Source organism: Salmo salar, chromosome 12 (genome assembly GCF_965601325.2).
Source record: "Salmo salar chromosome 12, fSalSal1, whole genome shotgun sequence".
Classification (NCBI taxonomy): Eukaryota; Metazoa; Chordata; class Actinopteri; order Salmoniformes; family Salmonidae; genus Salmo; species Salmo salar.
In genome coordinates, this window is record NC_138302.1 from 96,035,456 (window position 1) to 96,179,634 (window position 144,179).

General features: G+C 46.9%; 2 protein-coding genes across 2 annotated transcripts; one reads left to right on the forward strand and one right to left on the reverse strand.

Moving 5' to 3' along the window:
• Positions 1–8,786: 8,786 nt before the first annotated feature.
• LOC106566126 (R3H domain-containing protein 2) lies at positions 8,787–104,742 on the reverse strand. The gene is made up of 25 exons (XM_082959574.1): positions 103,775–104,742; positions 72,931–73,185; positions 72,589–72,802; positions 69,608–69,649; positions 68,261–68,471; positions 66,417–66,495; positions 65,700–65,759; positions 64,050–64,190; positions 54,224–54,332; positions 53,751–53,846; positions 52,980–53,011; positions 52,117–52,170; positions 36,314–36,549; positions 35,781–35,924; positions 33,177–33,286; positions 32,416–32,733; positions 28,594–28,852; positions 24,683–24,873; positions 24,263–24,417; positions 19,090–19,187; positions 18,690–18,859; positions 17,892–18,042; positions 11,986–12,080; positions 11,760–11,844; positions 8,787–10,634 (listed from the first exon to the last, which is right to left on the reverse strand). Exons 3-25 carry the CDS (start codon positions 72,769–72,771, stop codon positions 10,261–10,263), a joined length of 3,393 nt encoding a protein of 1,130 aa, XP_082815700.1. The 5' UTR covers positions 72,772–72,802; positions 72,931–73,185; positions 103,775–104,742; the 3' UTR covers positions 8,787–10,260.
• A 13,849-nt stretch (positions 104,743–118,591) lies between these two features.
• On the forward strand, positions 118,592–123,320 carry LOC106566127 (inhibin beta B chain). Its single transcript, XM_014133978.3, has 2 exons — positions 118,592–119,200; positions 119,799–123,320. Exons 1-2 carry the CDS (start codon positions 118,810–118,812, stop codon positions 120,596–120,598), a joined length of 1,191 nt encoding a protein of 396 aa, XP_013989453.1. The 5' UTR covers positions 118,592–118,809; the 3' UTR covers positions 120,599–123,320.
• The last annotated feature ends 20,859 nt before the right edge of the window (positions 123,321–144,179 follow it).

Consider the following 144,179-nt stretch of genomic DNA (forward strand, 5'->3'; position numbering starts at 1 on the left):
GTGTGTGTGTGTGTGTGTTCTCATCACGCTCTTGTCAGCATCACAAAAATCACTGGACAGCTATAATGACTCTGAACTCTTCAGAGAGATGTCTCTGTCCGGATGTTGTGTAAGGATGTGGACAATGTGTACGAGAGATTTGATTTATTAACTATGTTTACCATGGGAGTCTAAACAAAAGGTGAAGTACTAGGCCTAATTCAAACACTTAACACTGGACTTGTTGACCATCTTGGTGATTCACAATGTAATTGATTTGAAATTCACTTTGATAGTTAGTTGGTCATAGAAAAGATCTGTGTCCATTCTTCAATGTATCACGATGCTACACTGAACAAAAATATAAATGCAACATGTAAAGTTAGTTGAAAAAAAAATCCCAGATATTTTCCATAAGGACAAAAAGCTTATTTCTCTCAAATGTTGTGCACAAATTTGTTTACAGTGGGTATAGGAAGTCACCAACCCCTTTCAAAATGTTCCCCTTTTGTAGCCTTACAGCCTGAAATTAAAAAACTAAATCTGATTTTCCCAGCTTTATTTACACACAGTAACCCACAATATCCACGTAAACATTTTTTACTCTACATTCAGTGAACACCATGCCTACAGTAAATAGCACCATGCCTACAGTAAATAGCACCATGCCTACAGTAAATAACACCATGCCTACAGTAAATAACACCATGCCTACAGCAAATAGCACCATGCCTACAGTAAATAACACCATGATTACAGTAAATAGCACCATGCCTACAGTAAATAGCACCATGCCTACAGTAAATAGCACCATGCCTACAGTAAATAACACCATGCCTACAGTAAATAGCACCATGCCTACAGTAAATAGCACCATGACTACAGTAAATAACACCATGCCTACAGTAAATAGCACCATGCCTACAGTAAATAGCACCATGCCTACAGTAAATAACACCACGCCTACAGTAAATAACACCATGATTACAGTAAATAGCACCATGCCTACAGTAAATAGCACCATGCCTACAGTAAATAACACCATGCCTACAGTAAATAACACCACGCCTACAGTAAATAGTACCATGCCTACAGTAAATAGCACCATGCCTACAGTAAATAACACCATGCCTACAGTAAATAACACCACGCCTACAGTAAATAGCACCATGCCTACAGTAAATAGCACCATGCCTACAGTAAATAACACCATGCCTACAGTAAATAGCACCATGCCTACAGTAAATAGCACCATGCCTACAGTAAATAGCACCATGCCTACAGTAAATAACACCATGCCTACAGTAAATAGCACCATGCCTACAGTAAATAGCACCATGCCTACAGTAAATAGCACCATGCCTACAGTAAATAGCACCATGCCTACAGTAAATAGCACCATGCCTACAGTAAATAACACCATGCCTACAGTAAATAACACCATGCCTACAGTAAATAGCACCATGCCTACAGTAAATAGCACCATGCCTACAGTAAATAACACCATGCCTACAGTAAATAACACCATAGCACCATGCCTACAGTAAATAACACCATGCCTACAGTAAATAGCACCATGCCTACAGTAAATAACACCATGCCTACAGTAAATAGCACCATGCCTACAGTAAATAGCACCATGCCTACAGTAAATAACACCATGCCTACAGTAAATAACACCATGCCTACAGTAAAGAACACCATGCCTACAGTAAATAACACCATGCCTACAGTAAATAACACCATGCCTACAGTAAATAACACCATGCCTACAGTAAAGAACACCATGCCTACAGTAAATAACACCACGCCTACAGTAAATAGCACCATGACTACAGTAAATAACACCATGACTACAGTAAATAGCACCATGACTACAGTAAATAACACCATGCCTACAGTAAATAACACCATGCCTACAGTAAATAGCACCACGCCTACAGTAAATAACACCATGCCTACAGTAAATAGCACCATGCCTACAGTAAATAACACCATGCCTACAGTAAATAGCACCATGCCTACAGTAAATAACACCATGCCTACAGTAAATAACACCATGCCTACAGTAAATAGCACCATGCCTACAGTAAATAGCACCATGCCTACAGTAAATAGCACCATGCCTACAGTAAATAGCACCATGCCTACAGTAAATAGCACCATGCCTACAGTAAATAGCACCATGCCTACAGTAAATAACACCATGCCTACAGTAAATAACACCATGCCTACAGTAAATAGTACCATGCCTACAGTAAATAGCACCATGCCTACAGTAAATAGCACCATGCCTACAGTAAATAACACCACGCCTACAGTAAATAACACCATGCCTACAGTAAATAGCACCATGATTACAGTAAATAGCACCATGCCTACAGTAAATAACACCATGCCTACAGTAAATAGCACCATGCCTACAGTAAATAGCACCATGCCTACAGTAAATAGCACCATGCCTACAGTAAATAGCACCATGCCTACAGTAAATAGCACCATGCCTACAGTAAATAACACCATGCCTACAGTAAATAACACCATGCCTACAGTAAATAGCACCATGCCTACAGTAAATAGCACCATGCCTACAGTAAATAGCACCATGCCTACAGTAAATAACACCACGCCTACAGTAAATAACACCATGCCTACAGTAAATAGCACCATGATTACAGTAAATAGCACCATGCCTACAGTAAATAACACCATGCCTACAGTAAATAGCACCATGCCTACAGTAAATAGCACCATGCCTACAGTAAATAGTACCATGCCTACAGTAAAGAACACCATGCCTACAGTAAATAGCACCATGCCTACAGTAAATAACACCATGCCTACAGTAAATAACACCATGCCTACAGTAAATAGCACCATGCCTACAGTAAATAGCACCATGCCTACAGTAAATAGCACCATGCCTACAGTAAATAACACCATGCCTACAGTAAATAGCACCATGCCTACAGTAAATAGCACCATGCCTACAGTAAATAACACCACGCCTACAGTAAATAGCACCATGCCTACAGTAAATAACACCATGCCTACAGTAAATAGCACCACGCCTACAGTAAATAGCACCATGCCTACAGTAAAGAACACCATGCCTACAGTAAATAACACCATGCCTACAGTAAATAGCACCATGCCTACAGTAAATAACACCATGCCTACAGTAAATAGCACCACGCCTACAGTAAATAGCACCATGCCTACAGTAAAGAACACCATGCCTACAGTAAATAGCACCATGCCTACAGTAAAGAACACCATGCCTACAGTAAATAGCACCATGCCTACAGTAAATAACACCATGCCTACAGTAAATAGCACCATGCCTACAGTAAAGAACACCATGCCTACAGTAAATAGCACCATGCCTACAGTAAATAGTACCACGCCTACAGTAAATAGCACCATGCCTACAGTAAATAGCACCATGCCTACAGTAAAGAACACCATGCCTACAGTAAATAGCACCATGCCTACAGTAAATAGTACCACGCCTACAGTAAATAACACCATGCCTACAGTAAATAACACCATGCCTACAGTAAATAGCACCATGCCTACAGTAAATAACACCATGCCTACAGTAAATAGCACCATGATTACAGTAAATAACACCATGCCTACAGTAAATAGCACCATGCCTACAGTAAATAGCACCATGCCTACAGTAAATAACACCATGCCTACAGTAAATAGCACCATGCCTACAGTAAATAACACCATGCCTACAGTAAATAGCACCATGCCTACAGTAAATAGTACCATGCCTACAGTAAATAGCACCATGCCTACAGTAAATAGCACCATGCCTACAGTAAATAACACCATGCCTACAGTAAATAACACCATAGCACCATGCCTACAGTAAATAGCACCACGCCTACAGTAAATAACACCATGCCTACAGTAAATAGCACCATGCCTACAGTAAATAGCACCATGCCTACAGTAAATAACACCATGCCTACAGTAAATAGCACCATGCCTACAGTAAATAACACCATGCCTACAGTAAATAGCACCATGCCTACAGTAAATAGTACCATGCCTACAGTAAATAGCACCATGCCTACAGTAAATAGCACCATGCCTACAGTAAATAACACCATGCCTACAGTAAATAACACCATAGCACCATGCCTACAGTAAATAGCACCACGCCTACAGTAAATAACACCATGCCTACAGTAAATAGCACCATGCCTACAGTAAATAACACCACGCCTACAGTAAAGCACGGCGGTGGCAGCATCCTGTTGTGGGGGTGTTTCTCTTCAGCAGGGACTGGAGCACTTGTCAGGATAGAAGGGAAAATGGACAGTGCAAAATACCAACAGATCCTTGAGGAGAAGTTGAAAATGGGAAGATGGTTCACGTTTCAACATGATAATGACTCAAAGCACACCGCCAAAGCAACCCGAACAGTGGCTGAAGGACAAGAAGGTGAATGTCTTTGAGTGGCCTAGTCAGAGCTCTGACCTAAATGCCATCGAGAATCTGTGGAATGACTTGAAGAGTGCAGTCCATGAGCGGTCACCATGCAATTTGACAGAGCTTCAACAATTCTGCAAGGAAGAATGGGCAAATATTGTACAGTCTAGGTGTGCAAAGTTAGTAGAGACGTATTCAAAGAGACTCATGGCTGTAATTCAAGCAAAAGGTGGTTCCACCAAGTATTAACTCAGGAGGGTGTCCACTTATCCAAATACAGTATTTTACTATCTCAATACATTTTCAGATACATTTTTTTTTACTTAGATATTGTGGGTTACTGTGTGTAAATAAAGCCGGAAAAAGTAAGATTTTATGTGTTTTAATTTCAGGCTGTAAGGCAATAAAAGGGGAACATTTTGAAAGGGGTGGTGACTTTCTATACCCACTGTACATCCCTGTTAGTGAGCATTTCTCCTTTGCAAGATTATCCATCCACCTGACAGGTGTGGCATATCAAGAAGCTTAAACAGCATGATCATTACACAGGTGCACCTTGTGCTGGGGACAATAAAATGCCATAAAATGTGCAGTTTTGTAACGCATCATCATTTTTGAGGGAGCGTGCAATTGGCATGCTGACGGCTGGAATGTCCACCAGAGCTGTTGCCAGAAAATGTAATGTTAATTTCTCTATCATAAGCCACCTCCAACATTGTTTTAGGGAATTTGGCAGTACGTCCAACCGGCCTCACAACCGCAGACCACGTGTATGGCATCGTGTGGGCAAGCGGTTTGCTGATGTCAATGTTGTGTACAGAGCTTCCCACGGTGGCGTTGGGGTTATGGTATGGGCACGCATAAGCTATGGACAACGAACACAATTGCATTTTATTGATGGAAATTTTTATGCACAGAAATACTGTGATGAGATCTTAAGGCCCATTGCAGGGCCCATTTTTTTTTTAAGGTATCTGTGACCAAGAGACGTATAAACAGTATCAGTCAAAAGTTTGGAAACACCTACTATTATTTGACTATTTTCTTGACATGAAAATAGGATGCTCTCGATGGTGCAGCTGTAAAACCTTTTGAGGATCTGAGGACCCATGCTAAATCTTTTCAGTCTCCTGAGGGGGAATAGATTTTGTCGTGCCCTCTTCACGACTGTATTGGTGTGCTTGCACCATGTTAGTTTGTTGTTGAAGTGGACGCCAAGGAACTTGAAGCATTCAACCTGCTCCACTACAGCCCCATCGATGAGAATGGGGGCGTGCTCGGTCCTCCTTTTCCTGTAGTCCACAATCAATTTTGTCTTGATCACGTTGCGGGAGAGGTTGTTGTCCTTGCACCACACGGTCAGGTCTCTGACCTCCTCCCTATAGGCTGTCTTAATTGACTGATTTCCTCATGAATTGTAACTCAGTAGAATCTTTGAAATTGCTTCATGTCGAGTTAATATTTTTGTTCAGTATAAATCAAAATTATAAAACGGGTTATTTGGATCCTGGATGCTGATTGGACAAGCAGTTCGAAGTCTTGCTGTAATGCACCGATATTGGCACACCTATGCCTGCTAACATGAATAACAACAGTGTGTGTGAAGAGAGAGACGTTTGCTTTGATATTAATGCTGAGCAGACAGTTGTGATGGATGTGTTCATGTGATGACTGACCTCTAAACGGTTCACTACACTGGGAGGACGTGGAGGCACGACGTTCTCATTTCTACCAGTCAGCTGAGACACAGGGTTCTCATTTCTACCAGTCAGCTGAGACACAGGGTTCTCATTTCTACCAGTCAGCTGAGACACAGGGTTCTCATTTCTACCAGTCAGCTGAGACACAGGGTTCTCATTTCTACCAGTCAGCTGAGACACAGGGTTCTCATTTCTCCCAGTCAGCTGAGATACAGGGTTCTCATTTCTCCCAGTCAGCTGAGACACAGGGTTCTCATTTCTCCCAGTCAGCTGAGACACAGGGTTCTCATTTCTCCCAGTCAGCTGAGACACAGGGTTCTCATTTCTCCCAGTCAGCTGAGACACAGGGTGTATTATGTGCTCAGCTGTCCCACCCACCCACACGAGACATTACTATACTTGAGGAACCTTTTGGGGACCAACAATTGATTCTCATTCAAAATCATATTTTCCCTAACCATAACCCCAAACCCTGATTCTAATCCCTAACCCCAAACCCTGATTCTAATCCCTAACCCCAAACCCTGATTCTAATCCCTAACCCCAAACCCTGATTTTAATCCCTAAACCCAAAACAGACTTTTTTTTTTATAAGTGAGAACCGGTGAATTGTCCTCACTTATCCACATTTTCCTTGGTTTACTATTCTTCTGCAGACTTCTGGTGCTCACACAAGGCTAGTACTACACACACACACACACACACACACACACACACACACACACACACACACACACACACACACACACACACACACACACACACACACACACACACACACACACACACACACACACACACACACACACACACACACCTCAGAAGGGTACAAAGTCATTACAGCGGTCCAGTGATGCCGAGATGTTGACACTGGCGTGATGTCAACAGATGACTCACTTTAGGATTCTAGTAGAACATAAAAATATATAATACGCAATGTTCTATTTAATGCCATGGCATAGATGGAAGAATGTGTTGTGTAAACAGAAATATACTGCTCAAAAAAATAAAGGGAACACTTAAACAACACAATGTAACTCCAAGTCAATCACAATTCTGTGAAATCAAACTGTCCACTTAGGAAGCAACACTGATTGACAATAAATTTCACATGCTGTTGTGCAAATGGAATAGAAAACAGGTGGAAATTATAGGCAATAAGCAAGACACCCCCAATAAAGGAGTGGTTACTGCAGGTGGAGACCACAGACCACTTCTCAGTTCCTATGCTTCCTGGCTGATGTTTTGGTGACTTTTGAATGCTGGCAGTGCTTTCACTCTAGTGGTAGCATGAGACGGAGTCTACAACCCACACAAGTGGCTCAGGTAGTGCAGCTCATCCAGGACGGCACATCAATGCGAGCTGTGGCAAGAAGATTTGCTGTGTCTGTCAGCGTAGTGTCCAAAGCATGGAGGCGCTACCAGGAGACAGGCCAGTACATCAGGAGACGTGGATGAGGCCGTAGGAGGGCAACAACCCAGCAGCAGGACCGCTACCTCCGCCTTTGTGCAAGGAGGAGCAGGAGGAGCACTGCCAGAGCCCTGCAAAATGACCTCCAGCAGGCCACAAATGTGCATGTGTCTGCTCAAACGGTCAGAAACAGACTCCATGAGGGTGGTATGAGGGCCCGACGTCCACAGGTGGGGGTTGTGCTTACAGCCCAAGATTGGCAAATTCGCCACTGGCGCCCTGTGCTCTTCACAGATGAAAGCAGGTTCACACTGAGCACGTGACAGACGTGACAGTCTGGAGACGCCGTGGAGAACGTTCTGCTGCCTGCAACATCCTCCAGCATGACCGGTTTGGCGGTGGGTCAGTCATGGTGTGGGGTGGCATTTCTTTGGGGGGCCGCACAGCCCTCCATGTGCTCGCCAGAGGTAGCCTGACTGCCATTAGGTACCGAGATGAGATCCTCAGACCCCTTGTGAGACCATATGCTGGTGCGGTTGGCCCTGGGTTCCTCCTAATGCAAGACAATGCTAGACCTCGTGTGGCTGGAGTGTGTCAGCAGTTCCTGCAAGAGGAAGGCATTGATGCTATGGACTGGCCCGCCCGTTCCCCAGACCTGAATCCAATTGAGCACATCTGGGACATCATGTCTCGCTCCATCCACCAACGCCACGTTGCACCACAGACTGTCCAGGAGTTGGCGGATGCTTTAGTCCAGGTCTGGGAGGAGATCCCTCAGGAGACAATCCGCCACCTCATCAGGAGCATGCCCAGGCGTTGTAGGGAGGTCATACAGGCACGTGGAGGCCACACACACTACTGAGCCTCATTTTGACTTGTTTTAAGGACATTACATCAAAGTTGGATCAGCCTGTAGTGTGGTTTTCCACTTTAATTTTGAGTGTGACTCCAAATCCAGACCTCCATGGGTTGATAAATTGGATTTCCATTGATTATTTTTGTGTGATTTTGTTGTCAGCACATTCAACTATGTAAAGAAAAAAGTATTTAATACGATTATTTCTTTCATTCAGATCTAGGATGTGTTGTTTAAGTGTTCCCTTTATTTTTTTGAGCAGTGTATATATCCTGTGATTCGACCTCATGTGTATTTATGGACATTAGATATAAATCAAATTGATCAAATAAATTCCACTCACATCCAAATCCTCCGGATCTGTTAAATCATTGCAACACAGACACAGGAACAATTTGTATAGATTTTTTTTCTCTGCTTTTATAGATTTTTTTTTAAAACAAAACAAAATAACTGATTCAATCAAATTTACAATAGACATTATGCAATCATTATGCACTTGTAACTACTTCTTCTGGTACGTTCTGCACTGCTGTCACCGAAAAACAGAAGCACAATGAGGGGAGAGTGGGGTCATGGCACCGGGAGAATAGGGTAAGCTGGGGTTGCAAGGGTAGGCTAGGACAGGGTTAGTTGGGCTGGTGAGGTAGGCTAGGACAGGGTTAGTTGGGCTGGTGAGGTAGGCTAGGACAGGGTTAGTTGGGCTGGTGAGGTAGGCTAGGACAGGGTTAGTTGGGCTGGTGGCGTATGGGAAAATGGGGTAAGTTGGGCTGGTGAGGTAGGTGAGGAGGGGGTAAGTTGGGCTGGTGAGGTAGGTGAGGAGGGGGTAAGTTGGGCTGGTGAGGTAGGTGAGGAGGGGGTAGGTTGGTTGGTGAGGTAGGTGTGAAGGGGGTAGCTGGGCTGGTGAGGTAGGTGAGGAGGGAGTACGTTGGGCTGGTGAGGTAGGTGAGGAGGGAGTACGTTGGGCTGGTGAGGTACGTGAGGAGGGGGTAAGTTGGGCTGGTGAGGAGGGGATAAGTTGGGCTGGTGAGGTAGGTGAGGAGGGAGTACATTGGGCTGGTGAGGTACGTGAGGAGGGGGTAAGTTGGGTTGGTGAGGAGGGGATAAGTTGGGCTGGTGAGGTAAGGTAAAACGGGGTAAACTTATCCACTGAAAAAGTCACTGAATATATAATTAATTTAATTCCATACATCACTTATATAAATATATATAGAACCAAAAAAGAACAATACTCTTCTGAGAAAAACAGCAATATACAGAAACCCACAACAGCAGTATACAGGCCAACAGAAAGCAGGAGAGAGCAGTTAGAGAATGTGCAGAGAGAACGAGAGCATGACAGAGTATGAGACAATTGGCTAAATAGAGAGAGTTGGGGAAGGAGAGAAAGATAAAAGAAAGAGAGCAATTGTGCATATGAACGTTTAAATAAGTCAGCCTGAGAGAGAGAGAGAGCGGGAGAGAGCGGGAGAGAGCGGGAGAGAGGAAGTCTGGAGGAGAGCGGAGGGGAAGAAGGGAAGGATGGACTGAAGTTGACTGTCCAGTGTGTTCAGGAGTGCCACGTGACCCTGTTGCCTGTCTGTGCATGGACGTGGGTGTTAGCACAAATACACAGCAACAGTGATCCACATGCTCACGTATCTTATGTGCTCTTTAGGTATCAATAATATAAAACAAACAATTCAAAATGAAAATATATTTTCATATTTTGCAAACACCATCTTCTCAGTTTGTGTTCTGTGTTCACCCGTTTCCCTTAACGTGTGACGTCTTGTCCCACTTTCCTGTCCGTCCAAACTGTTCAGTCCCCTCAGTCCAACTCCTTACCACTCCTACTTTTCAAACGTCCCTTCTCTCCTTCCTTTTCACTGGGAGCTGGCCCTCTCCAGGACTCTTAGGTCATAGTTCTTTTTGGCGGCCCTCAGTTTGAAGAGGCTCGCCCCACTGTTGTTGAGTTTGAAGGAAGCACTCTGTGCAGCCATGGTGGAAGGAAACACAGCCACCACCGTGTAGAGGTGAGCCGGGTCGCTGCCGTCGCCCTTCCCCCCTCCAGGCCCCATCCCAGCCCCAGGACCGTGATGCCCTCCAGGGCCACAGTAGCCTCCACGGCCCCCCACCACCGGGTCCTTGAGCCACTGGATCTTCGCACCGCACATGGACAGCTGGTTGAAGAGCTTCTCAGCCTCAGGGCGACTGATGCCCTCTGGGAGATCAGTCACCTCCAGCACCCGACTCACCACTGGAGACAGGAAGACAGAGGTCAGACATGACACTAATAGAACTTCCACACAATAACTGAATGAATACATTCAGACCCATTCCAGTACGTCACTGTCAATAAAAATGTATTATTCATGGACCTACCTGGTATAATAAAGGACAAATAAAGATCAGGCATTTGTATGTGTGTGTGTATGTGTGTGTCTGTGTGTGTGTGTGTATGTGTGTGTATGTGTGTATGTGTGTGTGTGTGTGTGTGTGTGTGTGTGTGTGTGTGAGATGGTGTGTGTGTGTGTGATGGTGTGTGTGTGTGTGATGGTGTGTGTGTGTGTGTTGGTGTGTGTGTGTGATGGTGTGTGTGTGTGTGTGATGGTGTGTGTGTGTGATGGTGTGTGTGTGTGTGTGATGGTGTGAGTGTGTGTGTGTGATGGTGTGTGTGTGTGATGGTGTGAGTGATGGTGTGTGTGTGTGAGTGGTGTGAGTGATGGTGTGTGTGTGAGTGTGTGAGTGATGGTGTGTGTGTGAGTGTGTGAGTGAGTGTGTGAGTGATGGTGTGTGTGTGAGTGATGGTGTGTGTGTGAGTGTGTGAGTGATGGTGTGTGTGTGAGTGTGTGAGTGATGGGTGTGTGTGTGTGTGTGTGTGTGTGTGTGTGTGTGTGTGTGTGTGTGTGTGTGTGTGTGTGTGCGTGTGTGTGCGTGAGTGATGGTGTGCGCGTGTGAGTGATGGTGTGCGTGTGTGTGTGATGGTGTGTGTGTGTGTGATGGTGTGTGTGTGTGTGATGGTGTGTGTGTGTGTGATGGTGTTTGTGTGTGTGAGGGGGGTGGTGTGTGGTGTGTGTGTGATGGTGTGTGTGTGATGGTGTGTGTGTGATGGTGTGTGTGTGATGGTGTGTGTGTGTGTGTTGGTGTGTGTGTGATGGTGTGTGTGTGATGGTGTGTGTGTGTGTGTGTGTGATGGTGTGTGTGATGGTGTGTGATGGTGTGTGTGTGTGTGTGTGTGTGTGTGTGTGTGTGTGTGTGTGTGTATGGTGTGTGTGTGTGTATGGTGTGTGTGTGTATGGTGTGTGTGTGTGTGATGGTGAAAGCATAAGGTAGTCTTGTAGATCTAGCGTATGTAATGTAATGAAGAAGTCTGATGTCTTACCGACGTCAGTGGTCCCCAGGTCTGTAGATTGAGACTTCAGTGTCTGTCTCGTCCCTCTCGCCCCATGCTTCATTCCTACTTGGCTCTGAAATGCACAAACAGCACCAGGGTCAAGCAGGTTACAGGCTAGTTATAGGCTGGTTATATGCTACACTTTGAAGGGACGCGGAGGGCCGGAACAGAGACCAGGGAGGGATGGAGGGAAGGAGAAAGAGAGAGACAGTACCTGATGTGAGCTGTAATTGGTCTGGCTGTGGATGAGAGGAGAGGGACAGAGGCTATACTGGAGAGGCTGGCCCAACAGAGAGTAGCACCCGTCACCTACACACATGGCACAGAACACAAACTGAAATATTAGAGAAATATGTGTGAGCCAGAATCAAAAGGTGAACGTGGGTTTAAAGGGTTAGCTGGGAAAGTTGGGGAGAGATGCATCTGCGAAAGGCCAGGATAACTGTGTGTCTGCGAAAGGCCAGGATAACTGTGTGTCTGCGAAAGGCCAGGATAACTGTGTGTCTGCGAAAGGCCAGGATAACTGTGTGTCTGCGAAAGGCCAGGATAACTGTGTGTCTGCGAAAGGCCAGGATAACTGTGTGTCTGTGGAGTGTAAACGGTGAGCTGAGGCAGTGTGTGAAGATAGATGTGTAGGTGAAAGAGCAAGCTAGGAAAGGTGGTGTGATGTGTGTGTGTGTGTGAGAATGTGTGTGGGGAAGGGGGGGGGGGGGGCAACGCAGCCATGTGGATAAGGTGAGTGAGGTTCTCAGGGTCTGCTGGGGGACAGCAGGGGGACCAGTACGGAGAGAAAAAAAAAAATGTATGAAATGTATGCATTCACTACTGTAAGTTGCTCTGGATAAGAGCGTCTGCTAAATGACTAATGTAAATGTCAGTTCGTCAGAAGAGGGAGGACCATCCTCCTCAGTGAAAAATTAAAATAAGATTAAATCGGCCGATTTTTATATATATATATATTTTAAAAAAGTCCGTTCATCTCTAGGAGATAGAACGCGTCTCCTTCCTGAGTGGTATGACGGCTGCGTGGTCCCATGGTGTTTATACTTACGTACTATTGTTTGTACAGATTAACGTGGTACCTTCAGGCGTTTGGAAATTGCTCCCAAGGATGAACCAGACTTGTGGAGGTCTACAATTTTTTTTCTGAGGTCTTGGCTGATTTCTTTTGATTTTCCCATGATGTCAAGCAAAGAGGCACTGAGTTTGAAGGTAAGCCTTGAAATACATCCACAGGTACACCTCCAATTGACTCAAATTATGTCAATTAGTCGATCAGAAGCTTCTAAAGCCATGACATAATTTTCTGGATTTTTCCAAGCTGTTTAAAGGCACAGTCATGTAAACTTCTAACCCACTGGAATTGTGATGTATGTTAACTTCTGACACACTGGAATAATGATACAGTGAATTATAAGTGAAATAATCTGTCTGTGAACAATTGTTGGAAAAATGACTTGTGTCATGCACAAAGTAGATATCCTAACCGACTTGCCAAAACTATAGCTGGTTAACAAGAAATTTGTAGAGTGGTTGAAAAACAAGTTTTAGTGACTCCAACCTAAGTGTATGTAAACTTCCGACTTCAAGTGTACCCTGACTCTGCTTACACTGAACGCAAGAGAAGTGACAATTTCAGGCACCGCATTGATTATATGCAACGCAGGACAAGCTAGTTAAACTAGTAATATCATCATCCATGTGTAGTTAATTAACTAGTGATTATGTTAAGATTGATTGTTTTTTATAAGATACGTTTAATGCTAGCTAGCAACTTACCATGGCTCCTTGCTGCCTGCTCTCGCGTAACAGGTGGTCAGCGGACTGCAATATAATCGGCCATAATCGGGATCCAAAAATGCTGATTACCGATTGTTATGAAAACCTGAAATGGGCTTAATCAGCCATTCCGATTAATCGGTTGACCTCTAATTTTTAGACAACTAAATATATTCACGTCACCAAATAATTGATTAAAACACACTGTTTTGCAACGAAGGTCTACAGTAGTCTCAACAGCACTCTGTAGGGTAGCACCATGGGGTAGCTGGAGGACAGCTAGCTTCCATCCTCCTCTGGCTACATTGACTTCAATACAAAACATAGGAGGCTCATGGTTCTCACCCCCTTCCACCTACAGACCCCTTCCTTTTCCCACATTTTGATACAGCCTCATTCTAAAATGGATTCTATAAATATCCTCAATCTACACACAATACACCCCATAATGACAAAGCGAAAACAGATTTTTAGACGTTTTTGCAAATGTATTACAAAGAAAAAAAAACATAACTTATTTACATAAGTATTCAGACCCTTTGCTATGAGACTCGAAATTGAGCCCGTTTCCATTTATCATCCTTGAGATGTTTCTATAACTTGATTGGAGTCCACCTGTGGTAAATTCAATTGATTGGACATGATTTGGAAAGACACACATCTGTCTATATAAGGTCCCACAGTTGACAGTGCATGTCAGAGAAAAAACCAAGCCATGAGGTCGGAGGAATTGTCTGTAGAGCTCCGAGACAGGATTGTGTCGAGGCACGGATCTGGGGAAGGGTACAAAAACATTTCTGCAGCAGTGAAGGACTCCAAGAACAGTGGCCTCAATCATTCTTCAATGGAAGAAGTTTGGAACAACCAAGACTTTGGCCGCCCGGCCAAAACTGAGCAATCAGGAGAGAAGGGCCATGGTCAGAGAGGTGACCAAGAACTTGATGGTCACTCTGACAGAGCTCCAGAGTTCCTCTGTGAGATGGGAGAACCTTCCAGAAGGACAACCACCTCTGCAGCACTCCACCAATCAGGCCTTTATGGTAGAGTGGCCAGACGGAAGCCACTCCTCAGTAAAAGGCACATGACAGCCTGCTTGGAGTTTGCTAAAAGGCACCTAAAGACTCTCAGACCATGAGAAACAAGATTCTCTGGTCTGATGAAACCAAGATTGAACTCTTTGGCCTGAATGCCAAGCGACACATCTGGAGGAAACCTGGCACCATCCCTACAGTTATATAACACTATTAGGACACACACACACACACACACACACACACACACACACATTCTGCCAATCACATTCTGTTAAATGTCCCCAAAGCACACACATCCCTGGGTCGCTGCAGCTAGCGACTGGAACGAGCTGCAACAAACACTCAAACTGGACAGATTTATCTCAATCTCTTCATTCAAAGACTCAATCATGGACACTTAATGACAGTTGTGGCTGCTTTACGTGATGTATTGTTGTCTCTACCTTCTTGCCCTTTGTGCTGTTGTCTGTGCCCAATAATGTTTGTACCATGTTTTGTGCTGCTACCATGTTGTGTTGCTACCATGCTGTGTTGTCATGTGGTGGTGTTTATGTGGTGTTGTGTTGTCTCTCTTGTTGTGATGTGTGTTTTGTCCTATATTTATATTGTATTTATTTATTGATTAATTTTTAATCCCAGCCCCCGTCCCCGCAGGAGGCCTTTTGCCTTTTGGTAGGCCGCCATTGTAAATAAGAATTTGTTCTTAACCGACTTGCCTAGTTAAATAAAAAGGTTAAATAAATTAAACAAATATGGTGAAGCATGATGGGGGCAGCATCATGCTGTGGGGATGTTTTTCAATGGCAGGGACTGGGAGACTAGTCAGGATCGAGGTAAAGCAGAATTGAGCAAAGTACAGAGAGATCCTTGATGAAAACCTGCTCCGGAGTGCTCAGGACCTCAGACTGGGGCGAAGGTTCACCTTCCAACAGGACAATGGCTCTAAACACACAGCCAAGACAACGCAGGAGTGGCTTCAGGACAAGTCTCTGAATGTCCTTGAGTGGCCCAGCCAGAGCCCGGACTTAAACCTGATCGAACATCTCTGTATAGACCTGAAAATAGCTGTGCAGCAACACTCCCCATCCAACCTGACGGAGCTTGAGAGGATCTGCAGAGAAGAATGGGAGAAAGTCCCCAAATATAGGTGTGCCAAGCTTGTAGCATCATACCCAAGAAGACTCGAGGCTGTAATCGCTGCCAAAGGTGCTTCAACAAAGTACTGAGTAAAGGGTCTGAATACTTGAGTAAATGTGATTTAAATCTGATCAGTTTTTTATTATTAATACATTTGCTAGCATTTCTAAACACCTTTTTTTGCTTTGTCATTATGGGGTATTGTGTGTAGATTGATAAGGGATTTTTTTTTCTTCAAATCAATTTTAGAATAAGGTTGTAACGTATAAAAATGTGGAAAAAGTCAAGGGGTCTGAATACTTTCTGAATGCACTGTATATCGTGGGTCTCGCATCCTCCTTAAAAAAAATGATGACACCAGCCTCCACTGGTGTGTGTGTGTGTCGGGCAAGCTACCGAAATAATATTGGTAATTAACTGGTTTTCTATGTTAACTTTGGTAATTTACACTTGAATAAAGTTTTTAAAAAAAAGAAACGTATCATTATATAGTATTAATTATTATCATTTTTGTCTCCTTATTGTCCAGGAGTTTCTAGTAAATAGACCATATGATTCAATAGAAAATAGACTAATTAATGAAAAAATGCATCTAATCAACAATGGCATTATTTTCATTTAACTCTGCAAGTCTTCCTACTGTTGACTTTTTTCACAACTGTCCACAAAGACATTGACATAGTAAAACAAATACAAGTATGTAGAAAAAGGACATGTCATGCTGAAACCCTCATATTAAACACCAATGAATGTTATTCACAAAGTTGATGGTTTATATTTAGGATAATGTTTTACAGCTTTGTCATTTAATGTTTAATTTTTAAATCATCTTCTTTAATTATTGTATATACAGTATTATACAGGAGATGAGGCGATACAGAGGGCCAGAGATAATTACAGACACTTGTGATAATCTGAAGTACTCAAAAATTCCACTTGATGGCGTGTCGTCTTGTAAAATTCCCCCAAAAACATGAACACGCTCAAAATGTCCTAACTTAGGTTTCGTCATCCTCCCTTTGCAACCCAAGTCAAGTGTGTGAGGACAGATGAGTAGGTGAAAGGACCAGTTAATGTAGGCAAGTGTGTATGTGTGTGTGGAGGGGGGGGGGGGGGGGGTCAGAGCAGCCATGTGGATAAGGTGAGTGAGGTTCTCAGGGTCTGCTGGGGGCTAGTCAAAAACAACATGGACAGCTCATCATGAAGGGGTCACTGTGTGAAGGGGTCACTGTGGAAGTGGGTGAAAGAGCAAGAACCAGGAGTATCTCAGCTGGAATAACAGAGGCTCACCATAGTCAAATATGCCTGTGTGTGTGTTTGTATGAGCGTGTGTGTGTGTGTGTGTTTGTATGAGCGTGTGTGTGTGTGTGTGTGTGTGTGTGTGTGTGTGTGTGTGTGTGTGTGTGTGTTTGTATGAGCGTGTGTGTGTGTGTGTGTGTGTGTGTGTGTGTGTGTGTGTGTGTGTGTGTGTGTGTGAGCATGTGTGTGTGTGAGCATGTGTGTGTGTGTGTGTGAGCGTGTGTGTTTGTATGAGCGTGTGTGTGTGTGTATGAGCGTGTGTATGAGCGTGTGTGTGTGTGTGTGTGTGTGTCTGAGCGTGTGTATGAGCGTGTGAGTGTGTGTGTGTGAGCGTGACTGCTACCGGCTCACAGTGACATTTGGTCAGTAAGGTGGCACATGTACACATCTTTTTGTCATGACATGTCAAGCTGGTGTGTGTGTGTGTTTAAAAATATATATATATTTTCTCCCCTTATTTCGTGACATCCAAATCGGTTGTTTGGATCTTGTGTTATCACTGCAACTCTCCAACGGGGTTGGTAGAGGCATGCGTCTTGCATCACATGACCCGCCAAGCTACTTCTTAACACACTGCTCGCTTAGCCAGGAAACACCGTTCAACTGACCACTAAAATACGCTTGCAGGCGCCCGGCCCGCCACAAGGAGTTACTTAAAGCGTTGCGAGCCAAGGAAAGCCCCCCCGGCCAAACCCTCCCCTAACCCGGACGGCGCTGGGCTGATTGTACGCCGCTCTATGGGACTCCCATCATAATCGGCTGTAGTGGCACCTTTCAGGAGGCCACGTGTGTGTGTGTGCGTGTGCGTGTGCGTGTGTGTGTGCATGGTAAGTGTTACGGTGTGCATCTGTCCGTCTCCGTGTGGCGTTACCTTGTGCGGACCCTGGTCCAGGCCGGGGGAACTGTGACAGTAGGGGCAGAGGGCCGAGGCCTGGACAGACACTGCTCACGCTGCCTGAGGGGGAGGGGGTAGGAGACTGGGTGGGGGAGGACAGGGGACTGCTCTGCATCTGTGTACTCGTCTGGAGGGGGGTGGGGGGAGGGAGAGAGAGGGTAGGACATGGATAGAGGAGAGGACGAGACGTACTGTAGTTCACAATACAGATAGTCAACAAATATATCACAAATTAGTATTTTTTCATTTAAAATGTCATGGAGAATCCTACGCTGTCCTCCATATGAACAGTCCACGGGATACTGTAAGCGAGGTAGTGGTATAGAGTATACAGGAAGTACAGTAATTGTGTATATGTAGCACCAGTCGTAGTACTGTAGTGTAGTATTCTAGTACTGCTGTATACAGTACCTGTTGTAGTACTGTAGTATTCTAGTACTGCTGTATACAGTACCAGTTGTACTGTAGTGTAGTATTCTAGAAGTGCTGTATACAGTATATGTTGTAGTGCTGTATGGTAGTATTATAGTAGTGCTGTATGTAGTATCTGTTGTAGTATTGTATGGTAGTATTATAGTAGTGCTCTATGGTAGTATTATAGTAGTGCTGTATGTAGTATCTGTTGTAGTATTGTATGGTAGTATTATAGTAGTGCTGTATGTAGTATCTGTTGTAGTATTGTATGGTAGTATTATAGTAGTGCTGTATGTAGTATCAGTTGTAGTACTGTATGGTAGTATTATAGTAGTGCTGTATATATGCTGTATATAGTACCTGCTGTGTGTTGTCAGATTTGTAGAGGTCTCCAGGCTTACTGGGTCTCTGCTCTAGGCTGTAGTACTTGCAGGGGTTCCACTGTACCAGAGGAGGGTTGTGGGTAGGCTGGGGTCCATTGGGGACACTAAGCTGCATGACCATCACCCCAGGCCCCGGGGAAGCCACCCCTGTAGCACAACACACACAGTTAAAGCATTGTAGGGAAAAGGTTACACTTTTAAAGTGAACCCTTAGTCATAAGAGCTACAACACAGGGCCAACGTTGTTGACCAAACCTAATCGATAAAGTTAGAGCTCAGAAACAGATGAACTCTCACCTGATTGGCGTATTCAACAAAGTCAGAATACACCTGTGTGGCATTCCTTCTGGTTCATCGCAAACCAGATGAACTCTCACCTGAATATTGCTGCTGCATCTGTGGAGGGTTGCAGGGAGAAGTAGACGGGCTCATCTGGTACTGCTCTGAGCTGGGCTGCAGGTACCCTACTGATGGACTGGAGAGACACACAGAGAAACACACACACACACAGAGAAACAGAGACATATACACACAGAGAGAGACACACAGAGAAACACACACACACAGAGAAACACACACACACAGAGAAACAGAGACATATACACACAGAGAGAGACACACAGAGAGACACACACACACACACACACACACACACACACACACACACACACACAGAGAGACACACAGAGAAACACACACACACACACAGAGAAACAGAGAGACACACACACACACACACACACACACACACACACACACACACAGAGAGACAGAGAAACACACAGAGAGACACACACACACACAGAAACACACAGAGAGACAGAGAAACACACCCAGAGACATACACACAGAGACACAGAAATACACACAGACACACAGAGACACACACAGACACACAGAGAAAAACACAGAGACAGGGAAGAACACACACAGAGACATACACACAGACACAGAAATACACACAGAGACAGGGAAGAACACACACAGAGACACAGAGACACAGAAATACACACAGAGACAGAGAAACACACACAGACACACACACAGAGACACAGAAATACACACAGAGACAGAGAAACACACACAGACACACACACAGAGAAACACACACACACAGAGAAACAGAGACATATACACACAGAGAGAGACACACAGAGAAACACACACACACAGAGAAACACACACACACAGAGAAACAGAGAGACATATACACACAGAGAGAGACACACACACACACACACACACACACACACACACACACACACACACACACACACACAGAGAGACACACAGAGAAACACACACACACACAGAGAAACAGAGAGACACAGAGAGACACACACACACACACACACACACACAGAGAGACAGAGAAACACACAGAGAGACACACACACACACAGAAACACACAGAGAGACAGAGAAACACACAGAGAGACATACACACAGAGACACAGAAATACACACAGACACACAGAGACACACACAGACACACAGAGAAAAACACAGAGACAGGGAAGAACACACACAGAGACATACACACAGACACAGAAATAAACACAGAGACAGGGAAGAACACACACAGGGAAGAACACACACAGAGACACAGAGACACAGAAATACACACAGAGACAGAGAAACACACAGACACACACACAGAGACACAGAAATACACACAGAGACAGAGAAACACACACAGACACACACACAGAGACACAGAAATACACACAGAGACAGAGAAACACACACAGAGACACACACAGAGACACAGAAATACACACAGAGACAGAGAAACACACACAGAGACACACACAGAGACACAGAGAAAAACACACACAGACACATGCACTGTAAGCACTTGGCTGTCATCCACAGACGGTAGGGCATCACATCAACAAGCTGCTAGGCTTCACTTACAACGCTCATATTTTGTTTAGCGAGCGTGTGGAAGCATTGTGTCAAAGAAAATAAAGATTCAAGTGTTTAATAAATAGCTTGTTTATTGATTAGCGTAGCCTCTTCTGCATTAGCGTAGCCTCTTCTGTAGCTTGTCAACTATGTGTCTGTCTATCCCTGTTCTCTCCCCTCTGCACAGGCCATACAAACGCTCCACACCGCGTGGCCGCTGCCACTAACCTGGTGGTCCCAGCGCGCACGACCCACGTGGAGTTCCAGGTCTCCGGCAGCCTCTGGAACTGCGGGTCTGCGGCCAACAAGGCTGAGTTCATCTCAGCCTATGCTACCCTCCAGTCCCTAGACTTCCTGGCGCTGACGGAAACATGGATTACCACAGATAACACTGCTACTCCTACTGCTCTCTCCTCGTCTGCCCACGTGTTCTCGCATACCCCTAGAGCATCGAGCCAGCGGGGTGGTGGCACTGGAATCCTCATCTCTCCCAAGTGGACATTCTCTCTTTCTCCCCTGACCCATCTGTCTATCTCCTCATTTGAATTCCATGCTGTCACAGTTACCAGCCCTTTCAAGCTTAACATCCTTATCATTTATCGCCCTCCAGGTTCCCTTGGAGAGTTCATCAATGAGCTTGACGCCTTGATAAGTTCCTTTCCTGAGGATGGCTCACCTCTCACAGTTCTGGGTGACTTTAACCTCCCCACGTCTACCTTTGACTCATTCCTCTCTGCCTCCTTCTTTCCACTCCTCTCCTCTTTTGACCTCACCCTCTCACCTTCCCCCCCTACTCACAAGGCAGGCAATACGCTTGACCTCATCTTTACTAGATGCTGTTCTTCCACTAATCTCATTGCAACTCCCCTCCAAGTCTCTGACCACTACCTTGTATCCTTTTCTCTCTCGCTCTCATCCAACACTTCTCACTCTGCCCCTACTCGGATGGTATTGCGCCGTCCCAACCTTCGCTCTCTCTCTCCCGCTACTCTCTCCTCTTCCATCCTATCATCTCTTCCCTCTGCTCAAACCTTCTCCAACCTATCTCCTGATTCTGCCTCCTCAACCCTCCTCTCCTCCCTCTCTGCATCCTTTGATTTTCTCTGTCCCCTATGCTCCAGGCCGGCTCGGTCCTCCCCTCCTGCTCCGTGGCTCGACGACTCACTGCGAGCTCACAGAACAGGGCTCCGGGCAGCCGAGCGGAAATGGAGGAAAACTCGCCTCCCTGCGGACCTGGCATCCTTTCACTCCCTCCTCTCTACATTTTCCTCTTCTGTCTCTGCTGCTAAAGCCACTTTCTACCACTCTAAATTCCAAGCATCTGCCTCTAACCCTAGGAAGCTCTTTGCTACCTTCTCCTCCCTCCTGAATCCTCTTCCCCCCCCCCCCCCCCCCTCTCTGCGGATGACTTCGTCAACCATTTTGAAAAGAAGGTTGACGACATCCGATCCTCGTTTGCTAAGTCAAACGACACCGCTGGTCCTGCTCACACTGCCCTACCCTGTGCTTTGACCTCTTTCTCCCCTCTCTCTCCAGATGAAATCTCGCGTCTTGTGACGGCCGGCCGCCCAACAACCTGCCCACTTGACCCTATCCCCTCCTCTCTTCTCCAGACCATTTCCGGAGACCTTCTCCCCTACCTCACCTCGCTCATCAACTCATCCTTGACCGCTGGCTACGTCCCTTCCGTCTTCAAGAGAGCGAGAGTTGCACCCCTTCTGAAAAAACCTACACTCGATCCCTCCGATGTCAACAACTACAGACCAGTATCCCTTCTTTCTTTTCTCTCCAAAACTCTTGAACGTGCCGTCCTTGGCCAGCTCTCTTGCCATCTCTCTCAGAATGACCTTCTTGATCCTAATCAGTCAGGTTTCAAGACTGGGCATTCAACTGAGACTGCTCTTCTCTGTGTCACGGAGGCTCTCCGCACTGCTAAAGCTAACTCTCTCTCCTCTGCTCTCATCCTTCTAGACCTATCTGCTGCCTTTGATACTGTGAACCATCAGATCCTCCTCTCCACCCTCTCCGAGCTGGGCATCTCCGGCGCGGCCCACGCTTGGATTGCGTCCTACCTGACAGGTCGCTCCTACCAGGTGGCGTGGCGAGAATCTGTCTCCGCACCACGTGCTCTCACCACTGGTGTCCCCCAGGGCTCTGTTCTAGGCCCTCTCCTATTCTCGCTATACACCAAGTCTCTTGGCTCTGTCATATCCTCACATGGTCTCTCCTATCATTGCTATGCAGACGACACACAATTAATCTTCTCCTTTCCCCCTTCTGACAACCAGGTGGCGAATCGCATCTCTGCATGTCTGGCAGACATATCAGTGTGGATGACGGATCACCACCTCAAGCTGAACCTCGGCAAGACGGAGCTGCTCTTCCTCCCGGGGAAAGACTGCCCGTTCCATGATCTCGCCATCACGGTTGACAACTCCCTTGTGTCCTCCTCCCAGAGTGCTAAGAGCCTCGGCGTGACCCTGGACAACACCCTGTCGTTCTCCACTAACATCAAGGCGGTGACCCGATCCTGTAGGTTCATGCTCTACAACATTCGCAGAGTACGACCCTGCCTCACACAGGAAGCGGCGCAGGTCCTAATCCAGGCACTTGTCATCTCCCGCCTGGATTACTGCAACTCGCTGTTGGCTGGGCTCCCTGCCTGTGCCACTAAACCCCTACAACTCATCCAGAACGCCGTGTTCAACCTTCCCAAGTTCTCTCACGTCACCCCGCTCCTCCGCTCTCTCCACTGGCTTCCAGTTGAAGCTCGCATCCGCTACAAGACCATCGTGCTTGCCTATGGAGCTGTGAGGGGAACGGCACCTCCGTACCTTCAAGCTCTGATCAGGCCCCTACACCCAAACAAGGGCACTGCGTTCATCCACCTCTGGCCTGCTCGCCTCCCTACCTCTGAAGAAGCACAGTTCCCGCTCAGCCCAGTCAAAACTGTTCGCTGCTCTGGCACCCCAATGGTGGAACAAGCTCCCTCACGACGCCAGGACAGCGGAGTCAATCACCACCTTCCGGAGACACCTGAAACCCCACCTCTTTAAGGAATACCTGGGATAGGATAAAGTAATCCGTCTAACCCCCCCCCCCCCTTAAAAGATTTAGATGCACTATTGTAAAGTGGTTGTTCCACTGGATATTATAAGGTGAATGCACCAATTTGTAAGTCGCTCTGGATAAGAGCGTCTGCTAAATGTCTTAAATGTAAATGTAATTGATTCCAGTCATGTGACTTTCTATCCTATTCAATAGTTTTTAATGACTTCATTTACAGCTCAGTTTCCCCAGAGTGTCTTACAATTATTGCTTAGCCAGGCGGTCAGCAGGTGAACTTGTTACAGACAGTGTTACATTCAACTTCATTCAGGAATGAACGGATTCACACCATCAGTCTGCTTCTGGAGTTTAGACCATTTTCTCTGTAATGCTTGTTTGTTTGTTTTTTTAAAAGCGTACTTTATTATTGTTATTCCAGAAGTGAGATTAGAAGCGACAAGTTATCTGGGTTGTAGCTCAACAGGTCTGCTGAGGCAATATGTTGGGAGTAGTGGAGTTCTCCCCATACAATACCCAGCACTTCAGCATCTGTTCAAAGCACGCTATATAATTCACTTTTTTTTATTTATCTACCTTGTGCTGTTCTGTTGTGTGGGGGTGATGACGCTGTAGTATACGGGCATGGGCCCCTGGACAGTCTGTAGAGACTGGCTGACTGGCACCATGACCTGCTGCTGGTACTGCTGGTGCTGGATCACCTGTTGAGAGTCACTTGCCACAGGGACCTGCTAGGAGGCAAGACACATGAACATGTAGCCAAGGTGAGTTGCCACCCTCTGCCCAAGAGGGAATATCCTCTTGGTCCAATTGCCTGGTTTCCCGAGCGAGAGACCTGGGTTCGGATCACACCAGTTACATCCCACTAGTTACTTTTACACAATAATGTGGTCTGAGAACTGAGCCTTGAGAAACTCCCAAATGCATACAAGATGTAGCAATCCACACACACACACACACACACACACACACACACACACACAACCTTAACTGTACCTGATATGAGGGCATCTGTGGGTACTGGACCATCATGGCCGTCACCTGTCCATGCATGCCCTGCCCCTGGGAGGTGAGGAGAGCCTGGTTCTGTGGCTGCTGGGGTACTCCTATCATTCCCTGGTACTGGGGCTGCTGGCTGGGCATCATGGTCTGGGGCTGCTGGCTGGGCATCATGGTCTGGAGAGCTGCTGGTTATGTAGGACATGGTAACACAGGTGTGTGTGTGTGTGTGTGTGTGTGTGTGTGTGTGTATTCTGGGTATGCTGCATTCCTATCAACCTTGGTCCTACTGGTGACACGCAAGGCACATGTAAGAATCACATTTATACTCCAAAATACATTTGAATGTACAGGAATTTGACTCAATGAAATGGAGCTGCCACAAAACAGGATATACAGACAGACGATAAACAGGATATACAGACAGGCGATAAACAGGATATACAGATGCAGAATTTACACAAATCCACTTACAGCAAGCTAAAAACTACAGAATACACTATAAACAATAAGATACATTATTTAAACGATGCATGTAGGGACGTATCAATAAAAAACGATTTAATGTTCACGTTAAAACAGGCTGTCTAGAAAGAAAGGAATGTACACATAAAGTCACGGAAGACCATGGGTCTATCTGGGAAGCAGAACATGACTGTCCGGCAGGGGGTAGGCTTGTTGCCGCCTGAATGCTCAGGGTCATTCCGAGTATAATCAAGGTAACTTTTCAGGACTCATTGCATCAGTACTTCTGTCCCCAATTACACAATGTGGTGACTAAAATAGACATTTATTCCTGGGAACCAGTATTTAGCTAACCTTGATCCTTGTGTTATTTTAGAGCCCTGTTGGCGTTGTTTCTGTTGATACAGCAAAGGTCTGATCATGTTGACTGGGTGAGTGAACGGCTACCGTACACAGCAGATTCTATGTTGCCAAATCAGGCAATCAGCACTTCGGTGCCTCTATGCTTTTGAAGGTCTCTGTACTCGAAACACAACACACTGTTGATAAATGTTTATTCAGCTAATATACACAGTGAAATACAGTAGTCCTGGCTTTCACCGGTCCTGCTTAGTCAGATTCTGACGCAACTGAGTGTAACCTAATTTTAATATGAAAATTGAGTTGGCTTTGGTCAATAGCATGTCCAATACATTGTTTTTATTTTTGAATGTTTAAAACCTGGTACTTGGTTAAAACATTTTAAAAAAAAGGTCTGAACGGACCGTTATGAGATGCAGGGAGTGTATCGTGTAGCCCCATCCAAGTAAATGTCAGAAGTTTTATCAAAATTGGTGTTGTATGAACAAGGATGTTGTCAGATGTAATCACACCCAACCAAAATATAAAGGCAACATGTAAAGTATTGGTCCCATGCTTCAAGAGCTGAAATAAAAGATTCCAGAAATATTCCACATAAGGCTGTAACTTAGCCTGTTAGGGCTAGGGGGCAGCATTTGCACGTCTGGATAAAAAAAATGTACCCGATTTAATCTGGTTACTAATCCTACCCAGTAACTAGAATATGCACAAAAAGCTTATTTCTCTCAAATGATGTGTACAAATTGGTTTAAAAAGTGAGCATTTCTCAGTTGGCCAGCTGGACGTAGTGACAAATTCAGCGGCTTATGGTAGAAAAATGTACATTAAGTTCTCTGGCAACAGCTCTGGTGGACATTGCAGCAGTCAGCATGCCCCCTCAAAACTTAAGACATCTGTGGCATTGTGTTGTGCGACAAAACTGCACATTTTAGAGTGGCCTTTTATTGTCCCCAGCACAAGGTGAACCTGTGTAATGATCATGCTGTTTAATCAGATTATTGAAATGCCACACCTGTCAGGCAGATGGATTATCTTGGCAAAGGGGAAATACTCACTAACAGGGAAGTAAACATATTTGTGCAAAATATATCAGAAAAATATGTTTTTGTGTGTACAGGGGGAAAAAAATAGTTTTTTTTTTTATTGGGTCACAAGGGCAATACAATAATAAAAATAAAATTACAATTTCCCCCCAATTGATTTTTTTTTTTTACATCCCCTCCCACCCATTCCAAATATACATACACATGCCCCACCCAGCTTTCCATGTTTCCAGAGTGCCAAGACTCGTTTCATTCACACGGCAGTGGATAACTCCAACATAATTACGTCCTGAAAGTATGCAAGCCAGTTCCTTATATGAAGGTCAGCTCATGAAACATTTCTGGAATCTTTCATTTCAGCTCATGAAACATGGAACCAACACTTCACGTTTCGTTTACAGTGCCTTTGGATTGTACTCAGACCCCTTGACTTTTTTCCACATTTTGTTAGGTTACAGCCTTATTATAAAATTGATAAAATGTATGTTTTTTTTCCTCATCAACCTACACACAATACCCCATAACGACAAAGCAAAAAAAGGTTTTTAGACATTTTTGCAAATTTATGAAAAAGAAAAACTGAAATATGACATTTACATATGTATTCAGACCCTTTACTCATTACTTTGCTGAAGCACCTTTGGCAGTGATTACAGCTTCGAGTCTTCTTGGGTATGATGCTACAAGCTTGGCACACCTGTATTTGGGGAGTTTCTCCCATTCTTCTCTGCAGATCCTCTCAAGCTCCGTCAGGTTGGATGGGGAGCGTCGCTGCACAGCTATTTTCAGGTCTCTCCAGAGATGTTAAATCGGGTTCAAGGCCAGGCTCTGGCTGGGCCACTCAAGGACATTCAGAGACTTATCCCAAAGTCTTGGCTGTGTGCTTAGGGTCCTTGTCCTGTTGGAAGGTAAACCTTCACCCCAGTCTGAGGTCCTGAGCACTCCGGAGCAGGTTTTCGTCAAGGATCTCTCTGGTAATTGGCTCCGTTCATCTTTGCCTCGATCCAGACTAGTCTCCCAGTCCCTGCTGCTGAAAATGCTCCCCACAGCATGATGCTGCCACCACCATGCTTCACCGTAGGAATGGTGCCAGGTTTCCTCCAGACATGACGCTTGGCATTCAGGACAAAGAGCTCAATCTTGGTTTCATCAGACCAGAGAATCTTCTTTCTCATGGTCTGAGAGTCTTAAGGTGCCTTTTTAGCAAACTCCAAGTGGGCTGTCATGTGCCTTTTACTGAGGAGGGGCTCTGTCTGGCCACTCTACCATAAAGGTCTGATTGGTGGAGTGCTGCAGAGATGGTTGTCCTTCTGGAAGGTTCTCCCATCTCCACAGAGGAACTCTAGAGCTCTGTCAGAGTGACCATCGGGTTCTTGGTCACCGCCCTGACCAAGGCCCTTCTCTCCCGATTGCTCAGTTTGGCCGGGCAGCCAGCTCTAGGAAGAGTCTTAGTGGTTCCAATCTTCTTCCATTTAAGATTGATGGAGGCCACTGTGTTCTTGGGGACCTTCAATGCGGCAGAAATGTTTTGGTACCCTTCCCCAGATCTGTGCCTCGACACAATCCTGTCTTGGAGTTCTATGGACAATTCCTCCAACCTCATGGCTTGGTTTTTGCTCTGACATGAACTGTCAACTGTGGGACCATATATAGACAGGTGTGAGCCTTTCCAAATCATGTCCAATCAATTGAATTTACCACAGGTGGAGTCCAATCAAGTTGTAGAAACATCTCAAGGATGATCAATGGAAACAGGATGCACCTGAGCTCAATTTCAAATCCTATAGCAAAGGGTCTGAATACTTATGTAAATAAGGTATTTCTGTTTTTTATTTGTCATTATGGGGTATTGTGTAGATTGCTGAAGAAATTGTTTTATTTAATCAATTTTAGAATAAGGCTGTAATGTCACAAAATGTGGAAAAAAGTCAAGGGGTCTGAGTACTGTATATTTTTGTTCAGTATAAAACTGTACAGCACTTTAAAAACACAGACAGACTAATCTTTAATTGAGAAAGATGGTACTTTAGTGGTACTGACCAGACTGCTGTGTGGGCTGAGCCATGGGCTGGGGCATGGGCTGGACAGGGTAGGACACCTGGTGAGACATGGGTCCAGACCGGTACTGCTGCCCTGTGCTGGGGTACTGCTGCCCTGTGCTGGGGTACTGCTGCCCTGTGCTGGGGTACTGCTGCCCTGTGCTGGGGTACTGCTGCCCTGTGCTGGGGTACTGCTGCCCTGTGCTGGGGTACTGCTGCCCTGTGCTGGGGTACTGCTGCCCAGGGGTGTAATAAGATATCTGGAGGAGGAGCAGAGGGAGGGAGAAATACAGTCATAGGTAGTACAATAAGAACCCTTCCAACCAAGGTGCATTAATAATAAGGGCGCAAACTGGAAATCAACTCTTAGAGGTTGATGGAAGTTCAAAGGTAGCATTTATATTTATTATGGATCCCCATTAGTTCCTGCCAAGACAGCAGCTCTTCTTCCTGGGGTTTATTATGGATCCCCATTAGTTCCTGCCAAGACAGCAGCTACTCTTCCTGGGGTTTATTATGGATCCCCATTAGTTCCTGCCAAGGCAGCAGCTACTCTTCCTGGGGTTTATTATGGATCCCCATTAGTTCCTGCCAAGGCAGCAGCTACTCTTCCTGGGGTTTATTATGGATCCCCATTAGTTCCTGTCAAGGCAGCAGCTACTCTTCCTGGGGTTTATTATGGATCCCCATTAGTTCCTGCCAAGGCAGCGGCTACTCTTCCTGGGGTTTATTATGGATCCCCATTAGTTCCTGCCAAGGCAGCAGCTACTCTTCCTGGGGTTTATTATGGATCCCCATTAGTTCCTGCCAAGGCAGCAGCTACTCTTCCTGGGGTTTATTATGGAGCCCCATTAGTTCCTGCCAAGGCAGCAGCTACTCTTCCTGGGGTTTATTATGGATCCCCATTAGTTCCTGCCAAGGCAGCAGCTACTCTTCCTGGGGTTTATTATGGATCCCCATTAGTTCCTGCCAAGGCAGCGGCTACTCTTCCTGGGGTTTATTATGGATCCCCATTAGTTCCTGCCAAGGCAGCAGCTACTCTTCCTGGGGTTTATTATGGATCCCCATTAGTTCCTGCCAAGGCAGCAGCTACTCTTCCTGGGGTTTATTATGGATCCCCAATAGTTCCTGCCAAGGCAGCAGCTACTCTTCCTGGGGTTTATTATGGATCCCCATTAGTTCCTGCCAAGGCAGCAGCTACTCTTCCTGGGGTTTATTATGGATCCCCATTAGTTCCTGCCAAGGCAGCAGCTACTCTTCCTGGGGTTTATTATGGATCCCCATTAGTTCCTGCCAAGGACAGCAGCTACTCTTCCTGGGGTTTATTATGGATCCCCAATAGTTCCTGCCAAGGCAGCAGCTACTCTTCCTGGGGTTTATTATGGATCCCCAATAGTTCCTGCCAAGGCAGCAGCTCTTTTTCCTGGGGTTTATTATGGATCCCCATTAGTTCCTGCCAAGGCAGCAGCTACTCTTCCTGGGGTTTATTATGGATCCCCATTAGTTCCTGCCAAGGCAGCAGCTACTCTTCCTGGGGTTTATTATGGATCCCCATTAGTTCCTGCCAAGGCAGCAGCTACTCTTCCTGGGGTTTATTATGGATCCCCATTAGTTCCTGTCAAGGCAGCAGCTACTCTTCCTGGGGTTTATTATGGATCTCCATTAGTTCCTGTCAAGGCAGCAGCTACTCTTCCTGGGGTTTATTATGGATCCCCATTAGTTCCTGCCAAGGCAGCAGCTACTCTTCCTGGGGTTTATTATGGATCCCCATTAGTTCCTACCAAGGCAGCAGCTACTCTTCCTGGGGTTTATTATGGATCCCCATTAGTTCCTGCCAAGGCAGCAGCTCTTTTTCCTGGGGTTTATTATGGATCCCCATTAGTTCCTGCCGAGGCAAGCAGCTCTTCTTCCTGGGGTCTAGCAAAATTAAGGCAGTTTCAATACATTCATTACAGATTTCACAACACACTAAGCGTGTGTCCTCAGGCCCCTTCTCCACTACCACATATCTACATCACACTAAGCGTGTGTCCTCAGGCCCCTACTCCACTACCAACATATCTACAACACACTAAGTGTGGGCCCTCAGGCCCCTACTCCACTACCACATATCTACAACACACTAAGCGTGTGTCCTCAGGCCCCTACCTCCACTACCACATATCTACAACACACTAAGCGTGTGTCCTCAGGCCCCTACTCCACTACCACATATCTACAACACACTAAGCGTGTGTCCTCAGGCCCCTACTCCACTACCACATATCTACAACACACTAAGCGTGTGGCCTCAGGCCCCTACTCCACTACCACATATCTACAAGGACAGCGGAGTCAATCACCACCTTCCGGAGACACCTGAAACCCCACCTCTTTAAGGAATACCTGGGATAGGATAAAGTAATCCTTCTAACCCCCCCCCCCCTAAAAGATTTAGATGCACTATTGTAAAGTGGTTGTTCCACTGGATATCATAAGGTGAATGCACCAATTTGTAAGTCGCTCTGGATAAGAGCGTCTGCTAAATGACTTAAATGTAAATGTACAACACACTAAGTGTGTCCCCTCAGGCCCCTACTCCACTACCACATATCTACAACACACTGTGTGCCCTCAGGCCCCTACTCCACTACCACATATCTACAACACACTAAGTGTGTACCCTCAGGCCCCTACTCCACTACCACATATCTACAACACACTAAGTGTGGGCCCTCAGGCCCCTACTCCACTACCACATATCTACAACACACTAAGTGTGGGCCCTCAGGCCCCTACTCCACTAACCACATATCTACAACACACTAAGTGTGGGGCCCTCAGGCCCCTACTCCACTACCACATATCTACAACACACTAAGTGTGGGCCCTCAGGCCCCTACTCCACTACCACATATCTACAACACACTAAGTGTGGGCCCTCAGGCCCCTTCTCCACTACCACATATCTACAACACACTAAGTGTGTGCCCTCAGGCCCCTACTCCACTACCACATATCTACAACACACTAAGTGTGGGCCCTCAGGCCCCTACTCCACTACCACATATCTACAACACCCTAGGTGTGGGCCCTAAGGCCCCTACTCCACTACCACATATCTACAACTGCCATTAGCTACCTCACAAATCCAGCAAGAGACAGCAGTGGACCCTAAAGCTCCTTTTGTGGGAACTATCCCCCCCAGGGTGTAGGGTCAATGCAGGACGTTTCCACCTCCAGGACTTAAATTCATATTTTATGGATTCAAGCAGTTTGTTACTGGGCTGCGGGATGGTGACGAGGAGAGAAAAGAGAGAGAAAAGAGAGAAAAGAGAGAGAGAGAGAGAGAGAGAGAGAGAGAGAGAGAGAGAGAGAGAGAGAGAGAGAGAGAGAGAGAGAGAGAGAGAGAGAGAGAGAGAGAGAGAGAGGAGAGAGAAAGAGGGTGAGAGAGAGGGTGAGAAAGAGAGAGAGAGGGTGAGAGAGGGAGAGAGGGTGAGAGGGTGAGAGAGGGAGAGAGAAGACTTCACAGCCAGTCACACAGTACTCTGAGTGGGAGAGAGATACTGTCACACCGCCGCCGACTGTGTGAATGCCGCCGCGATTTCACAGCAATCGAAACTCTCTCACATTTATTGGTAAAGTTTGTGAAACAAAGTTTGGGCCAAATGTTCCACTTCAGCTTTTCAGACTGCCGGGCTGTATTTGTACCTTCAGCCTAACTCCGTGATGACAAAGGAAGAAGGGAAACTTTTATTCCAAATTCTACTCCTTATTGATTCAAACCGAGTGTAAAGCACTTTTGGACAAATGTTGATGATTGATTGCAAACCCAGTATCATACCTGCTGAGGGGGAGACGGCTGCATGTACCCCTGCGGCGGTGGTGGGGGCTGCATGATGGTCTGGGAGGGAGGGGGTGGAGGAGGAGGAGGAGGAGGATGATGGAGGTGTCTGGTGTTAGGCTGGTAGCCAGACTGAGGGGCCAGGGGCTGGGCCAGGGGCTGGGCTGTGGTGGCCATGATATAGCCCGTCTGGGGTGGGGGGTGTTGGGTGAGGACAGTGGGCCCCTGGGTCTGGTACATGGCTGGGGGCTCCGGGGCCTCGCTGGAACTCTGTCGACTCAGAGTCATCTGGCTGAAGTGAGGAGCCAGCTCCTCACCCTGAGAGGGAGAAGAAGTGGTTATTACAAACAGTTACTGGTGGATTTGACACAGTAACCAATAAACTGATTGTAGGTTAAACTGGATATGATGATATCATTTGAAGATATTTGCCCCTAAAAATGAAATCTTTCTATCTTCTGCACAGCATAATGACTAGCAGAGGCTGCTATAGTAGTAAGGACACAAGCATAGAAGACAGTAGGTGTGAATATAGAGTTGATGCTGATTGTCATATTGCCACTTCAGTCCAATAGGGACTAACACGACCGGGAGAGAAAGCCAACATATGAAAGGTTTGGTACCATATTATATAGTTGTTATATTTACTGTATAGAGAGAGAGAAGGTATGAAGGGTACCAGTAACATGTACTGCTTGGAGGGAGGAGAGACTGGGCTCAGTAACATATTGTATTTATAAAGGTATGGATGGTAGTAGTACCATGTACTGCTGGGGGAAGAGACAGGCAGGAGGACCTGGGGACAGGAGGAAGAGTAGGACACAGGTTGAGAGGGCTGCAGAGACCCCACCGGCTAACAGAGAGAGAGATGGAGGGAGAGGTGGAGGGAGGGGAGACATGGAGGGAGAGAGAGAGAGAGCGAGATGGAGGGAGAGAGAAGGGAGGGGGAGATGGAGGGAGAGAGAGATGGAGGGAGAGAGAGAGAGAGATGGAGGGAGGGAGGGAGAGAGAGAGGGAGGGAGAGAGATGGAGGGAGAGAGAGAGATGGAGGGAGAGAGAGAGATGGAGGGAGAGAGAGAGATGAGAGTGGAGGGAGAGATGGAGGGAGAGAGAGAGATGGAGGGAGAGAGAGAGAGATGAGGGAGAGAGAGAGATGGAGGGAGAGAGAGAGATGGAGGGAGAGAGAGAGATGGAGGGAGAGAGAGAGATGGAGGGAGAGAGATGAGAGATGGAGGGAGAGGGAGAGATGGAGGGAGAGAGAGATGCAGTGGAGAGGGAGGAATGGAGAGGGAGAGATGGAGGGAGAGGGAGAGGTGGAGGGAGGGGGAGAGATGGAGGGAGAGGGAGAGATGGAGGGAGGGGGAGAGATAGAGGGAGAGATAGAGGGACAGATGGGGAGAGATAGAGGGAGGGGGGAGAGACATGGAGGGAGAGGGAGATGGAAGGATGGAGAGAGAGCATGGAGGGAGAGGAGGTGGAAGGAGAGGGAGAGAGACATGGAGGGAGAGGAGAGATGGAAGGTGGAGGAGAGAGCATGGAGGGAGAGGAGATGGAAGGATGGAGGGAGAGTGGAAGGAGAGACGGATGGAGGGAGGGATGAGAGAGAGATGGAGGGAGAGGAGACATGGAGGGAGAGAGAGAGAGAGAGACATGGAGGGAGAGAGAGGAGAGACATGGAGGGAGAGAGGGAGAGAGAGAGAGCATGGAGGGAGAGAGAGAGACATGGAGAGAGAGAGAGACATGGAGGGAGAGAGAGAGAGAGAGAGAGAGACATGGAGGGAGAGAGAGACATGGAGGGAGAGAGAGAGAGAGACATGGAGGGAGAGAGAGAGAGAGAGACATGGAGAGAGAGAGAGAGAGAGCATGAGAGAGAGAGAGAGAGAGAGAGAGACATGGAGGGAGAGAGAGAGAGAGAGAGACATGAGAGAGAGAGAGAGAGAGAGAGACATGGAGGGAGAGAGAGAGAGAGAGAGACATGGAGAGAGAGAGAGAGAGAGACATGGAGGGAGAGAGAGAGAGAGAGACATGGAGGGAGAGAGAGAGAGAGAGAGCATGGAGGGAGAGAGAGAGAGAGAGAGAGACATGGAGGGAGAGAGAGAGAGAGACATGGAGGGAGAGAGAGAGAGAGAGACATGGAGGAGAGAGAGAGAGAGAGAGAGAGAGAGAGAGACATGGAGGGAGAGAGAGAGAGAGAGACATGGAGGGAGAGAGAGAGAGAGACATGGAGGGAGAGAGAGAGAGAGACATGGAGGGAGAGAGAGAGAGAGAGAGAGAGAGAGGGAGAGAGAGAGAGAGAGAGAGAGAGACATGGAGGGAGAGAGAGAGAGAGACATGGAGGGAGAGAGAGAGAGAGAGAGACATGGAGAGAGAGAGAGAGAGAGAGAGAGAGACATGGAGGGAGAGAGAGAGAGAGAGAGAGAGAGAGAGAGAGAGAGAGAGAGACATGGAGGGAGAGAGAGAGAGAGAGAGGAGGGAGAGAGAGAGAGAGACATGGAGGGAGAGAGAGAGAGAGACATGGAGGGAGAGAGAGAGAGAGAGACATGGAGGGAGAGAGGAGAGAGACATGGAGGGAGAGAGAGAGAGAGAGACATGGAGGGAGAGAGAGAGAGAGACATGGAGAGAGAGAGAGAGAGAGAGAGAGAGAGAGAGAGAGAGAGAGAGAGAGAGAGAGAGAGAGAGAGAGAGAGAGAGAGAGAGAGAGAGAGAGAGAGACATGGAGGGAGAGAGAGAGAGAGACATGGAGGGAGAGAGAGAGAGAGAGAGAGAGACATGGAGGGAGAGAGAGAGGAGAGAGAGAGAGACATGGAGGGAGAGAGAGAGAGAGACATGGAGGGAGAGAGAGAGAGAGAGAGAGAGAGAGAGAGAGAGAGAGAGAGAGACATGGAGGGAGAGAGAGAGAGAGAGAGAGACATGGAGGGAGAGAGAGAGAGAGAGAGCATGGAGGGAGAGAGAGAGAGAGAGACAGAGAGAGAGAGAGAGAGAGAGAGTGAGAGAGAGAGAGAGAGAGAGAGAGAGAGAGAGAGACATGGAGGGAGAGAGAGAGACATGGAGGGAGAGAGAGAGAGAGAGACATGGAGGGAGAGAGAGAGAGAGACATGGAGGGAGAGAGAGAGAGAGAGACATGGAGGGAGAGAGAGAGAGAGACATGGAGGGAGAGAGAGAGAGAGACATGGAGGGAGAGAGAGAGACAGAGAGAGAGAGAGACATGGAGGAGAGAGAGAGAGAGACATGGAGGGAGAGAGAGAGAGAGAGAGAACATGGAGGGAGAGGGAGAGAGACATGGAGGGAGAGGGAGAGAGACATGGAGGGAGAGGAGAGAGACATGGAGGGAGAGAGAGAGACATGGAGGGAGAGAGAGAGACGTCATGTGGTTATGGTTATAGTTGCCCATGGTGTGTTGCTGTGGGGTAGGCAGTAGGGCGGTCTGGGGGGCTGGGCCTGGGAGGGGCAGGGGCCAGGCTGGGGGACTGGGGGCTGGGGACACATGTCTGGGCTCACCAGTGGGAGTCCTATAACACAACAAGACAACACAAGAGTCAAGACAAAGTCAAACACAGAAACAGTATGTTTTGTTCCTCAACATTTCTGCACTCTTGTCTGTACTCTCTTCAGGTTCTTTCCCCTTTTGATCTGTTTTCAAAAAGATGCAGGGGCTTGAAAAGGACTGTCTTCTGTTTCCATCTGACCCTCTAAAGCCACTAGAGGGCTTAAACACTTCTAGGTTGCAACAGGTCCGTCCGTGTGTTGCCATTTCAATTGAATTCAGTATTTTCACATTGGGAAATTCAAGTACTAGAATGAACTGCCCAGAGCACAATTGTCATAACATTTTAATTTCCAACTACAGGAGGCATTTTTCATTATACAATCCCCATTGGGATGTCTGTCTGGTACATACCGGTGCGTGAGCCCCTGCAGCTACCCTGAGAGCTCTTGTTGCTGCCCAGACTATCTCCTCTGGTCAGAATGGAGATGCCAGAGAAGCTGGATGCCTTGGTGACCGGGGGCCGCAGGGTCCTGTTTGAACTATCGGAGTCCGTGCTGCTCCAGGGTCTTGGCTCCAGGCACTTCATATCACTGTCAGTGCTGCTCTGACGGCTGCTGGACGCACGGCTGGAGCTCTCAAGGTTCCCCCTGTGCAGGGGAGGAGGGGAGAGGGAGGGAAACAGGGGAAGGGTGTTAGGGAGAGAGAGAGAGAGGAACAGAGGTGGAGACAGAGAGAGAAAGAGACAAAGAGAGAGAGAGATAGAGAGAGGAACAGAGAGGTGGAGACAGAGAGAGAGAGAAAGAGACAAAGAGAGAGAGAGAGAGAGAGAGAGAGAGAGAGAGAGAGAGAGAGAGAGAGAGAGAGAGAGAGAACAGAGAGGTGGAGACAGAGAGAGAGAGAGAGAGAGAGAGAGAGAGAGAGAGAGAGAGAGACAGAGAGATAGAGAGAGAGAGAGAGAGAGAGAGCGAGAGGAACAGAGAGAGTGGAGACAGAGAGAGAGAGAGAGAGAGAGAGACGAGACAGAGAGCGAGAGGAACAGAGAGGTGGAGACAGAGAGAGAGATAGAGACAGACAGAGAGCGAGAGGAACAGAGAGGTGGAGACAGAGGGTGATCAGGTTAAGAACAACACTTTGACATGTGGGGAGAACATAGGGCAAAAGAAGTTGACTGACTGGTAAATAAATCAACCAAACCCCTGTAGTGTACAGGACATTCACCAAACTCCCACCCACATCACAGAGAAACACACATGCAGACCGCTGATGTTTCATCCAATCAACACCAAGGTGAAAAAGAAGACAGGAGTACATTGAATAAAGTACAGATCCTGACTGAGTGACAAGGCAACAACAGGTCCATTCTGGAAATAACACAGCTGTAGAGGTTTTCTGTTACAATGGACACCAGGAGTAACATGCTAACCGCACCGCGCGCACAGCAAAATAAATGTTATTCAGATCATAGCAACCACACAGGTCGCGCAGGTCGACGAGCATCTGCATTGCCAGGCTCTAAAATAGAACTTGGTTCTATTTGTGACGCTTGATGCGCTGCAAGTCCCGCCTCTCCCATCTCCTCATTGGTTTTTAGAAGCATATACCAACGTGGGTGATTGATAGATGAACTGAGGTCCACACTACAGTCCAGCTGGTGGTGGTAATGCACCTTAAAGTTGGTTGCCAACCGCCATATAAAGTCAGAAGAAGAAGCAGCCTGAAGGAGGAAAGGTTACTAGAAAAACAAACTCGGTTTACCATTTTATCTGTGGATTCATTGTCAGAGTAGAGGACCTTGTGCATTTCAGGTAAAATAACAACTCAATGTTGATATTCCAGGACAAATTAGCAAGCAACAGAAGCTAGCTAAATAGGACATATTAGCTAGCAACAGAAGCTAGCTAAATAGGACATATTAGCTAGCAACAGAAGCTAGCTAAATAGGACATATTAGCTAGCAACAGCAAGCTAGCAAGCTAAACTGCCATAAATGTTTCATGCTTTTTGACCTGTCCCCAAAAGGAATATATTTGGTTCAGAGTTTATGTTGATATTTCAAACTGCATGTCCGATAGCATCTGGTGTGGGAGGACAAAAATCAATATCCAAGTGAGTGGTCTGGTCAGAATGCAATGAGGCACGCACTACAGAGTACACACACATACACATTCCCTATTCACTATGGAGTTACACACATCCCCCCTCATACTGTCACTATGGAGTTACACACATCCCCCCCTCATACCGTCACTATGGAGTCACACACATCTCCCCTCATACCGTCACTATGGAGTTACACACATCCCCCCCTCATACCGTCACTATGGAGTTACACACATCCCCCCTCATACCGTCACTATGGAGTTACACACATCCCCCCCCTCATACCGTCACTATGGAGTTACACACATCCCCCCCCTCATACCGTCACTATGGAGTTACACACATCCCCCCCTCATACCGTTACTATGGAGTTACACACATCCCCCCCCCCTCATAACGTCACTATGGAGTCACATCCCCCCCTCATACCGTCACTATGGAGTTACACATCCCCCCCCCCCCCTCATTCCGTCACTATGGAGTTACACATCCCCCCTCATACCGTCACTATGGAGTCACACACATCCCCCCTCATACCGTCACTATGGAGTCACACATCCCCCCCTCATACCGTCACTATGGAGTTACACACATCCCCCCCCCCCCCCTCATACCGTCACTATGGAGTTACACATCCCCCCCCCTCATACCGTCACTATGGAGTTACACATCCCCCCCCCCCCTCATACCGTCACTATGGAGTTACACATCCCCCCTCATACCGTCACTATGGAGTTACACACATCCCCCCCCCTCATACCGTCACTATGGAGTCACACACCCCCCCCCCCCCTCATACCGTCACTATGGAGTCACACACATCCCCCCCTCATACCGTCACTATGGAGTTACACACATCCCCCCCTCATACCGTCACTATGGAGTTACACACATCCCCCCCTCATACCGTCACTATGGAGTTACACATCCCCCCCCCCCTCATACCGTCACTATGGAGTTACACACATCCCCCCTCATACCGTCACTATGGAGTCACACACCCCCCCCCCCCTCATACCGTCACTATGGAGTCACACACATCCCCCCCTCATACCGTCACTATGGAGTTACACACATCCCCCCTCATACCGTCACTATGGAGTTACACACATCCCCCCTCATACCGTCACTATGGAGTTACACACATCCCCCCCCCCCTCATACCGTCACTATGGAGTTACACATCCCCCCTCATACCGTCACTATGGAGTCACACACATCCCCCCCCCCCTCATACCGTCACTATGGAGTCACACACATCCCCCCCCCCCTCATACCGTCACTATGGAGTCACACACATCCCCCCCCCCCCTCATACCGTCACTATGGAGTCACACACATCCCCCCTCATACCGTCACTATGGAGTTACACACATCCCCCCCCCTCATACCGTCACTATGGAGTCACACACATCCCCCCCTCATACCGTCACTATGGAGTCACACACATCCCCCCCCCCTCATACCGTCACTATGGAGTCACACACATCCCCCCCTCATACCGTCACTATGGAGTTACACACATCCCCCCTCATACCGTCACTATGGAGTTACACACATCCCCCCTCATACCGTCACTATGGAGTTACACACATCCCCCCCCCCCTCATACCGTCACTATGGAGTTACACATCCCCCCTCATACCGTCACTATGGAGTCACACACATCCCCCCCCCCCCTCATACCGTCACTATGGAGTCACACACATCCCCCCCCCCCCTCATACCGTCACTATGGAGTCACACACATCCCCCCCCCCCTCATACCGTCACTATGGAGTCACACACATCCCCCCCCCCCCTCATACCGTCACTATGGAGTTACACACATCCCCCCCTCATACCGTCACTATGGAGTTACACATCCCCCCTCATACCGTCACTATGGAGTCACACACATCCCCCCCCCCTCATACCGTCACTATGGAGTCACACACATCCCCCCCCCCTCATACCGTCACTATGGAGTTACACATCCCCCCTCATACCGTCACTATGGAGTCACACATCCCCCCTCATACCGTCACTATGGAGTTACACACATCCCCCCTCATACCATCACTATGGAGTCACACACATCCCCCCTCATACTGTCACTATGGAGTCACACCCCCCCCCCCCCCCCCCCCCCCCTCATACCGTCACTATGGAGTTACACACATCCCCCCTCATACCGTCACTATGGAGTTACACACATCCCCCCTCATACTGTCACTATGGAGTCACACCCCCCCCCCCCCCTCATACCGTCACTATGGAGTTACACACATCCCCCCTCATACCGTCACTATGGAGTTACACACATCCCCCCTCATACCGTCACTATGGAGTTACACACATCCCCCCTCATACCGTCACTATGGAGTTACACACATCCCCCTCATACCGTCACTATGGAGTTACACACATCCCCCCTCATACTGTCACTATGGAGTTACACACATCCCCCCCCCCCTCATACCGTCACTATGGAGTTACACACATCCCCCCTCATACCGTCACTATGGAGTTACACACATCCCCCCTCATACCGTCACTATGGAGTTACACACATCCCCCCTCATACCGTCACTATGGAGTTACACACATCCCCCCTCATACCGTCACTATGGAGTTACACACATCCCCCTCATACCGTCACTATGGAGTTACACACATCCCCCCTCATACCGTCACTATGGAGTTACACACATCCCCCCTCATACCGTCACTATGGAGTTACACACATCCCCCCTCATACCGTCACTATGGAGTTACACACATCCCCCCCTCATACCGTCACTATGGAGTTACACATCCCCCCTCATACCGTCACTATGGAGTTACACATCCCCCCTCATACCGTCACTATGGAGTTACACACATCCCCCCTCATACCGTCACTATGGAGTTACACACATCCCCCCCCCCTCATACCGTCACTATGGAGTTACACACATCCCCCCTCATACCGTCACTATGGAGTTACACACATCCCCCCTCATACCGTCACTATGGAGTTACACACATCCCCCTCATACCGTCACTATGGAGTTACACACATCCCCCCTCATACCGTCACTATGGAGTTACACACATCCCCCCTCATACCGTCACTATGGAGTTACACATCCCCCCTCATACCGTCACTATGGAGTTACACACATCCCCCCTCATACCGTCACTATGGAGTTACACACATCCCCCCCCCCTCATACCGTCACTATGGAGTTACACACATCCCCCCCTCATACCGTCACTATGGAGTTACACACATCCCCCCTCATACCGTCACTATGGAGTCACACATCCCCCCTCATACCGTCACTATGGAGTTACACACATCCCCCCCTCATACCGTCACTATGGAGTTACACATCCCCCCCCCCTCATACTGTCACTATGGAGTTACACACATCCCCCCTCATACCGTCACTATGGAGTTACACACATCCCCCCCCCCCTCATACCGTCACTATGGAGTTACACACATCCCCCCCCCCCTCATACCGTTACTATGGAGTTACACACATCCCCCCCCTCATACCGTCACTATGGAGTTACACATCCCCCCCCCCCTCATTCCGTCACTATGGAGTTACACACATCTCCCCTCATACCGTCACTATGGAGTCACACACATCCCCCCCCCCTCATACCGTCACTATGGAGTTACACACATCCCCCCTCATACCGTCACTATGGAGTTACACACATCCCCCCTCATACCGTCACTATGGAGTTACACACATCCCCCCCCCCCCTCATACCGTCACTATGGAGTTACACATCCCCCCCCCCCCCCTCATACCGTCACTATGGAGTTACACACATCCCCCCTCATACCGTCACTATGGAGTTACACACATCCCCCCCTCATACCGTCACTATGGAGTCACACACATCCCCCCTCATACCGTCACTATGGAGTCACACACATCCCCCCCTCATACCGTCACTATGGAGTTACACACATCCCCCCTCATACTGTCACTATGGAGTTACACACATCCCCCCCTCATACCGTCACTATGGAGTTACACACATCCCCCCTCATACCGTCACTATGGAGTCACACCCCCCCCTCATACCGTCACTATGGAGTTACACACATCCCCCCCCCCCCTCATACCGTCACTATGGAGTCACACATCCCCCCTCATACCGTCACTATGGAGTCACACATCCCCCCTCATACCGTCACTATGGAGTTACACACATCCCCCCCCTCATACCGTCACTATGGAGTCACACACATCCCCCCTCATACCGTCACTATGGAGTCACACACATCCCCCCCCCCCTCATACCGTCACTATGGAGTCACATCCCCCCCCCCCTCATACCGTCACTATGGAGTCACACATCCCCCCCTCATACCGTCACTATGGAGTCACACACATCCCCCCTCATACCGTCACTATGGAGTTACACACATCCCCCCCCTCATACCGTCACTATGGAGTCACACATCCCCCCTCATACCGTCACTATGGAGTCACACACATCCCCCCCCCCCCCATACCGTCACTATGGAGTCACACACATCCCCCCCCCCCCCATACCGTCACTATGGAGTTACACACATCCCCCCTCATACCGTCACTATGGAGTCACACACATCCCCCCTCATACCGTCACTATGGAGTCACACACATCCCCCCCCCCCTCATACCGTCACTATGGAGTTACACACACCCCCCCCCTCATACCGTCACTATGGAGTTACACATCCCCCCTCATTCCGTCACTATGGAGTTACACACATCCCCCCCCCCTCATACCGTCACTATGGAGTTACACACATCCCCCCCTCATACCGTCACTATGGAGTTACACACATCCCCCCCCCCCCCTCATAACCGTCACTATGGAGTTACACACATCCCCCCTCATACCGTCACTATGGAGTTACACATCCCCCCCCTCATACCGTCACTATGGAGTACACACATCCCCCCCCCCCTCATACCGTCACTATGGAGTTACACACATCCCCCCCTCATACCGTCACTATGGAGTTACACACATCCCCCCCCCCCCTCATACCGTCACTATGGAGTTACACATCCATCCCCCCTCATACCGTCACTATGGAGTTACACATCCCCCCCCCCTCATACCACGTCACTATGGAGTTCACACACATCCCCCCCTCATACCGTCACTATGGAGTCACACATCCCCCCTCATACCGTCACTATGGAGTTACACATCCCCCCCCCCCTCATACCGTCACTATGGAGTTACACACATCCCCCCTCATACCGTCACTATGGAGTTACACACACCCCCCCCCCCCCCTCATACCGTCACTATGGAGTTACACACATCCCCCCCCTCATACCGTCACTATGGAGTTACACACATCCCCCCCCCCTCATACCGTCACTATGGAGTTACACACATCCACCCCTCATACCGTTACTATGGAGTTACACACATCCCCCCTCATACCGTCACTATGGAGTTACACACATCCCCCCTCATTCCGTCACTATGGAGTTACACACATCCCCCCTCATTCCGTCACTATGGAGTTACACACATCCCCCCCCCTCATACCGTCACTATGGAGTTACACACATCCCCCCCTCATACCGTCACTATGGAGTTACACACATCCCCCCCCCTCATACCGTCACTATGGAGTTACACATCCCCCCCCCCCCCCTCATACCGTCACTATGGAGTTACACACATCCCCCTCATACCGTCACTATGGAGTCACACATCCCCCCCCCTCATACCGTCACTATGGAGTTACACATCCCCCCCCTCATACCGTCACTATGGAGTCACACACATCCCCCCCCCCCTCATACCGTCACTATGGAGTCACACACATCCCCCCTCATACTGTCACTATGGAGTTACACACATCCCCCCCCCCCCTCATACCGTCACTATGGAGTTACACACATCCCCCCCCTCATACCGTCACTATGGAGTCACACACATCCCCCCTCATACTGTCACTATGGAGTCACACACATCCCCCCCCCCTCATACCGTCACTATTGAGTCACATCCCCCCCCCCCCTCATACCGTCACTATGGAGTCACATCCCCCCCTCATACCGTCACTATGGAGTCACACACATCCCCCCTCATACTGTCACTATGGAGTTACACACATCCCCCCTCATACCGTCACTATGGAGTCACACACATCCCCCCTCATACCGTCACTATGGAGTCACACACATCCCCCCCCCCCTCATACCGTCACTATGGAGTTACACACATCCCCCCCCCCCCTCATACCGTCACTATGGAGTTACACACCCCCCCCCCTCATACCGTCACTATGGAGTTACACACATCCCCCCCCCCCCTCATACCGTCACTATGGAGTTACACACATCCCCCCCCTCATACCGTCACTATGGAGTTACACACCCCCCCCATACCGTCACTATGGAGTCACAAAAAAAAATCCAGAATAAATGTTATAAATTAATTTGCATTTTAATGAGGGAAGTATTTGTCTATTGAAGACATTGTCAACTTTGGATTTGTAGTCACAGAGACAGATAAACCATGTGATTCTATGTTTAACGGAGATCATCTGTGTACAAAGTCACACTGGAGGGCAAAAACAACAAAAAACATTGGACAACGCATTTATCTGTTCTACGAGGCAGGCGTAGAGCGTTTTCATGTGCAACGTTAATAACGAGGGTTTTGGAAACAGCTCGGAGATTTAACGATGCTCCTATGTACAGTGGGGGGGGGGGAAAGTATTTGATACCCTGCTGATTTTGTACGTTTGCCCACTGACAAAGAAATGATCAGTCTATAATTTTAATGGTAGGTTTATTTTAACAGGGAGAGACAGAATAACAACAAAAATATCCAGAAAAACGCATGTCAGAAATGTTATAAATTGATTTGCATTTTAATGAGGGAAATAAGTATTTGACCCCTCTCAATCAGAAAGATTACCGTTTCCCAGGTGTCTTTTTTCAGGTAACGAGCTGAGATTAGGAGCACACTCCTAAAGGGAGTGCTCCTGATCTCAGTTTGTTACCTGTATAAAAGACACATGTCCACAGAAGCAATCAATCAGATTCCAAACTCTCCACCATGGCCAAGACCAAAGAGCTCTCCAAGGATGTCAGGGACAAGAGAGTAGACCTACACAAGGCTGGAATGGGCTACAAGACCATCGCCAAGCAGCTTGGTGAGAAGGTGACAACAGTTGGTGCGATTATTCGCAAATGGAAGAAACACAAAAGAACTGTCAATCTCCCTCGGCCTGGGGCTCCATGCAAGATCTCACCTCGTGGAGTTGCAATGATCATGAGAACGGTGAGGAATCAGCCCAGAACTACACGGGAGGATCTTGTCAATGATCTCAAAGCAGCTGGGACCATAGTCACCAAGAAAACAATTGGTAACACACTACGCCGTCAAGGACTGAAATCCTGCAGCGTACGCAAGGGCCCCCTGCTCAAGAAAGCACACATAAATGCCCGTCTGAAGTTTGCCAATGAACATCTGAATGATTCAGAGGACAACTGGGTGAAAGTGTTGTGGTCAGATGAGACCAAAATGGAGCTCTTTGGCATCAACTCAACTCGCCGTGTTTGGAGGAGGAGGAATGCTGCCAATGACCCCAAGAACACCATCCCCACCATCAAACATGGAGGTGGAAACATTATGCTTTGGGGGTGTTTTTCTGCTAAGGGGACAGGACAACTTCACCGCATCAAAGGGATGATGGACGGGGCCATGTACCGTCAAATCTTGGGTGAGAACCTCCTTCCATCAGCCAGGGCATTGAAAATGGGTCGTGGAAGGGTATTCCAGCATGACAATGACCCAAAACACACGGCCAAGGCAACAAAGGAGTGGCTCAAGAAGAAGCACATTAAGGTCCTGGAGTGGCCTAGCCAGTCTCCAGACCTTAATCCCATAGAAAATCTGTGGAGGAAGCTGAAGGTTCGAGTTGCCAAACGTCAGCCTCGAAACCTTAATGACTTGGAGAAGATCTGCAAAGAGGAGTGGGACAAAATCCCTCCTGAGATGTGTGCAAACCTGGTGGCCAACTACAAGAATCGTCTGACCTCTGTGATTGCCAACAAGGGTTTTGCCACCAAGTACTAAGTCATGTTTTGCAGAGGGGTCAAATACTTATTTCCCTCATTAAAATGCAAATCAATTTATAAAATTTTTGACATGCGTTTTTCTGGATTTTTTTTGTTGTTATTCTGTCTCTCACTGTTCAAATAAACCTACCATTAAAATTATAGACTGATCATTTCTTTGTCAGTGGGCAAACGTACAAAATCAGCAGGGGATCAAATACTTTTTTCCCCTCACTGTATATCCTACTTTTCATTTGTTCTAACGTCATCAAATATGGATGATATGGCATTGCACTGAACAAAAAGTCTGACAAATGCAGGTTTGGGAGGCTAATGTGGTGACAGACTTACCACCTAAAATTCTGACTAAACAAGGGAAAATACAACTCAAGTGAATTACAGTTGGGTGCTCTGACTGCAGAATACCCTGGTTACCTATTTGATGGGAATAACCAGGCCCTAATGACAAGCTATATCACTTAAAGACAAGATACACAAGTCAGCTAAACGTGTCTGTTCTAGATATTCAGAGAAATGACTGAGGTAGCCTAGGACAGAAGATTGAAAAATAACCAAAACAGGCCAGGGAATCTCCTTATAATATCAGATATAAGGAGACAAAAAGGTAGAAATGATTGGTGCTGTAAATCCGTTTGAAGACGGCACTTGATGATAAATATTTCAGAGAAACAGTAATTAATGGATGAGCTATTTTAAGCGTTCTCCCTGCGTCTTTCCCTCCCAGTCTCTCATTTTTTCTCTTCCTGCCCCTCTCCCCCTCTCTCCCTACCTTCTTCCTATTCATCTCTCCCGCCTCCCTGTCTCCCAGCTTCCACCGCCTATTTTAAGGAAAGAAAAGGCAGGGTGGTAGCTCACTCACACTGTGCAGACAAAGATGAGCGAGAGAGAGATCCTACTTTTAAATCACGACATTCTTTCCCTCTCCTGTTTCAAACACAACACTCTCTCCATCCAACACAGGGGGAGATGTTCTGTCACAATAATTTTCCCTAAAAAATGTTGCACTTTAAATTTCATTAGCATTTCCCCCCACAAAATACAATAATGTTCAATAGACTATTATGTAAATAACAACTATATGTTTCTACTGTATATATGACATGGTAAACATTGTCAGAGGAGTATAGGAGAATACTGAATTACCTATGAATCATCATCATCATCATCATCATCATCATCTCCACACACAATGTAGGATTTGCACTTAGTCAACATTGAACAAGACAACACAAGCGCAAAAGGGACAGTAGTCTCACTTCAGTGAGACATCATTATGCAATAGCTAGTCTGTTGAACTCGTGTGGCTCAGTTGGTAGAGCATGGTGTTTGCAACGCCAGGGTTGTGGGTTCGATTCCCACGGGGGACCAGTACGGAGAAGGAAAAAAATGTATGAAATGTATGCATTCACTACTGTATGTCGTTCTGGATAAGAGCGTCTGCTAAATGCCTAAAATGTAACTATTGGAACTGAAAAACAACCCCAAATCCCTCTTTTCAAAATTACTGAGGTCATTCGGCTAAAGACATTTCAGTTTGTATGTGTCACAGCTGCAGTACAAAGAGAATCACTGATCACAACCAACACAAAGAGAGAGATCTGAAGGTGAATGAATTACATTTTATTTTTGAGTCAAAATGCCAATTGGCAACCCGTCCCTTATGGGATTAATTGAGACAAACACACATTACAATAATTCACCGTGGTAATGAAATTATAATGTGATAGTAGTGTTACTGCATCTCTCTTTAGGACAGACAGTAGTAGTAGATCTATCCTCAGGACACCACAGACAGTAGTAGTAGATCTATCCTCAGGATACCACAGACAGTAGTAGTAGATCTATCCTCAGGACACCACAGACAGTAGTAGTAGATCTACCCTCAGGACACCACAGACAGTAGTAGTAGATCTACCCTCAGGACACCAGACAGTAGTAGTAGATCTACCCTCAGGATACCACAGACAGTAGTAGTAGATCTACCCTCAGGATACCACAGACAGTAGTAGTAGATCTACCCTCAGGACACCACAGACAGTAGTAGTAGATCTACCCTCAGGACACCACAGACAGTAGTAGTAGATCTATCCTCAGGACACCACAGACAGTAGTAGTAGATCTATCCTCAGGACACCACAGACAGTAGTAGTAGATCTATCCTCAGGACACCACAGACAGTAGTAGTAGTAGATCTATCCTCAGGACACCACAGACAGTAGTAGTAGTAGCTCTATCCTCAGGACACCACAGACAGTAGTAGTAGTAGATCTATCCTCAGGATACCACAGACAGTAGTAGTAGATCTATCCTCAGGACACCACAGACAGTAGTAGTAGATCTATCCTCAGGACACCACAGACAGTAGTAGTAGATCTACCCTCAGGACACCACAGACAGTAGTAGTAGATCTACCCTCAGGACACCAGACAGTAGTAGTAGATCTACCCTCAGGATACCACAGACAGTAGTAGTAGATCTACCCTCAGGATACCACAGACAGTAGTAGTAGATCTACCCTCAGGATACCACAGACAGTAGTAGTAGATCTATCCTCAGGACACCACAGACAGTAGTAGTAGTAGATCTATCCTCAGGACACCACAGACAGTAGTAGTAGTAGATCTATCCTCAGGACACCACAGACAGTAGTAGTAGTAGCTCTATCCTCAGGATACCACAGACAGTAGTAGTAGATCTATCCTCAGGACACCACAGACAGTAGTAGTAGATCTATCCTCAGGACACCACAGACAGTAGTAGTAGTAGATCTATCCTCAGGACACCACAGACAGTAGTAGTAGTAGATCTATCCTCAGGACACCACAGACAGTAGTAGTAGTAGTAGATCTATCCTCAGGACACCACAGACAGTAGTAGTAGATCTATCCTCAGGACACCACAGACAGTAGTAGTAGTAGATCTATCCTCAGGACACCACAGACAGTAGTAGTAGTAGTAGATCTATCCTCAGGACACCACAGACAGTAGTAGTAGTAGTAGATCTATCCTCAGGACACCACAGACAGTAGTAGTAGATCTATCCTCAGGACACCACAGACAGTAGTAGTAGTAGATCTATCCTCAGGACACCACAGACAGTAGTAGTAGATCTATCCTCAGGACACCACAGACAGTAGTAGTAGATCTATCCTCAGGACACCACAGACAGTAGTAGTAGTAGATCTATCCTCAGGACACCACAGACAGTAGTAGTAGTAGTAGATCTATCCTCAGGACACCACAGACAGTAGTAGTAGTAGTAGATCTATCCTCAGGACACCACAGACAGTAGTAGTAGTAGATCTATCCTCAGGACACCACAGACAGTAGTAGTAGTAGATCTATCCTCAGGACACCACAGACAGTAGTAGTAGTAGATCTATCCTCAGGACACCAGACAGTAGTAGTAGATCTATCCTCAGGATACCACAGACAGTAGTAGTAGATCTATCCTCAGGATACCACAGACAGTAGTAGTAGATCTATCCTCAGGACACCACAGACATTAGTAGTAGATCTATCCTCAGGACACCACAGACAGTAGTAGTAGATCTATCCTCAGGACACCACAGACAGTAGTAGTAGTAGATCTATCCTCAGGACACCACAGACAGTAGTAGATCTATACTCAGGATACCAGACAGTAGTAGTAGATCTACACTCAGGACACCAGACAGTAGTAGTAGATCTACCCTCAGGATACCACAGATAGTAGTAGTAGATCTACCCTCAGGATACCACAGACAGTAGTAGTAGATCTACCCTCAGGATACCACAGACAGTAGTAGTAGATCTATCCTCAGGACACCACAGACAGTAGTAGTAGATCTATCCTCAGGACACCACAGACAGTAGTAGTAGTAGCTCTATCCTCAGGACACCACAGACAGTAGTAGTAGTAGCTCTATCCTCAGGACACCACAGACAGTAGTAGTAGATCTATCCTCAGGACACCACAGACAGTAGTAGTAGCTCTATCCTCAGGACACCACAGACAGTAGTAGTAGATCTATCCTCAGGACACCACAGACAGTAGTAGTAGATCTATCCTCAGGATACCACAGACAGTAGTAGTAGATCTATCCTCAGGACACCACAGACAGTAGTAGTAGTAGATCTATCCTCAGGACACCACAGACAGTAGTAGATCTATCCTCAGGACACCACAGACAGTAGTAGTAGTAGATCTATCCTCAGGACACCACAGACAGTAGTAGTAGTAGTAGATCTATCCTCAGGACACCACAGACGAGTAGTAGTAGATCTATCCTCAGGACACCACAGACAGTAGTAGTAGTAGATCTATCCTCAGGACACCACAGACAGTAGTAGTAGTAGATCTATCCTCAGGACACCAGACAGTAGTAGTAGATCTATCCTCAGGATACCAGACAGTAGTAGTAGATCTATCCTCAGGATACCACAGACAGTAGTAGTAGATCTATCCTCAGGACACCACAGACATTAGTAGTAGATCTATCCTCAGGACACCACAGACAGTAGTAGTAGATCTATCCTCAGGACACCACAGACAGTAGTAGTAGTAGATCTATCCTCAGGACACCACAGACAGTAGTAGATCTATACTCAGGATACCAGACAGTAGTAGTAGATCTATACTCAGGATACCAGACAGTAGTAGTAGATCTATCCTCAGGACACCACAGAGAGTAGTAGTAGATCTATCCTCAGGACACCACAGACAGTAGTAGTAGATCTATCCTCAGGACACCACAGACAGTAGTAGTAGATCTATCCTCAGGACACCACAGACAGTAGTAGTAGATCTATCCTCAGGACACCACAGACAGTAGTAGTAGATCTACCCTCAGGATACCACAGACAGTAGTAGTAGATCTATCCTCAGGACACCACAGACAGTAGTAGTAGATCTATCCTCAGGACACCACAGACAGTAGTAGTAGTAGATCTATCCTCAGGACACCACAGACAGTAGTAGTAGTAGATCTATCCTCAGGACACCACAGACAGTAGTAGTAGTAGATCTATCCTCAGGACACCAGACAGTAGTAGTAGATCTATCCTCAGGATACCAGACAGTAGTAGTAGATCTATCCTCAGGATACCACAGACAGTAGTAGTAGATCTATCCTCAGGACACCACAGACATTAGTAGTAGATCTATCCTCAGGACACCACAGAGAGTAGTAGTAGATCTATCCTCAGGACACCACAGACAGTAGTAGTAGTAGATCTATCCTCAGGACACCACAGACAGTAGTAGATCTATACTCAGGATACCAGACAGTAGTAGTAGATCTATACTCAGGATACCAGACAGTAGTAGTAGATCTATCCTCAGGACACCACAGAGAGTAGTAGTAGATCTATCCTCAGGACACCACAGACAGTAGTAGTAGATCTATCCTCAGGACACCACAGACAGTAGTAGTAGATCTATCCTCAGGACACCACAGACAGTAGTAGTAGATCTATCCTCAGGACACCACAGACAGTAGTAGTAGATCTATCCTCAGGACACTACAGACAGTAGTAGTAGTAGATCTATCCTCAGGACACCACAGACAGTAGTAGTAGATTATCCTCAGGACACCACAGACAGTAGTAGTAGATCTATCCTCAGGACACCACAGACAGTAGTAGAGACAACTACTGTACAAGTAGTAGAGCAAAGATGAAGAGGGGTTAGAAAACCAAATCAACAGAAACAGAGATCATGGAGGATGTAGCAGCACAGTATTATATAAAGATGTATCAATGATGACGGACGGATAATAAGTAGTACCCAGTCCCAGAAAACCCCCCAAAGCAGCCATGCCATAGGTGTTGCTCTGAGGCAACCCACGCCAAGCAACAACACCAACATTCAGTGGTTAGGTTTGAAATGGCAACCAAACCCCCTAAACGCACTAAGTAGGGAAACGGTGCCATTCCGGACACACCCAATCAGTCAGTCATATCAAATCACAACTAGACAGAGGGTAGAACGGCATGGCAACACAATCACAGACTGCTAGAGTCACACGGATGTGTCAGTACCTAAAGATCTGCCTCCTCTTTTGAGAGGTAGAGGAGTAGCCTTCAGGGGAAAGTCTGTTGGGGGACAGTGGAGGGACAGAAGGGAGAGCGGGGGTTACTGGGTGGGTATAGAAGAGGGGGTCAAGGTAGGTTTTGGAACAGCCATTCCCAATTCATTCCCTACCCCTCCCATTGGCCCTTACCCTTCAATGTTCTGTAGATCTGTAAGATGGAAGTAATATGGTGAAAGTTTTATCACAATCACTGTTTAAACCTGTCCAGACCTTCAGACATTCCAACACTGAGGGAGAAAGGGCCAAGTGGAGGGATAGTGAGCGATTTGGGACCAGTTTTAACAGTGTTGCTCTGTATCCAACCCCCAGCCCAGAAAAGATCATGCACACAGAGCAGAAATATTGACAGTAAAAAAAAAACAGGGAACAAAATTTCCCCACTTATTTTTGTCTCTCAAACACATCAGGTTTAATAATCATTCATCTCTATCAGAAAGGGAGAGGGGTTGAAAGATGTACTTTTGTTGTGCTTTGGACTACATGTGGAAAACTATTATCAGTTCATCCCAACATTCAAATTTAGCAAACCCAAACCTTGGTGCTTCAAACTTACCTGTTGCCAGAATGATTAAATCTCTTCAAAAACACTTCAATATAATATGGTGGTCTAATTTTATCGTGCCAGGGGGTTTGGAACAGGGTTAGGGGGCTTTGCTGTGACCAGGCTGCCCCGACTGCCTCTCCTACACACCTAAGGGACTATACTGGCTGGGGACTAACCCCATACTCTAGGGTCCCTTCAGAAGTACACACATTAAACTCTCTCTCCACTGTAATGCATACTGTTACTGGGCGTTACTGTGAGCTTACCTGTTGTCATTGATGTATCCATTTTGAGAGGACTGAAAAGGGAAAGAGACATCTGTAAATTAACAAGCTGGAGCTTGTTGATCCCAGAACTATGTTTATTTAATAGCTTTCATTTGACCAAGTAGGTTATTGAGAACATATTGTTTTTATCCAAAGTTAACCAAGGTTCACTCGTGACCTCCAAGAATATGGACATAACTTATTTACTCTGCCTTCTTACCCTATTCCACCATTACGTTATTAAAATGAACTTCTGGTTAAAACAGTGGTTAATAGAACAGACAGTGGGAGACAAGTACAACTGTCCATCCCCATCCTCACTGTTGAGCCAGACCAGAGTTGCCCTTAGACTTTTTTTTTAATTTGACATTTTATTTAACCTTTATTTAACTAGGCAAGTCAGTTAAAAACAAATTCTTATTTACAATGACGGCCTACCCCGGCCAGGCACCCCGGCCGCCTACCCCGGAAAAGCCTACCCCGGCCAAACCCTCCCCTAAACCGGAAGACGCTGGGCCAAATTGTGCGCCGCCCTATGGGACTCCCGATCACAGCCGGTTGTGATACAGCCCGGGATCGAACCAGGGTGTCTGTAGCGACGCCTCTAGCACTGAGATGCAGTACTTTTGACCACTGAGCCACTCGGGAGCCAGATCTGCTGAACTTGAACAGATACGCGTTACCCCCTACGATGCTTAATGTCACGATTTGGTGAGGGTAAACTGATCCTAGATCTGTGCCTAAGAGCATCTCCTATCCTCCACCACTTACTTCTCTGGAAAAGATCCGGTCTCGTACTCTCTGATACTCCTCCTCCCTCTCCTCTATTGATTTGCTGCGCCGCCCGTCCGACAGCGGCACGCGGATCTGCGATTGGACAAGAGGAAGAAGGGGTGTGATCAGTAAACATCATTGGACAGAAGTGGTACTCACTATTCACTATGAATACTATTCAGAGCATCTTCTCAGGAAGAATACGTGTAAATTAAAATATTGTGCGAGAAATGTATATACTCAGATAATCGTCAACAGGATTAATTATATTCAGCCTTCTCATATATCGTATCCTCGTGTTCTACAAAGACCTACAACGGTACAAAACAGCTACAAATAACATGTATGAAGAATCTGTGAATCAGAACTGTTAAGTATTTTATTATTAGACTTAAGTGTAATTAACTGTTAAGTATTTAAGTAATAAAAAGCAACAGTGAAGAATAAATAAAAAAAAGGGGACTAATGACCTGATTATCGTCCTTGTCCATACTGGCGTCGTCTCTCTTCAGGATAAACTTCTTCTGGAAATCCGTGTTCCTCTCATCCTTGATATGCTCTGAGAACCTCTGCTCTGGGCTGAAAGAAAAAACAATTCAGAAACTCTTGTTAGGACAAGTGTTGTAACGATACCAACATTTTTACTAACGATACCAGGCCAAGTATCGCGATACCAAGTAGTACCGCGATACCAAGTAGTACCGCGATACCAAGTAATGCCTAGCGTCCTGTTCACCCTGTCCCGCCGGGCGCTTGTTCACGTTTTCTAAATGCTCTGCTAAGCAAAAATCTGTCACTGAAATTCACACTTCTACTCAATACAACACATTGAATTTAACTTCACACTGTTCAGTGTATAATAAAATACTGTATAGAATGGCTGATTTGCTCATATTGGCAAAGGCCACACACTCCCGTGGTCTCCTTCTCTGAAACACACACACACACACACACACACACCACACACACCCACACACACACACACACACACACACACACACACACACACACACACACACACACACACACACACACACACACACACACACACACACACACACCACTCTCCCATAAACACACACTGCTCCCAACTTTTAAAACGTTAGGCACCAAAGACAATTTAAGCAGCACCAAAAGTTATAATATTTTTTTTATATACTTTATGCTTCCATTAGGCCTATGTGAATCACGCCTATGTGAATCACGCCTATGTGAATCACGCCTATGTGAATCACGCCTATGTGAATCTATGTGAATCACGCCTATGTGAATCACAGCTCTTGAGTAGCAGACCCTTTTTCTTTCTGTGCCAATCAAATTTGCCTAGACCTACTGTCATTTACTAGGTTGTTAGCTAGCTAGGTAACATGACTGAACTACCTTGTTTGTTATCAAACCAATAATTAGTGGCCCGGGACTAGTTTAAAACAGCCCGTGACATGGATTGTGAAATTATCTAAAATGCAAATCCCAATGAAAAAAGAAGAGAAGGCATGTCTGGTAACATGGGTCATATTTCTATAACTGTTTAGACTAGAAACAAGACCTCTGGTAATATGGGTCATATTTCTATAACTGTTTAGACTAGAAACAAGACCTCTGGTAACATGGGTCATATTTCTATAACTGTTTAGACTAGAAACAAGACCTCTGGTAATATGGGTCATATTTCTAACTGTTTAGACTAGAAACAAGACCTCTGGTAATATGGGTCATATTTCTAACTGTTTAGACTAGAAACAAGACCTCTGGTAACATGGGTCATATTTCTATAACTGTTTAGACTAGAAACAAGACCTCTGGTAACATGGGTCATATTTCTAACTGTTTAGACTAGAAACAAGACCTCTGGTAACATGGGTCATATTTCTATAACTGTTTAGACTAGAAACAAGACCTCTGGTAACATGGGTCATATTTCTATAACTGTTTAGACTAGAAACAAGACCTCTGGTAACATGGGTCATATTTCTATAACTGTTTAGACTAGAAACAAGACCTCTGGTAACATGGGTCATATTTCTATAACTGTTTAGACTAGAAACAAGACCTCTGGTAATATGGGTCATATTTCTAACTGTTTAGACTAGAAACAAGACCTCTGGTAACATGGGTCATATTTCTATAACTGTTTAGACTAGAAACAAGACCTCTGGTAACATGGGTCATATTTCTAACTGTTTAGACTAGAAACAAGACCTCTGGTAATATGGGTCATATTTCTATAACTGTTTAGACTAGAAACAAGACCTCTGGTAACATGGGTCATATTTCTATAACTGTTTAGACTAGAAACAAGACCTCTGGTAACATGGGTCATATTTCTATAACTGTTTAGACTAGAAACAAGACCTCTGGTAACATGGGTCATATTTCTATAACTGTTTAGACTAGAAACAAGACCTCTGGTAATATGGGTCATATTTCTAACTGTTTAGACTAGAAACAAGACCTCTGGTAATATGGGTCATATTTCTATAACTGTTTAGACTAGAAACAAGACCTCTGGTAACATGGGTCATATTTCTATAACTGTTTAGACTAGAAACAAGACCTCTGGTAACATGGGTCATATTTCTAACTGTTTAGACTAGAAACAAGACCTCTGGTAACATGGGTCATATTTCTAACTGTTTAGACTAGAAACAAGACCTCTGGTAATATGGGTCATATTTCTATAACCGTTTAGACTAGAAACAAGACCTCTGGTAACATGGGTCATATTTCTAACTGTTTAGACTAGAAACAAGACCTCTGGTAATATGGGTCATATTTCTATAACCGTTTAGACTAGAAACAAGACCTCTGGTAACATGGGTCATATTTCTATAACTGTTTAGACTAGAAACAAGACCTCTGGTAACATGGGTCATATTTCTAACTGTTTAGACTAGAAACAAGACCTCTGGTAACATGGGTCATATTTCTATAACTGTTTAGACTAGAAACAAGACCTCTGGTAACATGGGTCATATTTCTAACTGTTTAGACTAGAAACAAGACCTCTGGTAACATGGGTCATATTTCTAACTGTTTAGACTAGAAACAAGACCTCTGGTAATATGGGTCATATTTCTAACTGTTTAGACTAGAAACAAGACCTCTGGTAATATGGGTCATATTTCTAACTGTTTAGACTAGAAACAAGACCTCTGGTAACATGGGTCATATTTCTATAACTGTTTAGACTAGAAACAAGACCTCTGGTAACATGGGTCATATTTCTATAACCGTTTAGACTAGAAACAAGACCTCTGGTAATATGGGTCATATTTCTATAACCGTTTAGACTAGAAACAAGACCTCTGGTAAAATGGGTCATATTTCTATAACTGTTTATGCTAGAAACAAGACCTCTGGAACATGGGTCATATTTCTATAACTGTTTAGACTAGAAACAAGACCTCTGGTAACATGGGTCATATTTCTATAACTGTTTAGACTAGAAACAAGACCTCTGGTAATATGGGTCATATTTCTAACTGTTTAGACTAGAAACAAGACCTCTGGTAACATGGGTCATATTTCTAACTGTTTAGACTAGAAACAAGACCTCTGGTAACATGGGTCATATTTCTATAACTGTTTAGACTAGAAACAAGACCTCTGGTAACATGGGTCATATTTCTATAACCGTTTAGACTAGAAACAAGACCTCTGGTAACATGGGTCATATTTCTATAACTGTTTAGACTAGAAACAAGACCTCTGGTAATATGGGTCATATTTCTATAACTGTTTAGACTAGAAACAAGACCTCTGGTAATATGGGTCATATTTCTATAACTGTTTAGACTAGAAACAAGACCTCTGGTAACATGGGTCATATTTCTATAACTGTTTAGACTAGAAACAAGACCTCTGGTAATATGGGTCATATTTCTAACTGTTTAGACTAGAAACAAGACCTCTGGTAACATGGGTCATATTTCTATAACTGTTTAGACTAGAAACAAGACCTCTGGTAACATGGGTCATATTTCTATAACTGTTTAGACTAGAAACAAGACCTCTGGTAACATGGGTCATATTTCTAACTGTTTAGACTAGAAACAAGACCTCTGGTAATATGGGTCATATTTCTATAACTGTTTAGACTAGAAACAAGACCTCTGGTAACATGGGTCATATTTCTATAACTGTTTAGACTAGAAACAAGACCTCTGGTAACATGGGTCATATTTCTATAACTGTTTAGACTAGAAACAAGACCTCTGGTAACATGGGTCATATTTCTAACTGTTTAGACTAGAAACAAGACCTCTGGTAATATGGGTCATATTTCTATAACCGTTTAGACTAGAAACAAGACCTCTGGTAACATGGGTCATATTTCTAACTGTTTAGACTAGAAACAAGACCTCTGGTAATATGGGTCATATTTCTATAACCGTTAGACTAGAAACAAGACCTCTGGTAACATGGGTCATATTTCTATAACTGTTTAGACTAGAAACAAGACCTCTGGTAACATGGGTCATATTTCTAACTGTTTAGACTAGAAACAAGACCTCTGGTAACATGGGTCATATTTCTATAACTGTTTAGACTAGAAACAAGACCTCTGGTAACATGGGTCATATTTCTAACTGTTTAGACTAGAAACAAGACCTCTGGTAACATGGGTCATATTTCTAACTGTTTAGACTAGAAACAAGACCTCTGGTAATATGGGTCATATTTCTAACTGTTTAGACTAGAAACAAGACCTCTGGTAATATGGGTCATATTTCTAACTGTTTAGACTAGAAACAAGACCTCTGGTAATATGGGTCATATTTCTAACTGTTTAGACTAGAAACAAGACCTCTGGTAACATGGGTCATATTTCTATAACTGTTTAGACTAGAAACAAGACCTCTGGTAACATGGGTCATATTTCTATAACCGTTTAGACTAGAAACAAGACCTCTGGTAATATGGGTCATATTTCTATAACCGTTTAGACTAGAAACAAGACCTCTGGTAAAATGGGTCATATTTCTATAACTGTTTATGCTAGAAACAAGACCTCTGGTAACATGGGTCATATTTCTATAACTGTTTAGACTAGAAACAAGACCTCTGGTAATATGGGTCATATTTCTAACCGTTTAGACTAGAAACAAGACCTCTGGTAACATGGGTCATATTTCTAACTGTTTAGACTAGAAACAAGACCTCTGGTAATATGGGTCATATTTCTATAACCGTTTAGACTAGAAACAAGACCTCTGGTAACATGGGTCATATTTCTAACTGTTTAGACTAGAAACAAGACCTCTGGTAACATGGGTCATATTTCTAACTGTTTAGACTAGAAACAAGACCTCTGGTAATATGGGTCATATTTCTATAACTGTTTAGACTAGAAACAAGACCTCTGGTAACATGGGTCATATTTCTAACTGTTTAGACTAGAAACAAGACCTCTGGTAATATGGGTCATATTTCTAACTGTTTAGACTAGAAACAAGACCTCTGGTAATATGGGTCATATTTCTAACTGTTTAGACTAGAAACAAGACCTCTGGTAATATGGGTCATATTTCTATAACTGTTTAGACTAGAAACAAGACCTCTGGTAATATGGGTCATATTTCTATAACTGTTTAGACTAGAAACAAGACCTCTGGTAACATGGGTCATATTTCTATAACTGTTTAGACTAGAAACAAGACCTCTGGTAACATGGGTCATATTTCTAACTGTTTAGACTAGAAACAAGACCTCTGGTAATATGGGTCATATTTCTATAACCGTTTAGACTAGAAACAAGACCTCTGGTAATATAGGTCATATTTCTATAACCGTTTAGACTAGAAACAAGACCTCTGGTAACATGGGTCATATTTCTATAACTGTTTAGACTAGAAACAAGACCTCTGGTAACATGGGTCATATTTCTAACTGTTTAGACTAGAAACAAGACCTCTGGTAATATGGGTCATATTTCTATAACTGTTTAGACTAGAAACAAGACCTCTGGTAACATGGGTCATATTTCTAACTGTTTAGACTAGAAACAAGACCTCTGGTAATATGGGTCATATTTCTAACTGTTTAGACTAGAAACAAGACCTCTGGTAATATGGGTCATATTTCTAACTGTTTAGACTAGAAACAAGACCTCTGGTAATATGGGTCATATTTCTATAACTGTTTAGACTAGAAACAAGACCTCTGGTAATATGGGTCATATTTCTATAACTGTTTAGACTAGAAACAAGACCTCTGGTAACATGGGTCATATTTCTATAACTGTTTAGACTAGAAACAAGACCTCTGGTAACATGGGTCATATTTCTAACTGTTTAGACTAGAAACAAGACCTCTGGTAATATGGGTCATATTTCTATAACCGTTTAGACTAGAAACAAGACCTCTGGTAATATAGGTCATATTTCTATAACCGTTTAGACTAGAAACAAGACCTCTGGTAACATGGGTCATATTTCTATAACTGTTTAGACTAGAAACAAGACCTCTGGTAACATGGGTCATATTTCTATAACTGTTTAGACTAGAAACAAGACCTCTGGTAATATGGGTCATATTTCTAACCGTTTAGACTAGAAACAAGACCTCTGGTAACATGGGTCATATTTCTATAACTGTTTAGACTAGAAACAAGACCTCTGGTAACATGGGTCATATTTCTATAACTGTTTAGACTAGAAACAAGACCTCTGGTATAGAAACAAGCCGTTTTCTTTGTTGTAAAGTTGCAGGCATGCCTTTCACTCTCTGACACTCAGAGGCTGCATGACAGTTAACCTGTTGGGGCTAGGGGGCAGTATTGAGAATTTTGAAAAAAATGTGCCCATTTTTAACTGCCACCTACACCAACTCAGAAGCTAGGATATGCATATTATTACCAGATTTGGATAGAAAACCAACTGTTTGAATGGTGTCTGTAAGTATAACAAAACTCATATGGCAGGCAAAAACCTGAGAAAACCTGAGGGAAAAAAATAATTTTGTGGCTGTACTATTTTTTTAAATCATTGTTTAATAGATACCACAGTGAGAAAGGATTCATTTCGCAACTCCTACGGCTTCCACTAGATGTCAGCGATCTTTATAAAGTTGTTTGAAGCGTCTATGATCAACAGAGACCGGATGACAAGGAAGGGAAGTTGACCTCCCTGGGATGTCGTCACTTCCATTATTGCCTGCACCTCCTCAATCATGTGACGCGAGACAATTTTCCAAAACGTTTTTCTAGACACAGGAGCGGTCGGGTTGAAACATTACTGATGTTTCACGTTAAAAATGGCTCTAAAGATTGATGCTAAACAACGTTTGACATGTTTGAACGAATGTAAATAGATTATTTTTTTAACTTTTTTAACTTTTCGCCGTGACTTCCCACCCCCCGCCCGCGCTACTTTTGAGTAGCCACCGAAGCGCTAACAACATGGAACAACTTGGAGTTATTTGGACATCAATTATGAACTTTGTCAAAAGAAACCACATTTGTAGTGGACCTGGGATTCCTGGAAGTGCCAATGGATGAAGATAATCAAAGGTAAGGGATTATTGACGATAGTATTATTGATATTAGATGGTTACAAGATGACGCTAAGCTATATAGCCTAGCCTATTGTTCTTAGCACAGCACCCGGTTTATTGCAACTTGTGATTTCCCAGTAAAGTTATTTTGAAATCTGGCAATACAGTAGCATTTACGAAAATGTTAAAATATAATTATTTGAATGACAATATTATAATTTACCAATGTTTTCGAATAGTAATTTTGTAAATTGTAATGTTGTTCACCGGAAGCATTTCAGAGAAGACAAAAATCTGAATTTCACAGCTACTGTAAAATGCTGTTTTTGGATATAAATATGAACTTGATGGAACAAAAAATGCATGTATTGTATAACATAATGTCCTAGGAGTGTCATCTGATGGAGATTGCCAAAGGTTAGTGCATAATTTTAGCTGGTTTCTGCTTTTGGTGACGCCTGACCTTGAATTGAAAATGGATGTTTGTACTTTTGTGGCTATGTACTGTCCTAACATAATCTAACTTTATGCTTTTGCCGTAAAGCCTCTTTGAAAATCGAACAATGTGGTTGGAATAAGGAGATGTTTATCTTTTAAATGGTGTAAAATAGTTGATTGTTTGAGAAATTGAAATTATTAGATTTTTGATGTTTTGAATTTCCAGCCTTGTTAGCAATCCCGTCTCGGGGTTCATTGCTAACCTGTAGCCCCAACAGGTTAACTTGCACAGTCTACTCAGACTGGCCTGTGCTCACTGTTATAACAGGTGATGAAACACTGCTATTTCCACACGCTGCTCCAATGTAACACCAGAAGACCCATCAGGGTCTGCATCCCCACTCGCCATCACGGATAAATTATATTTACACAACTGATGACCATGAATAGCAACCAGAGAGATGCAGGTGAGTGAGGGCTGGTAGAGGATGCTGAGAGATGCAGGTGAGTGAGGGCTGGTAGAGGATGCTGAGAGATGCAGGTCAGTGAGAGCTGGTAGAGGATGCTGAGAGATGCAGGTCAGTGAGAGCTGGAAGAGGATGCTGAGAGATGCAGGTGAGTGAGAGCTGGAAGAGGATGCTGAGAGATGCAGGTGAGTGAGAGCTGGAAGAGGATGCTGAGAGATGCAGGTGAGTGAGGGCTGGTAGAGGATGCTGAGAGATGCAGGTGAGTGAGGGCTGGTAGAGGATGCTGAGAGATGCAGGTGAGTGAGAGCTGGTAGAGGATGCTGAGAGATGCAGGTGAGTGAGGGCTGGTAGAGGATGCTGAGAGATGCAGGTGAGTGAGGGCTGGTAGAGGATGCTGAGAGATGCAGGTGAGTGAGGGCTGGTAGAGGATGAGGATGGCTGATCATAGCTGCCACACGTGATATGTACGTGGATATGATTGGACCTGAACATACAAGAGACTGGAGGCTGTTGCTCAAACAGATCCACAGATGATGCAATCTCTATTGTACTCCACACTGCCCTTTCCCACCTGGTCAAAAGGAACACCTATGTGAGAATGCTATTCATTGACTACAACTCAGCGTTCAACACCATAGTACCCTCAAAGCTCATCACTAAGCTAAGGACCCTGGGACTAAACACCTCCATCTGCAACTGGATCCTGCACTTCCTGACGGGCCGCCCCCAGGTGGTGAGGGTAGGTAGCAACACATCTGCCACGCTGATCCTCAACACTGGAGCTCCCCAGGGGTGCGTGCTCAGTCCCCTCCTGTACTCCCTGTTCACCCACGACTGCATTGCCAGGCACGACTCCAACACCATCATTAAGTTTGCAGACGACACAACAGTGGTAGGCCTGATCTCCGACAACGACGAGACAGCCTATAGGGAGGAGGTCAGAGACCTGGCCGGGTGGTGCCAGAATAACAACCTATCCCTCAACGTAACCAAGACTAAGGAGATGATTGTGGACTACAGGAAAAGGAGCACCAAGCACGTCCCCATTCTCATCGACGGGGCTGTAGTGGAGCAGGTTGAGAGCTTCAAATTCCTTGGTGTCCACATCAACAACAAATTTGAATGGTCCAAATATACCAAGACAGTCGTGAAGAGGGCACGACAAAGCCTATTCCCCCTCAGGAAACTAAAAAGATTTGGCATGGGTTCTGAGATACTCAAAAGGTTCTACAGTTGCAACATCGAGAGCATCCTGTCTGGTTGCATCACCGCCTGGTACGGCATTTGCTCGGCCTCCGACCGCAAGGCACTTCAGAGGGTAGTGCGTACGGCCCAGTACATCACTGGGGCTAAGCTGCCTGCCATCCAGGACCTCTACACAAGGCGGTGTCAGAGAAAGACCCTAAAAATTGTCAAAGACCCCAGCCACCCCAGTCATAGACTGTTCTCTCTACTACCGCATGGCAAGCGGTACCGGAGTGCCAAGTCTAGGACCAAAAGGCTTCTCAACAGTTTTTACCCCCAAGCCATAAGACTCCTGAACAAGGTAATCAAATGGCTACCCGGACTATTTGCATTGTGTGACCCCCCCCCCCCCCCCCCCCCGCTACTCTCTGTTTATCTTATATGCATAGTCACTTTAACTATACATTCATGTACATACTACCTCAACTGGCCCGACCAACCAGTGTCTGTATATAGCCTTGCTACTCTTATTTTCAAATGTCTTTACTGTTTAATTTCTTTACACACACACACACTTTTTTCCGCACTATTGGTTAGAACCTGTAAGTAAGCATTTCACTGTAAGGTCTACACCTGTTGTATTTGGCGCACGTGACAAATAAACTTTGATTTGCTACCAAGGTCTTCTAAGTTCCACCAGTCTCCCACTCACATGCGTGTGTTGCCAGTCTTGTTAATGATGACAGCCTTGCCAGTCTGGTCTACGTTGTGGTCCATGCCAAAGTAGGCCGCTACACGGTGCAGAAGCATGCGGTGGTACGACGTCATCTGGGGAAACTTCTTGTACTGGTTACTGGAGGGGAGAACGTGGAGATTAAACAACATGTACTGATTACTGGAGGAGAGAACGTGGAGATTAAACAGCGTGTACTGGTTACTGGAGGAGAGAATGTGGAGATTAAACAGCGTGTACTGGTTACTGGAGGAGAGAACGTGGAGATTAAACAGCGTGTACTGGTTACTGGAGGGGAGAACGTGGAGATTAACTTCTCTAGGCTGGGGGGGTATTCTCATGTCCGGATGAAAAGCGTGCCCAGAGTAAACTGCCTGCTACTCAGGCCTAGAAGCTAGGATATGCATATTATTAGTAGATTTGGATAGAAAACACTCTGAAGTTTCTAAAACTGTTTGAATGATGTCTGAGTATAACGGAACCTATTTGGCAGGCGAAACCCCGAGGTCAAACCATCCAACGATTTCTTTTTTTTTGAGGTCACTCTTTTCAATGGGTTTTCAATGGGAATCTAGAATTCTAAGGCAGTTGCTTGCAGTTCCTATCGCTTCCACTGGATGTCAACAGTCTTTAGAAATTGGTTGATGTTTTTCCTTTGTGTAATGAAGAAGGGTCGAGTGAAGTGTACTGTTGTGGTTGAGGCGCGTGACCTGAAAGCACGATCCACTTTGTTTTCCTCCGGTACTGAACACAGTTTATCCCGTCTTACATTTTATCAATTATTTACGTAAAACAATACCTAAAGTTGTATTAGGAAAGTTGTTTGAAATGTTTGGACAAAGATTACAGGTAACTTATGAGATATTTTGTAGTCATGTTGCGCGAGTTGGAACCGGTGTTTTTCTGGATCAAACGTGCCAAATAAATGGACATTTTGAATATATATAACGACGGAATGAATCGAACAAAAAATACCATTTGTGATGTTTATAGGACATATTGGAGTGCCAACAGAAGAAGCTTGTCAAAGGTAAGGCATGAATTATATCTTTATTTCAGAGTTTCGTGTCGCGCCTGGCGGGTTGAATTATGATTGTCTGTGTTTGTTTGATGGGGTGCTGTCCTCAGATAATCGCATGGTTTGCTTTCGCCGTAAAGCCTGTTTGAAATCTGACACGTTGGCTGGATTAACAACAAGTGTAGCTTTAATTTTGTGTATTGCATGTGTGATTGTATGAAAGTTTAATATTTATCGTAATTTAATTTGAATTTGGCGCTCTGCCATTTCACCGGATGTTGTCAAATCGATCCCGTTAACGGGATTTGAGCCATAAGAAGTTACTGTTAGAGACGGGACTGATTTACATTTGAAATACAACAAAATAAACTTCAGATGAGGGTAATGATACCATCCCAACGACAGGTGGACACAGAGTCCCAGGCAGCCAAATATACCATACTGATATACCAACTACAGTACAATCCCCATGTTTATCCCATTATAAATATACTGGAGTAAAGTAGCAGTATGGAATGTGGATACATCCCACATGGCACCCTATTCCCTACATAGGGCACTACTTTTGACCACAAGCATATATAGGGAATAGGGTGCCATTTCTCACTCACTTGTCGTCATTAATGAACTCCAGGATATCTTGTTCTAGTTTCAGCAGCATCATTCGATCCCTGTTAGAGAGAGGAGAGATAGAGGGGAGAAAGGAGATAGGGGAGAAAGGAGATAGGGGAGAAAGGAGAGAGAAGAGAGATATAGGAGAGATATAGAGGGGAGAAAGGAGAGAGGGGAGAGATATAGAGGAGAGGGGAGGAGAGAGGGGAGGAGAGAGAGGAGAGGGGAGAGATAGAGGGGAGAAAGGAGAGATATAGAGGGGAGAAAGGAGAGAGGGGAGAGAGGAGAGATATAGAGGGGAGAAAGGAGAGGGGAGGAGAGAGAGGAGGAGAGAGGAGGAGAGAGAGGAGGAGAGAGAGGAGAGGAGAGGAGAGAGGAGAGGAGAGAGGAGAGGAGAGAGGAAAGAGGAGAGAGAGAGAGGAGAGAGAGAGGAGGGAGAGAGAGAGAGGAGAGAGAGAGAGGAGAGGCTTATGTCTATCATGCATTGATGTAGCTCAATAAGAAATGTGTGCAAAAAACATGAATCCCAAAGCTGATCTACAGTTAAGATTCTGCCCTTAAAGTTTCTCAATCCATTTCCATCCGTTGAGTGCTGTGGCTGTGATAGGAGATTGATTAGTCTCCCCTGCCATAACTGGGGTTCTGGGGTTGTTTTCAGTGTGTGTGTGTGTGTGTGTGTGTGTGTGTGTGTGTGTGTGTGTGTGTGTGTGTGTTACCTGGGGTTGTTTTTCAGTGTGTTGACCAGGAAGTCGTGCACGTCGATGCCGGTGGAGTCAGTGTACTCCTGGCTGGAGTCTGGCGGAAGGGAGAGACAGAAGACAGGATGCTTAACCTGTTGGGGCTAGGGGGCAGTATTTTCACGGCTGGATAAAAAAACGTACCCGATTTAATCTGGTTACTAATCCTACCCAGTAACTAGAATATGCATATACTTATTATATATGGATATAAAACACCCTAAAGTTTCTAAAACTGTTTGAATGGTGTCTGTGAGTATAACAGAACTCATTTGGCAGGCAAAACCCTGAGACATTTTCTGACAGGAAGTGGATACCTGATGTGTTGAATTACCTTTAAGCCTATGCCATTGAAACACACAGGGGTTGATTAATGTTTTGGCACTTCCTATTGCTTCCACTAGATGTCACCAGCCTTTACAAAGTGTTTTGAGTCTTCTACTGTGAGATCTGACCGAACAAGAGCCTTGGAACGGTGATGGCCGATTTGACTCTGGCGCGCGAGTTCATGTTGGGTACCCTCGTTCCAATACGTTATAAAAGAGAATGCATTCGTCCACCTTGAATATTATTCATGTTCTGGTTAAAAAAGGCACTAATGATTTATGCTATACAACGTTTGACATGTTTGAACGAACGTAAATATATTTTTTCCCCTCGTTCATGACGAGAAGTCCGGCTGGCTTAGATCATGTGCTAACAACACGGAGCTTTTTGGACATAAATGATGAGCTTTTTTGAACAAAACTACATTCGTTATGGACCTGGGATTCCTGGAAGTGACATCTGATGAAGAGAATCAAAGGTAATGGATTATTTACATAGTATTTTCGATTTTAGATCTCTCCAACATGGCCGTTTGTCTGTATAGCAAAGCATATTTTTCTGGGCGCAGTGCTCAGATTATTGCAAAGTGTGATTTCCCAGTAAGGTTATTTTTAAATCTGGCAAGTTGATTGCGTTCAAGAGATGTAAATCTATAATTCTTTAAATGACAATATAATATTTTACCAATGTTTTCTCATTTTAATTATTTAATTTGTGGTGCTGACTTGACTGCCGGTTATTGGAGGGAAACGATTTCCTCAACATCAATGCCATAGTAAAACGCTGTTTTTGGATATAAATATGAACTTGATAGAACTAAAAATGCATGCATTGTCTAACATAATGTCCTAGGAGTGTCATCTGATGGAGATTGTAAAAGGTTAGTGCATCATTTTAGCTGGTTTTATGGTTTTGGTGACGCCTGTCTTTGAATTGACAAAACATTACACACAGCTATTGTCAATGTACTCTCCTAACAATCTAACTTTATGCTTTCGCCGTAAAACCTTTTTGAAATCGGACAACGTGGTTAGATTAAGGAGATGTTTATCTTTCAAAGGGTGTAAGATAGTTGTATGTTTGAAAAATTTGAATTTTGACATTTATTTGGTTTCAAATTTGCCGCTCTTGAAATGCACCTGCTGTTGATAGGGTGCACCACGGGTGGCACGCTAGCGTCCCACATAGCCCCAAGAAGTTAAAATAGCTCCAAAAATGACACCATACACACAATCTGGTAACACACAGGCATGCACTCAGGAGTATCCACACACACACACACACACGGTCAGTGGGGTTAGAGAGGCAAAAAACTGCAACAGCAGCAGAAAGGGTGTGTTGTTTCTGAACAAATACGAATGGAGGATCGCTTTCAACTATTTACTGACGCACACACACCATGATACAGCCATCTGTCCGTTTCCCATCAGCTGGGTCTGCCCCTCTTTGCTACTCGAATGAATCCTCTTCAGCATTTTCCGCCAGAGGCATCTTACCTCGTGACAGCATCTTACGTGAAGTCCTGTCCTTCTTCTCCTCCTCATCATCCTCATTCTCATAGTCATCCTTAGAAGACTTCTCCTCCTCCTTGTCTGAGGGACAGCTGATGTGGAGCTGGATAATGTCTGGAGGTCCGTCAGTACAGAACGGACCTGATGACTCCTCACACACCGCCAGGCTCCTCACCAGCTTCAGCTTGGCATTGGACTGAAACACACCCAGAGACACACACACACCACAGTGAAGCAGCAGACTACACAAATAGGTTAATGAGACACACCGCAATGGAGTAATTTATAGCTCTTCGGTTCATCAATAATAGATCAAATTCATTGCACACTATCAATATTTGACAACAAATGTTAAAACATTAAAATCTGCATTTTAGCTTGGCATTAGACTGAAACACAGAGAAACACACACCACATCAAAGCAAGCAGCTAAGTAAAAAACACTAATATTTAAACCCAGACACACACCACATTGAAGAACCTAGGCTACATAAATCTGGTCCTACTACTGAGACATAGCTGGTCACATACCAGCACCATTTTACAATACATGAGGTGATGCTGGAAAGACTTCATTGGTTTGAGATAAGTAAACATAAACAAATTCAACTTGTGTAGACTTCATATTCAAAATGTTGGGATTTCACTGGGTCGGAGGGGACGCTAAGCCACCGGGTCGGAGGGGACGCTAAGCCACCGGGTCGGAGGGGACGCTAAGCCACCGGGTCGGAGGGGACGCTAAGCCACCGGGTCGGAGGGGACGCTAAGCCACCGGGTCGGAGGGGACGCTAAGCCACCGGGTCGGAGGGGACGCTAAGCCACCGGGTCGGAGGGGACGCTAAGCCACCGGGTCGGAGGGGACGCTAAGCCACCGGGTCGGAGGGGACGCTAAGCCACCGGGTCGGAGGGGACGCTAAGCCACCGGGTCGGAAGGGACGCTAACCCACCGGGTCGGAAGGGACGCTAACCCACCGGGTCGGAGGGGACTAACCCACTCGGTGGAGGGGACTAACCCACTCGGTGGAGGGGACTAACCCACTCGGTGGAGGGGACGAGCAAGTAAATTGTGAGTGCACACACACACACACACGAAAGCTGACTTCCATAAATACACTAGGTAATAGGCTGTGTGTGAGCTCATGGCTAAGCAGGCCTCACCTCTACAACTTTTCCTGGTCTATCTAACCTGCTCACTAGGATTAGCAAACTCTGGGTCTAGTACTGCTCAGTAGGACCCTTTATCTAACGGGTGGACTTTAATCCCAGGATTAGGATCATGATATGGAAACGTACACAACATCAACACAACAGACATGATAACACCGTCCTTACCCTGGCCCTTTTCCTGCCATGGCCGTGGTTCTGAGTACGCCGCTGCAAGGGAAGAACATCTGGTAATACTAGCGACACTCAAAACCATTTACAATGTTAAATAAATATGTTAAAACCATATTTTAGTGAACAAATGTTTGATTTCGTTGTTAATATAGGGAGATTTCTGTGGTTGCTGTGGAAACAGATTATTCAACTTCCTATACTGTTTCTGGTAGATATTTGTTGAAGCTGATGTTGACTACAAACCCACAATGCAATGCACAGTCGTGAAGGCGCGACAGTGCGACTTCCCCCTCAGGAGGTTGAAAAAGTTTGGCTTGGGCCCTCAAATCCTGAAAAGGTTTTACAGCTGTACCACTGAGAGCATCTTGACTGGCTGTATCACTGCTTGGTATGGCAATAACACCGCCCTCGATCGCATGGCGCTACAGAGGGTGGTGCGGACAGCCCAGTACATCACTGGGGCTGAGCTCCCTGCCATCCGGGACCTCTATATCAGGCGGTGTAAAAAGAAGGCCCGGAAAATCGTCAAAGACTCCAACCACCCAAGCCAGACTATTTTCTCTGCTGCCGCACGGCAAGAGGTACCGGTGCATCAAGTCTGACCTCAACAGGCTATTGAACAGCTTCTATCCCCAAGTAATACGACTGATAAATAGCTAACGAAATAGCTACACGGACCGAGTTTACCTTGTATCTTTGACCTTTAATTTCAATATTTGCACATACAGTCGTGGCCAAAAGTTGACAATGACACAAATATACATTTTTCACAAAGTCTGCTGCCTCAGTTTGTATGATGAGAATTTGCATATACTCCAGAATGTTATGAAGAGTGATCAGATGAATTGCAATTAATTGCAAAGTCCCTATTTGCCATGCAAATGAACTGAATCCCCAAAAAACATTTCCACTGCATTTCAGCCCTGCCACAAAAGGACCAGCTGACATGTCAGTGATTCTCTCGTTAACACAGGTGTGAGTGTTGACGAGGACAAGGCTGGAGATCACTCTGTCATGCTGATTGAGTTCGAATAACAGACTGGAAGCTTCAAAAGGAGGGTGGTGCTTGGAATAATTTTTATTTGTCTGTCAACCATGGTTACCTGCAAGGAAACACGTGCCGTCATCATTGCTTTGCCCAAACAAAAAGGGCTTCACAGGCAAGGATATTGCTGCCAGTAAGATTGCACCTAAATCAACCATTTATCAGATTATCAAGAACTTCAAGGAGAGCGGTTCAATTGTTGTGAAGAAGGCTTCAGGGCACCCAAGAAAGTCCAGCAAGCGCCAGGGCCGTCTCCTAAAGTTGATTCAGCTGCGGGATTAGGGCACACCAGTACAGAGCTTGCTCAGGAATGGCAGTAGGCAGGTGTGAGTGCATCTGCACACACAGTGAGGCGAAGACTTTTGGAGGATGGCCTGGTGTCAAGAAGGGCAGCAAGAAGCCACTTCTCTCCAGGAAAAACATCAGAGACAGACTGATATTCTGCAAAAGGTACAGGGATTGGACTGCTGAGGACTGGGGTAAAGTCATTTTCTCTGATGAATCCCCTTTTCGATTGTTTGGGGCATCCGGAAAAAAGCTTGTCCGGAGAAGACAAGGTGAACGCTACCATCAGTCCTGTGTCATGCCAACAGTAAAGCATCCTGAGACCATTCATGTGTGGGGTTGCTTCTCAACCAAGAGAGTGGGCTCACTCACAATTTTGCCTAAGAACACAGCCATGAATAAAGAATGGTACCAACATCCTTCGAGAGCAACTTCTCCCAACCATCCAGGAACAGTTTGGTGACGAACAATGCCTTTTCCAGCATGATGGAGCACCTTGCCATAAAACTAAGTGGCTCGAGGAACAAAACATCGGTATTTTGGGTCCATGGCCAGGAAACTCCCCAGACCTTAATCCCATTGAGAACTTGTGGTCAATCCTCATATCTACCTCCCCTAAACATATCTACCTCCCCTAAACATATCTACCTCTCCTAAACATATCTACCTCCCCTAAACATATCTACCTCCCCTAAACATATCTACCTCCCCTAAACAGAAATGTGGTAATTAACTACAATGACCATAATCCATTGCGCCCATTCTTTCCGGCCACGGACAGAGGTGGATACACACCACATGAGACCGCATGAGAGAGGAATGACAACATGACGACGAGAGGGATAGACACAGTTTGTGAGGTAGCTCTACCCGATTGAAAGTTAGTAAAAGTAGTCTTGAAAGTATGCTTTATCTACTTTACTTTTCAACCCACTGTCAATGTCAGATTGAAGGCAGGTGATGGCTGAGGGAAGCTCTAAAATCCTTTTAAATGTCATTACTTTGATAATGCATTTAATGCTTAAAATTTTAATTGAAAAACAAAATCGAAAACTGTGATTATTGTGTAATAATAGAACCGAAACCAAACTCAAAAAGCACTTATTGCTCAACACTGTAGTCTCAATGACAGTCATTCAATAATAAGGGGCAATTTTCCTCAACCATAACCACATCCAACTCACCCACCCCCACTACACTCCAGTCGCAGGCTTGCAGCGCATGTGCATCGTGGCCGTATGCAACTATGCAATGCATGATGGGAGCGCAGGTTCAAACAGAACTGAAAAAGACATCTCACTGTTTATTTTGAGCACGTCAGCAAAAAATATGCTTTGTCATTACAATATAAATGTCTGAATATGTTAAAATCTAGACAGCCACAGAATTCAGACATTTTATTCTCTAGTGTAGTAGGACGATTCCTTCAAAAACTTTTCTGGAAATTACAACCCTAGAAGTGCAGTGCCGAGGAGGCAAAAGTGTGCTTCCCAATAATCTCTCCTTTCTCCTGAAGTGTGTACTTGTTTACTACTCACCACAAATGTAAAAACATCACTTCCATTAAGGGAAGTGAACAAGTCCACAATTCGGGAGAAAGGAGAGATTATTAGGAAGCAACCACATTCCCGTTGAGGTCAGTTACCTGCGAGTCCTGTGTGGCGCTCTCTTCTGCCTCCATGCCATCCCCGGAGCTCCCAGTGCCCTCCTGTCCCTGGCAAGGTTCAGGGGATGGGGAGAGCTTCATCATCAAGTCATCATTGAGCAGTCCACTACTTCCAATATCACCCTTCGCCTGGATGTCCTCCCCAGCCAGGCTCACGGACATCTTCTCAAGGGAGGGTAGGAGGACTCAGAGACTGTTAAAGAAGAGAAGAGGTTCAAGGCTGTACAGGTTATGACCTGGGCTGAAGAAAACTCCGGACCCTAAACACAGTAGGAGGCGAGAGATACCGACCATGTTGTTCATGAATACAGTGAACAGTACCTAACTAGGAGATCAGCTGTTCTGTGCTGATTCCTTATGGAGTGTGTTCCCAGAAGAGGGCTCTACAGAGGAGGACTGTGCCGCTCCGCTGGGCGAGGGTATTCCATAGCACGTTCCATATAGGGAGGAGAAAACAGCCGCCACGAGAAAGAGACACCAGGTGAGTGGGTCTATATGTCCGTTCGTCCGTCAATATATCCGTCCGTGCGTCTCAGTGCAGCAGCATGTTGATGAGAGCTCCTCCGGCCAGGACCGCTGGGGATAAGAGAAAGGTAGAATGACGTTACGAACTGTTACAACACACAGATTCTCTGACTGGGTCTAGGCTGACTCACTGCTCAAAGCGTGGGAGGACAGAGCTACCGGGCTGGCTGTGGAAGTATGAATTCAGTCAGTGCATTAATGAACACTTGCAGACCTGGGTTGTTCAGAAACTTTACAACAGCTTACTGACAGAGTAGAGACAGTGTGTTTCTCTCTACCGCTCACTCTTTAACAACACAAAGCGAATGAAAACATGACGGCATACTGCAAGCACCTTCAGGACAGGTGGCGCAAGACACACACACCAGAGCAAGACAGACAGACAGGGCGCAGTGCTGAGTAACACGGTTCTCTTCAGTTTAACACAATTTCCTTGAAAGTCATCAGGAAGCTGTGTGTGTGTGTGTGTGTGTGTGTGTGTGTGTGTGTGTGTGAGATGCAGAGAGGAGAGGAGGCTGTATGGAAGGCAGGGATTCCCAAAGCAGGGGAAGACCCAGGCATAGCAAGAGTGTCATCACTGAGGCAGCAGCACCACATTGCATCAATGACCAGGGCACCCACACAACCACCCACAAACACAACAACCCACGCACCCACACAACCACCCACACCGACACAACCACCCACGCCGACACAACCACCCACAAACACCCACACAAACACAACCACCCACCACACCCACAACCACCCACCCACCCACAAAAATGCCAACCAGCTGCACTCAGCTCTGAAGAGGCAAATAGTATAAAAAAAAACATTGCAAATAGCTTACAGCTGTTCTTGATTGAGCTTGCCTGTAGCAATAGAACCAATAGACACGTCCCCAAAGTGCAAACCACACCCACTTTTGACCTGGCACTCCAGGCAAGGCTAAAGAAAATTCTCAAATGATTTGTAATATTTCAAATAGTATGACGGACTGACTGACGGACGGACGGACTCCATTAGAGTGCCTTTTTAGGTTATACATAGGTTAAAAATACACCGTCCGTCCGTCCGTCCGTGTATGTATAACCTATGTATAACCTAAAAAGGCACTCTAATGGAGTCCGTCCGTCCGTCCGTCCGTCCGTGTATGTATAACCTATGTATAACCTAAAAAGGCACTCTAATGGAGTCCAGAGAGAACAATACCCTGTCCTCAAATATTTACATTTGACGGACGGTACTGAGTAAAGAGCCCGAATACTTATATACAATTAAATATGAGCAAACATTTCTTAAAGCCTGTTTTTGCTTTGTCATTATGGGGTATTCTGTGTAGATTTATGAGGGGGAAAAAAAACCATGTAATCAATTTTAGAATAACTTAACAAAATGTAGAAAAACTCAGACAGACAGAGACAGAGACAGACAGACAGAGACAGACAGAGACAGACAGAGACAGAGACAGACAGACAGAGACAGACAGACAGACAGAGACAGACAGACAGACAGAGACAGACAGACAGAGACAGACAGACAGAGACAGACAGACAGAGACAGACAGACAGACAGAGACAGAGACAGACAGACAGACAGAGACAGAGAGACAGAGACAGACAGACAGAGACAGACAGACAGAGACAGACAGAGACAGACAGACCCTGCTGAAGACCAGATTCACTGAGGGTTATTTATCACTGAGGGTTATTTATCACTGAGGGTTATTTATCACTGAGGGTTATTCAGGTATTGACTCCCTGTCCCTCCGGTTAATTTAGCCTTTTCTGTGGGTCGTAGCAGGTCAGGGTCTAAGCAATAGTTAGTACCGGGCGACAGGAGAGCAAACAGCCAACTGGGGTGTGGGGGTTTCTGCTGTTATATAGGCTTCTGGAAGTTATAGGGACCCAATGTAGCTGCTAGTTATCATCTATAACCTGCAGCTGTAATCACATGGTCATTTAGCAGGTTGAATTTTATCATGGAGAAGTGTGTGTGTGTGTGTGTGTGTGTGTGTGTGTGTGTGTGTGTGTGTGTGTGTGTGTGTGTGTGTGTGTGTGTGTGTGTACTGCAGAACCTGAATGAAAGATGAAGGTAAATGGAAATGTAGCACAGTGTACAGAGGAACAGAGCGAGAGGGATAGAGAGAGGGATAGAGAGAGGGATAGAGAGAGGGAGAGCTGTGAGGAACAGAGGGATAAAGAGGCAGAGAGAGAAAGAAAAATAGAAAGAGGGAATGAGTCAGAGCTGTGCAGAGAGGGGGAGGATGACGTCAGCAGGCTGCACATTAAGAGGACACATTAGAAGAGGAAGAGAGAGAGGAAGAGGGAGTGAGGACAGAACAGAGGAGGGGTATCCTCTATGACAGAGAAGAGGAAGAGAGAGATGAAGAGAGAGTGAGGACTGAACAGAGCAGGGGTATCCTCTATGACAGAGAAGAGGAAGAGAGAGGAAGAGGGTGTGGGGACAGAACAGAGGAGAGGTATCCTCTATGACAGAGAAGAGGAAGAGAGTGAGGAAGAGAGAGAGGAAGAGGGAGTGAGGACAGAACAGAGCAGGGGTATCCTCTATGACAGAGAAGAGGAAGAGAGAGAAAAAAGGGAGAGGAAGAGAGAGTGAGGACAGAACAGAGGAGAGGTATCCTCTATGACAGAGAAGAGGAAGAGAGAGAGGAAGAGGGAGAGGAAGAGAGAGTGAGGACAGAACAGAGCAGGGGTATCCTCTATGACAGAGAAGGGGAAGAGAGAGAGGAAGAGGGAGAGGAAGAGAGAGTGAGGACAGAACAGAGCAGGGGTATCCTCTATGACAGAGAAGGGGAAGAGAGAGAGGAAGAGGGAGAGGAAGAGAGAGTGAGGACAGAACAGAGCAGGGGTATCCTCTATGACAGAGAAGAGGAAGAGAGAGAGGAAGAGGGAGAGGAAGAGAGAGTGAGGACAGAACAGAGCAGGGGTATCCTCTATGACAGAGAAGAGGAAGAGAGAGAGGAAGAGAGAGAGGAAGAGGGAGTGAGGACAGAACAGAGCAGGGGTATCCTCTATGACAGAGAAGAGGAAGAGAGAGAGGAAGAGAGAGAGGAAGAGGGAGTGAGGACAGAACAGAGCAGGGGTATCCTCTATGACAGAGAAGAGGAAGAGAGAGAGGAAGAGAGAGAGGAAGAGGGAGTGAGGACTGAACAGAGCAGGGGTATCCTCTATGACAGAGAAGAGGAAGAGAGAGAGGAAGAGGGTGTGGGGACTGAACAGAGCAGGGGTATCCTCTATGACAGAGAAGAGGAAGAGAGAGAGAAAGAGGGAGAGGAAGAGAGAGTGAGGACAGAACAGAGCAGGGGTATCCTCTATGACAGAGAAGAGAGAGAGAGTGTGTGTGGGAGGTCAAGATTGAAAGAGGGAGGGGGAGAAAGAGAGACGGACAGAGATAGAGCTGCTGGCCATAATCACCCCACCCTTGTTCATTATAAAGACAGAAATAGAGAAAGAGAAAGAGAAAGGGAGAGAAAGAGAAAGAGAGAGGGAGAGGGAGAGGGGGAGGGAGAGAGGGATCCTTTATCCATTATTGATGAGTGCTGGAATGTGGGCGGGGAAGAGAGAAAGATACTGGTATGGAGAAAGAGAGAGAGAGAGAGGAAGATACTGGTATGGAGAAAGAGAGAGAGAGAGAGAGAGAGAGGAAGATACTGGTATGGAGAAAGAGAGAGAGAGAGAGGAAGATACTGGTATGGAGAAAGAGAGAGAGAGAGAGAGGAAGATACTGGTATGGAGAAAGAGAGAGAGAGAGGAAGATACTGGTATGGAGAAAGAGAGAGAGAGAGAGAGGAAGATACTGGTATGGAGAGAGAGAGAGAGGAAGATACTGGTATGGAGAAAGAGAGAGAGAGAGAGGAAGATACTGGTATGGAGAAAGAGAGAGAGAGAGAGGAAGATACTGGTATGGAGAAAGAGAGAGAGAGAGAGAGGAAGATACTGGTATGGAGAAAGAGAGAGAGAGAGAGAGGAAGATACTGGTATGGAGAAAGAGAGAGAGAGAGAGGAAGATACTGGTATGGAGAAAGAGAGAGAGAGAGAGTCAGATACTGGTATAGAGAAAGAGAGAGAGAGAGAGGAAGATACTGGTATGGAGAAAGAGAGAGAGAGAGAGAGGAAGATACTGGTATGGAGAAAGAGAGAGAGAGAGAGGAAGATACTGGTATGGAGAAAGAGAGAGAGAGAGAGGAAGATACTGGTATGGAGAAAGAGAGAGAGAGAGAGGAAGATACTGGTATGGAGAAAGAGAGAGAGAGAGAGGAAGATACTGGTATGGAGAAAGAGAGAGAGAGAGAGGAAGATACTGGTATGGAGAAAGAGAGAGAGAGAGAGGAAGATACTGGTATGGAGAAAGAGAGAGAGAGAGAGAGGAAGATACTGGTATGGAGAAAGAGAGAGAGAGAGAGAGGAAGATACTGGTATGGAGAAAGAGAGAGAGAGAGAGGAAGATACTGGTATGGAGAAAGAGAGAGAGAGAGAGGAAGATACTGGTATGGAGAAAGAGGGAGAAAGAGAGGGACAGTCATCCTTCACAGCAGCAGATCAAGAGAGCAAAATAAACTCACTTCTTCTCTCCATTCATGAGATTTCAATATATATATATATATTTTAAAGATGACTACCTCAACTATTTCCAGCCACACTTGTAAATGAACGTTGGTCATGATGAGCTCATTATGAATAGAGTGTCCGGATTCAGGACAAGTCCTCCTAACACTGTGTTATCATGACACTGGTATTACAGATGACTGTTTATCTGCTACCCACAGAGGGGCTGGAAGCATGGTGCATTCACTCACGTCCACAACTCTTTACATTCAACACAGTTACCTGCCCTGCAGTGGGTTTTGGGCTCCATGTGATGCAAATGTTGTCACCTAGGACGACAATGAATCAAGTGTAACGTGGTTAGCCTCCTTCAGAAGTATGCTGGATGGATTGGAGGCTACCACTCAAAGAAAGAAAAAATGTCAAAAGAAACACCGGAAATTGGTCCCCTTCCCATTGTAGACCTTACGTCATTTCTGCCCTTCTAGTTTGGGAAGGGGGAGCAGAGCGACATGGCAGAGGGAGCAGGAGAGACATTTTTTTTTAATCAATGATGAAACAGACTGTGCTGGCGTGCGATTGGCCGAGGCCTCCACCAATGGGAGGCCCAGCTCCATGGCAACAGGCTCTGTCACCAAGAGAAAACCAGAGAGCTCCCTCAACACCCCCATCTCTCTGTAGCACCCCCCCCCCCCTTCCTGCCTGCCGAATCCAAACACACACACCTCTCTCTCTTACTGTAGCACCCACCTTCATGTAGAACCCAAAAACACACACCCCCCCCACACTTCTCTCACTGTACCACCCCTCTTCATGTAGAACCCAAACACACCTCTCAGTATCACCCTTCTTGCTTCCCCAATAACCGAGCTCTGCAGATTTAAGGAGCTCAGCTCTCTCTCTCACACACAGGAAAAATGATCTGAGTTACAAAACACCAGCACGCACAGAAAGTGATCCAATTCATAAACATTCTAGTGAAGTGTACAGATGGATGACTCCTTCACACACTACTCTGTTCTGTGTTGTGGTGTGTCGTGTCGGGATTAGGCTCACGGGTGCAGATCAGCAGATCTGTTTCAGGTGACCCCTGAACTAAGCAGATTGAGGAGCAGATGCACATTGAGACAGAGAGGCCTGAGGAGCTACCTAGTGAACGTGGACAGATAGGGAGGTGGACCACGCTTCCTGGGGCTCTACACTCACATATGAACAGATAGGGAGGTGGACCACGCTTCCTGGGGCTCTACACTCACATATGAACAGATAGGGAGGTGGACCACGCTTCCTGGGGCTCTACACTCACATATGAACAGATAGGGAAGGTGGACCACGCTTCCTGGGGCTCTACACTCACATATGAACAGATAGGAAGGTGGACCACGCTTCCTGGGGCTCTACACTCACATATGAACAGATAGGAAGGTGGACCACGCTTCCTGGGGCTCTACACTCACATATGAACAGATAGGGAGGTGGACCACGCTTCCTGGGGCTCTACACTCACATATGAACAGATAGGGAGGTGGACCACGCTTCCTGGGGCTCTACACTCACATATGAACAGATAGAAGCCAGCTGAAGACCAGCCTGAGTCACATCTCAAAAATCATTCACCAAATGTTTCAGAAATATTTCCCCAAATATCGCTAGTTAAAATACATGGCACTTAGCGTCACTGACAAGCATTTATGCCTCTGCTACATCAAACCGCTGCAGGCAGAGGTCTGGCCACGAGGCCATCCAAGCTGTTACAGTATTCCTGATAACGCTATTGATGTTTTCAGGGTCCAGGAAGACAACAGATGAGATTAGGACCTCTAGGACAGGTTGACTACATCTCTCCTTTTTTACTTGTTAATTCTAATGATGCTGTTTTGAACTGTAGGGACTACTGTTGCTTCCTGTGTCTAGTCTGAGGTGTGTATTCATCATGTGAGCAATGCCCAGTCCCTCCCTCCCAGCTACCTCCCTCCCACCCACCCAGCTACCTCCCTCCCTCCTTCCCACCCACCCAGCTACCTCCCTCCCTCCCACCCAGCTACCTCCCACCCACCCAGCTACCTCCCTCCATCCCTCCCACCCACCCAGCTACCTCCCTCCCTCCCACCCACCCACCCAGCTACCTCCCTCCCTCTCACCCAGCTACCCAGCTACCTCCCTCCATCCCACCCACCCACCCACCCAGCTACCTCCCTCCCTCCCACCCACCCACCCACCCAGCTACCTCCCTCCCTCCTTCCCACCCACCCAGCTACCTCCCTCCCTCCCACCCACCCAGCTACCTCCCACCCACCCAGCTACCTCCCTCCATCCCTCCCACCCACCCAGCTACCTCCCTCCCTCCATCCCTCCCACCCACCCAGCTACCTCCCTCCCTCCATCCCTCCCACCCACCCAGCTACCTCCCTCCCTCCCACCCACCTAGCTACCTCCCTCCCTCCATCCCTCCCACCCACCTAGCTACCTCCCTCCCTCCAACCCACCTAGCTACCTCCCTCCATCCCTCCCACCCACCTAGCTACCTCCCTCCCTCCAACCCACCTAGCTACCTCCCTCCCTCCATCCCTCCCACCCACCTAGCTATCTCCCTCCCTCCCACCCACCCAGCTACCTCCCTCCATCCATCCCTCCCACCCACCCAGCTACCTCCCTCCATCCCACCCACCCAGCTACCTCCCTCCCTCCCACCCACCTCCCTCCCTCCCACCCAGCTACCTCCCTCCCTCCCACCCAGCTACCTCCCTCCCACCCACCCACCCAGCTACCTCCCTCCCTCCCACCCACCCACCCACCCAGCTACCTCCCTCCATCCCACCCACCCACCCACCCACCCACCTCCCTCCCTCCCACCCAGCAACCTCCTTCCCACCCACCCACCCAGCTACCTCCCTCCCTCCCACCCACCCACCCAGCTACCTCCCTCCATCCCACCCACCCACCCAGCTACCGCCCTCCCACCCACCCACCCACCCAGCTACCTCCCTCCCTCCCACCCACCCAGGTACCTCCCTCCATCCCTCCCACCCAGCTACCTCCCTCCATCCCTCCCACCCACCCAGCTACCTCCCTCCATCCCTCCCTCCCTCCTCCCCACCCAGCTACCTCCCTCCCTCCATCCATCCCTCCCTCCCTCCCACCCACCCAGCTACCTCCCTCCCACCCACCCACCCAGCTACCTCCCTCCCTCCCTCCCACCCACCCAGCTACCTCCCTCCATCCCTGCATGCATCAAATTGAGCCATCCATCCAATCTGAACCACCTATCATGTGAGCAATGCCCAGTCCCTCCCTCCCAGCTACCCAGCTACCTCCCTCCCTCCCACCCACCCAGCTACCTCCCTCCATCCCTCCCACCCACCCAGCTACCTCCCTCCATCCCTCCCTCCCACCCAGCCACCCACCCAGCTACCTCCCTCCATCCCTCCCACCCACCCAGCTACCTCCCTCCCACCCACCCACCCAGCTACCTCCCTCCCTCCCTCCCTGGGTTATATCACCCTTAGCTGTTCTACCTCCCTCCCTCCCAGGTTTGGGGTATATCACCCTTAGCTGTTCTACCTCCCTCCCTCCCAGGTTTGGGGTATATCACCCTTAGCTGTTCTACCTCCCTCCCTCCCAGGTTTGGGGTATATCACCCTTAGCTGTTCTACCCCCCCCCCCTCCCTCCCTCCCTCCCTCCCTCCCAGGTTTCGGGTATATCACCCTTAGCTGTTCTACCTCCCTCCCTCCCAGGTTTGGGGTATATCACCCTTAGCTGTTCCAAAGTCAACTGTACTGTGTGGTGTTATAGGCTGAAACCGTCTGCCCTGAAGTCTACAACAGACCAGTGTCATCAGTCAAGCTGTCCAATGGACACATAAGGTTATACTGTGTGATTGATGATAGAGAGCGAGAGAGAGAAGACAGGCTATGTGCACACTGCCCACAAAATGAGGTGGAAACTGAGTTGCACTTAACTTCTTGCCAAATGTATGACCATATTAGAGAGACATATTTCCCTCAGATTACACAGATCCACAAAGAATTTGAAAACAAATCACTGTCTGGTTCCCACCAACCTACAGCCAGCCAGGAGACAGTGTGTAAATAGATAGAGAGAGAGAGAGACAGTAGAGAGAGAGACAGACAGAGAGACAGACAGTAGAGAGAGCGAGAGCCAGACAGAGAGAGACAGTAGAGAGAGCGAGAGCCAGACAGAGAGACAGACAGTGGAGAGAGAGAGAGCAGGGCAGCCAGCCAGGAGACAGTGGAGAGAGAGAGAGAGCGAGAGCAGGGCAGCCAGCCAGGAGACAGTGGAGAGAGTGGAGACAGTGGAGAGAGCGAGAGCGAGAGCGAGAGAGAGAGCAGGGCAGCCAGGAGACAGTGGAGAGAGAGAGAGCAGGGCAGCCAGCCAGGAGACAGTGGAGAGAGAGAGAGAGCGAGAGCAGGGCAGCCAGCCAGGAGACAGTGGAGAGAGTGGAGACAGTGGAGAGAGCGAGAGCGAGAGAGAGAGCAGGGCAGCCAGGAGACAGTGGAGAGAGAGAGCAGGGCAGCCAGCCAGGAGACAGTGGAGAGAGAGGGAGAGAGCAGGGCAGCCAGCCAGGAGACAGTGGAGAGAGAGAGAGAGAGCAGGGCAGCCAGCCAGGAGACAGTGAGGAGAGAGGGAGAGAGCAGGGCAGCCAGCCAGGAGACAGTGAGGAGAGAGAGCAGGGCAGCCAACCAGGAGACAGTGGAGAGAGAGAGAGAGAGAGAGAGAGAGAGAGAGAGAGAGAGAGAGAGAGAGAGCAGGGCAGCCAGCCAGGAGACAGTGGAGAGAGAGAGCAGGGCAGCCAGCCAGCTCAAAAACAACAGAGCAACAAACAGAAAGACCAGCAGCCTTCCCACCTGCCAAATACAGACCCTTCAAATCCCTCAGCACACCCATAAGCAGGCAGACACACAGCACACCCACAGACAGCCCTTAGGTCGGGGTCACACACACAGAGAGAATGAGCAGTGGGTTCCACTGCAACAATAATACACCAGCTCTCAATCTGACAGACTCACTAGAGACGGCGCTGTAGTGGAGCAGGTCAAGAGCTTCAAGTCCCTCGGTGTCCACATCACTAAGGATCTATCATGGTCCACACACACCAACACAGTCGTGAAGAGGACACGACAACGCCTCTTCCCCCAGGAGAATAAAAAGATTTGGCTATGGGTCCTCAAAAAGTTCTACAGCTGCACCATCCAGAGCATCTTGACTGGCTGCATCACCGCCTGGTATGGCAACCGCTTGGCATCCTACCACAAGGCGCTACAGAGGGTAGTGCGTACGGCCCAGTACATCACTGGGGCCCAGCTTCCTGCCATCCAGGACATATATACCAGGCGGTGTCAGAGGAAGGCCATAAAAAAATGTCAGACTCCAGCCACCTTAGTCATAGACTGTTCTCTGCTACAGCATGGCAAGCGGTACAGACACACCAAGTCTGGAACCAACAGGAAACCTGAACATTATCTACCCCCAAGCCGAAAGACTACGTTAACCAAAAGTTAAAGTTAACCAATAGCAACCCGGACTATCCGCATTGACCCTTTTTGCACCAACTCTTTTGACTCATCATATACACTGCTGTTACTGTCTATTATCTATCCTTTACCCCTACCTACAGTATACTGCTGTTACTGTCTATTATCTATCCTTTACCCCTACCTACAGTATACTGCTGTTACTGTCTATTATCTATCCTTTACCCCTACCTACAGTATACTGCTGATACTGTCTATTATCTATCCTTTACCCCTACCTACAGTATACTGCTGTTACTGTCTATTATCTATCCTTTACCCCTACCTACAGTATACTGCTGATACTGTCTATTATCTATCCTTTACCCCTACCTACAGTATACTGCTGTTACTGTCTATTATCTATCCTTTACCCCTACCTACAGTATACTGCTGTTACTGTCTATTATCTATCCTTTACCCCTACCTACAGTATACTGCTGTTACTGTCTATTATCTATCCTTTACCCCTACCTACAGTATACTGCTGTTACTGTCTATTATCTATCCTTTACCCCTACCTACAGTATACTGCTGTTACTGTCTATTATCTATCCTTTACCCCTACCTACAGTATACTGCTGTTACTGTCTATTATCTATCCTTTACCCCTACCTACAGTATACTGCTGTTACTGTCTATTATCTATCCTTTACCCCTACCTACAGTATACTGCTGTTACTATCTATCTATCCATTACCCCTACCTACAGTATACTGATGCTACTGTCTATTATCTATCCTTTACCCCTACCTACAGTATACTGCTGTTACTGTCTATTATCTATCCTTTACCCCTACCTACAGTATACTGCTGTTACTGTCTATTATCTATCCTTTACCCCTACCTACAGTATACTGCTGTTACTGTCTATTATCTCTCCTGTTACCTGGTCACTTTACCTCTACCTACAGTATACTGCTGTTACTGTCTATTATCTATCCTTTACCCCTACCTACAGTATACTGCTGTTACAGTCTATTATCTATCCTTTACCCCTACCTACAGTATACTGCTGTTACAGTCTATTATCTATCCTTTACCCCTACCTACAGTATACTGCTGTTACTGTCTATTATCTATCCTTTACCCCTACCTACAGTATACTGCTGTTACTGTCTATTATCTATCCTGTTACCTGGTCACTTTACCCCTACCTACAGTATACTGCTGTTACTGTCTATTATCTATCCTTTACCCCTACCTACAGTATACTGCTGTTACAGTCTATTATCTATCCTTTACCCCTACCTACAGTATACTGCTGCTACTGTCTATTATCTATCCTGTTACCTGGTCACTTTACCCCTACCTACAGTATACTGCTGTTACTGTCTATTATCTATCCTGTTACCTGGTCACTTTACCCCTACCTACAGTATACTGCTGATACTGTCTATTATCTATCCTGTTACCTGGTCACTTTACCCCTACCTACAGTATACTGCTGTTACTGTCTATTATCTATCCTTTATCCCTACCTACAGTATACTGCTGTTACTGTCTATTATCTGTCCTTTACCCCTACCTACAGTATACTGCTGATACTGTCTATTATCTATCCTGTTACCTGGTCACTTTACCCCTACCTACAGTATACTGCTGTTACTGTCTATTATCTATCCTTTACCCCTACCTACAGTATACTGCTGTTACTGTCTATTATCTATCCTTTACCCCTACCTACAGTATACTGCTGTTACTGTCTATTATCTCTCCTTTACCCCTACCTACAGTATACTGCTGATACTGTCTATTATCTATCCTGTTACCTGGTCACTTTACCCCTACCTACAGTATACTGCTGATACTGTCTATTATCTATCCTGTTACCTGGTCACTTTACCCCTACCTACAGTATACTGCTGATACTGTCTATTATCTATCCTGAATAGTTGTCAATGTTATATTTCAGTTTTTTTTAAACAATTTAATACATTTTTGAATAAGGTTGTAACCTAACAAAATGTGGAAAAAGTCAAGGAGTACTGTACATATCTATCTCAATTACCTCATACCCCTGCACACCAACCCTGTGTATATAGTCAAGTTATCGTTACTCACTGTGGATTTATTCCTCGTGTTATTTTTATATTATTTATACATTTCTCTCATTGTTGGGAAGGGGGCAAAAAACTATTTGATTTGAGACACTAGCATGGCCTCAATGTGGCAAGGCTGCTGGTATGACTGCATCCCATCATCACCATCCCAACTTAGACCCCACCACCAGCCAAGCCCAGCCCACCACTAGCCAAACCCAGCCCAGCCCACCACCAAGCACACCCAGCCCACCACCAGCCAGGCCCAACCAAGCCCAGCCAAGCCAGGCCCGGCCCACCACCAGCCAGGCCCAGTCCAGCCTACCACCTCTCCGTTTCGTTACGACTCGAGCGATACCTCTCCGTTTCGTTACGACTCGAGCGATACCTCTCCGTCCATTCCAGCAGCAGGATACACGGAGAATGGAACAGCTGGATAGGGTAAACCACTCGAGTAGCACAAAACGGAATATAACGTTGTGGATAAAGTTTTTAATAACACAACACCTGAATCACTATACTGAGAACTTTGCCGTTTCGTAAAGGACATGATGTATTTAGGTGTTTTTGGAGCCTTTGTTCATGTTTGTCCGCGGCCCCCATACAGCAGAACGAGCAATGAGGAAGTGTATTGCGAGTCGGGTAAGTTTCTCAAAAACAAGTGAAATCGCAAAAACAAGAATTGGCTTGACACTTATATAAAAGATACCATTTACATTAAAAAAAAATACAGATTTGGTTGAAAAAAGGTAAAGTTGTCCTTTAATTAGACAGTGGCGCTGGTGTAGACGTCACCTAGAGCCCTGTGCCAGATCATGATCACGTCTCTGACCTGACAGCAGTAACAGGACAACCTCTCACTGAGAACAGCCATCTGCTCTCACCTAGCCTAGCTGTTGCAACACTCTTCTCTCCTCCTCCTCTTTCTCCAAGCCCAGCATGCACCTCCTCTCCCCTCCTTTTTCTCCAAGCCCAGCATGCACCTCCTCTCCCCTCCTTTTTCTCCAAGCCCAGTCTACACCTCCTCTCACCTCCTTTTTCTCCAAGCCCAGTCTACACCTCCTCTCCCATCTCTCCTCCGCTTTCTCCTAAACCAGTATGCTCTACTTTTTCCCCCTCACTTCTCATCCCCCCATCCTGCTCTCAAACAAAATGCTACTGCGAAAACTCCCTCTTTCCTCACAAGCGGCCATGATCATGGTGGGTGAGGCGCGGCAACACGATCATGGTGGGTGAGGCAACACGATCATGGTGGGCGAGGCAACACGATCATGGTGGGCGAGGCAACACGATCATGGTGGGTGAGGCGCGGCAACACGATCATGGTGGGTGAGGCGCGGCAACACGATCATGGTGGGTGAGGCAACACGATCATGGTGGGTGAGGCGCGGCAACACGATCATGGTGGGTGAGGCGCGGCAACACGATCATGGTGGGTGAGGCGCGGCAACACGATCATGGTGGGTGAGGCAACACGATCATGGTGGGTGAGGCAACACGATCATGGTGGGCGAGGCAACACGATCATGGTGGGTGAGGTGGGCGAGGCAACACGATCATGGTGGGTGAGGCGCGGCAACACGATCATGGTGGGTGAGGCAACACGATCATGGTGGGTGAGGCAACACGATCATGGTGGGTGAGGCAACACGATCATGGTGGGTGAGGCAACACGATCATGGTGGGTGAGGCAACACGATCATGGTGGGTGAGGCGCGGCAACACGATCATGGTGGGTGAGGCGCGGCAACACGATCATGGTGGGTGAGGCGCGGCAACACGATCATGGTGGGTGAGGCAACACGATCATGGTGGGTGAGGCAACACGATCATGGTGGGTGAGGCGCGGCAACACGATCATGGTGGGTGAGGCAACAGAAAAGACAGAAGGAATTCTAGTTAGGTGTTCTAATTGGCCAATTATGTAGACTACTTTACACCAGAAAGTAACAGATTTGCACAACAGCAATATGTGACAAAGTGTCTAACATTTAGCTGTAGCCACAACTATTTAATGACAGTAAAGCACCATTCTATTCAAATGATCCTGTCTTGTTCTATGACTACTGAAAAAGTGCATAGCAAGACATACAGGTGCGTTTCAACCTGAGCCAAGGAGACCAACAGTAATGGGTAATGGTAATGTATAATGTAACAGTAATGGGTAATGGTAATGTATAATGTAACAGTAATGGGTAATGGTAATGTATAATGTAACAGTAATGGGTAATGTATAATGGTAACAGTAATGGGTAATGTATAATGTAACAGTAATGGGTAATGGTAATGTATATTGTAACTGTAATGGTAATGTATATTGTAACTGTAATGGGTAATGGTAATGTAAATTGTAACAGTAATGGGTAATGGTAATGTATATTGTAACAGTAATGGTAATGTATATTGTAACAGTAATGGGTAATGGTAATGTATAATGTAACAGTAATGGGTTATGGTAATATATGTAACAGTAATGGGTTATGGTAATATATAATGTAACAGTAATGGGTAATGGTAATGTATATTGTAACAGTAATGGTAATGTATAATGTAACAGTAATGGGTAATGGTAATGTATAATGTAACAGTAATGGGTAATGTATATTGTAACAGTAATGGGTAATGTATATTGTAACAGTACTGGGTAATGTATATTGTAACAGTAATGGGTAATGTATATTGTAACAGTAATGGGTAATGTATATTGTAACAGTAATGGGTAATGTATATTGTAACAGTACTGGGTAATGTATATTGTAACAGTACTGGGTAATGTATATTGTAACAGTACTGGGTAATGTATATTGTAACAGTACTGGGTAATGTATATTGTAACAGTACTGGGTAATGTATATTGTAACAGTACTGGGTAATGTATATTGTAACAGTAATGGGTAATGGTAATGTATATTGTATTCCAGCTTATTATTACGGATAGGATGGCTTAGGCATTGGTTTTGTTTCTCATTCCCCCTCCCCTCCCCTCCCCTCTCTCTACCTTACTTCTCCAGTGACCTCCCCTCCGCCATCACTACCTTACTTCTCCAGTGACCTCCCCTCCGCCCATCACTACCTTACTACCTTCAGTGACCTCCCCTCCCCCCATCACTACCTTTCTTCTCCAGTGACCTCTCCCTCCCCATCACTACCTTACTAACTCCAGTGACCTCTCCTATCTCTACCTTACTAACTCCAGTGACCTGTGGACAATTGATTTGCTGCTGCTGCTACTCAAACATCTGGTTGTTGTTAAATTCTTCTGTGGATAGAAATGACTATTGTCCCGTAGCACTCACTGTCATCATGAAATGCTTTGAGAGACTAGTCAAGGATCATATCACCTCCACCCTACCTGATACCCTAGACCCGCCCCAATAGATCCACAGACGATGCAATCGCCATCGCACTGCACACTGCCCTATCCCATCTGGACAAGAGGAATACCTATGTAAGAATGCTGTTCATTGACTACAGCTCAGCACTCAACACCATAGTACCCTCCAAGCTCATCATTAAGCTCAGGGCCCTGGGTCTGAACCCCACCCTGTGCAACTGGGTCCTGGACTTCCTGATGGGCCACCCCCAGGTGGGGAAGGTAGGCAACAACACCTCCACCACGCTAATCCTCAACACAGGGGCTCCACAAGGGTGCATGCTCAGCCCCCTCCTGTACTCCCTGTTCACCCATGACTGTGTGGCCACACACACCTCCGATTCAATCATCCAGTTTGCAGACAACACAACAGTAGTAGGCCTGATTACCAACAATGACGAGACAGCCTACAGGGAGGAGGTGAGGGCCCTGGGAGAGCGGTGCCAGGAAAATAACCTCTCCCTCAACGTCAACAAAATGAAGGAGTTGATCGTGGACTTCAGGAGACAGCAGAGGGAGCACGCCCCTATCCACATCGACGGGACAGTAGTGGAGAAGGTGAAAAGAAGAAATTTGACTTGGCACCTAAGACCCTAACAAACTTTTACAGATGCACAATTGAGAGCATCCTGTCGGGCTGTATCACAGCCTGATATGGCAATTGCACCGCCCGCAACCACAGGGCTCTCCAGAGGGTAGTGAGGTCTGCCCAACGCATCATTGGGGGCACACAGCCTGCCCTCCATGACATCTACAGCACCAGTTGTCACAGGAAGGCCAAAAAGATCATCAAGGACATCAACCACGCGAGCCACGGCTTGTTCACCCTGCTACCATCCAGAAGGCGAGGTCAGTACAGGTGCATCAAAGCTGGAACAGAGAGACTGAAAAACAGCTTCTACCTCAAGGCCATCACTAGCCCACTTCCAGCTGGTTACTCAACCCTGCACCTTAGAGGCTGCTGCTCTATATACATAGACTTGGCCACTTTAATAATGTTTACATACTATATTATATTCTACTGTAAACTCAGCAAAAAAAGAAACGTCCTCTCACGGTCAACAGCGTTTATTTTCAGCAAACTTAACAAGTGGAAATACAATGAGGGAAAAAAGTATTTGATCCCCTGCTGATTTTGTACGTTTGCCCACTGACAAAGAAATGATCAGTCTATAATTTTAATGGTAGGTTTATTTGAACAGTGAGAGACAGAATAACAACAAAAAAATCCAGAAAAACACATGCCAAAAATGTTATAAATTGATTTGCATTTTAATGAGGGAAATAAGTATTTGACCCCTCTGCAAAACATGACTTAGTACTTGGTGGAAAAACCCTTGTTGGCAATCAGAGGTCAGACATTTCTTGTAGTTGGCCACCAGGTTTGCACACATCTCAGGAGGGATTTTGTCCCACTCCTCTTTGCAGATCTTCTCCAAGTCATTAAGGTTTCGGGGGCTGACGTTTGGCAACTCGAACCTTCAGCTCCCTCCACAGATTTTCTACTGGATTAAGGTCTGGAGACTGGCTAGGCCACTCCAGGACCTTAATGTGCTTCTTCTTGAGCCACTCCTTTGTTGCCTTGGCCGTGTGTTTTGGGTCATTGTCATGCTGGAATACCCATCCACGACCCATTTTCAATGCCCTGGCTGAGGGAAGGAGGTGCTGACCCAAGATTTGACGGTACATGGCCCCGTCCATCGTCCCTTTGATGCGGTGAAGTTGTCCTGTCCCCTTAGCAGAAAAACACCCCCAAAGTATAATGTTTCCACCTCCATGTTTGACGGTGGGGATGGTGTTCTTGGGGTCATACGCAGCATTCCTCCTCCAAACACGGCCAGTTGAGTTGATGCCAAAGAGCTCCATTTTGGTCTCATCTGACCACAACACTTTCACCCAGTTGTCCTCTGAATCATTCAGATGTTCATTGGCAAACTTCAGATGGGCATGTATATGTGCTTTCTTGAGCAAGGGGACCTTGCGGGCGCTGCAGAAGTTCAGTCCTTCACGGTGTAGTGTGTTACCAATTGTTTTCTTGGTGACCATGGTCCCAGCTGCCTTGAGATCATTGACAAGATCCTCCCGTGTAGTTCTGGGCTGATTCCTCACCGGTCTCATGATCATTGCAACTCCACAAGGTGAGCTCTTGCATGGAGCCCCAGGCTGAGGGAGATTGACAGTTCTTTTGTGTTTCTTCCATTTGCGAATAATCGCACCAACTGTTGTCACCTTCTCACCAAGCTGCTTGCGATGGTCTTGTAGCCCATTCCAGCCTTGTGTAGGTCTACAATCTTGTCCCTGACATCCTTGGAGAGCTCTTGGCCATGGTGGAGAGTTTGGAATCTGATTGATTGATTGCTTCTGTGGACAGGTGTCTTTTATACAGGTAACAAACTGAGATTAGGAGCACTCCCTTTAAGAGTGTGCTCCTAATCTCAGCTCGTTACCTGTATAAAAGACACCTGCGAGCCAGAAATCTTTCTGATTGAGAGGGGGTCAAATATTTATTTCCCTCATTAAAATGCAAATCAATGTATAACATTTTTGACATGCGTTTTTCAGGATTTTTTTGTTGTCATTCTGTCTCTCACTGTTCAAATAAACCTACCATTAAAATTATAGACCAATCATTTCTTTGTCAGTGGGCAAACGTACAAAATCAGCAGGGGATCAAATACTTTTTTCCCCTCGCTGTATTTCTATGAACATAACAAGATTCAACAACTGAGACATAAACTGAACAAGTTCCACAGACATGTGACTAACAGAAATTGAATAATGTGTCCCTGAACAAAGGGGGCGGGGTCAAAATTAACAGTCAGTATCTGGTGTGGCCACCAGCTGCATTAAGCACTACAGTGCATCTCCTCCTCATGGACTGCACCATATTTGCCAGTTCTTGCTGTGAGATGTTACCTCCCCTCTTCCACCAAGGCACCTGCAAGTTCCCGGAAATGTCTGGGGGGAGTGGCCCTAGCCCTCACCCTCCGATCCAACAGGTCCCAGAGGTGCTCAATGGGATTGAGATCCGGGCTCTTCACTGGCCATGGCAGAACACTGACATTCCTGTCTTGCAGGAAATCACCCACAGAATGAGCAGTATGGCTGGTGGCATTGTCATGCTGGAGGGTCATGTCAGGATGAGCCTGCAGGAAGGGTATCACATGAGAGAGGAGGATGTCTTCCCTGTAATGCACAGCGTTGAGATTGCCTGCAATGACAACAAGCTCAGTCCGATGATGCTGTGACACACTGCCCCAGACCACGATGGACCCTTCACCTCCAAATCGATCCTGTTCCAGAGTACAGGCCTTGGTGTAACGCTCACTCCTTCGACGATAAACGCAAATCCGACCATCACCCCTAGTGAGACAAAACCGTAACTCTTCATTGAAGAGCACTTTTTGCCAGTCCTGTCTGGTCCAGCGACGGTGGGTTTGTGCCCATAGGCGACGTTGTTGCCGGTGATGTCTGGTGAGGACCTGCCTTACAACAGGCCTACAAGCCCTCAGTTCAGCCTCTCTCAGCCTATTGCGAGGACGATCAGCTGTCCGTCCTGTCTCCCTGTAGCGCTGTCTTCGGCGTCTCACAGTACAGACATTGCAATTTATTGCCCTGGCCACATCTGCAGTCCACATGCCTGCTTGCAGCATGCCTAAGGCACGTTCACGCAGATGAGCAGGGACCCTGGGCATCTTTCTTTTGGTGTTTTTCAGAGTCAGTAGAAAGGTCTCTTTAGTGTCCTAAGTTTTCATAACTGTGACTTTAATTGCCTACTGTCTGTAAGCTGTTAGTGCCTTAACGACCGTTCCACAGGTGCATGTTCATTCATTGTTTATGGTTCATTGAACAAGCATGGGAAACAGTGTTTAAACCCATTACAATGAAGATCTGTTAAGTTATTTGGATTTTTACGAATTATATTTGACAGACGAGGGAGATTAAAGAAATGGGAGAATATGGAGGGAAGTGATTAATATTCAAATGGATAACTGCTGTATGTGGTTATGTAGCCTATAGCCTAGGCTAGTTTCATTTGCAGTCCATTATAATATACAATATTTTGTATATCTTTAATTGTTTCACCCAACATAAAATGTTATCAAATGAATATTACAATATCCATTTAATGATTGATGAAAAAAATTGGCTATACATTGAACCAGAGCAGGGAAAACCCTATGTTTCTAGGATGAGAAGTGGGAACCAAATAGAACGACCCACCCAATCGACCCGTCACCCAAGTGGGAGGATGACGATTGACTTGTGTTCTTTATGTTACTGCTGTGCTGCTGAGCGCCATGGCTTCAGCCCATAGATAAACCTACAGGTCCAGCCACTCTCCTCTCCTTGCCACCAGACCAGCCTACACTATCCCTGGAGAATGAAGACAACGTGTGGATATAAGAAGGAGGACACGGCATTAGAGCTGTAGCTGTGAGTGAGAGGAGATGGGATGGGCAACTCTAAACTAATTAGATCTACAACAGGACAAAAGATGGGGCTTTTGGGCTCCTTTTCTATAGATAGAATACAAGAGAGACACAGACAACCAGACAGACAGTGAACCAGACAGACAGTGAACCAGACAGACAGACAACCAGACAGACAGACAACCAGACAGACAGACAACCAGACAGACAGACAACCAGACAGACAGACAACCAGACAGACAACCAGACAGACAACAGACAGACGACAGACAACCAGACAGAGAGACAGAGCGCGAGAGAGACAGAGAGACAGAGAGACAGAGAGACAGAGAGACAGAGAGACAGAGAGACAGAGAGACAGAGCGAGAGAGAGACAGAGCGAGAAAGGCATAATGACATTTGAGATGTCTCTATTCCTTTAAAACTTTAGTGAGTAATGTTTACTGTTCCTTTCACTTTTGTTTATCATCTATTTCACTTGCTTTGGCGATGTAAACATATGTTTTCCCATGCCAATAAAAGCCTTTGAACTGAGAGAACGAGAGCGGATCAATAGCAGCATAACGGCTCGATAAGAGTGCTCAATCCCAGGCAACACCTTGTCCAACACATTGCCTAATACCAAAATATCTCCCATGTCTCACCAGAGATGGATTTGCACTAAGCGAGACACAACACACACTACATAGAAAAGGACAGTGACACAAAGTGACCCCCCCACAGTATCTGCTGATCATGAAGAATGAAATTAGAGACAGAGGGATACATGGTAGAAATATGTGAGACAAAGCATCATGAGTAAAAGAAAAGGCAGGAGAGAGAGAGAGAGAGAGAGAGAGAGAGAGAGAGAGAGAGAGATCGCTGTGAGGAGAGGAGGAGAGAGAGCCATAAGGACGCTATGCTATAAATAGGCAGGAGAGAGAGAGAGAGAGAGAGAGAGAGAGAGGGCGGTCGCTGAGAGGAGAGGAGGAGAGAGAGCCATAAGGACACTATGCTATAAATAGGCAGGAGAGAGAGGGAGAGAGGGAGGTCGCTGTGAGGAGAGGAGGAGAGAGAGCCATAAGGACACTATGCTATAAAAAGGCAGGAGAGAGAGAGAGAGCGGTCGCTGTGAGGAGAGGAGAGGAGAGAGAGCCATAAGGATGTAACAGATTCTGTTTATTCAAGAGGGCTTTGCTGCTGCGCTCTCTCACTCTCTCACAAGCCCTCTCTCCCTCATCCCTCCCTCCCTCTGTCACCTGCACCCCCTCTCTTCCTCATCATCATGGTGTCGGAATCATCTATTTGCTGCCAAACTACAGTACACATCTCCATGGATACCGGGCTACATATTGCCTTTTATTGCCTTGAACTCTGTCCATCTGTGTGTACTCTCCTCTCTCCTCCTCCCCCCTCTCGATACACAAACCAACTAAGCCACCCACAGGCTGTCCTCGCCCCTAATCTCTCTCCGTTCCTCCTCTTTAGTCTATCCTCGTTTCTGTCTCCCTCTCTCATAGCTCTCCCTCCCCCTCTCATAGCTCTCCCTCCCTCCCTCCCTCCCTACCCATCTACCTCCATCCCTCCCATAGCTCTCCCTCTCTCCCTACCCATCTACCTCCATCCCTCCCCCTCTCATAGCTCTCCCTCTCTCCCTACCCATCTACCTCCATCCCTCCCCCTCTCATAGCTCTCCCCCTCCCTACCTCCACCTCCCTCCCTCCCCCTCTCATAGCTCTCCATCCCTCCCCCTCTCATAGCTCTCCCTCCCCCTCTCATAGCTCTCCCTCCCTATAGCCCTCCCTCCCTCCCTCCCATAGCTCTCCCTCCCTCCCTCCCTCCCTACCTACCTACCTCCATCCCTCCCTCCCTCCCTCCCTCCCTCCCTCCCTCCCTCCCTCCCTCCCTCCCTCTCATAGCTCTACCTCCTTCCCTTTCTCCTGGCTCTCCCTTCCTCTGGGCAGCAGCTAGCCTAGCGGTTAAGAGCATAGGGCCAGTAACCGAAAGGTTTGCTGGTTCGAATCCCAGAGCTGGCAAGGTGGAAGAATCTGCAGCAAGACAGTTAAACTCCAACAACAACTGCTCCCTGGGCGCCAATGACGCATGTCGATTAAGGTAACCCCCAGCATCTCTGTGATTCAGAGGGGTTGGGTTAAATACAGAAGACATTTCGGTTGAATGCATTCAGTTGTGCAACCGAATAAGTATCCCCTTTACCCAGCTCTCCCCTTTCCCTGTCTCCGTCTGCCTCTCTCCTGGCTCTGTCTGTCTGCCTCTCTGCCTGTTTGCCTCTCTCTCCTGGCTCTCTGTCCAACTAAGCCACCCACAGGCAGCCCTCGCCCCTAATCTCTCTCTCTCTCCCTCCCTCCCTCTCTTTCTTTCACCTGGCTCTCCCTTCTTCCCTTGCTCCTCTATCCCAGTCTCTCTTCCTCCGTCCGTCCCCTCAGTGCTCCTCTATCCCAGTCTCTCTTCCTCCCTCCGTTCCCTCAGTGCTCCTCTATCCCAGTCTCTCTTCCTCCCTCCGTTCCCTCAGTGCTCCTCTATCCCAGTCTCTCTTCCTCCCTCCGTCCCCTCAGTGCTCCTCTATCCCAGTCTCTCTTCCTCCCTCCGTTCCCTCAGTGCTCCTCTATCCCAGTCTCTCTTCCTCCCTCCGTTCCCTCCGTTCCCTCAGTGCCCCTCTATCCCAGTCTCTCTTCCACCGTCCCTCCGTCCCCCTCTATCCGTCTCTCTTCCTCCGTCCGTCCCCTCAGTGTCCCTCTATCCCAGTCTCTCTTCCTCCGTCCGTCCGTCCCCTCAGTGCCCCTCTATCCCAGTCTCTCTTCCTCCCTCCGTCCCCTCAGTGCTCCTCTATCCCAGTCTCTCTTCCTCCCTCCGTTCCCTCAGTGCTCCTCTATCCCAGTCTCTCTTCCTCCCTCCGTTCCCTCAGTGCTCCTCTATCCCAGTCTCTCTTCCTCCCTCCGTCCCCTCAGTGCTCCTCTATCCCAGTCTCTCTTCCTCCGTCCGTCCGTCCCCTCAGTGCCCCTCTATCCCAGTCTCTCTTCCTCCCTCCGTCCCCTCAGTGCCCCTCTATCCCAGTCTCTCTTCCACCGTCCCTCCGTCCCCCTCTATCCGTCTCTCTTCCTCCGTCCGTCCCCTCAGGGCTCCTCTATCCCAGTCTCTTCCTTCCTCCCTCCGTCCCCTCAGTGCCCCTCTATCCCAGTCGCTCTTCCTTCCTCCGTCCCCTCAGTGCCCCTCTATCCCAGTCTCTCTTCCTCCCTCCGTCCCCTCAGTGCTCCTCTATCCCAGTCTCTCTTCCTCCCTCCGTCCCCTCAGTGCTCCTCTATCCCAGTCTCTCTTCCTCCCTCCGTCCCCTCAGTGCCCCTCCTCTCAATGGCAGGTTCCAAAGTGACGTACTCTTCCTGTTAACTCTCCACCCCCACCTCCCTCCCTCCCTTCCCCTCCCCTCTCTTCCACCCACAGCACGACGCAGTAGCAGGGAATTCCTCATTACCTCACCACTGGCTTCACCAAAGAGTGAGTCAGTCAGTGGCAACACACACACACACACACACACACACGCATCATAGCCTTCATGCACCAGTAATATACTAGAACAATCCATTGGCCTACAGTACATAGTCAGTGATTTCATGCAGTCTCTTAATGATACAATTTAAATATATATATATATATATATATATATATATATATATTATTTTTTTTGAATCACAGCTTTCAAAAACCGACAGCCTAGCAACATCTAAAAACCAATGCAGGCGAACAGAGCTTCAAAGCTTAACACATCTATAGAAGAGTAATTACAAAGACTATCAAACCGTACTTTATAAAAACTATCCGTAGCTCGTGATAGATCAAGATGTCATGGAACACAGAGCGTAAGAGCTAAGTCGTACCTTCGCAACATTACAGAAGAGATGAGAAGAACAGAGAGACTCAAGGCAATTATAAGCTAAGGCAGTCCACCGAATAGGAGTTCTATCTTTGACGCGTCCCGAGATAACGGTAAATGTGTGTGAAAAACACAAACACAGCAGCACACACACACACACACACACACACACACCTTACTGTGTTTAGAGTTGTGCAGTTCCCATGCAGAGATGGTTTTGCTGGATGTAGGAAGGATCTGGTGTCTGAGAGACAAAGGTAAAGCTCTGTTCTACTGTAGCTGCTGCTGTGGAAGTCACAGTAAACTAGTTGGAATAAGAGAGAGGAGATTCCATCCTCCACTGTCAGCTAACTAGCTACTGGTGGCTGAAGGTTATTTTAGTGTCTGGGACCACTGTCAGCCACTGTCCTCGCGAGCTGTACACTTCGTAACTACTCTTTTCTATATCGCTGCGAGGGTTTTGTAAACAAGATGAAGGAAGGACACCGACTGCCCACTTCTTTTTCTGAATGAAGCACAGCAGAGACATCTCCCTCCCTCCCGCTCTGATAAAAACAAACTGAATGCTAGAAAAACAAGCAAGACACCTGATTAGTGGGGGAAAAGATCATTCCCTAAAGACGAACAAGCCCTCTGCAACAAGCCCACGCCGCAGCACTGCAACAACCCCGCACTGCAACAAGCCCGCACCGCAACAAGCCCGCACCGCAGCACCGCAACAAGCCCGCACCGCAACAAGCCCACGCCCGCAGCACTGCAACAAGCCCACGCCGCACCACTGCAACAAGCCAGCACCGCAACAAGCTCCCTGCCGCAGCACCTCAACAAGCCCAAGCACTGCAACAAGCCTGCACTGCAACAAGCCACAGCACTGCAACAAGCCCGCACTGCAACAAGCCCCCGCCGCAGCACTGCAACAAGCCCACGCCGCAGCACCTCAACAAGCCCAAGCACTGCAACAAGCCTGCACTATAACAAGCCACACCGCAGCACTGCAACAAGCCCCCGCCGCAGCACCGCAACAAGCCCCCGCCGCAGCACCGCAACAAGCCCACTGCAAGGCAACAAGCCCACGCCACACCACTGCAACAAGCCCGCACCGCAACAAGCCCCCTGCCGCAGCACTGCAACAAGCCCAAGCACTGCAACAAGCCCCCACCGCAGCACTGCAACAAGCCCCCGCCACCGCAACAAGCCCGCACCACCGCAACAAGCCCCCTGCCGCAGCACTGCAACAAGCCCATGCCGCAGCACCGCAACAAGCCCATGCCGCAGCACCGCAACAAGCCCAAGCACTGCAACAAGCCTGCACTGCAACAAGCCACACCACAGCACTGCAACAAGCCCGCACTGCAACAAGCCCCCGCCGCAGCACCGCAACAAGCCCCCGCCGCAGCACCGCAACAAGCCCACGCCGCAGCACCGCAACAAGCCCACGCCGCAGCACCGCAACAAGCCCACGCCGCAGCACCGCAACAAGCCCACGCCGCAGCACCGCAACAAGCCCCGCGCCGCAACAAGCCCGCACCGCAACAAGCCCGCACCGCAACAAGCCCGCACCGCCGCACCGCAACAAGCCCACGCCGCAGCACTGCAACAAGCCCGCACTGCAACAAGCCCACGTCGCAACAAGCCCGCACCGCAACAAGCCCACGCCGCAGCACTGCAACAAGCCCTTACCGCAACAAGCCAGCACTGCAACTAGCCCCCTGCCGCAGCACTGCAACAAGCCCACGCCGCAGCACTGCAACAAGCCCACGCCGCAGCACCGCAACAAGCCCGCGCCGCAGCAAGCCCGCACCGCAACAAGCCCACGCCGCAGCAAGCCCACGCCGCAGCACCGCAACAAGCCCACGCCGCAGCACCGCAACAAGCCCACGCCGCAGCACCGCAACATGCCCGGACTGCAACAAACCCTGTCATTAGGGAGCCATACAACCATTATCAAACACAGAGTGAAAAAGTAGTTTAAGTGCAGAAAATAGTTCTATGCATTGCAGGCCAGGGCATAACGTAACCTGCAGATAGGGGTGTGAGATGGGCCTAGTTGGCTTTCAACCACCAACTGGGGCTTTTGGTAATGCCTCGATTTGGTCATTGAAGATGTCATTTCAGGGAATCAAACAAAGTTCAACTGTTTGAACTTATGGAGGTAAATTGGAGGAATGGAATGTAGACAAATACAGTGTGTTGTACTGTCCATATAGGCTGGCTAGTTCGAGGCCGGGTACACCATGGCAGCAGATGTATTAGTATATTGACATTAGCAGGGTTTACACTAGGGTTTACACTAGGGTTTACACTAGGGTTTACACACAGTGGTTCTAAACTGACAAACTTCCAATCCCCTAAAAAAGAACAAAAAGGAACAGCAGCTGTTTGTTTGGACCTCTAGTGGCTCGTCTGATAGACTGGATCAGTCGTCACTCCGTCACCATCTCCCTCAAGCCATCATGTCTGGTCTCAGTGGGTGTCTTGCTGCCTTTATGCTCTCCTTCACACACACACAGTGCATTGTTTGTATATCGTTGCATTTTACATGTTTTGTGTATTTATTTAAATGGGGATCCAAATAAACACCACACGCGCACACAATGTAAGCCTGGACCAAGGACCATGGAACCAGTCACCTCTTCCCTCCAGTTCTGATCAATTATTCACATCTAGCAAGCAGTGGAGGGAAAGACAGCAAGGAGGATAGCGAGAAGGAGAGAGAGAGAACAGGGGCAGAGTAGGGAGAAAGTGATGGGAGAGCAAGAATGCATGAGAAAGAGAGGAGGAGAGAAGCAGCAGCGGTAGTATCTCAGCTCTGTGCTTAGGCAGAGATCTATAAATAGCTCCTCAAATCGCTCTAGAAAAAGCAACTCTCTGACTGCTACTACTGCTAACTACGTACTGCTGCTAATACTGCCGTGTGCTAATACTGCCGGGCACTGCCGCCACTGCTAATACTGCCGCCCGCAAGCGCGCTAGCTGCTAATGCTGCTGCTAATGCTGCTAATGCTGCTGCTAATGCTGCTAAGCGCTGCTGCTGCTAAGCGCTGCGCTGCTGCCAATACTGCTAATGCTGCTGCTAATACTGCTAATGCTGCTGCTAATGCTGCTAATGCTGCTGCTAATGCTGCTAATGCTGCTGCTAATGCTGCTAATGCTGCTAATGCTGCTAATGCTGCTAATGCTGCTGTGAGAAAAAAAACAGATACAGAAGCAGATCTCAGGTAGACAAACTGATGGAGAGATAGGGAAAGCCTAATTGACTGCTGTATAAACAGTGAGCTCCAAAGTATTGGGACAGTAACCATTTTTGTGTTATTTTGGCTCTGTACTCCAGCACTATGGATTTGAAATGATATAATTACTATGAGGTTGCATGCTAGGAATATGGGACTAAATACTAAACTTTTGACTACTTTAATACACAAATTAATTTGTCCCAATACTTTTGGTCCTCTAAAATGGGGGGGGGGGGGGGGACTATATACAAAATGTCCAGTAATTTCTAAACACCTGACAGTCTGGACTATAACCTCATAGTCATTGCAACATTTCAAATCCAAAGTACTGGAGTAGAGAGACAAATTAACACAAACATGTGTCACTGTATATACGACTTCCACCTATAGGCCTTTCAGTGTTCTGTGTCGTCTAGTCTGTAAACCCTTCAGTTAGAGAAAATAATCATCAAGGGAACAAAACTTAGGATCATTTCTATCATTTTCCCCAATTCAAAATAAAAAACAGGCTAAAGTAAGTCCATCTAGAGAAATAGCACATTTCCATTCGAGTTTAATGTTGATATACCCAAGACTAGTTAGGCTACTGACACCAGTCCAATAGCTGAGGTGGATGAGAGAGAGCGAGAGCGCAAGATTATTCTCTAAAACCACATAGCCCTTCCACAACAACCTGACAGCAGTTTAGAATTAGAGAACTTGGCATCATCTACCCAGGCATACACAGCAGGTAGCCTAGCGGGTAGAGCGTTGGTGTGGGTAAACTGCATCGAGTCGCTGTCAGTTTGAAACTTGTAAAAATGTAAATTTTGTACACGAACAAAGTAGTCTGTGGTTCCAGTAGTTAGCTTCACCGCAAAAAGAAAAGAAAAATAACTACTGAAAATACTACCAAGATTTGAATTTAGTTCAACTACCACGAGTCAAGTCCAAGTTACTACAAAATTTACACTGAACAAAAATAACAAGTGTTGGTTCCATGTTTCATGAGCTGAAATAAAACATCCCAGAAATGTTCACTATGCACAAAAATATTATTTCTCTCATTGTGTACAAATATGTTAGTGAGCATTTTTCCTTTGCCAAGATAATCCATCCACCTGACAGGTGTGGCATTTCAAGAAACTGATTAAACAGCATGACCATTACACAGGTGCACCTTGTGCTGGGGACAATAAAAGTCCACTCTAAAATGTGCAGTTTGTCACACAACACAATGCCACAGATGTCTCAAGTTGAGGGAGTGTGCAATTCAAATCAAATCACATTTTATTGGTCACATACACATGGTTAGCAGATGTTAATGTGAGTGCAGCGAAATGCTTGTGCTTCCAGTTCCAACAGTGCAGTAATATCTAACAATTCCCAACAACTACCTAATACACACAAATCTAAAGGGATGGAATAAGAATATGTACATATAAATATATGGATGAGTGATGGGCGAGCGGCATTGGGGCGGCAGCGTTGACTAGTGGTTAGAGCGTTGGACTAGTAACCGAAAGGTTGCAAGATCGAATCCCCGAGCTGACAACGTACAAATCTGTCGTTCTGCCCCTGAACAAGGCAGTTAACCCACTGTTCCTAGGCCATCATTAAAAATAAGAATTTGTTCTTAACTGACTTGCCTAGTTAAATAAAGGTTAAATAAACAAAATAGGCAAGATGCAGTAGATGTTATAAAATACAGTATATACATGTGATATGAGTAATGTAAGATATGTAAATGTGGCATTATTAAAAGTGACAAGCGATCAGGTCTCAATGTGGGCAGCAGCGCTCTCTGAGTTAGTGATGGCTGTTTAACAGTCTGGTGGCCTTGAGATAGAAGCTGTTTCTCAGTCTCTCGGTTCCAGCTTTGATGCACCTGTACTGACCTCGCCTTCTGGATGATAGCGGTGTGAAAAGGCAGTGGCTCGGATGGTTGTTGTCCTTGATGATCTTTTTGACCTTCCTGTGACATCGGGCGCTGTAGGTGTCATGGAGGGCAGGTAGTTTGCGCACGGTGATGCTTTGTGCAGACCTCACTACCCTCTGGAGAGCCTTACGGTTGAGGGTGGTGCAGTTGCCGTACCAGGCTGTGATGCAGCCCGACAGGATGCTCTCGATTGTGCACCTGTAAAATTTTGTCAGGGTTTTGGGTGACAAGCCAAATTTCTTCAGCCTCCTGAGGTTCACCACACTGTCTGTGTGGGTGGACCATTTCAGTTTGTCTGTGATGTGTACCCCCTGAACTTAAAACTTTCCACCTCCTCCGCTGCTGTCCCTTCGATGTGGATAGGGGGGGGTTCTCCCTCTGCTGTTTCCTGAAGTCCACGATCATCTCATTTGTTTAACTGACGTTGAGTGTGAGGCTATTTTCCTGACACCACACTCCGAGGGCCCTCACCTCCTCCCTGTAGGCCGTCTCGTCGTTGTTGGTGATCAAGCCCACTACTGTTGTGTCATCTGCAAACTTGATGATTGAGTTGGAGGCGTGCATGACCACGCAGTCGTGGGTGAACAGGGAGTACAGGAGAGGGCTGAGCACACACCCTTGTGGAGCCCCTGTGTTGAGGGTCAGTTCCTACCTTCACCACCTAGGGGCGGCCCGTCAGAAAGTCCACGACCCAGTTTGCACAGGGAGAGGTTGAGACCCAGGGCCTCCAGCTTGATGATGATCTTGGAGGGTACTATGGTGTTGAATGCTGAGCTGTAGTCAATGAACAGCATTGTTACATTGTTACATAGGTATTCCTCTTGTCCAGATGGGATAGAACAGTGGGCAGTGTGATGGCGATTGCGTCATCTGTGGACCTGTTGGGACGGTATGCAAACTGGAGTGGGTCTAGGGTGGCCGGTAAGGTGGAGGTGATATGATCCTTGACTAGCCTCTCAAAGCACTTCATGATGACAGAAGTGAGTGCTACGGGGCGGTAGTCATTTAGTTCAGTTATCTTTGCCTTCTTGGGTACAGGAACGGTGTATGCTGGCATGCTGACTGCAGGAATATCCACCAGAGCTGTTGCCAGAGAATGTAATGTTCATTTCTCTACCATAAGATGCCTTCAACATCGTTATAGAGAAATTGGCAGTATGTCCAACCGGTCTCACAACCACAAACCACGCCAGCCCAGGACCTCCACATCCGGCTTATTCACATGCAGCCTCGTCTGAGGAAAAACTCATTCTGATTGGCTGGGCCTGGCTCCCCATTGGGTGGGAGGGCATAGGCCCGCCCCCTGCCCAGTCATGTGAAATCCATAGATGAGTGCCTAATGACTTTATTTCAATTGACTGATATGAACTGTAAGTCAGTAAAATCTTTAAAATTGTTGCGTTGACATTTTTTTGTTCAGTGTAGTTACATTACTAGTTTAATAACATGTAGTTCACTACTCCTCAACACTGAGACCATAAGAAGTATCCTGTTGCATTGTCGTTGGTGCTGTTTACCCAACATCAAAACAATGAGTGATTGGTAATGTTTTGTTGTTTCCTGCTGCTGTTATTCACAATTCATTGAGAATCCTCTAAAATGCTTCAGATCAAGACTTTGGTTTAATGTTGTGTAGGTAGAATAGCTGATCTGTCAGTGGTTGGGTAGAAGATGTGAAACTTCTCGCTTACCGTTAAGAGTGAGTCTTCTCTAGATGAAAGCTTCTTCTTTTGACGAGGGGGTTGTTTCGAGTCGAAGGCAGCTGACGTTGGCTACTGCTTGTACACAGACAGGCTGACGTTGGCTACTGCTTGTACACAGACAGGCTAACGTTGGCTACTGCTTGTACACAGACAGGCTAACGTTGGCTACTGCTTGTACACAGACAGGCTAACGTTGGCTACTGCTTGTACACAGACAGGCTAACGTTGGCTACTGCTTGTACACAGACAGGCTAACGTTGGCTACTGCTTGTACACAGACAGGCTAACGTTGGCTACTGCTTGTACACAGACAGGCTAACGTGAGCGTTGGTAGCAGCTGCTGGTGCAGTGCTGAGTTCCCCCAATGTTTAAATGGACAGCTCACACTGACAACAATACGCAGCGAACAAGTTAGCCTTTTCTTCTGTCTGTAGCCGTCAACCCGGTGTCAGCTCACAGCTGCTCATTCAACTAGCTAACGTTAGCGCTACAACACGATCATGGGTTATCATGAGCCCATTGACGAAATGTAGATATGCGGCTTGCTCGCTAACGTTAGTTACCTCTTGTCATCCACCCTCCGAATGACTTACCCGTTACTAATAACGGTAGCTAGCGATAAATAGCGAACTAGAGGGCTAGCTAGCTCGATGGCTAACCAAACGCCACTTGGCTCACCGTGAGAGCGACTGTCAAACGCTCTCGTCTCAAAACAGCGACGCGTGAGACGAAGGTACACGAAGCAATGAAGGCCCAACCAAGACAAATCAGAGAGAAAGCATACAGTGACTAAAATAACTTCTAAAACTAAAATAACGACAACCTTAAGCTTTAAAGAAAATACAAAATAAACAAAAACGCGACACACTTCACCTCCGGTTTCTGCGTGTCAGCGCCACTATTTTCGCGCATCTCTGTGCTTTACGTCACCTCACAGTTCTTCAGATTAGTTGCGACAAAAACAAATAATAATTTGTGTGAATTACTTCAACATTAAAGTGACGCTCCACAATTTTTTAAATAATTTCAGCCAATAGTTTTGAAAGTGGCTCTAATATGTCATAACGGGTCCCCGGTTTTTGTGTACTATGTCATCCAATTGTGTACTAAATTTTTGCAATTTGTATGAAATGGTACGAATCCAATAAGTACAATATGTTACAAATGTGTTGCGCTTAAGATCACGATTGCATTTGAACTAGCTACATTACTTCTACTGTTATTATTCCACTGAAGGCTACTTTCCCACTACAACAAAATAGCACTACTTGTACTACTTTACTAGTCTATATTTTTCAACACTTTGGGCAGCTGAAGCAGGTCACACAAGTTTTATTTAGGAAAATTACCCTTGCTAGTTGACTTTATAATAATTTAATGGAGTAAAATAATGTATTGAGTACCACAGTATGAGTCATAATACCCATAAAACCTAGATGCAAAACCCCGAAATTGTTCCAATTGTTTGTTTTTTTCACTTCATGAAATGTCTGTGTTTTGTGTAGGCTTACCATGGGGTGATGTTTTGATAACCGCGCAAATCTCTCGGACAAGGTAACTTTTATCAATATATTCACATGTAATTACCCACAAATGATAACATGCTGATTAGCTGCTAATGTGGCTATCATACAGAACTACACATCCTGTCGCAAGCGTTGACGTAATCACTCAAGGTCCAGGGTGGGAAAAATCTCATCGACAAGTAGCAAGTAACCAAATTTTTTTTTACAATTTAAAAAAAAGTAGCAAGTAACCTAGCGAGTAATTATAGCCTTTTTAGTTTCTCATGTAAATAATTGATCATGTATTTCTTGTATGCATTCTTGTTTATCATTTTTAATTTACCCTGGCCTTTGTAGCTATCTAGCTAATGTTAGTCAACCAGGCAGGGATATACAGTGCATTCAGAAAGTATTCAGACCCCTTGACTTTCCACATTTTTGTTACGTTACAGTCTTATTCTAAAATGTGTTCAATTCATTTTTCCCCTCATCTGTCTACATACAATACCCCATAATGACAAACCGAAAACAGGTCTTTAGAATTTTTTGCAAATTTATAAAAAATAAACTGAAATACCTTAAGTATTCAGACCCTTTGCTATGAGACTCAAAATTGCAACCGTCCATTAACATTATTCATTCTTAAGCTGTTTCTACAAATTGATTGGAGTCCACCGGTAGTTCAATTGATTAGACATGATTTTGGAAGGAAAACCTTCTATATAATGTCCCACAGTTGACAGTGCATGTCAGTGGAAAAACCAAGCCATAAGGTCAGAGGAATTGTCTGTAGACCTCTGAGACAGGATTGTGTCGAGGTACAGATCTGAGGAAGGGTACCAAAACATTTCTGCAGCATTGAAGGTCCCCAAAAACACAGTGGCTTCTATCATTCTTAAACGGAGGAAATTTAGTACCACCAAGACTCTTCCTAGAGCTGGCTGCCCGGCCAAACTGAACAATCGAGGGAGAAGGGCTTTGGTCAGGGAGGTGACGAAGAAGCCGATGGTCACTGACAGAGCTCCAAAGTTCCTATGTGGAGATTGGAGAACCTTTTAGAAGACGCCTCTCTGTGTAACAGTTTAGCTTCCTCTCCTCGCCCCAACCTGGGCTTGAACCAGGGACCCTCTGCGCACGTCAACAACTGACATCCCACGAAGCATCATTACCCATCGCGCCACAAAATCCTCGGCCCTTGCAACGCAAGGGGAACAACCACTTCAGGTCTCAGAGCGAGTGACGTCACTGATTTAAACGCTATTAGCGCGCACCACCGCTAACTAACTAGCCATTTCACATCGGTTACATCTGCAGTACTCCACCAATCAGGCCTTTATGGTAGAGTGGCAAGATGGAATCCACTTCTCAGTAAAAGGCACATGACAGTCCACTCGGAGTTTTCCAAAAGGCACCTAAAGACTCTCAGACCATGAGAAACAAGATTCTCTGGTCTGATGAAACCAAGACTGAACTATTTGGCCTGAATGCCAAGCGTCACGTCTGGAGGAAACCTGGCACCATCCCTACGGTGAAGCATGGTGGTGGCAGCATCATGCTGAGTGGATGTTTTTCAGACGCAGGGACTGGGAGACTAGTCAGGGTCGAGGGAAAGCTGAATGGAGCAAAGTACAGATAGATGCTTGATGAAAACCTTCTCCAGAGCGCTCAGGACCTCATACTGGGGCGACGGTTCACCTTCCAACATGACAACAACCCTAAGCACACAGCCAAGACAATTTTATTTTTATTTTATTTATTTATTTTTATTTCACCTTTATTTAACCAGGTAGGCAAGTTGAGAACAAGTTCTCATTTACAATTGCGACCTGGCCAAGATAAAGCAAAGCAGTTCGACAACATACAAAAACACAGAGTTACACATGGAGTAAAACAACATACAATCAATGATGCAGTAGAAGAAAAAAAAATAAGACTATATACAATGTGAGCAAATGATGTGAGGTAAAGGCGGTAAAGGCAAAAAAATGCCATGGTGGCAAAGTAAATAAAGTACAGCAAGAAAAACACTGGAATGGTAGATTTGTAGTTTGAAGAAAGTTCAAAGATAAAATATAAATAATATGGTGCAAAGGAGCAAAATAAATAAAATAAATAAATACAGTAGGGGAAGAGGTGGTAGTTTGGGCTAAATTATAGATGGGCTATGTACAGGTGCAGTGATCTGTGAGCTGCTCTGACAGCTGGTGCTTAAAGCTAGTGAGGGAGATAAGTGTTTCCAGTTTCAGAGATTTTTGTAGTTCGTTCCAGTCATTGGCAGCAGAGAACTGGAAGGAGAGACGACCAAAGGAGGAGTTGGCTTTAGGGGTGACCAGAGAGATATACCTGCTGGAGCGCGTGCTACAGGTGGGTGCTGCTATGGTGACCAGTGAGCGGAGATAAGGGGGGACTTTACCTAGCAGGTTCTTGTAGATGATCTGGAGCCAATGTGTTTGGCGACGAATATGAAGCGAAGGCCAGCCAACGAGAGCGTACAGGTCGCAGTGGTGGGTAGTATATGGGGCTTTGGTGACAAAACGGATGGCACTGTGATAGACTGCATCCAGCTTGTTGAGTAGGGTATTGGAAGCTATTTTGTAAATGACATCGCCGAAGTCGAGGATTGGTAGGATGGTCAGTTTTACGAGGGTATGTTTGGCAGCATGAGTGAAGGATGCTTTGTTGCGAAATAGGAAGCCAATTCGAGATTTCACTTTGGATTGGAGATGATTGATGTGAGTCTGGAAGGAGAGTTTACAGTCTAACCAGACACCTAGGTATTTGTAGTTGTCCACAAATTCTAAGTTAGAACCGTCCAGAGAAGTGATGCTGGACAGGCGGGCAGGTGCAGGCAGCGATCGGTTGAAGAGCATGCATTTAGTTTTACTTGTGTTTAGGAGCAGTTGGAGACCACGGAAGGAGAGTTGAATGGCATTGAAGCTCGTCTGGAGGGTTGTTAACACAGTGTCCAAAGAAGGGCCAGAAGTGTACAGAATGGTGTCGTCTGCGTAGAGGTGGATCAGAGATTCACCAGCAGCAAGAGCGACATCATTTATGTATACAGAGAAAAGAGTTGGCCCAAGAATTGAACCCTGTGGTACCCCCATAGAGACTGCCAGAGGTCCAGACAGTAGGCCCTCCGATTTGACACACTGAACTCTGTCAGAGAAGTAGTTGGTGAACCAGGCGACGCAATCGTTTGAGAAACCAAGGCTACTGAGTCTGCCGATGAGGATGTGGTGATTAACAGAGTCAAAAGCTTTAGCCAGGTCAATGAATACGGCAGCACAGTATTGTTTCTTATCGATGGCGGTTACGATGTCGTTTAGGACCTTGAGCGTGGCTGAGGTGCACCCATGACCAGCTCTGAAACCAGATTGCATAGCGGAGAGGGTGCGGTGGGATTCGAAATGGTCGGTAATCTGTTTGTTGACTTGGCTTTCGAAGACCTTAGAAAGGCAGGGTAGGATGGATATAGGTCTGTAGCAATTTGGGTCAAGACTGTCACCTCCTTTGAAGAGGGGGATGACAGCAGCTGCTTTCCAATCTATGGGAATCTCAGACGACACGAAAGAGAGGTTGAACAGGCTAGTAATAGGGGTTGCAATCATTTCGGCAGATAGTTTTAGAAAGAAAGGGTCCAGATTGTCAAGCCCAGCGATTTGTAGGGGTCCAGATTTTGCAGCTCTTTCAGAACATCAGCTGAATGGATTTGGGAGAAGGAGAAATGGGGGAGGCTTGGGCGAGTAGCTGTGGGGGGTGCAGTGCTGTTGAATGCAGTAGGGGTAGTTAGGTGGAAAGCATGGCCAGCCGTAGAAAAATGCTTATTGAAATTCTCAATTATAGTGGGCTTATCGGTGGTGACAGAGTTTCCTATCCTCAGTGCAGTGGGCAATTGGGAGGAGGTGTTCTTATTCTCCATGGACTTTACAATGTCCCAGAACTTTTTAGAGTTGGAGTTGCACGAAGCGAATTTCTGTTTGAAAAAGCTAGCCTTGGCATTTCTAACTGCCTGTGTGTATTGGTTTCTAACTTCCCTAAAAAGTTGCATATCGCGGGGGCAGTTCGATGCTAATGCAGAACGCCACAGGATATTTTTGTGTTGGTTAAGGGCAGTCAGGTCTGGGGAGAACCAAGGGCTATATCTGTTCCTGGTTCTAAATTTCTTGAAAGGGGCATGCTTATTTAAGATGGAGAGGAAGGCATTTAAAAAAAATAACCAGGCATCCTCTACTGACGGGATGAGGTCAATATCCTTCCAGGATACCAAGGCCAGGTCGATTAGAAAGGCTTGCTCGTTGAAATGTTTCAGGGAGCGTTTGACAGTGATGAGTGGAGGTCGTTTGACCGCTGACCCATTACGGGTGCAGGCAATGAGGCAGTGATCGCTGAGATCTTGGTTGAAAACAGCAGAGGTGTATTTAGAGGGCACGTTGGTTAGGATATCTATGAGGGTGCCAGTGTTTGCGGCTTTGGGGTTGTACCTGGTGGGTTCATTAATAATTTGTGTGAGATTGAGGGCATCAAGCTTGGATTGTAGGATGACTGGGGTGTTAAGCATGTCCCAGTTTAGGTCACCTAGTAGCACGAGCTCTGAAGATAGATGGGGGGCAATCAGTTCACATATGGTGTCCAGAGCACAGCTAGGGGCCGAGGGGGGTCTATAGCAGGCGGCAACGGTGAGAGACTTGTTTTTGGAGAGGTGGATTTTTAAAAGTAGAAGTTCAAATTGTTTGGGTACAGACCTGGATAGCAGGACAGAACTCTGCAGGCTATCTCTGCAGTAGATTGCAACACCGCCCCCTTTGGTCGTTCTATCTTGTCTGAAAAAGTTGTAGTTAGGGATGAAGATTTCAGAGTTTTTGGTGGACTTCCTAAGCCAAGATTCAGACACAGCTAGGACATCCGGGTTGGCAGAGTGTGCTAAAGCAGTGAATAAAACAAACTTAGGGAGGAGGCTTCTAATGTTAACATGCATGAAACCAAGGTTATTACGGTTACAGAAGTCATCAAAAGAGAGCGCCTGGGGAGTAGGAGTGGAGCCAGGCACTGCAGGGCCTGGATTCACCTCTACATCCCCAGAGGAGCAGAGAAGAATAAGTATGAGGGTACGGCTAAAAGCTATAAGAATTGGTCGTCTGTGACGTCCAGAATAGAGAGAAAAAGGAGCAGGTTTCTGGGGGCGATAAAATAGCTTCAAGGTATAATGTACAGACAAAGGTATGGTGGGATGTGAGTACAGAGGAGGTAAACCTAGGCATTTAGTGATTATGAGAGAGATATTGTCTCTAGAAACATCATTGAAACCAGAAGATGTCATAGCATGTGTGGGTGGAGGAACTGAGAGGTTGGATAAGGTATTATGAGCAGGGCTAGAGGCTCTACAGTGAAATAAGCCAATAAACACTAACCAGAACAGCAATGGAGAAGGCATATTGACATTAAGGAGAGGCATGCTTAGTCGAGTGATCAAAGGGTCCAGTGAGATTCAGACAGCTAGCCGGGCCATAGGTAGCAAGCTGGTGGAAGATGGGAGGGAGGTCTGTTTTTAGCCACCTCGTGCGTTTCCGTCTGTGGGTTCCGTAAGGAAGGGGGGGGACCTGTCCAAGTTGGCAAAATAGTTAGTTATAGTGGCCCAAGAAAAGTGTCCGATAGACCTATTCAGATCGCAGCCGAAAAGACAGCTAACGATTAGCGGGCCGCAGATGGGCGATCAGGTTACGTCGCGACGGAGGGGCCAGTTGGATAACTCCCTCGGGCAGATAACGTCGGTGGTCCAGTCGTGAAGACCCGATGGGGCTCCGCATCGGCAGTAAAACGGGTCAGGATAGGTGAGTTGTAGCCCAGGAGACACTTCAGCTGGCTAGCTCAGGAATAGCCCAGGAGTGGCTGATGGAACTCTTCAGCTGGCTAGCTGGCTAGCTCCGTAATAATGTGTGTTAATTCCATGACCGACGTTGCCAATAGTCACTCAGGTAGCAGCTAGTTAGCTGCAAGATCCAGGTGTAAATGTCCAGAGCCTGCGGTAGAAATCGGGGAAAGGAGAGAGAATAGGTCCGGTATGCTCTGGTCTGAGTCGCGCTGTACAAAAACTGGCAATAGCTTTTCGAGCTAATGGATAGCTGAGGACAGCTAACCGTGGCTAGCTGAACTTCAACGTTAGCCAGTGAAAATGGCTAACCTCTTGCTAGCTTCTGTTGTGGAATTCAGATGAGGTAAATAATACTTTCTTTTTTAAATTGGTGAGGCGGGTTGCAGGAGAGTGCTTTGAGGTTGAGTTTTTAGAATAAAAAAAATAAATGTATATATATATATATATATATATAAAGATAAGTGAAGAAAAAGATATGTGAAGAAAAAATATGTAAATATATATATACACGGGACACGACAAGAGGAGGGTAGAGGACGTCTGAACTGCTACACCATCTTGGATACTGAAATGCAGAAGTGGCTTCAGGACAAGTCTCTGAATGTCCTTAAGTGGCCCAGCCAGAGCCCGGACTTGAACCCGATTTAACATCTCTGGAGAGACTGGAAAATGGCTGTGCAGCGACACTCCCCATCCATCCTGACAGAGTTTGAGTGGATCTGCAGAGAAGAATGGGAGAAACTCCCCAAATACAGGTGTGCCAAGCTTGTAGCATCATACCCAAGAAGTCTCAAGGCTGTAATCGCTGCCAAAGATGCTTCATAAAAAAAACCTGTCCTGCTAAAGGTGCCCCGTTCAACTGTAAGTGCTGTTATTGTGAAGTGGAAACGTCTAGGAGCAACAATGGCTCAGCCGCGAAGTGGTAGGCCACACAAGCTCGCAGAATGGGACCGCCGAGTGCTGTAGCGCATAAAAATCATCTGTACTCTGTTGCAACACTCGCTACCAAGTTCCAAACTGCCTCTGGAAGCAACGTCAGTAAAATAACTGTTCGTCGGATGCTTCATAAAATGTGTTTCCGGGGCCGAGCAGCAACACACAAGCCTAAGATCACCGTGCGCAACGCCAACGTTGGCTGGAGTGGTGTAAAGCTCGCCGACATTGGACTCTGGAGCAGTGGAAACACGTTCTCTGAAGTGATGAATCACACTTCCCCATCTGGCAGTCCGACGGACGAATTTGGGTTTGGCAGATGCCAGAAGAATGCTACCTGCCCCAATGCATAATGTGTCACGGCTCCTCCTCTGCAGTGCAGGGGTGGTTCCCCTGCAGGCAGAGGAGGGTCGTTAGTGATTGCAGCTGGTGTGATTGGAGCCACCTGGGCTCAGGGTATTTAACCAACTGCTCCACTAACCTCTTTGCTGGTCTGTCTGGTCTGGCTCCTCGCTGAGCTTTTGGCTCGCGATCGCTTTCTCCCTGCTCCTCCAGGTATGATCCAGTTTTGTTTGTTCCTTTGTAGATGTATTTAGTTTCCACTCAGTCATGTTTACAGATACATATTCATGCACCTTACATACACCTTACATTATGACATTTCCACACCTCATTCCTTTTTCTTTGTTTATAGTTAATAGTTTTGTTTTATAATAAAGACCGTTTTGAATTGGCCTATACCAGTTGTCGATGTCCTCTTATTTTTGCCACAGGCTATGAGCCGGCCTGTGACAATGCCAACTGTAAAGTTTGGTGGAGGAATAATGGTCTGGAGCTCTTTTTAATGGTTCGGGCTAGGCCCCTTAGTTCCAGTGAAGGGAAATCTTAATGCTACAGCATACAATGACATTCTAGACGATTCTGTGCTTCTGTAACCGATGTGAAATGGCTAGTTACTTAGCGGTGGTGCGCGCTAATAGCGTTTCAATTGGTGACGTCACTCGCTCTGCGACCTTGAAGTAGTTGTTCCCCTTGCGCTGCAAGGGCCGCGGCTTTTGTGGTGCGATGGGTAATGATGCTTTGTGGGATGTCAGTTGTTGATGTGCGCAGAGGGTCCCTGGTTCGAGCCCAGGTTGGGGCGAGGAGAGGGACGGAAGCTATACTGTTACACTTCCAACTTTATGGCAACATTTTGGGGAAGGCACTTTCCTGTGTCAGCATGACAATGCCCCCGTGCATAAACGAGATCCATACAGAAATGGTTTGTCGAGATCGATGCGGTGGAACTTGACTGGCCTGCACAGAGCCCTGACCTCAACCCCATCCAACACCTTTTGAATGGATTGGAATGCAGACTGCGAGCCAGGCCCTAATCTCCCAACATTAGTGTCTGACCTCACTAATGCTCTTGTGGCTGATTTGAAAGCAAGTCCCTGCAATGTTCCAACATCTAGTGAAAAGCTTGTGTTCCTAGCTCCAACAGTGCAGTAATATCTAACAATACACACGAATCTAAAGTAAAAGAATGGAGTTAAGAAATATATAAATATTTGGACGAGCAATGTTGGAGTAGCATTGACTACAATGCAGTAGAATAGAATACAATATATACATATGAGATGAGTAAAGCAGTATGTAAACATTACCTGGGGCGGCAGGGTAGACTAGTGGTTTGAGCGTTGGACTAGTAACCGAAAGGTTGCAAGATTGTCAGCTCGGGGATTCAATTTGTTCTTAATTTAACTGCCTAGTAAAATAAGTAAAATAAATAAAAATTAAGTGACCATGTACATAGATATAGTGTCGTTGTGCGTGCAGTAGAGCCTATACCAAGGCAGGATATGTTTATTTTTATAAACTGGGTGGGACGAGCCCTGCTCTAATTACGTTGGTAACCAGTTTATAATTGCAATAAGTCACCTCTGGAATTTGTGGTATTTGGCCAAGCCCTCCGCTTGCGTCGTCGTATCCGCGATGCGTCGTAGTATTTTGGCCATATACCCCCTCGTGCCTTATTGCTTAAATAAACCCAATAATCTATTGATAAACTCAATATTGAACATCGATTAATATTTTACATGCCATGTCCTAATAATGCCAATGGTTCCAAATCATACAGCAAATAAAAGGCGTTGTCACCATAAACGGCGAATGGAGGCGTTTTCCAGGCGGAGTTTAAATGCTCATTTACACTCACATTTTTATGGCAGGTCTTTATGACAGGCCCCAGGTATGGCGGCTCATTCTTCTGAGTTTCTTTCGCGTTCCCCTGCCCAGATGTTGCATGCATCAACCAATGGTTGCGTGCCACGTCATGAACTGTATACTTTGACTGACAGAATACTATAACATGTGATGTGGTTAGCTGATATTGTATATAAAATACTTATCCAGGCGTAAGATCTGGCGGGCGTCAGCAACGCCTGGGCAGAGGAAGCTGCATGCACCTGTTTGCATTTGTTCATGTTAATTATCTGACGCAAATCTGTTTTATTTTTCCTGCAGTCTGAACAGCCAAAAAAGCACATGCAATCAGATATTTCAAGCCACATTTCAAAACACTTTTGTAAGTGGTTTGAAAACGGATACCAATCTGATTTCTGGCCATGCTACTGGTCTGAATGGTCAAATATGATTTTGTTTTGCCCTCAAGTGGTTTTAGACTGTTATTTGGCATATCTTGTTGCTTGCTAGCTACTCTGTTGACAGTTTGACAATAACATATGGTAGCTAACTAAATTGTTCACAAATATTTTTGTAAACAATTAACATTTTCACGTGACCCTCCACAAAAAATTGCACCCCCTCATAGAATTACATTTAAATAATGTTGGATGCTGACCGTGGCAGCTGACTCTGTGACCTAGCCACCATAATCCTGGCTGCTGACTCTGTGACCTAGCCACCATAATCCTGGCTGCTGACTGTGACCTAGCCACCATAATCCTGGCTGCTGACTCTGTGACCTAGCCACCATAATCCTGGCTGCTGACTGTGACCTAGCCACCATAATCCTGGCTGCTGACTGTGACCTAGCCACCATAATCCTGGCTGCTGACTGTGACCTAGCCACCATAATCCTGGCTGCTGACTCTGTGACCTAGCCACCATAATCCTGGCTGCTGACTCTGTGACCTAGCCACCATAATCCTGGCTGCTGACTGTGACCTAGCCACCATAATCCTGGCTGCTGACTCTGTGACCTAGCCACCATAATCCTGGCTGCTGACTGTGACCTAGCCACCATAATCCTGGCTGCTGACTGTGACCTAGCCACCATAATCCTGGCTGCTGACTCTGTGACCGCTCCACTTTTTCTCCTGGTTGGCTGTCTCCTGTGCCACGCCGGTGTTGTCACTCCTGCCCTGCTGGACTCCCTAATGTTTACCGTACTACATGTCCTGTCTAGTGTATTGTACCCTATGTATTTCCCCTCTCTGCTGTGTTTATGGGCCTATTGGCTGCTCTCCTGTGTGTATATATACTGTATTCTATACTATCTACTGTATCTTAGTCTGTCGTTCTGACATTATTCTGACATTGCTCGTCCATATATTTATATATCCTTTACTTAGATTTGTGTGTATTTAGGTATTTGCTGTGAAATTGTTAGATATTACTGCACTGTAGGAACTAGAAGCACAAGCATTTCACTACAGCTGCAATAACATCTGCTCAACAAGTGCATGTGACCAATAACATTTGATTTGATACTGTAACATGAGTGATTGTGTCCCTCATTTGTTTTCGTTATGTGAATCTCTGTATTATACTTTTCCCCTATGTTCCTTATTGAAAATCAAATAAACAAATGTTTTTTTTTGTAATATAATTTATTTGTGTCTTACATAAACCATTGTTTACTGTAATTAGTAACTGTAAAATATGCACTGTTGGCCTGCTGTAGCCTAGTGGTGCATGTAAGCCAGCTATGGGTGGATGCCTGATTCAGAGGGGTTGGGTTTTAATGTGGAAAACATATTTCAGTTGAATGCATTCAGTTGTACAACTGACTAGGTATCTCCCTTTCCCCTTTCCCAGCCTGTTGTAATTGTATTCGTGTAGTAACCACAACTCACCACAAGGTGACGGGCAAGTACATCTAACTGTGATTTAAAATAAACCAGTGAATTGTTATAGGACTACAATTTTGGTTCAACTAGGGTTAAAATGACAGATTACTTAGTCTGACTTATGTTCATCCACCAACATCATACTTTTGAATTTTGATTACAAAGCTAATGCTTTCAAGTGTTATTCTCTGGGATGAAATGCATCTTGTAAAATAACGGATGATTTTCTACACACCTTGTATGATATGTATATTTTTTATTCAATTAATTTCACTATGACTGTCTTGTCTTATGTTATTAGGAATGTCATTGACCAGGTTATGGTACACTGTAGAACATTTCCTGTATTTTTTTAAATATTTAAGTAAATTACTGGCAGCACAGTAGCCAGTAGGTTACTGTACATTTACAGTAAAATACTGGCAGTACAGAAGCCAGCAGGTTACTGTACATTTACAGTAAAATACTGGCAGCACAGAAGCCAGTAAATTACTGTAGATTTTAGGAACTTTACTGAAACACACATTAACAGCATGTTACTGTGACACCTGACTGCAGCAACATGCTGTATTTATAGAATGTACAGGGCATTACTAGAAGCACAGGCAGCGAGTGCCAACGATGGGCAGTATTTCTGGTACATGTATTTAATATAGATACTTCAATAGTTTCAATACCTATTTTGTTATTTGTATTTCACTGGCCTGAGGTACAATTCATGTATGTTGTAACAGTTTAATTAGAATACATGTATTTTTTTTTAATACAAAAATAAGCTTGCAAGTAGCCAGCTTAACTACAACAACATTCTCAGTAAAGGTAACATAATATTCTTTACTTGCTATGACTGTCACATGTTCTTGTTTATCTACCATCGTTTAAAACCCCTGTAGGTCTAAGCCCTTAGATCGCAGTATCTACAAAGCTAACATTTGTAATTGTTTTAAGATGGTCATAAAATGTATCATTAAGCCATTAGATTTTGAATTTTAGGACCCCTGTAGATATAAATAAAATATATATACAAATTATTTGATGAATAATAAAAAAAAAGCACCATAATTCACAATATGCTGCTGTTAATATACAGCACTGTAGTGGAATGCCATTAAGCCCCCGTAATGTATTGCTACTTACAGTACTGTAATATAGAATTACAGTAACTAACTAAAGTTCTTGCTCTAAATGTACAACAATTTCTTACTGTGTAGGCTCTTTGTGGTATTAGTGTACATTGAGTGGGCAGGCAGCCCTATTGGTCTGCTGGCCTACATACGCGGAAAAACTTGGAACAAAATCAGTATTATTCATGTCCTCTTGTAAATGTAATCTAGGCTGCTGTTATTTCTTATTTAACTAGGCAATGGCCTAATCACATTTGTGGGACCTGTACCTTTACCACCAACGTGTTCGTTCACCTGCATCACTTCAAATGTGTGTATTATGAGTGTATTGACACCATTTTGCAATTGGGTAAAAATATAACAATATAACTTAAGACAAGACAGTCATAGTGAAATTAATTGAATAAAAAATATACATATCATACAAGGTGTGTAGAAAATCCTCCGTTATTTTACAAGATGCATTTGATCCCAGAGAATAACACTTGAAAGCATTAACTTTGTAATCAAAATTCAAAATTATGTTTGCAGACACAAAAATAGCCCACAATGACTATCAATTTCAGACACACCTGCGCACATACGGACTCACACGGTCAAATAGATGATCAAAACATTAGAGTAGAATAGACATCAAAATCACCATTAAGTTCATATTCATGAGAGAGACCATACTGCACATCAATATGCACATCAATATGGTCTCTGTCCTGATCCACCCGCCCCTCCCTCCCTTCTGCAGGACATTTCCCGACAGAGCAATAGGCCTAATTAATTGCATCATATTTACTTACATTATCAAGCATATCTGTCCAGATAGATTGAGTAAAGAGTGATAACTAACTGGGGTAAAGTTCATAGTTTGCTGTACTTTGGTCTGGTCACTTCAATGTGAGGCGTCGCGCTGACTAATGCCCGGGCGTCATGCCATCGTTCAAATAAAGATGTGTCAAAGTTGGCAAACGCTACAGGTCTACGTGGCATGGCATGCCACAGGTATTTTGGTTATTACGATTTATTATTCTGTAATATAGGGGTGTGATAGGCTATATTATCGATCCCAGCTATCTCTTATTTTAACCTTAAAAGCCCTGTGCGTAATGTGGCATATTTCATCACTGTGCGTTATGGTTCTCTCGTTCTTGCACGTATTTCTCTGCTTACGTGGTGTGTGTATGTCTGTGAGTGCGCGTCCGCGTGTATGTGTGTTTTCTAAGAAAAAGAAAGAGAGCGAGACAGTGTAGTGGCTGTAATTTATTTACTGTTCTCATTGGTGCCTCCCCTCTAACGTGTCACAGTTTCTGGTAGGTTAACCCAGATATGGGGAGCATCATCAGGTGTTGAAGTACCACTCACGCTCTCTTAGCCCTTGTCTTCGAGGCATCCACCTGCAGGAACAAGCACCTGCTGACTGAAAAAAAAGTTCAGGAACTTGTGTAACCAACTCAGGAACAACACACATTTAAACATGTTTCCTTCCAGTTGATCGATTATTTGACTAACGCCTTGTGCCTTTAAAATGCATAGAGCTCGAGACTCCACCAACATGCTATTCTCTTCATCTTCAACATTGCCAATGTATTTATTGATGACGTCTCTGCTGGTGATGGGCCTGGAGGCTGCAGCCACCGCAGGGACAACGACGGGCTGCGCGTCCTGCGGCATGCCGCTAATGGAGAAGGATGCGGAGCAAAGGCTCCTGGTTGAAATCGCCAAGCAGCAGATCTTGAACAAGCTGCACCTGAAAGAGAGACCAAATATCACATCGACGGTGCCCCGCGCTGCACTTCTCACCGCGCTCCGCAAAATGCACGCGGGACGTGTCAGATCGGACGGCACCATTGAACTTGAAATCAAAATCAAGGAAACCAAAGATCCGGGATATGAAATAGTGAGCTTCGCAGAAATGGGTAAGTGTAGTTAAAATAGATATATATTATATTATAGTGTATGCTAGTGGAACCTTAAGTTCACTTTATTGGGTTTTATGGGGCTTTATTGTTTATGAACTCAAACGTACTGGTATCGAATGCGCTTTTGGAACAATGTAAATAAGTCATTGAAATACAAAGTTGACACACTTATTTACATTGAAACCCTGACTGAAGATATCTATTTTACCTCAAGGTACCTCGAGCTTTTGCTCGCATCGTTCTATTTGATCTCAATCCTTTATTTACGCAGAAGTTGGTAACGCTCATGTCCAAAATCAGTGGCATATTACACACCTCTTTTCTCTTGCGCATTTCAATAGAAACTATTAATGATTCGATTTTGATGGTTTGACATAACTTTGAAAAAACTCATACAACTAAACAACATTAACATCAGTTTCTATGTTTATTGAAATAAATCTGATGTAGTTCTTGACTTGCATAATGTCGAATGTAGTGCTGGAGATGTATTGGCATCACTTATAGAATGGACCTGAAAGACTGTTTCTACTTGAAAGATGACAAACCGATCCTCACTCTTTCTCTCTGTTTGTCTTTTCTCTCTGTGATCTAGATGAGATGAACACTACTACTAGCGCCCAGCAAGGACTCACCTTCCAGTTCCTGCAGGAGAGAGACCACAGCATCCAGGTGCTTCAGTCTGCCCTGTGGCTGTATGTCCACTCCTCCGACACCCCTAACCGGGGTCACCGCCCAACCACCACAGCCCACATCTACCTGTCTAGCCCTGGGGAGAGCAGATCCAACCACACCCTCCTCTTGGAGAAGATCTTGGATGTGCAGAAGAGCAACTGGCATACCTTCCCCATCACCCACACCCTACAGGCCTTCATGGACGGGGGCAAGCGGCGGCTACAACTTGAGGTCACCTGCAAGGAGGCCGGGTTTGAGCCGGGCCAAGGCCAGAACCTGTGTGAGCTGGGTAAGACCATGGACATGGCTCATCAGCCATTTGTGGTGGCCCAGGTGCGGCTCCGTGACAACTTAAAGCATATCCTCCAGAGAAGGTCCCTGCGCTGCGGGGACAACGTCAGCGTTTGCTGCAAGAAGGACTTCTATGTCAAGTTCAAGGATATCCAGTGGCAGGACTGGATCATAGCACCTGAGGGGTACCATATGAATCATTGTATGGGTCAGTGTCCCCAGGCTCTGGCCGGGTCTCCGGGCATTGCGTCTTCTTTCCACGCCACAGTGTTCAGTCAGCTCAAAGCCAACGGCATCAATTCAGCGGTGTCTTCTTGCTGCGTGCCCATCCAGCGTAGGCCTCTGTCTATGGTCTACTTCAACTCACAGCACAGCATCGTCAAGACCGACGTCCCTGATATGATCGTAGAGTCCTGCGGCTGCACGTAAACACATACAAGAGAAAGACCAGACATTCAGCTTATGATGCTTTTAGTCTGAGAAGACTAGATTGAATTTGTTACACACACACACACACACACACAGAGAATAATTGAAGGTATTCTGTCTCTATCAATTTGATAGAGGGTTTTTGCACAGAAAGTGAGAATGAGACTTCAATGTCTTGTAACTAGCAGACCTGGTTCAAATACTATATAGGGTATTTCAATTACTTTCAAAGACATTTAGAAGTAAGTATTTCTATAAATATATATATATATATATATATATATATATATATATATATATATATATATACACACACAATTATAATAATTAAGACGTAGTTGAATATTGTAATATATTTGGAGATACACTTGGAAAGTATTTGGAAATACACTTGGAAAGTATTGGAAAATACTTACATACACTGACTCAAATACACTCCCAGGCATTTGAAAATAGTATTTGAAATAAATATTTGGAAATACTTTCAAATAGTAGGCTATTTACGGGAAATTATTTGAAAATACTTACAATAGAAGTAGTTGATTCGGCCATATTATTTGAAAAATACTGAGATACATAGAAAATAAGTATTTAAATATCTAATAATCAAATACACATGTATTTGATCCCAGGTCTGGTAACCATGCCAACGGGGAAAGGTACTGAATGCTAATAGGTTTTGGTCAGTCATGTGGTCACACATGAGGAGATAAATATATTTATAACCTTCTTTAATTTTTTAAAATGTAAATCTATGAGCTGTGTTATTACTTTATCTTTTTATACTAAATGTGTTGTGTATACTGGTGAATGTGAGTTAAAATGCAGTAAGATGTATTGCAGTCAGTCAGCGCCAGGACTTCAGAGAAATGTACTAGAACATATCTGAGCTTTACAAAGGCTCTTTAGCTGCGTTTCTTAAATGTGTTGCATTGACAATCTACACATATACGACGTACGTATCTGACTGAAAATATCTAGCGTAAAGGCAGTGCCATTGTACCATTTGTTTTTTTCTCTAAATTCTGAAGTTGTTCGACTCTTACAAGTACTGTTACAATACAGGCATTGGACTTCAATTTAAAACATAAGATTGCTAAAATAAATGTTTTTTTTGTAATGTTGATGGCAAATTGGGTGTTCTGATACTGTAGACTCATTCTGTATTCGAAACGTTCTTGAAATCCACAGAGCTACATGCTACACTCTTAGAAAAAAGGGTTCCAAAAAGGTTCTTCGTCTGTCCCGATAGGAGAACCCTTTTTGGTTCCAGGTAGAGCCCTTTTTAGGTTCCAGGTAGAACCCTCTGGAAACGGTTCCACATAGAACCAAAAGGGTTATACATGGAACCAAAACGGGTTCTCCAAAGGGTTCTCGTATGGGGACAGCCAAAGAACCATTTTAGGTTCTAGATGGCACCTTTTTTTTTCTAAGAGTGTAGAGACTCATGGAATCGTACTCATACGATTCTGATTATGTATGTATGCAACACAAAATAGCAGTAAAATCTTTCAAATAATCTGAATAGATTTCACCCCAGGGAAACCACCCAGACAGGAGACATATCTGATATGGAGAGGTTAAAAATGGTTTTGATCAGATAATCAGTTAGGCAACAGCCTGGCTTTGATGACATGAACTCAAGGTTATTACTCAGTTGTGTGAGCAAACATTTAGCTATTGCCACATTGTCAGGCAACCAGAAAGTCCATCATAAACACAGGTCAATGAGCATGTGCTCCAAAGCACGATGAAGTCTGCATTTTCCAAAATCAAATGTTTCTTAGCGCTGACGCAAATGATATGCATCCATTCAAGCAAAGAAAATCTCTGTCTATATGTTTGTTTTCTGTTTTCTTTTTAGAATGTTTACACTAACTGGGTATAGTGTATGTGTATGATACATCTGAAGCTGAAGCATCTTTGCTGCTTTCTTAATGGTTTGCATCTTCTGTATGGCCGGCGGTAGCAGTGTATACTGTAACTGGAGACTTTCCCTGCCACTATGCAGGCAGTATACTGCTCTAGGCCCCAAAAGGCCCCATTATTACATTGCAGTATGATATGTTAGCATGGCCTTCAGGTTCCTACAGCAAGCACTTCCTGGTTACCTGGCTCCTAGAACATTAGAACATTCTATAATTCTTCTGGAAGCACTTCCTGTCCTCCTGTGCTAGAGCTTTGTGTATGTCACACTGGGGTGCATAGAATGTACCATGATGATAACTAATACCATTGATTTTGATACCAAAAAAGTGAACTGTTTTCCAAACAGAAAGCCTCACATAACTTTCATGATCGGCCATGATTTCTGCATGAGCACTTTATCGGCTTACTGTATATTTATGAGATTCTGCAACAGGTTGTCCTCCTAATGCCATTTTCTAGTTTTGTCACTCAGTCACTGCATGTGAAACAATGATAAAGTGATAGTTAGCAGGTTATTTTCTTTAGCCCTTGCTGTGTGAATGAATGTGTGGTCTGTGATATAACAGCAAAATTATGAACAAAATGGAGGAATTTCTGTATACTGTAACTGGATATAGATACCAGCATTTTGATTGAATATCAATTCCAGTAGATTCTATTGTCTATGTTTTAAATTGCATTATATTTTGTATTAATTTATAATAAGAATACATTATTAGGAATTTGTTTATTGTACTGTATGCTATAATTCCATTCGATTAAAAAACAAAACAAATAAATGAGTTAAACTTGACACTGATGACGTTTTTGATTCGTTGAGGTGTTGCCTGTTCTACCAGAAACACAAGCGTTTTCCTAACTCTCATCTCAATAGCAAAGTTTTTACAGTACACCTGTGCATCAATCTAAAGTAACATAATAAAAAAAATCTACATCACAATCCGGAAATTTAAGCTAGCAATGTCATTTGTTTTTGCATGGACTGTGTCTCAAATCCACCTCAGTTTGTCAGACCATGAGAGATCCCGTAAATTGTTCTTCTCGTGGAGATGTCTGTAGCGTCCTAACCGTTTGAGCTTCAAACTAATATGACTGCACTATGGAAAGGGGAGACTCTCAGGAACACGATGGTAATCCATACAAACAAATGGAAGTACGGAGGTAGTTTTGTGCCAACAAAGATAAGGGGTTAAATATGTGTCCAAAAAAACAAAAATATTTCCTGAGCTTTGTTAAATCACCTAGATATAGGACAGACACTTCAAAACCTTATTCTTTATGATTTATTTTGGCACTGTCTTTTTTTCCATTTGTGAATGTGTTATTCAATGTGTTTTTATGGGCTATAGTACTTAAAAAATATATATATATACCTACAGGTGTCCTACAATTCTAAATCAACTAGCTAAATAATCCATGGTATGACCATCTTAAAACAATTCCATATGTACCACCTCACCCCACCCCCCAAACAGCTTGGAATTTTTGAGGTTTAACCCCGACTGGTCTTTGGCAAAGCTTACAAAGAAAAACACAAGTCTGAAACTTCATTCTATACAAAAATTACTTGAAACATGTTCATCAAAATACTAAATTCCTAACCACCCTCTTTGAAAACACAGTAATACAATTAAACTTTTCAAACTTAACTGCAAAGTATTTGGGAAAGTAATGGGGGTAATTATATCTCACAAAAACTAAAATCAATAGCGTCTGAAAGGCAAAGATCGTGTTTGCCTGGACAAATACTGGAAGTGATTTTTATGGATTGTCTGTGTTTGTCAGGTAAACATAGTCAAATATTTCTGCCACCTTGCAGCCTCTGTAAGCACATCATGCATCCACCCGCTAGTGATGTGCGGGTTGACTCAAAACCCACAGGGTGTTTTTTTGGGTCATCCAATATTGAGTGTATGAAGGGAGGGTGGGTGGCGACGGGCCGGCTGAATAAAGAGAAAACAATACCTGTCTGTCTGTCTGTCTGTCTGTCTGTTCTTGTCAGGGATTTCTTCGTCGGAGGACGATATAACGAAATCATCGTCGGAAAAAGATGACCAATACGCAGCAGAGTCGATATAGTTCATTTTGAACATTTAATAAACTCAAGATGGATATACAAAATAACAAAACCAAACTCACGATAACCTGACAGTCCTGTTAGGCTTGACGCTATACACGGAACAATCACCCACAAATAACAAACACAAACACACCCTAATATATGGGACTCTCAATCAAAGGCAGATAGACAACACCTGCCTTCAACTGAGAGTCCCAACCCCAATTAACCCAACATTGAACCAGACATACTAGACTAAACATAAAATACATGGAAACCAAACAGTGGCCAAAAACCCCGGAATACTAAATCAAATGCCCCTTCAACAAACACACCACCCCGAACCACATAAAACGAATACCCTCTGCCACGTCCTGACCAAACTACAATACTAATTAACCTTTATACTGGCCAGGACGTGACAGTACCCCCCCCCCCCCCTTAAAGGTGCTAACCCCGGAAGCACCTTAAAACAAAAAAAACAAAAAAAAACAACCCCAAACAACAAAACCAAAATTCCCCCCTACTAAAAGGGAGGGAAGGGAGGGTGGCTGCCGTCAACGACGGCACTGTGCTACACCCCCCCTCCCCAACCCACCTATATCTGGAGGTGGCTCTGGTTCCGGCCGTTCCAGGCTGTCGGGCCACTCTGGCATCGCCGGGGGGCAGTCGGGCCACTCTGGCATCGCCGGGGGGCAGTCGGGCCACTCTGGCATCGCCGGGGGGCAGTCGGGCCACTCTGGCATCGCCGGGGGGCAGTCGGGCCAGTCTGGCAACTCGGGACAGTCTGGGTAGTCTGGCAACTCGGGACAGTCTGGGCAGTCTGGCAACTCGGGACAGTCTGGGCAGTCTGGCAACTCGGGACAGTCTGGGCGCTCGGGACAGTCTGGGAAGTCTGGCCGCTCGGGACAGTCTGGGCAGTCTGGCCGCTCGGGACAGTCTGGGCAGTCTGGCCGCTCGGGACAGTCTGGGCAGTCTGGCCGCTCGGGACAGTCTGGGCAGTCTGGCCGCTCGGGACAGTTTGGGCGCTCGGGACAGTCTGGGCGCTCGGGACAGTCTGGCCGCTCGGGACAGTCTGGCCGCTCGGGACAGTCTGGCCGCCCGGGACAGTCTGGCCGCCCGGGACAGTCTGGGCAGTCTGGCCGCCCGGGACAGTCTGGGCAGTCTGGCCGCTCGGGACAGTCTGGGCAGTCTGGCCGCTCGGGACAGTCTGGCCGCTCGGGACAGTCTGGCCGCTCGGGACAGTCTGGCCGCCCGGGACAGTCTGGGCAGTCTGGCCGCCCGGGACAGTCTGGGCAGTCTGGCCGCTCGGGACAGTCTGGGCAGTCTGGCCGCTCCGGCAGTTCAGGGCAGTCTGGCCGCTCCGGCAGTTCAGGGCAGTCTGGCCGCTCCGGCAGTTCAGGGCAGTCTGGCCGCTCCGGCAGTTCAGGGCAGTCTGGCCGCTCCGGCAGTTCAGGGCAGTCTGGCCGCTCCGACGACTGTTGACTGGCGGGCAGCTCCGACGACTGTTGACTGGCGGGCAGCTCCGACGACTGTTGACTGGCGGGCAGCTCCGACGACTGTTGACTGGCGGGCAGCTCTGATGACGACTGTTGACTGGCGGGCAGCTCTGATGACGACTGTTGACTGGCGGGCAGCTCTGATGACGACTGTTGACTGGCGGGCAGCTCTGATGACGACTGTTGACTGGCGGGCAGCTCTGATGACGACTGTTGACTGGCGGGCAGCTCTGATGACGACTGTTGACTGGCGGGCAGCTCTGATGACGACTGTTGACTGGCGGGCAGCTCTGATGACGACTGTTGACTGGCGGGCAGCTCTGATGACGACTGTTGACTGGCGGGCAGCTCTGATGACGACTGTTGACTGGGTTGACGCACTTGAAGGCTAGTGCGGGGAGCAGGAACAGGACGAGTCGGACTGGGTTGACGCAACTCCGGGTCCGCACGAGAGACAGGAGCTGGAAACCCAGGGCTATGGAGGCGCACAGTCGGTCTTGATCTTACCTCCTGCACAACCCGTCTTGGCTGGATGGAACTAGTAGCCCTGTACGAGCGGGGTGCTGGTACAGGGCAGACTGGGCTGTGCAGGGGCCTGATGGTAGCCGTGCGTAGAGCGGGAGTTGGGTAGCCTGGTCCTCGGAGGCGTACCGGCGACCAGATGTGCTGCGCAGGCATCCTCCTACCAGGCTGGATGCCCGCTCTAGCACGGCACCTGCGAGGGGCTGGAATAACGCGCACCGGACTGTGCGTGCGTATGGGTGAGATAGTGCGCTCCTCAGCGAAACATAGCGCTCTCCACCTCATACGCTACTCCATATAACCACGGGTAGCTGGCTTCCGGCTCTTCCTATGCCTAGCCAAACTACCCGTGTGCCCCCCCCCAAAAAAATTCTTGGGGGTGCCTCTCGTGCTTCAATGCCAGTCTTGATCCTCGGAAACGTTCCCGGTCCTTACCAGCCATACTCCATGGGCCTTCTCCGGCCATAACCTGCTCCCATGTCCATCTCTCCACATAGTCCGTATCCTGAGCGTGCTGCTCCTTTCTCCGCTGCTTGGTCTTGGTTTGGTGGGTGATTCTGTCAGGGATTTCTTCGTCGGAGGACAATATAACGAAATCATCGTCGGAAAAAGATGACCAATACGCAGCAGAGTCGATATAGTTCATTTTTGAACATTTAATAAACTCAAGATGGATATACAAAATAACAAAACCAAACTCACGATAAACTGACAGTCCTGTTAGGCTTGACGCTATACACGGAACAATCACCCACAAATAACAAACACAAACACACCCTAATATATGGGACTCTCAATCAAAGGCAGATAGACAACACCTGCCTTCAACTGAGAGTCCCAACCCCAATTAACCAAACATAGAACCAGACATACTAGACTAAACATAGAATACATGGAAACCAAACAGTGCCCAAAAACCCCGGAATACTAAATCAAATGCCCCTTCAACAAACACACCACCCCGAACCACATAAAACGAATACCCTCTGCCACGTCCTGACCAAACTACAATACTAATTAACCTTTATACTGGCCAGGATGTGACAGTTCTCTTCCTAACTCCACTCCTCTCTGAGCTGTCTCTGTTAAGCCAAGCATCCTTTCCCATCAGCACTGGGACCAGGGTACCACAATAACCACAAATATTGTATTTTTGTTTGAAACTGGTGTAAAAAAATAAATAAGTAAAAAGACACAAAAACGAAACATAAGAACGGGAAGCCTAAAAATAGAACAAATAGAACAGATCTACCGCTTCTTATGACCTTCTTGAGAAGACCGATTTTCAGGATGTCTCCTGGTCTGACAAACCGCCGGATGTAGTGAAGAAGGCGAAAAATAGGCAGATGTGGTGGATTGAGCCCATGTAAAAAAAAAAAAAATATATATCTCAAGTTGAAAATGATAGATTTTGATGGGGTACTTAGATGGACCGGTGCGTCACTATACTCTAGGGCAGTGGTTCGCAAACCTTTTATAGTCCAGTACCCCTTCAAACATTCCAGCTCTAGCTGCGTACCCCGTGTAGCACCAGGGTCAGCACACTCTGAAATGTAGTTTTTTTTTACATCATTGTAATCCTGCCACACACACACTATACAATACATTTATTAAACATAAGAATGAGTGTGAGTTTTTGTCACAACCCGGCTCGTGGGAAGTGACAAAGAGCTCTTATAGGACCAGGGCAGAAATAATAATATAATAATAATAAATAATTTTGCTCTTTATTTAACCATCTTACATATAAAACCTTATTTGATCATCAAAAATTGTGAATAACTCACCACAGGTTAATGAGAATGGTGTGCTTGAAAGGATGCACATAACTCCGCAATGTTGTGTTGTATATGAGAGAGTCTCAGTCTTAAATCATTTTCCACACACAGTCTGTGCCTGTATTTAGTTTTCATGCGAGTGAGGGCCGAGAATCAACTCTCGCATAGGTACGTGGTTGCAAAGGGCATCAGTGTCTGAACAGCACAATTTGCCAAGGCAGGATACTCTGAGCGCAGCCCAATCCAGAAATCTGGCAGTTGCTTCTGATTATATTAAAGTTTCACAGAAACGCTTGTTGCAATTTCGATGAGGCTCTCTTGTTCAGATATCGGTAAGTGGACTGGAGGCAGGGTATGAAAGGGATAATGAATCCAGTTGTTTGTGTCATCCGTTTTGGGAAAGTACCTGTGTAATTGTGCACCCAACTCACTCAGGTGTTTTGCTATATCACATTTGACATTGTCCGTAAGCTTGAGTTCATTAGCACACAAAAAAATCATTCAATGATGGAAAGACCTGTGTGTTGTCCTTGTTAATGCAGACAGAGAAGAGCTCCAACTTCTTAATCCTAGCTTAAATTTTGTCCCGCACATTACAAATAGTTGCAGAGAGTCCCTGTAATCCTAGATTCAGATCATTCAGGCGAGAAAAAACATCCCTCAGATAGGCCAGTCGTGTGAGAAACTCGTCATCAGGCAAGTGAAAATTATAGTCAGTGAAGAAAACTTTAAACTCGTCTCTCATTAAAAAAAAACGTGTCAATACTTTGCCCCTTGATAACCAGCGTACTTCTGTATGTTGTAAAAGCATTACATGGTCACTGCCCATATCATTGCATAGTGCAGAAAATACACTAGAGTTCAGATCCCTTGCTTTAACAAAGCAGCAAGAGCCTCTCGGCGGATGCTGCAGTGGACCCAAGTGGCGTCAGGAGCAACTGCTTGCACCCGCATTACCACTCCACTACGTCCCCCTGTCATGACTTTGCTCCATCAGTACAGATACCAACATGAGCAGCAGCTACGTATGGCTACACATGGACTGTTACTGGAATTCCTGCGAGAGAGTAACGGTTAATGTGATTGGATGTTAATTATTTGACTAGGCTACCTGTATTTGACATTGAACACTAGATGTTTAATTTTATTTTTGGCAGTGAAACGAGGCTACTCAGGTGAGGAAAAAAACTCACCCAAATGTATAGCCCCGTTGGAAAATGTGATGAAAAATGTATTTATTTATTTTTATATGTGAATCAGGTTTTTATTTGGCGTACCCCCGACGGCATTGCACGTACCCCGTTTGGGAATACTTGCTCTAGGGGGTTAAACAAAAACTTAAAGTTTGGATCTGTGTGTGAAAGAGCTTCATGTGATGAATTGATTAGTTCCATCAGAAAGTATTCACACCCCTTGACTTTTTCCACATTTTGTTGTGTTACAGCCTGAATTTAAAATGAATTAAATTGAGATTTAGTGTCACTGGCCTACACACAATACCCCATAATGTCAAAGTGGAATTACGTTTTTCGAAAGTTTTACAGATTAATAAAAAATTAAAAGCTAAAATGTCTTGAGTCATTAAGTATTCAAGTTGTTATTAAGTTGTTATGGCAACTTGTTAGGGCTAGGGTCCTTTTTTTCTGAATTTCCGCCTGACTGACGTGCCCAAATTAAACTGTCTGTTACTCAGGCCCAGAAGCCATTGGATAGAAAACACTTTGAAGTTTGTAGAAATTTTAAAATAATGTATGAGACTATACCACAATAGATATGGTAGGAGAAAATCCAAAGAAAAACCATGCTCTTACAATGGAATGTATAGGGGCATATCCAAATCCAGCTCCCTGATTGCAATTCCTATGGCTTCCACTAGATGTCAACAGTCTTTGTTGAATGTTTCAGGCTTGTTTCTTCTAAAACGAAGAAGAATAATGAATTTTAGTACTGGGATACAGACTTGGAGATTTGTATATGCATGCGCGACATAGAGGACGCACGTTCTCCTAACCAATTGTGCTATTATGTGTTTTTTTCGCGAAATGTGTAAATTATTTTGTACATAATGTTTCTGCAACCGTATCTTACGGCAGAAAAGAGCTTCTAGATACCAGGACAGCGATCACTCAACTCGGATTAAACTAAGGTTTTTTCAACAACAACAACAACAGCAGTAAGCAGGACTCACACGATATTCTCCAAACACCCCACAGGGCAGACATCCCAATTATTCGCAAAAGGAAGCGACGCAGAGGAAGAAGAGCGGGATGCCTCGTCCGGACCCGAAGAAGACAACTAGGAAAGCTGCCGTTACCGTCAATATTACTCGCCAACGTGCAATCATTGGACAATAAACTAGACGAGGTACGATCACGAATATCCTACCAACAGGACATTAAAAACTGTAATATCCTATGTTTCACGGAATCGTGGCTGAATGACGACATGGATATTCAGCTAGCGGGATACACGCTGCACCGGCATGATAGAACAGCACACTCCGGTAAGACGAGGGGGGGGGGGGCGGTCTGTGCATATGTGTAAACAACAGCTGGTGCACGGAATCTAAGGAAGTCTCTAGATTTTGCACGCCTGAAGTAGAGTATATTGTGAAAAATTGCAGGCCACACTACTTGCCTAGAGAGTTCTCAGCTATACTTTTTGTGGCTGTTTGTTTACCACCACAGACAGATGCAGACACTAAGACCGCAATCAGCCAGCTGTATAAGGAAATAAGCAAACAGGAAACCACTCACCCAGAGGAGGCGCTCCTAGTGGCCGGAGACTTTAATGTAGGGAAACTTAAATCAGTTCTACCAAATCTCTATCAACATGTTAAATGTGCAACCAGAGGGAAAAAAATTCTAGATCACCTGTACTCCACACACCGAGACGCGTACAAAGCGCTCCCTCGCCATCCATTTGGTAAATCCGACCACAACTCTATCCTCCTGATTCCTGCTTACAAGCAAAAATTAAAGCAGGAAGCACCAGTGACTCGGCCTATAAAAAAATGGTCAGATGAAGCAGATGCTAAACTACAGGACTGTTTTGCTATCACAGACTGGAACATGTTCCGGGATTCTTACGATGACATTGAGGAATACACCACATCAGTCACTGGCTTTATCAATAAGTGCATTGAGGACGTCATCCCCACAGTGACTGTACGTACATACCCCAACCAGAAGCCATGCATTACAGGCAACATTCGCACTGAGCTAAAGGGTAGAGCTGCCGCTTTCAAGGTGCGGGACTCTAACCCGGAAGCTTACAAGAAATCCCGCTATGCCCAGCGACGAACCATCAAACAGGCAAAGCGTCAATACAGGGCTAAGATTGAATTATACTACACCGGCTCCGACACTTGTCTTATGTGTCATGGCTTGCAAACTATTACAGACTACAAAGGGAAGCACAGCCGTGAGCTGCCCAGTGACATGAGCCTACCAGACGAGCTAAATCACTTCTATGCTCGCTTCGAGGCAAGCAACACTGAGGCATGCATGAGAGCATCAGCTGTTCCGGACGACTGTGGCATCACGCTCTCCGTAGCCGACGTGAGTAAGACCTTTAAACAGGTCAACATTCACAAGGCTGCGGGGCCAGACGGATTACCAGGACGTGAACACCTATGTGAGAATGCTATTCATTGACTACAGCTCAGCGTTCAACACCATAGCACCCTCAAAGCTCATCACTAAGCTAAGGAACCTGGGACTAAACACCTCCCTCTGCAACTGGATCCTGGACTTCCTGACGGGCCGCCCCCAGGTGGTGAGGGTAGGTAGCAACACATCTGCCACGCTGATCCTCAACACTGGAGCTCCCCAGGGGTGTGTGCTCAGTCTCCTCCTGTACTCCCTGTTCACCCACGACTGCATGGCCAGGCACGACTCCAACACCATCATTAAGTTTTCTGACAACACAACAGTGGTAGGCCTGATCACCGACAACGACGAGACAGCCTACAGGGAGGAGGTCAGAGACCTGGCCGGGTGGTGCCAGAATAACAACCTATCCCTCAACGTAACCAAGACTAAGGAGATGATTGTGGACTACAGGAAAAGGAGCACCGAGCAAGTCCCCATTCTCCACTACGGGGCTGCAGTGGAGCAGGTTGAGAGCTTCAAATTCCTTGGTGTCCACATCAACAACAAATTAGAATGGTCCAAACACACCTAGACATTCGTGAAGAGGGCACGACAAAGCCTATTCTCCCTCAGGAAACTAAAAAGATTTGGCATGGGTCTTGAGATCCTCAAAAGGTTCTACAGCTGCAACATCGAGAGCATCCTGACCGGTTGCATCACTGCCAGGTACGGCAATTGCTCAGCCTCCGACCACAAGGCACTACAGAGGGTAGTGCGTACGGCCCAGTACATCACTGGGGCAAAGATGCCTGCCATCCAGGACCTCTACACCAGGCGGTGTCAGAAGAATGCCCTGAAAATTGTCAAAGACCATAGCCACCCAAGTCATAGACTGTTCTCTCTACTACCGCATGGCAAGTCTAGGACAAAAAGGCTTCTCAACAGTTTTTACCCCCAAGCCATAAGACTCCTGAATAGGTAGCCAAATGGTTACCCGGACTATTTGCATTGTGGGCCCCCCCCCCCCCCCCCCCCTCTTATATACATAGTCACTTTAACTATACATTCATGTACATACTACCTCAATTGTCCCGACCAACCAGTGCTCCCGCACATTGGCTAACCGGGCTATCTGCATTGTGTCCCACCACCCGCCAACATTGTGATGTCATTATTGGGTATTGTGTGTAGACCGATTATCTTCTTTTTTATTTTATCCGTTTTGAATTCAGGCTGTAACAACAAAATGTGGAATAAGTCAAGGTGTATGAATACTTTCTGAAATCACTGTAAAATTGACTCAAAGATGTGTTTGCATGGTACGCATACTGCTACCAAAGCAAGATATCCAAAGGTTGTCTATGGAAATCATTCAGAACACATGTTTGTTTTTGTCAGTCAATAAAAGCCTCCATCAACCTGCCACCTCCTGCCCTCTTGCCATCAGACCCACTTCTTTCCACCCCAGCCTCTCCTCTTATTTAAAAACTTTAAACACTATCGTGCCTTGCTCTACATGACTTCTAGATGTTTCTTTACGTTAAGTTACTGTGTGTAATGTGTGCATACCATAATGCATACCATGTGTAATGTGGGCATAGCATAATGCATACTGTGCATACCATAATTCATACCGTGTGTAATGTGGGCATAGCATAATGCATACTGTGTGTAATGTGTGCATAGTGTGCATACTGTGCATAGCCTAATGCACTGTGCACAGCATACTGTGCATAGCATAATGCATACTGTGGGTAATGTGTGCATACCATAATGCATACTGTGTGTAATGTGTGCATACCATAAAGCATACTGTGTGTAATGTGGACATAGCATAATGCGTACTGTGTGCATACCATAATGCATACTGTGTGTAATGTGTGCATACCATAATGCATACTTTGTGTAATGTGTGCATAGCATAATGCATAATGTGTGTATTGTGTGCATACCATAATGCATACTGTACATAGCATAATGCATACTGTGCATACCATAATGCATACTGTGGATACCATAATGCATACTGTTGATACCATAATGCATACTGTGCATACCATAATGCTAGTACCAAAACTGATGGAAGAAAGATTAATTTCATTTCTGATCGGTTTGTGCATTATCAGTGAATTTCCAAAATGAATTAGAAATTAAACTGAATTAGTTTCAATCCTGGTATCATTAATACTTTTGCCAAACTTAATGTTACATAATGATTAAATGCACAACAAAGTCTTTGAACCTTTGGATGTTTGACAGAGAACATTGTCCTGAAGTTGCCTCTAAATATAGTTCCCCATAACAAGTCAAGTCACATCAGGGGAAATTACATAGCCCCGCCCAACGCCAACCCCACCACTACCACTTCACAGTGACACGTCCCACAGCCCAACCCCAACCCCACCACTACCACTTCACAGTGACACGTCCCACAGCCCAACCTCACCACTACCACTTCACAGTGACACGTCCCACAGCACAACCCCACCACTACCACTTCACAGTGACACGTCCCACAGCCCAACCCCAACCCCACCACTACCACTTCACAGTCCCACAGCCCAACCTCACCACTACCACTTCACAGTGACACGTCCCACAGCCCAACCCCAACCTCACCACTACCACTTCACAGTGACACCTCCCATAGCCCAACCCCACCACTACCACTTCACAGTGACACGTCCCACAGCCCAACCCCACCACTACCACTTCACAGTGACACATCCCACAGCCAACCCCACCACTACCACTTCACAGTGACACGTCCCACAGCCCAACCCCACCACTACCACTTCACAGTGACACGTCCCACAGCCCAACCCCACCACTACCACTTCACAGTGACACGTCCCACAGCCCAACCCCAACCCCACCACTACCACTTCACAGTGACACGTCCCACAGCCCAAACCCAACCCCACCACTACCACTTCACAGTGACACGTCCCACAGCCCAACCCCACCACTACCACTTCACAGTGACACATCCCACAGCCCTGACCCACCACTACCACTTCACAGTGACACGTCCCACAGCCCAACCCCACCACTACCACTTCACAGTGACACGTCCCACAGCCCAACCCCACCACTACCACTTCACAGTGACACGTCCCACAGCCCAAACCCAACCCCACCACTACCACTTCACAGTGACACGTCCCACAGCCCAAACCCAACCCCACCACTACCACTTCACAGTGACACGTCCCACAGCCCAACCCCACCACTACCACTTCACAGTGACACATCCCACAGCCCTGACCCACCACTACCACTTCACAGTGACACGTGCCACAGCCCAACCCCACCACTACCATTTCACAGTGACACGTCCCACAGCCCATAGCCACCACTACCACTTCACAGTGACACGTCCCACAGCCCAACCCCACAACTACCACTTCACAGTGACACATCCCACAGCCCAACCCCACCACTACCACTTCACAGTGACACGTCCCACAGCCCAACCCCAACCCCACCACTACCACTTCACAGTGACACGTCCCACAGCCCAACCCCACCACTACCACTTCACAGTCCAACAGCCCAACATCACCACTACCACTTCACAGTGACACGTCCCACAGCCCAACCCCACCACTATCACTTCACAGTGACACGTCCCACAGCCCAACCCCACCACTACAACTTCACAGTGACACGTCCCACAGCCCAACCCCACCACTACCACTTCACAGTGACACGTCCCACAGCCCAACCCCACCACTACCACTTCACAGTGACACGTCCCACAGCCCAACCCCAACCCCACCACTACCACTTCACAGTGACACGTCCCACAGCCCAACCCCAAACCCCACCACTACCACTTCACAGTGACACGTCCCACAGCCCAACCCCACCACTACCACTTCACAGTGACACGTCCCACAGCCCAACCTCACCACTACCACTTCACAGTGACACGTCCCACAGCCCAACGCCAACCCCACCACTACCACTTCACAGTGACACGTCCCACAGCCCAACCCCACCACTACCACTTCACAGTGACACGTCCCACAGCCCAACCCCAACCCCACCACTACAATTTCACAGTGATACGTCCCACAGCCCAACCCCACCACTACCACTTCACAGTGACACGTCCCACAGCCCAACCCCACCACTACCACTTCACAGTCCCACAGCCCAACCTCACCACTACCACTTCACAGTGACACATCCCACAGCCCAACCCCACCACTACCACTTCACAGTGACACGTCCCACAGCCCAACCCCACCACTACCACTTCACAGTGACACGTCCCACAGCCCAACCCCAACCTCACCACTACCACTTCACAGTGACACCTCCCACAGCCCAACCCCACCACTACCACTTCACAGTGACACGTCCCACAGCCCAACCTCACCACTACCACTTCACAGTGACACATCCCATAGCCAACCCCACCACTACCACTTCACAGTGACACGTCCCACAGCCCAACCCCACCACTACCACTTCACAGTGACACGTCCCACAGCCCAACCCCACCACTACCACTTCACAGTGACACGTCCCACAGCCCAAACCCAACCCCACCACTACCACTTCACAGTGACACGTCCCACAGCCCAACCCCACCACTACCACTTCACAGTGACACATCCCACAGCCCTGACCCACCACTACCACTTCACAGTGACACGTGCCACAGCCCAACCCCACCACTACCATTTCACAGTGACACGTCCCACAGCCCATCGCCACCACTACCACTTCACAGTGACACGTCCCACAGCCCAACCCCACCACTACCACTTCACAGTGACACATCCCACAGCCCAACCCCACCACTACCACTTCACAGTGACACGTCCCACAGCCCAACCCCAACCCCACCACTACCACTTCACAGTGACACGTCCCACAGCCCAACCCCACCACTACCACTTCACAGTCCAACAGCCCAACATCACCACTACCACTTCACAGTGGCACGTCCCACAGCCCAACCCCACCACTATCACTTCACAGTGACACGTCCCACAGCCCAACCCCACCACTACCATTTCACAGTGACACGTCCCACAGCCCAACCCCACCACTACCACTTCACAGTGACACGTCCCACAGCCCAACCCCACCACTACCACTTCACAGTGACACGTCCCACAGCCCAACCCCACCACTACCACTTCACAGTGACACGTCCCACAGCCCAACCCCACCACTACCACTTCACAGTGACACGTCCCACAGCCCAACCCCAACCCCACCACTCCCACTTCACAGTGACACGTCCCACAGCCCAACCCCAACCCCACCACTACCACTTCACAGTGACACGTCCCACAGCCCAACCCCACCACTACCACTTCACAGTGACACGTCCCACAGCCCAACCTCACCACTACCACTTCACAGTGACACGTCCCACAGCCCAACGCCAACCCCACCACTACCACTTCACAGTGACACGTCCCACAGCCCAACCCCACCACTACCACTTCACAGTGACACGTCCCACAGCCCAACCCCAACCCCACCACTACAATTTTACAGTGATACGTCCCACAGCCCAACCCCACCACTACCACTTCACAGTGACACGTCCCACAGCCCAACCCCACCACTACCACTTCACAGTCCCACAACCCAACCTCACCACTACCACTTCACAGTGACACATCCCACAGCCCAACCCCACCACTACCACTTCACAGTGACACGTCCCACAGCCCAACCCCACCACTACCACTTCACAGTGACACGTCCCACAGCCCAACCTCACCACTACCACTTCACAGTGACACGTCCCACAGCCCAACCCCAACCCCACCACTACCATTTCACAGTGATACGTCCCACAGCCCAACCCCACCACTACCACTTCACAGTGACACATCCCACAGCCCAACCTCACCACTACCACTTCACAGTGACACGTCCCACAGCCCAACCCCACCACTACCACTTCACAGTGACACGTCCTACAGCCCAACCCCACCACTACCATTTCACAGTGACACGTCCCACAGCCCAACCCCGACACTACCACTTCACAGTGACACATCCCACAGCCCAACCCCACCACTACCACTTCACAGTGACACGTCCCACAGCCCAACGCCAACCCCACCACTACCATTTCACAGTGACACGTCCCACAGCCCAACCCCACCACTACCACTTCACAGTGACACGTCCCACACCCCAACCTCACCACTACCACTTCACAGTGACACATCCCACAGCCCTGACCCACCACTACCACTTCACAGTGACACGTCCCACAGCCCAACCCCACCACTACCATTTCACAGTGACACGTCCCACAGCCCATCGCCACCACTACCACTTCACAGTGACACGTCCCACAGCCCAACCCCACTACTACCACTTCACAGTGACACGTCCCACAGCCCAACCCCACGACTACCACTTCACAGTGACACGTCCCACAGCCCAACGCCAACCCCACCACTACCACTTCACAGTCCCACAGCCCAACCTCACCACTACCACTTCATAGTGACACGTCCCACAGCCCAAACCCACCACTATCACTTCACAGTGACACGTCCCACAGCCCAACCCACCACTACCACTTCACAGTGACACGTCCCACAGCCCAACCCCACCACTACCACTTCACAGTGACACGTCCCACAGCCCAACCTCACCACTACCACTTCACAGTGACATGTCCCACAGCCCAACGCCACCACTACCACTTCACAGTGACACGTCCCACAGCCCAACCCCAACCCCACCACTACCACTTCACAGTGACACGTCCCACAGCCCAACCCCACCACTACCACTTCACAGTGACACGTCCCACAGCCCAACCCCACCACTACCACTTCACAGTGACACGTCCCACAGCCCAACGCCAACCCCACCACTACCACTTCACAGTGACACGTCCCACAGCCCAACCTCACCACTACCACTTCACAGTGACACAGCCCAACCCCACCACTACCACGTCAAAGTGACACGTCCCACAGCCCATCGCCACCACTACCACTTCACAGTGACACGTCCCACTGCCCAACCCCACCACTACCACTTCACAGTGACACGTCCCACAGCCCAACCCCACTACTACTATTTCACAGTGACACGTCCCACAGCCCAACGCCAACCCCACCACTACCACTTCACAGTCCCACAGCCCAACCCCACCACTACCACTTCACAGTGAAACGTCCCACAGCCCAACGCCAACCCACCACTACCACTTCACAGTGACACGTCCCACAGCCCAACCCCACCACTACCACTTCACAGTGACACGTCCCACAGCCCAACCCCACCACTACCACTTCACAGTGACACGTCCCACAGCCCAAACCCAACCCCACCACTACCACTTCACAGTGACACGTCCCACAGCCCAACCCCACCACTACCACTTCACAGTGACACATCCCACAGCCCTGACCCACCACTACCACTTCACAGTGACACGTGCCACAGCCCAACCCCACCACTACCATTTCACAGTGACACGTCCCACAGCCCATCGCCACCACTACCACTTCACAGTGACACGTCCCACAGCCCAACCCCACCACTACCACTTCACAGTGACACATCCCACAGCCCAACCCCACCACTACCACTTCACAGTGACACGTCCCACAGCCCAACCCCAACCCCACCACTACCACTTCACAGTGACACGTCCCACAGCCCAACCCCACCACTACCACTTCACAGTCCAACAGCCCAACATCACCACTACCACTTCACAGTGGCACGTCCCACAGCCCAACCCCACCACTATCACTTCACAGTGACACGTCCCACAGCCCAACCCCACCACTACCATTTCACAGTGACACGTCCCACAGCCCAACCCCACCACTACCACTTCACAGTGACACGTCCCACAGCCCAACCCCACCACTACCACTTCACAGTGACACGTCCCACAGCCCAACCCCACCACTACCACTTCACAGTGACACGTCCCACAGCCCAACCCCACCACTACCACTTCACAGTGACACGTCCCACAGCCCAACCCCAACCCCACCACTCCCACTTCACAGTGACACGTCCCACAGCCCAACCCCAACCCCACCACTACCACTTCACAGTGACACGTCCCACAGCCCAACCCCACCACTACCACTTCACAGTGACACGTCCCACAGCCCAACCTCACCACTACCACTTCACAGTGACACGTCCCACAGCCCAACGCCAACCCCACCACTACCACTTCACAGTGACACGTCCCACAGCCCAACCCCACCACTACCACTTCACAGTGACACGTCCCACAGCCCAACCCCAACCCCACCACTACAATTTTACAGTGATACGTCCCACAGCCCAACCCCACCACTACCACTTCACAGTGACACGTCCCACAGCCCAACCCCACCACTACCACTTCACAGTCCCACAACCCAACCTCACCACTACCACTTCACAGTGACACATCCCACAGCCCAACCCCACCACTACCACTTCACAGTGACACGTCCCACAGCCCAACCCCACCACTACCACTTCACAGTGACACGTCCCACAGCCCAACCTCACCACTACCACTTCACAGTGACACGTCCCACAGCCCAACCCCAACCCCACCACTACCATTTCACAGTGATACGTCCCACAGCCCAACCCCACCACTACCACTTCACAGTGACACATCCCACAGCCCAACCTCACCACTACCACTTCACAGTGACACGTCCCACAGCCCAACCCCACCACTACCACTTCACAGTGACACGTCCTACAGCCCAACCCCACCACTACCACTTCACAGTGACACGTCCCACAGCCCAACCCCGACACTACCACTTCACAGTGACACATCCCACAGCCCAACCCCACCACTACCACTTCACAGTGACACGTCCCACAGCCCAACGCCAACCCCACCACTACCATTTCACAGTGACACGTCCCACAGCCCAACCCCACCACTACCACTTCACAGTGACACGTCCCACACCCCAACCCCACCACTACCACTTCACAGTGACACGTCCCACAGCCCGACCCCACCACTACCACTTCACAGTGACACGTCCCACAGCCCAACCCCACCACTACCACTTCACAGTGACACGTCCCACAGCCCAACCCCACCACTACCACTTCACAGTGACACGTCCCACAGCCCAACCCCACCACTACCACTTCACAGTGACACGTCCCACAGCCCAACCCCACGACTACCACTTCACAGTGACACGTCCCACAGCCCAACGCCAACCCCACCACTACCACTTCACAGTCCCACAGCCCAACCTCACCACTACCACTTCATAGTGACACGTCCCACAGCCCAAACCCACCACTATCACTTCACAGTGACACGTCCCACAGCCCAACCCACCACTACCACTTCACAGTGACACGTCCCACAGCCCAACCCCACCACTACCACTTCACAGTGACACGTCCCACAGCCCAACCTCACCACTACCACTTCACAGTGACACGTCCCACAGCCCAACGCCACCACTACCACTTCACAGTGACACGTCCCACAGCCCAACCCCAACCCCACCACTACCACTTCACAGTGACACGTCCCACAGCCCAACCCCACCACTACCACTTCACAGTGACACGTCCCACAGCACAACCCCACCACTACCACTTCACAGTGACACGTCCCACAGCCCAACCCAACCCCACCACTACCCTTCACAGTCCCACAGCCCAACCCACCACTACCACTTCACAGTGACACGTCCCACAGCCCAACCCCACCACTACCACTTCACAGTGACACCTCCCACAGCCCAACCCCACCACTACCACTTCACAGTGACACGTCCCACAGCCCAACCCCACCACTACCACTTCACAGTGACACGTCCCACAGCCCAAAACCCCACCACTACCACTTCACAGTGACACGTCCCACAGCCCAACCCCACAACTACCACTTCACAGTGACACATCCCACAGCCCAACCCCACCACTACCACTTCACAGTGACACGTCCCACAGCCCAACCCCAACCCCACCACTACCACTTCACAGTGACACGTCCCACAGCCCAACCCCACCACTACCACTTCACAGTGCACATCCCACAGCCCAACACCACCACTACCACTTCACAGTGACACGTCCCACAGCCCAACCCCACCACTACCATTTCACAGTGACACGTCCCACAGCCCAACCCCACCACTACCACTTCACAGTGACACGTCCCACAGCCCAACCCCACCACTACCACTTCACAGTGACACGTCCCACAGCCCAACCCCACCACTACCACTTCACAGTGACACGTCCCACAGCCCAACCCCACCACTACCACTTCACAGTGACACGTCCCACAGCCCAACCCCAACCCCACCACTCCCACTTCACAGTGACACGTCCCACAGCCCAACCCCAACCCCACCACTACCACTTCACAGTGACACGTCCCACAGCCCAACCCCACCACTACCACTTCACAGTGACACGTCCCACAGCCCAACCTCACCACTACCACTTCACAGTGACACGTCCCACAGCCCAACGCCAACCCCACCACTACCACTTCACAGTGACACGTCCCACAGCCCAACCCCACCACTACCACTTCACAGTGACACGTCCCACAGCCCAACCCCAACCCCACCACTACAATTTTACAGTGATACGTCCCACAGCCCAACCCCACCACTACCACTTCACAGTGACACGTCCCACAGCCCAACCCCACCACTACCACTTCACAGTCCCACAACCCAACCTCACCACTACCACTTCACAGTGACACATCCCACAGCCCAACCCCACCACTACCACTTCACAGTGACACGTCCCACAGCCCAACCCCACCACTACCACTTCACAGTGACACGTCCCACAGCCCAACCTCACCACTACCACTTCACAGTGACACGTCCCACAGCCCAACCCCAACCCCACCACTACCATTTCACAGTGATACGTCCCACAGCCCAACCCCACCACTACCACTTCACAGTGACACATCCCACAGCCCAACCTCACCACTACCACTTCACAGTGACACGTCCCACAGCCCAACCCCACCACTACCACTTCACAGTGACACGTCCTACAGCCCAACCCCACCACTACCACTTCACAGTGACACGTCCCACAGCCCAACCCCGACACTACCACTTCACAGTGACACATCCCACAGCCCAACCCCACCACTACCACTTCACAGTGACACGTCCCACAGCCCAACGCCAACCCCACCACTACCATTTCACAGTGACACGTCCCACAGCCCAACCCCACCACTACCACTTCACAGTGACACGTCCCACACCCCAACCTCACCACTACCACTTCACAGTGACACATCCCACAGCCCTGACCCACCACTACCACTTCACAGTGACACGTCCCACAGCCCAACCCCACCACTACCATTTCACAGTGACACGTCCCACAGCCCATCGCCACCACTACCACTTCACAGTGACACGTCCCACAGCCCAACCCCACTACTACCACTTCACAGTGACACGTCCCACAGCCCAACCCCACGACTACCACTTCACAGTGACACGTCCCACAGCCCAACGCCAACCCCACCACTACCACTTCACAGTCCCACAGCCCAACCTCACCACTACCACTTCATAGTGACACGTCCCACAGCCCAAACCCACCACTATCACTTCACAGTGACACGTCCCACAGCCCAACCCACCACTACCACTTCACAGTGACACGTCCCACAGCCCAACCCCACCACTACCACTTCACAGTGACACGTCCCACAGCCCAACCTCACCACTACCACTTCACAGTGACATGTCCCACAGCCCAACGCCACCACTACCACTTCACAGTGACACGTCCCACAGCCCAACCCCAACCCCACCACTACCACTTCACAGTGACACGTCCCACAGCCCAACCCCACCACTACCACTTCACAGTGACACGTCCCACAGCCCAACCCCACCACTACCACTTCACAGTGACACGTCCCACAGCCCAACGCCAACCCCACCACTACCACTTCACAGTGACACGTCCCACAGCCCAACCTCACCACTACCACTTCACAGTGACACATCCCACAGCCCAACCCCACCACTACCACGTCAAAGTGACACGTCCCACAGCCCATCGCCACCACTACCACTTCACAGTGACACGTCCCACAGCCCAACCCCACCACTACCACTTCACAGTGACACGTCCCACAGCCCAACCCCACTACTACCATTTCACAGTGACACGTCCCACAGCCCAACGCCAACCCCACCA

What these genes read in the sequence shown, in the direction of transcription:
- LOC106566127 (XM_014133978.3), top strand. Translation starts at nt 118,810, where the DNA reads ATGCATAGAGCTCGAGACTCCACCAACATGCTATTCTCTTCATCTTCA. An exon ending in AGTGAGCTTCGCAGAAATGG is followed by an intron (nt 119,201 to 119,798) that starts GTAAGTGTAGTT and finishes TCTGTGATCTAG; the next exon opens with ATGAGATGAACACTACTACT.
- LOC106566126 (XM_082959574.1), bottom strand. Translation starts at nt 72,771, where the DNA reads ATGTCCGTGAGCCTGGCTGGGGAGGACATCCAGGCGAAGGGTGATATT. An exon ending in AAGAGGAGGCAGATCTTTAG is followed by an intron (nt 36,550 to 52,116) that starts GTACTGACACAT and finishes TCCCCTGCACAG; the next exon opens with GGGGAACCTTGAGAGCTCCA. An exon ending in CACAGATGCCCTCATATCAG is followed by an intron (nt 24,418 to 24,682) that starts GTACAGTTAAGG and finishes CTTGCCTCCTAG; the next exon opens with CAGGTCCCTGTGGCAAGTGA.